This window comes from Phoxinus phoxinus (assembly GCF_949152265.1).
Source record: "Phoxinus phoxinus genome assembly, chromosome: 3".
Classification (NCBI taxonomy): Eukaryota; Metazoa; Chordata; class Actinopteri; order Cypriniformes; family Leuciscidae; genus Phoxinus; species Phoxinus phoxinus.
Genome location: NC_136878.1, coordinates 18,717,974 through 18,862,152, shown reverse-complemented (window position 1 = coordinate 18,862,152; position 144,179 = coordinate 18,717,974). Strand labels below are relative to the sequence as shown.

The 144,179-nt window shown below is 38.9% G+C and overlaps 5 protein-coding genes across 12 annotated transcripts; 2 read left to right on the top strand and 3 right to left on the bottom strand.

The window, feature by feature from the left end:
* Window positions 1-27,374: 27,374 nt before the first annotated feature.
* Window positions 27,375-76,743, bottom strand: zzef1 (zinc finger, ZZ-type with EF hand domain 1). Of its 2 annotated transcripts, none has more exons than XM_079608352.1 (54): window positions 76,104-76,743; window positions 74,772-74,916; window positions 74,432-74,626; window positions 72,847-73,030; window positions 72,504-72,703; window positions 71,686-71,896; window positions 70,904-71,020; window positions 70,502-70,680; window positions 69,589-69,687; window positions 69,237-69,328; window positions 68,933-69,078; window positions 68,472-68,577; window positions 67,225-67,443; window positions 66,984-67,075; window positions 65,595-65,791; window positions 65,022-65,155; window positions 64,853-64,923; window positions 64,619-64,733; window positions 63,951-64,110; window positions 62,353-62,474; window positions 62,109-62,231; window positions 61,775-61,944; window positions 61,554-61,635; window positions 60,019-60,220; window positions 58,564-58,706; window positions 58,230-58,473; window positions 57,351-57,430; window positions 57,181-57,271; window positions 56,593-57,094; window positions 55,116-55,280; window positions 54,897-55,016; window positions 54,323-54,484; window positions 53,537-53,666; window positions 53,117-53,255; window positions 52,781-52,946; window positions 51,542-51,804; window positions 51,255-51,424; window positions 51,003-51,141; window positions 50,577-50,743; window positions 50,133-50,413; window positions 48,474-48,648; window positions 48,179-48,311; window positions 46,454-46,689; window positions 46,012-46,329; window positions 45,680-45,780; window positions 44,829-44,964; window positions 44,387-44,746; window positions 44,097-44,240; window positions 43,834-44,002; window positions 41,891-41,989; window positions 38,449-38,614; window positions 37,489-37,639; window positions 32,196-32,267; window positions 27,375-28,998 (listed from the first exon to the last, which is right to left on the bottom strand). In XM_079608352.1, exons 1-54 carry the CDS (start codon window positions 76,566-76,568, stop codon window positions 28,918-28,920), a joined length of 9,129 nt encoding a protein of 3,042 aa, XP_079464478.1. In that variant the 5' UTR covers window positions 76,569-76,743; the 3' UTR covers window positions 27,375-28,917. The 2 variants fall into 2 exon arrangements, with proteins under 2 accessions (XP_079464478.1, XP_079464479.1); XM_079608353.1 differs by having other exon boundaries at window positions 66,984-67,054.
* A 6,366-nt stretch (window positions 76,744-83,109) lies between these two features.
* Window positions 83,110-85,003, top strand: cyb5d2 (cytochrome b5 domain containing 2). The gene is made up of 4 exons (XM_079605581.1): window positions 83,110-83,546; window positions 83,631-83,771; window positions 84,301-84,487; window positions 84,570-85,003. Exons 1-4 carry the CDS (start codon window positions 83,249-83,251, stop codon window positions 84,745-84,747), a joined length of 804 nt encoding a protein of 267 aa, XP_079461707.1. The 5' UTR covers window positions 83,110-83,248; the 3' UTR covers window positions 84,748-85,003.
* A 10-nt stretch (window positions 85,004-85,013) lies between these two features.
* Window positions 85,014-100,655, bottom strand: ankfy1 (ankyrin repeat and FYVE domain containing 1). Its single transcript, XM_079605568.1, has 25 exons — window positions 100,503-100,655; window positions 98,231-98,435; window positions 96,653-96,771; window positions 96,353-96,488; window positions 95,544-95,667; window positions 94,866-95,015; window positions 94,298-94,463; window positions 93,896-94,100; window positions 93,695-93,763; window positions 92,947-93,146; window positions 92,758-92,855; window positions 91,947-92,157; window positions 91,758-91,856; window positions 91,527-91,680; window positions 90,818-90,986; window positions 90,567-90,685; window positions 89,818-89,974; window positions 89,473-89,673; window positions 88,866-89,042; window positions 88,607-88,754; window positions 88,433-88,523; window positions 87,192-87,316; window positions 86,924-87,070; window positions 86,744-86,834; window positions 85,014-86,572 (listed from the first exon to the last, which is right to left on the bottom strand). The coding sequence occupies exons 1-25, from the start codon at window positions 100,510-100,512 to the stop codon at window positions 86,437-86,439; spliced, it is 3,507 nt and encodes a 1,168-aa protein (XP_079461694.1). The 5' UTR covers window positions 100,513-100,655; the 3' UTR covers window positions 85,014-86,436.
* An 808-nt stretch (window positions 100,656-101,463) lies between these two features.
* ube2g1a (ubiquitin-conjugating enzyme E2G 1a) lies at window positions 101,464-108,171 on the bottom strand. Its single transcript, XM_079605793.1, has 6 exons — window positions 108,036-108,171; window positions 106,164-106,266; window positions 105,627-105,724; window positions 104,627-104,805; window positions 104,310-104,433; window positions 101,464-102,952 (listed from the first exon to the last, which is right to left on the bottom strand). The coding sequence occupies exons 1-5, from the start codon at window positions 108,079-108,081 to the stop codon at window positions 104,347-104,349; spliced, it is 513 nt and encodes a 170-aa protein (XP_079461919.1). The 5' UTR covers window positions 108,082-108,171; the 3' UTR covers window positions 101,464-102,952; window positions 104,310-104,346.
* On the top strand, window positions 108,155-128,447 carry spns3 (SPNS lysolipid transporter 3, sphingosine-1-phosphate (putative)). Of its 7 annotated transcripts, none has more exons than XM_079605786.1 (14): window positions 108,155-108,333; window positions 109,609-109,757; window positions 110,993-111,242; window positions 111,327-111,392; window positions 121,374-121,510; window positions 121,706-121,857; window positions 122,351-122,417; window positions 122,955-123,097; window positions 123,401-123,553; window positions 123,940-124,129; window positions 125,209-125,274; window positions 125,542-125,640; window positions 125,965-126,142; window positions 127,395-128,447. In XM_079605786.1, exons 3-14 carry the CDS (start codon window positions 111,035-111,037, stop codon window positions 127,436-127,438), a joined length of 1,503 nt encoding a protein of 500 aa, XP_079461912.1. In that variant the 5' UTR covers window positions 108,155-108,333; window positions 109,609-109,757; window positions 110,993-111,034; the 3' UTR covers window positions 127,439-128,447. The 7 variants fall into 7 exon arrangements, with proteins under 7 accessions (XP_079461912.1, XP_079461914.1, XP_079461913.1 ...); XM_079605788.1 differs by lacking the exon at window positions 111,327-111,392 and adding an exon at window positions 118,646-118,711 and having other exon boundaries at window positions 108,218-108,333; window positions 109,625-109,757; XM_079605787.1 differs by having other exon boundaries at window positions 108,254-108,333; window positions 109,625-109,757.
* Window positions 128,448-144,179: the final 15,732 nt, after the last annotated feature.

Below are 144,179 nucleotides of genomic sequence, written 5' to 3'. Positions count from 1 at the left end.
TGCACCCTCAGATTCCAGATTTTCAAATAGTAATATCTCTGCCAAATATTGTCTTATCCTGACAAACCATACATCAATGGAAATCTTATTTAAGCTTTCAGATTATGTATAAATCTCAATGTAAAAAAATTGACCCATGTGACTGGTTTTGTGGTCCAGGGTCACATATAGTATTAATATTACATTTTCAGTTTACAGAAACATCTTTTGATGCACAACCTTGGACACATCATCAGTGTTGTTTCCAGGAGTCACTGGGTGTTTCGGGTCTTACAACAGACACCCTCATCCAGGCGACCCAACCGAGGCTGATCAGACCCCGTCCTGTGTCCAAGTGGCATTCTTCTGCCCCCACTGCTCTCCCCTCTTTACTTTAACCAGAGCTATCTGGATGCTTTTTCCGCTGCCTCCACGTTGTTGCCTATGGCTCTTCTTCGGTTATCACCTGTTATGCCCAGCGCGCCATAGGCCTTTCTCAGGGAGTAACTGGCAAATCCGCAACTGCCCACCTCTACTGGCATACACCTGGTCCTCCATCCGTTCCTCCGACAATACACCACCAGTTCTTGGTGATCAGTTCTTCAAGATCAGTTTCTCCCTCTTTCTCTCTTGAGCTTCCTCCATCCTCTCCTCTCAGGGCACTGTCAGCTCTAACAAGATCAGGTGTTTTGTGGCCTCAGAGACCAAGATGATGTCAGGTCTCAATTTGGACTGGGTGATGTGTGTTGGGATTTTCAGCTGCCTTTCCAGGTCGACTGTAATCACCCAGTCTCGGGCCGTGGAGAGCAAACCTACAGAGCAGTTTTTCAATGTTTTCTCTGGCTTTTGTCCTTCCTTGATGAAGTGAATGGCCTTGGCTGTAGCTTGGGTGTATCGGCTGTCCTTGATCCCCTTGCTGATTGCCTCAGCGATGGATTTGAGGACCTGGTCGTGCCTGCATCGATACCAGCCCTCAACCAGCGCCTTGGAGCAGCTGCTCAGGATGTGTTCTATTTTGGAACAAAGAGGGCATGCAGGTGTTTCTATTTTTCCCCATGTGCACAGATTGGATGGACTTGGAAGGATGTCATAGACCCCCTGAATCAAGAACTTGATTCTCTGGGGGTTCCACTTCCAGATTTCCTTCCAGGTGACACTCCACTCCATCGCCTGTTCCCACTTCATCCAGACGCTTTGCTGCCGCATGGCCACTGCTCTGCTGGTTCGCTCTTTCTTGACTGAAGCTCGTACCTCCTCCTGTACCAGCCTCTGCCTCTTCTTTCCGCTGGCAGAGTCATATCGGGTCACTGTTAGACTCCCAAGTCCGGCTCTGCGTTGCGCCACTGTTCCAAGGATGGCCTTGTGCTTGAGCCACGTCTCTGCCTGCTGGACTGCCTCAGCTGCCCTTCACTTCTTCCCTGTCCTGACAACAATCCCTGCGCCGGACACTTTGGCATCTCTAGATCCAGAGTACTGCAGGTGTTCCCGTGTCCGTGCAACGATGAACTCCTCCCTGACTGAGTTAAAAGGGAGCCTGAGCTTGTTGGTGTTCTCATATAGCCGATGTTACTTAGGCTACGCGGCAGGCCCAGCCATCTGCGCAGATAGCTGCTCACATTTTGCTCAAAACCTTTCACCACTGTCATGGGGACCTCATAGATAAGCAGAGGCTAGAGGATTCTTGGGAGGATTCCATGCTGGTAGACCCAGGCCTTGAATCTTCCAGGGAGCCCAGACGTGTCCACTTTTCTCAACCATCCCTCCAGGTCAGCACCAGTTGCCTTGATGGAGTCTCTGTCATTCAGGCTACAGTTGAAGACCTTCCCAAGGCTCTTCACTGGTCTCTCAGTGACTGGCAGAATCTGGTGTTCTCCCAGCCTGAAACAGAATCTGTCTGCAACCTTCCCCTTCTTTAGGACCAGAGACCTGTACTTTGCAGGTTTGAAGCTCATGCGTGCCCATGACATGAGTCTCTCCAACCCCAGGAGGATTCACCTGGCTCCTGTTACTGCCGTTGTTGTCACTGTGAGGTCATCCATGAATGCCCTTATGGGAGGTTGTCTTACTCCAGCCTTGCTGAGGGGGCCTCTGTACTCTGTTTCAGCTGCCTTGACCAGCATGTTCATTGAGGGGGGTCACTGAGCTGGTGCCAGTCAGATGTTGCCAGTCACTGGCCAGTGGAGACTGTCGAGCTGAACTTGCTGTAATAGTCCAGGATGAGATCTTTCACCTTCTGCGGTACATGGTGTTTCTCCAGTGCAACCTCCACCAGCTTGTGGGGTATTGAGCCATAGGAGTTGGTGAGGTCCAGCCAGGTCCCCTCTGCCTTCTCTTGCTTCCCTGATGAGCTGGGTTACCACGCCCGTGTGTTCCAGACAACCAGGAACTCCTGGTATTCCTCCCTTTTGTACAGACGTGTCGATGTACTTTTTGCTCAACAGGAAGTTGGAGAGCCTCTTGGCTACGATGCTGAAGAAGATTTTACTCTCCACACTGAGCAAGGAGATGACCCGGTACTGGTCGATGTTCTCTGACTTCTCCTCTTTTGGTTTGCACACTCCCTTCGCATACCTCCATGGCTGGGTGATCTTCCCTCTCCTCCAGATTACCTTCAGGGTCCTCCAATAAATATCATCTTTTTTTCATTGTGGAGGAAGTTTAGAGTTTTGAAAGTCACAGTACTGTATGTTTTCATAAAACAACTCTCTTTTATCTCACAAGATCAAGGAAATAGTTGCTTAACATATGACCCCTTTAATGATGCAGCTCATCTATTTATAAATCAGTCAGATAGCAGCACATTGTGCACAGCACTAATTCTCCGTAAGATGGCTGAGAAAGCAGTTTTCACCTTAAAGGGATAGTTCAGTTAATAATAAAAAGTGATTTACACACGCTCATATAATTTCCAAGCCTATGACTTTTTCTCTCTCTCTAATTTGTAGAACACAAAGCAATATATCTACAAAGTTTTGTTGTTGTTAATTGTTTTGTTATCTTAAGGATTTCCCTTTTAAAATAAACCAAATTGTGATATTATTACTGTCAATCTCTCTCACTTTTCCCCCTGTGGAAATCCTTATGACAGCTTTAAAATACTATTTTTTAAATGTATTTTTTAGCATTCAGCTGCTCTTTTGTAAAAGCTGCACTCGTAAACAACAAGAACAGACACAACATCATAAACATTCGTTGTGCAGCTTTGACTAGGACAGAATCATTTGACACAGTCACAACATGTCCCTAAAGGCATCAATGTGTCAATTTGGTTGGGATCATTGGCCATTTTCACTCTATTCCTCATTTTCCCTCTACTCTGATAGAACTATCTTCTGATAGAATAATCTATCTTCCTCTGTGTTTAAGGTGCTCAGCTTGTACACCACACTGAAAATAACTCTGCCTTTCTCTACTCTCGTGGTACGGCAGGATCATATGCACAATCCAAACTAAACATCCAGCTAACAACTAAAGAGGTATGAACACTGTCTTGTGGCTGTCTTGGTGACAAGGATTAAGTATTGGGGTCATGGGTAGAGTGTTTCCATTCCACTGAATAAAACAGTTTGTAAAGTCCAAAAAGTTTGAAAAAGTTTTTTTCTTTTTTTCTCATAGCTTATACAGTAATAATACTGGATATTACCGTTGAAAAGGATGGATGGTTTTTGAAAGAAATCCATTTTCTCACCAAGAAGGAGCTTATTTGATCAAAAATAAAACAATTATATTGTAAAATATTGTAACAATTTAAAATAACTTTTGAAAAGCTGAATATGTTTATTCGGTGCTCAAGAAACGTGCTGAGAACAGTTTAGCTACTTAATACTTTTGTGTAAATCTTGATCCGCTTTTTTTCCTGTTCTCAGAGTAATGGCCCTGAAGACTAAGAATAGAGAATGGTTTGGAATTAGAGATCTAGAGAGTTAGATATGAAACATCTTGGGCGGATGTGAGCTCTATCCAGCGGCAGATCTGGTCCTCTGGGATGTGTCATTTTCTTGTCCGTTTGACCTTATTTAAAAATGGTTGAGGCCTGCACTGAGATTTTGATAAAATGAAGATAAAATTTAAGATGTGCTACAGTGTTTGTAAAATGAGATGTCCTTGAATAGTTTTTCCTCGTAGTTTTGATCAAAGTGTCATATTCTCCAGGTATCACTTGGCATTTCATTTTATAATGTGCCTCAAATATGACTAACAGCATTTAGTAAACCTCATTTCAAATGAAATGACAATAATTCTGGAGGGATGAGATGAGTTAATGTTATAATTGACCTAAGAATAATATTACTTCATCTTAATTCATCTTAATTTAGTTGTTTCCATCATGACCATGAGAAAAAAATAATAGCTGCGCTTTGTCTAATTCCCATTATTAAAACAGAATTAGGAATGTCAAGGCAGAAGGCCCAGACTGCTCTCTTCATTTATCAGTGGTCTGGCAGCATATGTTTTAAATGCTGCAGAGAGGAAATGTCAAATAAGCAGACCTCCGCACCTTATCAACAGGAAGTGAAGATAACTTTTCCTCGTCACACACCATGCCTTTGAATCCCTTCTCTCAGAGAAACACATACACACATGTAGAGCAGAAATTTATTTTCTGTGAAGAAGGTACAGATTCGACTGCTAATATGAACTGTGATCTAACCAGCAGACTGATGATGGAACTTTTATAACTGTTACACAATTCTCCAGTCATCACCATCCAGAGCCATCTTTATGCAGGCTGTACAATGAATAAATGAATGCCAAGATGAAATTTACCAACAGTGGTCCGAGGAGGGACAAACCGGCGACAGGGTTGTGGGCACCCAAGTCTCATCGATGCACGAGCACAACGAAGGCTATCCTGTCTGGTCCGAGCCTACAGTAGGTCTACTGTGGCACAAGTCACACAAAATGATCATTATAGGAGGAATGTGTCACAATACACTCTGCTGTGTTTGGGGCTGCATAGCCGCAGACCAATCAGAGTGCCTATGATGACCCTGTCCACCGTCGAAAGCGGCTACAATGGGTACGCGAGCAGAACTGGACCTTGGAGCAGTGGAAGAAGGTCGCCTGGTCTGATGAGTTCCGTTTTCTTTCACATCACGTGGACGGCCGTGTACGTGTGCACAATTTAGCTCAAATTTGACATGTGCCACCTACCTAAAATAAGGCACTGGAATGCACATTACCAACAAGACCGTAAAACTGAATTTCATTCAAGTCTAACACAACGTTATCTCACGACCAATTCGCACCAGTGATTAAAAGGTGGCTAGTTCGTACGAATTGTCTAAAAACCCATGTGATGGGTAGGTTTAGGGGCGGGGTCAGGTCATTCATACGAATTGGGCAACTCGTAAAATATGTACGATTTGGCAAAAATCGTATGAATTCGTACGACTGAGGTCATATGGATTCGTACGAATTAGCCACCTCGTAAAATTCGTACGAATTGCTGTGAGATCGGGTTGTCTAACATGCATGATGACTCAGACTAACTTCACTGACTCTTGGCTTCACTGAATCAGTTCACTGACTCTTGGCTTCAGGGGCCTCATTTATAACCGTTGCGTACGCACAAAACAGACCCTGAAAGAGGCGTACGCCACTTCCGACGCATAAGTTGTGATTTATAAAAACAAACTTGACGGGAAAATGTGCGCACCTGCACGCAAACTCTGACCCATGCGTACGAACGTTTTGGAGATGGAGCAGTTTGGCGACACCGATGGTGAGCTAGAGTTTTGTCTTTTTGGTCACTTTTAGACAGAAAATCGAAATAAAACGATACATATAAAGGAAGATAATACAAATATAATTTCACTCACCAAGCACTTGAAGCAAATATCCACACCTTACATGTCCGCGCCAGCGAGCGCGTTGGGCCGTTAGTGAAACATATCTAACGGCAGATGAAGTAAAACTGTAAATCTTCATTATGAGTCCTAATCATTTAAAATATATATATATATATATGATTTATTTATTTTATATATATATATATATATATATATATATATATATATATATATATATATATACAATCTCAAAATGTTCAAGTGTATTGTATGTTAAATGATATGCTTTAATAAAAAGACGTTTGATATGAGTCTTAATCATAAATAGGCTACAGTTTAGGCCTATATAAAACAATGATTTAAACTGTTTTATTTCTGATATAAACATTTAGATTAAATATGCCATTCTCATTAACGGAGTTAAACACTTAAACTACATGACATTTAGGCCTACTGAATAGTAAAAAAAAAAGTAAACAAATAATAATTATATATATATATATATATTCAATAAATAGCCTATAAATATTGGTTGTGGATGCAATGCTTTTGAACACTTTTCCTTTGGCATGCTGTGTTTCAATGTTTTAACTACAGAGATAATTGCTTATCATGATAATAGCAGATTGTGCAAGTAGCCTATAATGCACAACAAGGTCTTTCTGTTTCCATTAAAAATATAAATAAATTAAAAATACTATTTGGTCAGTGGAAAAGATTGAGAACAACTTTATCTGAAATGTATTTTACACTATTTGATTTATTTATTCAAAAACAAGGCAAGCATACTTTATTTTTATTAATGTAATGTGACGGCACATCTTGTACCGTTAAACATGTTATCACTTCACGTGGATGAATAATCATATGCAAATGATATGCAGATGAGGATATGCATAGTAAAACTAGGCGTTGTAAGCTCCATATATGGTTATTTCGGGGAGGAGACGCATGTGCGCACAATCTTCCGCGGAGTGGGATTTATAAAGTGAATTCTGCGCAGGTTCTGGCGTACGCACGGTTTTATAAGTCTCAATATTTTTTTGCGCACGCCATTTTTGGCTTTTGGGCGCACGTACACTTTTAGTAAGGATCCTACGCACAGTTTTATAAATGAGGCCCCAGGTCTGTAAACGTTTATTTTGCGTTACAAAGCAAAGAGCTCCTCCCAGGGAGGATGTGACCCTCTACAAACAGGATTCAAGATTGAAAATCAAACAAAGCTTAGCATGCAAATAGCATATGCCAAGCTGAAGATGACAGCAGGGAATATACAAATCTAATATTTTTTGTTGTTTTGTTTTTTACAGTTTGTTACAAATTCTAAAGAGTTAAATTATGGTGTAAAGTTAGACAAGGGCAGGTATGGAAATATATTTGGATGCAATGTCCATCATAAATAAATTGGACTTGTCAGATGTCAAACTTTATGAAAAAAATAAATAAACTGAGGATACCGAAAGATAATATATACTGCATTCGGATAAAGCTCACAGAAAGGCAATAACACCAATCTGTTTACTGTATATTTAAAATCTAGATTTATAAGATCATCATCGTATGCTACTGTTTTTTGAGAAATTTGGACAGCAGTCTGCTCTAGTTGTGATTACAGATGTTTATCGGTTTATAAGTTTATCAGTTTATTCCAAAAGAGAATATGTTCATTTGTGTCAATAACAGCTATAATATGTCTGGAAACTTAGGGCAAGATTCGCGTGAGCGTTCACCCTCTTTGGCATTAAAAAAGAAGGATTTACTAAACGCAGTGAAAAGCACGTGCAGAACATTCCACTCCCATCAGCGCTTTATTTGAATTGTTTTCTCACGCTAATTTGCCCGGTTTAGTAAATCTGGTCCCTAGTGTTTTTTATGTCAGTTTTTTATGAAAATCTAAAATTCACTCCAAACTGACATGGCTCAAAGGATTACACCATCAACTGACAACAGATGCATTTTTCAATCCTCTGAACCCACAGTTAACAATGTTAACTCAATTTATTTCAGCTTTGAATTCAATAAGCCAGTTTAAAAGATAAAGTTTGTCCTGAGATGCATGCCAATCACAGCTCACAACCATTCACTGTAATCCATCACTTGAGGACAAACCTTACCAACTTCAAGTACATAACAAATGTATATTAGTATGTGTCTCTGAGTATGTCCTCCATTCTGTGCCATGAATCATGTAATTGTTGTACTTTTTTTTATAGTGTACTCTCAGTGTGCTGCTCTCAGCGTTCAGCTTTTGGCATCAGTGGCAGGCGCTCAGTGCGGCATGACATGGAGGTATTCAAGGGAAATTGGCCTAATTATGTGTTTTGCAGGCTCAGCCGTATTTGGAGAGATATAGCTGTTAGGAAAGTGAAATTAATAATTGATATAGGACCTTTACAGTATAGCCAGGTTTCCATCCAGATATTTTTATGTGAATTTAGGGGTATCACAAAAAGTGCTAAATGGGAACAAAATGTAAAACTTTAAAAATGCACATTTGCTTAAAGTTTCTTATTCTGTAAAAAGAAGTGTGCATACATTACAATGGGATTACAAATCATAGATGAACATAAAAAAACGTACTCTGTTAATAACGTAACCTCGGTTCTCTCTAGAGAGGGAACGAGTACTGCGTAATATCTTACGCTAGGGGACAAACTCTTTTCCACAAGATATTGAAGCCAAAAATTATCCTTAATTTTGAAATAATGCAAAACGCGTTGCGGCAGCATGCAGATATAGGCTAGACGGCTTGCGCGCCTATTGGCTCTCCTGCGGCAACTGCAGCAGCCTATTGAGAGAGGCCTCTCGTGACGTCAGATACAATGGGGGAGCTTCGCGCCCACTACGTCACGTCCTGCCGAAACAGGCGTGGCTTAGGCCTATAAATATAGCTCGACAGGCTGATACACTCTGATTTTCATCGCCAAAGTGAACCAGAGCGTGTTGCAGGCACGGCAAAGATACGCAGTACTCGTTCCCTCTCTAGAGAGAACCGAGGTTTCATTAGTAACCGAGTACGTTCTCTTACGAGAGTACTCTCGTACTGCGTAATATCTTACGCTAGGGGAACACAGTGTAAAACGCTGTGCGTGCTGAAATCCAACACCAAAGTCCCAAGGGCAGGTTCCCGGGGCTCATATAGTGCATGATCACCAGGGACTCGCAGAGAGTCCGGGAAGAGGGGCTCAAACAGCATAATTTCCGTAATAAGTAGCATCCTATAAGGAGCAAACTATAAAAATAGTGTTCCACACAGCCAGGGCGAAAAAACTCTGCCTGGGCTGATGAATATTATGGGACTTACATACTGCCCACAGAGTTATTTTATCGATCAGCGAACGGCGCTCAAGCAGTTTCAGTATTCTGAGCAGTACTGATTTATTTGACCGAAAGCAGCTTAGCCTGCAAGGCGGGAACCTCTAGGTTATAAAACCTTATAAATGTAGACGGGGAGGCCCAGCCTGCCGCCATACAGATATCTTGCAAGGCAATCCCACTAGACCAAGCCCACGACGAGGCCATGCCTCTTGTGGAGTGTGCTCCGACACCTAACGGGCACTGCAGGCCCTTAGAGGCGTAAGCCAGCGCAATAGCATCAACTATCCATCTGGATAGACTCTGTTTCGATGCAGCTAGTCCCTTAGTACTCCCGCCGAACGAAACAAAGAGCTGCTCCGTCTGTCTGAAGACAGTCGAGCGAGACACATAAACCCTTAATGCCCTGACCGGGCAAAGGAAGCTCGCGTCCTTTTCCTCATTAGAGACCGGCAGGGCCGACAAGGAAATCACCTGTGCCCTAAACGTTGTGTTGAGGCATTTAGGAACATACCCGTGCCTTGGTTTGAGTATGACTTTCGAGTAATTTGGCCCAAATTCCATACACGTCGTGCTTACTGAGAGCGCTTGCAAGTCCCCTATACGCTTTACCGAAGTGAGAGCCAGAAGAAACACCGTCTTGAAAGACAAGTGTCTGATATCTATTGATTGGATTGGCTCAAACGGGGCACCTTTCATGGCTTCCAAAACCATAGAAAGATCCCACATGGGGACTGAGGGAGGTCTGTTCCAAGTGTTCCACTTGTTCCACTGTTCCACTTGTTCCAAGTGACTGGCCAGGCGTCGATTTAGTAAACGCTGCTATGGCCGCCATGTAAACCTTGAGCGTGGATGGGGTTCTGCCCTTATCCAGTATCTCTTGTAGGAAGGAGAGAACCTCCGTCACCCCACAATCTGGGGGTGATATGCCACGAGCTGTGCACCAGCTAGAAAACACAGACCATTTCGAGGAATAGAGCTGTCTAGTAGACAGGGCCCTAGCCTGCATGATCGTGTTTAACACTCCCACTGGGAGGTTAGCGGGTACCCGTTGATGGCCCACACATGTAGGGCCCAAAGCTCTGGGTGAGGATGCCAGATCGAGCCCTTTGCCTGAGAGAGGAGGTCCCTTCTCACTGGTATTGGCCATGGGGCAGTGCTTGTCAGCTGCATCAGAACTGGGAACCAGGCCTGGTTTTTCCAGAACGGAGCCACAAGGAGCACTGAGCATCCGTCCTCCCTGATTTGCTCTAATACCTGAGGCAGGAGCGTGACAAGGGGGAAAGCATAGAGCGGGCAGCGGGGCCAGAAGTGGGCCGGAACACCAGAAAATACACTCTTTATGGGATTTATCTGGGCGTAAAAACTGTGTTTGTGCACTGTGCAGGCAAACGGGCTGTGGTACCGGCTTGTTTACTGCAAGATACACTGGAAAAGTCTGGCCGCAGCGGGACTTGATATCCGACATCTCAGAAAGCGTCAACCATAAGTACTATGGCCTGTGCAGCGGATTTTGTGGCGCGAAGAGCTAGGTCCGTGGCGCTCCTTAAATCCGGCACGCTGATAGCTTCCGGTCCTTCCTCATCCAGTTTACGGAGAAGGTCGGCCTGGAAGATCTGCAGGATGGCCATCGAGTGCATCTTTGACCACTCAAGGCCGAGGCTCTCTACGGCCTGCGTGAGCAGACGCATCAGCTCTGCTTCAATGCCGGCTCTTTTCCCTGAAGGCTGGCGAGCAGAGGAGGAGAGATCCACAGAGCTCGACCAATCCTCACCGTCAGACGCCAGGATCGAGCAGCTGTCATCCTCCACAGACGCGGCTCCTTCTTAGTCATCCATGGCGGAAGCGGTCCGCTGTCCGTCAGTGAGAGACTCGAGCGAAGCCGGCGGCGAAGCTGGCGGGCGAACCGGCGAGCTTTCGGAGGAGGCTTTTTGGAGGAGGTTCCAGGGCTGCTGAGCACACTGCTTTTTACGGCGCGGCACCGCAGCAGGCGGAGGTGCAGTCTCGGCGAAAGATGCCATGCGAGTCCTGAGAGTCAACATGGGCATCTGCTCACAGTGAGGGCATCCGCCGTCAGCGAGCGCAAGAGCTGCGTGATCCTCACCCAGGCAGGAAACGCCGATGACATGGTGGTCCACGTCGCTGAGTGGGGCTCGACACGAGCCACAGAAGGTAGGAGGCATCTTGAAAAAGACGCTCGGCTCTTTTAGTATGAGAGTGTGAGTCGCAGCGGCGAGCACACACTCTAGTAGAGAAAAAGGATATAATACGCCGGATAGCGTAGCAGGAATGGCGACTGAAGGCGGCGAGTTGTCGACCAGCGGCTTCAGATGCAAAAGCTCATCCAGCAGAAGGCTATTTCAGACGGCGCGGCTTCTTCCTCTCAGGATCCAGCGATGCGAAAGCTTCGCTTGAAGAGATGAAAATCAGAGTGTATCAGCCTGTCGAGCTATATTTATAGGCCTAAGCCACGCCTGTTTCGGCGGGACGTAACGTAGTAGGTGCGAAGCACCCCCATTAGATCTGACGTCACGAGAGGCCTCTCTCGATAGGCTGCTACAGTTGCCGCAGGACAGCCAATAGTCGCGCGAGCCGTCTTGCCTATGTCTGCGTGCTGCCGCAACGCATTTTGCTTTATTTCAAAATTAAGGATAATTTTTGGCTTCAATATCTCGTTAAAAAGAGTTTTTCCCCTAGCGTAAGATATTACGCAGTACGAGAGTACTTTCGTAAGAGAACTTGCCTCTAATCATGTGACTGAATTCGCTCAGAAAAGTCATCAGACCAAATCATTATATTACATATCAGTTCAACTTAAAGGGATAGTTCTCCCAAAACTGAAAATTCTGAAATACTCACCCTCATGTTGTTCCAAACTCGTAAGACTTTTGTTCATCTTCGGAACACAAAAGAAGATATTTTAATGAAATCTGAGAAAATTTTGTCCCTCCATTGACAGTCTACGCAACTACCACTTTGACACTTCAAAAAGTTCATAAAGAGATTGTAAAATTAATTAATATATGGGTCATTCTGTTACGTAGCACATTAAAGCTTCCGCAAGATCCAATGAGGTTTGTTCTCTTGAGATGAACAAAATGAGGGTGAGTAAATTATGACAGAATTTTTGGGTGAACTAAGGCTTTAAGTTTTGAAATGAAATGAATGAATACTGTATGGTTTGCACAAATAAACTAGTCTAGTCGTATTGGTCGTAATAAATAATGGTTAGCTGCAGCCGCAACAACATAATTGTGCTAACATTAATGCAAATAGAGATTTCTTGAAATGAAATATACCCCTTTATACAAAGAGCTGCCACAGCTCATGAATAGCCTTCAGCACTGAGGGGGAAGTGAAGCGTTTCTCACAAAATGTGCTGTGCTGCTGACTGTTTTCCATTTCCCAGGAAGAGAAGGAGAGGGAAAAAAAGAGAGACAGAGACGAGATTTGTTTTGTTCTTTAATAGTTTATATGAGTTCAGATGCACACACAGCTCAGTGATAAGGGGCGATCAATCTTCATCATCACAGTTGTTCACTGAAATAGCCATCAAACAGTGCGTCATCTTCATGCCTCATTTGGTCACTCCATTCAAACACCCTCACCCCACAGCATCACGTCACCCTCTCCTCTCTTGCATATCCAGCTGGTTTCTTGTCATGTTTTTTGCTGTCTGTGATACTGAGGCAGTGGGTGGGCTTCCCTTCCTCCCTCCCTCCCTCCCTCCCTCCCTCTCTCTCTCCCTCTCTCCCTCTCTTTCTCTCATCCAGCACCCATTACCAATGCAGCACCAGTGACTCAGCCTGCTTTCTTCCATCTTACACCTCACACACACACACACACACACCAACTCATATACAAACAACTCACTCGACACATGCAAAGCACATGCCCACAGTCACCCTTCTCTCCCACACACACAAATACATGCAAACGCAATTAAAACCCACACACAGCCACTGACCTCTCAATCCCTCCAGATCCCTATAATAAGGGCAGCAGATATGTCCAAAACAATTAGCGCTGTTGACTACTTGCATGCACATAGTCATAATAAGCTCACGTAAATGCAACACTTAATCAAACCTACTGATGGGATGACAAGTAGTCACGATGTCAGCTCGCGACTGAGCCACCTTCCTACACACACACACACACACACACACACATACACACACACACACACACACACACACACACACACACACACACACACACACACACACACACACACACACACACACTGTTGCATCATATACAAACAGATTTCAATAGACAATAGATGTCCACAGGAAAAAGTATGTGAACCCTTAGTAACAACAATAGTCTGGTTAAACGAATAACACACAAACAGTACTACGTTATTGTTGCACAGTGCAAGGTAAAAAAGGTATGTGAAGAAGCTGAGGACTTTTCCAAAAGATAATCAGATTCCAATTAATAAGAATCGGTTAGCATATGCAGTTATAAAGGAGCTACTGCAGGGTTAGTGCGTAGTCGAGCTACAGCCTTCATTTGTCAAGTATACATGACACATTGTATAACTGAATATTCAAAAGATTAAATACGCCTTGAGATTGCATGTTTTTTTTGTTTTTTTTGGTGCAATCAATGAATGGTGCTCATAGACAGCTGTTTAGATTGTTGACGAAGTTGCTGAAAATCATTATCTAGGTCTGTTTGTCCAACTATGCAAAAACCGGACTGGTGGAATTTAATTTTGACCTAAACATTTAGCGAAATATAGATTTTAAAAGTTCATGTAAATACTTATTCAAAAAAGATTTGGAGGTATTGGTGCCTTACCCTATTAAAAAATCTTAGAAAAATGATCTTAGAAGACATAAAATTAAGAATAAGAGAATAATCTTACAATTCGATCAAAGATTAAGAATGGTTGACTTGCATAAAACTGTAAAGATTAAAAAAGATACAAGCTTTGTCGTTCATCAGTTCACAGCAAGACAAACTGTCTATAAATGGAGAATATTAAGCACTGTTGCTACTCATCCCAAGAGTGGGCGTCCTGCAAAGATGACTGCAAGGGCACAGATGAAAAATACTCACTGTTATTAAGAAGAATCAGAGATTGCCAGCTGAAGACTTACAGTACAAAACAATCGGAAACACGCACATTTCTTGTTGACGTGTCTATGATACATAAAACAATAAACAAGAATAAAGTTTAGGAGAACACAATGGAGGATACCACTGCTGCTCAAAAACAAACTAAAACATTTATGCACATCTGAAGTTTCAAAAGAGCACCTGGGAAATTTTTGTGGACTGACGGATTCAAAGTTGAGCTGTATGCGATTAAGAAAAAAAGAAAGAAGGAAAAATAGGCAAGCACAACATCAAAAACTTCTCACCTATAATATGGTGGAGCAGCTACCATGGTTTTGGAGTTGCTTTTGAACCTAAATAGCTTGCTATCATCGGCAGGAATATGTATTCTCTTAATTTTTTTGAGGATGTTTGCAGTAGAATGTAAGGCCATCTGTTCGCAAATTGAAGTTCAACAGAATTTGGATGAGGCAACAGGACAACAACCCAAATCACAGGAGTAATTAACAACAGAATGGCATCACCAGAAGAAAATACGCCTTCCGATGCGGCCCATGACCTCGAAAGCGATTCACCCCAGACATCCAGAGAATATTGCTGAACTGAAACAGTTTTGTAAAGAGCACTGGTGAAAAAGTCCTCCTGACTGATCCGCAATTACATGAAACGTTTGCTTGAGGTTATTGCTGCCAACAAAGGTCAGCCAGTTATTAAATCCAAGGGTTCACATACTTTTTTCACCCTGAATTGTTCACTAAAAGTTCACTAAATATCATTGCTCGTGTTTTATTTAAGCAGACTTTTATTTTATTCTAGATACTAGTTGGGGGCCAATGTATACTATTGAGAGTTACATTTTCCTTCCTTCGCTGCTTAAAATGCTGTGCTAGCTATGTTTGTTCTTTCTCTTTATATCAGATATGCTGTGCCGAAACATCCCTGCGGAACACAATGGCAGTTGGAGGCTTTAAATAAAACGATGGCCTGATTATGAGAGAGAGGGAGGGAGAATGAAAAAGGGAATGAGGTAGAGAAGGAGGCACTGCCAGGCTGAACCAAAGATAAAGCACATATTTTGGATGACTGATATTGCTTATTTTCAGTTGCAAGTGTGAGACAAAATAGGGTTTTTGTGTGGACATCCCAAGAAGAAATGAGAGAATACTACCTTCAAAATGATGGATAGATGCAAGTAAAAATGAAAAGATGATGGAGAGATAATGCCGATTTGCAATGCAAAAGACCTCAGACATGCAAATAGGCTTATTTGGTAGTAGGGCAGAAGGCCACGCACAGATAAATGGTTAGAGACAAGCTTAAGAATGAGAATGATCAAGCATTCTGGGAAATGTAGTTTTACGTCAACTGCTCATGTAGCTCAACTGATACAGCATGCCGTAAAATGTAATGTAAAAAATGTAAACCAATTACTGTAAGTTTGGATGAAAGCATCTGCCAAATGCATAAATTCCTGTAATAGCAACCAACACGAGTTTAGTTTAACATAGTTTGATGGTATTATACATTTAATCCAGACAGAGATTACAATGCCCCAAAAACATAAGATATTGTCTTCACACAGCAGGCCTGAATCTACTGACTAATAGAAAATACATAAATAAATGAGTTAAATTGTCTAAGATAGCAGGCTAGTCTCAGACAGATTCGATTCAACAGGCAGAGTAAACTGTTCATGACACCGGCTCAGGCATGAGAACCAGCACTATCTCCATGAAAAGGGTATATGTGGGAAAACATCACTTCTTTTGATGGATCATAAAGACACAAATGTTAGAAGCTATTTTCTAAAAGAGAGATATTGCAGACAAGCTCATTATAATAACTCTCCAGCGAACAGGACGTGGACAGAAATTTGAAAGTTGCAAAATGACTCATCGTCCTGATTCAGTTCAACTCTTTTCGGCAAGGTCCGTTTCACCGTCACATAGGCACAGCCCACATGTGCATGCAAAGTGCTGTATGTTTCAAACAAACAGGTCAATATCGCAACTAAATGCTTCAATTTCGTAATTTGCAAATAGTGGACAAGTCACAAGTCATAGACAAGATGAGCTCCACTAGCCTTGAGAAACAACGGAGCTTAACAAACATGTCTGTGTTGTTAATACTTGTAACATTTTTTGATTTAGCCAAACATTTCCCTTGACTCGTAAACAATAAAAGCAGAAGTCAGTGGCACTTTTACCCCAATGTCAGTCATGTGCATGACACAGAGGCTGCATATTTAACTTGCTAAATGTGTTTCTCTTTGTGAGTGCTCAGGTGTTCTTGACAGATCCTTTTCTGTTTTGAGGCCAGCTGTCCACAGCAGATTACACAGACGTCTTCATCTTCTTTCTCCCTTAAAACACATGCACATGAATCCTGCTGTTATGTTGCCTTCAAAACAGAAGCAACAGCACCACCGGCTCCATTGGCACATTCAAGGGTGCCGGAGTTAAAACTTTCATGAAGGCCTTTCACTATCGTGTTCTGTTCATCATTTTTCAAGGTCAGCACTTCATGGGTGAGACAAAGCCGTGGAAGAGTACAGGGAGACTGAAGTCGACAGAGCGTCATGTTTCAGCATTTTTAGCCATCTCCTCTGGAGTGTGCAGTGTCGGGTTGTAGTCACGCAGCGTGAGAGCTTCGAACCCCCTGTTCATCCGTAACACTACTGCGAAGCATGTGCTAATTAGTCTGTGTCTCTCTTCTGAGCAAGTTCTGAGAGAAAGACCAATATAGTAGTAGTGAAATGTGCTTTGGAGCAAGACAGAGTACACTGGTGTGAAATAAATCCTGTTTTATTTTATTCCATCTACAATTGGCTGACAAACACTGCATGGATGGTGCTATTAAAGGGATATTTCTCCCCCACCCCCCAACCCCCCAAAAAAGGTTCCGAACCCATACTTTTTCTTCTGTGGAACACACACGCACGCACGCAGCAGAATGTCCAAGATGCTCTTATCTATAGAATGCAAATGGATCAGGACCAGGAGGTCACAGTTTACTTTCATGGAATAGAAAACAGCCACTTGGAGTCAAACAAATTAAGAACAACAATGATGACAGAATTTCCATTTTTGGGTGAACTATCCCTTTAAAAAAAAAAAATAGATGTTAAGCTGTTTAACTGAAGAACATTATGCTTAAAATGAGGCCTACTGCCAAAGGAATTCATCACTTATGAAGGTGACCTCTCAGTACAGCCAAGAAGAGAATATATCCTCCTTGCTTTGAGTGAGATGAACCCCCCCCCCCCCCCCCCCCATTGTAAGCCAGTGAAGGTCATGGCCAGTAGCCACCACGTAAAACCAGTTACCATAATAGAAATGCACCAAGCTCATCCTGAAAATCTTCCATTGCCTCCCTTTATTACCTCCTCCCCTCTATCTCTTATTTTTTACGCTCTCCTTCCCTCCCTCCCACAATTGCTTTCTTCCTGATATACAGTCTTGTTGTCATTTGTTTGGACTCATTGTTCCCAGCAGCTCCCTTCCTGGTGTCTTTCGCCTCCTACTCTTTTTAATGTCTTTACAAGATTTAACTGCAACATTCAAAAAAGAATTTTGAAAAAAAGTCTATTTACTTTCTTTTAATGCATATTATGGTTTTATTGTGAAAGATTTGTCCGTTATTTAGACATTTGCACACCATTCTAGCATCAAAACTAATTTGTCTTAATAATCTGTAATAAAAATGATGTGGTCATTCATTGCTGTGTTCTGATGTAACATCCACTATTTTACCCCCCAACAATTCTCAATGGATTCCCAAAGTCCTGCCCTACATTTTTGTCTTGTTCAACACTTGTCACATTACTGTACTTAAAGGGATAGCACACCCAAACATGACAATTAAGCCATTATTTACCCACCCTGGTGTTGTAAAAATGCTCTATGACCTTTCCTTTTCTTTTTTTGTGTTTTAATTATCTTAATTTCTCAAAACGGTGTGCTTTAGGTGAGCCAGTGTGAACTGCTGTGCTAATTAACACTACACAGCAGACCAACGGCTAAGGTCAGGACTTTCACTAAATATTACATTTAAATTTGCCCTCAAAACACTTGGAAAATACAATGATCATTCTGTGATACTTTTTTTGTCACCATTTACTTCCATTATAGGAACTAGCATGTGCGGGGCCTTTTTAAAAATATCTCCTTGAAAAAGAAAGAAGGTCAAGCATCATTAGAACAACACCAGCGTGAACTATCCCTTTAAGTAATGTGTTGTGCATGACAACTCGCATTCACTAAGTAAATTAAATGAAACATTCATGTTGGTCAAGTGGGTGTGTGCCATTTTCTTTATACTAACTAATAACTACTTCTAGTCATTATTACTAAAAGGACTGTACTTCATGACTCTGAAGCTGATGAAATGTTTTATGTGAAATGCTTCTCGCTGATGCTCCCCCACCCACAGCCCCAATAATATAAATTGTATTAATAATAATAGCAATACACAATTTAACAAACTTAGAAAGGAAAATATCAAGAAAGGAGGCAGAATACTCCACCTCACTTAATGTTGTCTGTTTTAGAGTGACTTCACTGCAGTCCTGTAGCCCTGTATATTTCTGTAGAGTCCTGATGTTTTGAGGTTACCAGAGACTGCAGCGCTGCAAAGCTATCATAATTTGAACATCACAATTACACATCAAGCTCTTGCTCCAGGCATTAACATGGTGCAATTTTAGTATCACTGAACCATCATCCAGTCTTTCCAAATGACACCTTGTTCCATTCACCAACTGAGTGCTATAGTTTCATATCTAGATATCAGCTAGAGGCATCGTAATGACATTTGGGTTCACAATGATTCTTTACAGAGAAAATGGCATAAGGAAGGATCTAATCTTATAAATTTGAAAGAGTGGCAGAGGAAGATCAAATGCTTATACAATTTACTCACCCTCACGTTGTTCTAAATCTATGACTTTTATTCTTTGTGGAACAACATACAAGTAAATGGAGGTGCATTGGCAAAATGTCTGAACTGGTCCACATCCACTGTTAATGTATGGAAAAAGAGCAGCTTGTACATTCTGCTGAATATCTCCTTTGTTCAGCATATTAAAGAAAGTCATACGACATGAGGGTTGGTAAATGATGACAGAATTTTCAATGATCACTTTAAGGGTAACTTCTCAGAAACATGGCGAATGAGAAATTTCACTTTCTACTGAAACTGTGGCACAATAAAATCAATGAGTGGGTGAAGTCAACATTACAGAGACACCCAGAGCTCACTGAGGAGATAATAGCATGACTAGCAGAACTTCACCTCAGCCTCCTTAATAGCAATAACGGATATCATCGCTTCTGAAAGCACCGGGATGCTTTAAAAAGATTGATAGTACAAACCGTTTAAGTATACCATCAAAAATAATGTTTTTTCCTTCTGTATTATATGAATTTGAATGTGGTTATGAATCAAGCTCATGCATTAGAGCCCTCAAGTGTTTTAAGTTCAGGGAAGTAGGTGGCGTTTGGAGGAAGTAGGAGGAAAAGTGTACTGGTGAAAGAACAACTAGAGCTCTCAGAGAAGGTCTCCACCCACAGTTTTACCTTGAGTGGATAGACATTTGTGGGTAGATGAGAAGAAAAGGTCAAGAAATGTTTCTGGACTTTTCTTACTAGGTCTTTTCTCATTAACCTCTATTCCAGTTCTTTCATCCTCTAATCAACATATTCTCTCCATCTGCTGAGAACCTTCCCCCCCAACTCTTGCTGCACCTTATCCTTATGGGAAGAGGGATGGAGATAGTGACCGAGAAGGAAAAAGGGTGAAATCAGACTTTGCCACAGTCAGTTTAACTAAGTCTAGAAGATAATTTCAGCAACTTTCTAATCTACTTATCAAGATCATGCCATAAATAAAGGTCTCTGTCAACAGATATTCCAGATATACATTTTTTTTGGACATTTTACGTGATTTAATCTCAGAGTGAGACTTTCATCTATCGATCAACCCGGTCTTATTAAAAGTCAAAAGAAAAGTTGAGAAACGTACAAATCAAACCAAAACCTATAAAATATAAGAAATCTATTAAAGTGTTTTTCGTAAAATGTAACTGACATGTTTACATTTTCGCTATCGCGTATGAATTATTACTAGTTGTCATTTTGACAATTACCAACCCAGTATCACAAGAAGACAGTAATTTGTTCAAGATGGCAAAATTTGTTCAATAAGATGCCAATTATTCGTAAAAAAAAAAAAAAAAAAAAAACTAGTTACGATACATTTTCGCAATCTTGTATGAATCGTGGCCTAGTTGTCATGAGTGTGTTGTTATCTGGACCAGTTTGCCGACTTGTAACTTGTAAACAGGACGTTGCTTGTAGGTGGAGAGCCAAAAATGTGTGTACAATACTGTGGCCAGTTTGAGACTGTTCTTGATTTCTTCATTAACAGCATGGACAGATTAACTGAAGACCTGTGTTGTGGTCATAATACCTTCTGCTATTGACCAGGGCTTGTTTCCTTGACGATAAAGGAGAGGAACGGGGTGGATTATGACAACAAAGCACCCGAAAGCCCTTATTAAGAATAATCAAACATATGCTAAAGGAGAAATCAAATCTAAAATAGTCTCCTGCGTCTCTCAGAGCAATCAGACATGTCCCTCTGTGATGTTGTTAAATCTGGGTTAAAAGGCTGAGCGGGGTCTCACTCTCGTGGGTTATTTAAACAAGCCAATTAGCTTGCAGGCAGGTCTCTGAAGAAGTGACACTTGGGAAACAGGAAGTAGGTCTCATTAGTATTGTGATGGGGCATTCCTTTAATGAAGTTCTTAGATGTCTGTGACATCTGATGTGATGTCATTTCTGCTGTGATGGAATGCTACGTTTGATTCTTGGAAAAATGAGAGGATTTGGGGTGCCACATGAAATAGGGTTAGAGTTGGGGTTGATATAGGAGCTTGAGTTATCGTGGCTAAATGCTCATTCTGTTGGTAAAGAAATGACTCCAACCTAAAACTGTTAAACGTTGCTTTTGACTCCAATTTTATACTTAAAAAAGTTAAATAAAAAAAAACACAACTTACTGCATGACGCAGGACTGCTGAATGAAGAAGCTCTAGTAACCTCTTTTCAATGTTCTGTAGTTGAAGGACGAACGCTGTAAAGACAGTTTTATTTTTTCAACAATCTACAAGGACGGAAGAAGGGTGGAAGAATAGCTATAAAGTCTTCCATCATATTCATCCGAGAGGCTAAAGAAAAAAAGGCCATGTTCAGAGAGGCATATTGCCATACTACTTGTACTATTTTTGAGGTATGCAAAAATCTCTGAATACATGGAACTCCCTATGCAAATGTGCACTATACAACCACCCACTGAGGAATACTGTATCCCACAATGCAATGAGAGTGTATTTATGAACATGAAACAATAGCAACAGCATTTTTTTGTTCAAAGAGGATAATCGAACGCTTATTGCTAAATTTACCATGTAATACAATGTGGTCATGAAACAGCAGTGCAGAATACAGTCTGAAATAATCACCATGGCATATTGCAAGTTGTTTTAGATATTTAGAGATACATTTTAAAATATATTCAAATAGAAAAGACTTATTACTGTATTTTTTGATCATATAAATGCAGCCTCGATGAGCATTAGAGACAGATGACGTTGCAAAATGCTTACCAACCCCAATCTTATGAATGGCAGTGTATGCATTATATACCGCCTATATGTCATACACTCCATTCTGAACACAGCCATAGAGAGAGAGAAACAGGAACAATTGTCTAAAACTCTCATATTGCAACAATGCAGAGACATAAAGAGAACGATTTTCACAATGACGTCTTTAGCTCTGCCTAAGGCAAAAGAAGTAGGAAAAAACTGAAGTAAGCTGCAGTGTATTGACAGTGTATTGTGTGTAGTTCTCGAGTGTCAGGAGACGAGCCACGGAGGGCAGCTGACTCCAGTGAAGCAGAGCTCAGCCTCAGATCATCTCTATAGGCCTATAGGCATTGCAATGGAGCTTGACATCAGAGAATTGAAAACAAATGCAAATATTCTCTCCCCAAACACACACAAAGCAAGCCTTTTTCTCTCAGCCTCTTTATTGCATACAGGAAATCAAACCTGCAGCGTTTGACAGAAGTCAGAGAGCAGATCATTGCTTTTCTCTAGAGCACACTCACAGCGATGAGATTCATTTCACACAGCGCTTTCGCCTCGATTTCATTTCGTGACTGGACATTAAAAGGACATACCGCTAGGATAGTGTCTGAGACATTTAAAGAAAAAGAAATCGTATCAGTTAATGAACACGATGAATAATTTAGCTAAACTGGCTTCTAAGGGATTACGAGCTGTTTAACTATCATTTTGAACATATAATCATGATGTACATTGGTAAACCTATGCAAATATGTTAATCTATTAGCTGACAAACCTAGCTAAAACTTTAAACAAGACTTCCTTGGTCAAACATACTGTATGATGTTGCATTCACTTTACTGCTAATAATATGTAGACACCCAAATGTGCTTACTGAGCATTTAAATGTCAAAACCATTGGCATTGGACGGGACACAATGATGAGATAGAAAGCAACAGTTTGCTTCTAGCGGTAAAGAGTACAAGCATCCAAGATTATAGCAAGACACAAAAGAGATCAGCAGCTTAGAAAAATATAGGATTGTTGCGCAATTACATTTTTTTGTGACTTGCAGTCGTAAAAGACAACTGCAGGCCCATTCTCAGTGAATTCATACACATAAAAGTTTTCAAAGGCTTTTGCATCCCAAAAGAATACAAATCTTCCCGTTTGTGTAATAAGAATCAAGTCCTCACATCCACTGTTCATGAAAGTGTCACTGTTTTCCTAAGAGTGTGACTGGTTCATGCAAATAAAAAGTACAGTGTAGATAATGTAACCCTGGTTCACCATTTAAGATGTAAATACAACTATGTGTCGTTCCTGTGCATAAGTCTGTCTTGTAGTCTTGAACTATAGCCTATATTCAGAGTTCTTTAATTATGATGAAACTAGTACAATGCTAGTGGCAGATAGCCAAAGCCATCCACACCATAAGAGTTAAGTACAAAGTAAACTACATGTATGTGATTGAGAATGTTTTCAGGGGTTACATATTTAATTATGTTTCTCAGCCATGAAAGTTGCTATCAGAGTTACTAGCTAAGATGCTAACATTTACATTTAACAGACGCTTTTATCCAAAGCGTGAAGTCATCGTGAAGAGGCAAAAATGACGCAAGAAGTGCTCAAAATACAAAGTTCAGGCATTGCTCAGAGTAGCATAAGCCAAACAAGGGAGGATTAAAGGAAAAGGTTTTATTTTTATTTTTTTATGTCAAGTGCTCACGGAAGAGATGAGTTTCCAGTTGTCTTTTGAATGTGGTCAGGGAATCTGCATTCCGGACGAGGGTAGGGAGATCATTCCACCAGCATGGAATCGTGAATGAGAATGTTCTGGAGAGTGATTTTGTGGCTCTCTGTGATGGTACCACGAGCCGTCGCTCATTGACCGATCGCAGGCTTCTGGTAGGGATGTAGACTCGTAGGAGCGAGTGAAAGTAGGAGGGAGCTGAGCCTGTGGTCGATCTGTAAGCAAGCGTCAATGCCTTGAACTTGATGCGAGCAGCGAGTGGTAGCCAGTGCAGAGAGAGATGAACAGAGGAGTGACGTGGGCCCTTTTTGGCTCATTGAAGACAAGACGGGCTGCAGCATTCTGGATCATTTGTAGAGGTTTAGTTGCACATGATGGAAGACCAGCCAGAAGAGCATTGCAGTAATCAAGCCTAGAGATAACCAAGGCCTGGGCGAGAAGTTGTGTTGCATGCTTAGTTAGGAAGGGCCTGATCTTCCTGATGTTGTGCAGTGCAAACCTGCATGCTCGAGCTGTCTTTGTGATGTGGTCTGTGAAGGTCAGATGCTCATCAAATGTTACTCCAAGATTTCTGACCGACCTTGATGGGGTGATTGAGGTTGAATCTAGCTGGAAAGTGAAGTCGTGCTGTAGAGACGGATTGGCAGGGAGGACGAGAAGCTCAGTCTTTGCCAGGTTGAGCTGCAGGTGATGTTCCTTCATCCATGCCGAGATGTCCACCAGAAAGCTTGAGATACGTGCAGCTACTGTGGGATCATCAGGTTAAAATGAGAGGTAGAGCTGGGTGTCATCAGCATAGCAATGGTAAGAGAAGCCATGTGCCTGTATGATGGGTCCCAGTGATGTGGTGTAAATGGAGAAGAGGAGCGGTCCAAGAACTGAACCCTGAGGAACCCCTGTGGTCAGTTGATGTGCTTTGGATGTGCTTTGCTAACATGATGCTACAACTACCACAAGGATGCAATTCAGTTTCTCATGTGCCTTCATCTGGAGATAGGGATATCATAAATACGAGTTCTGAGGCAAGACTGACGTTGCATTTACTATTGGGAGTTTCTCACTTGTAAATGCGACATTGCAAAGCATAAATATAACATTTTCGAATCCACTTAACGGCTGCATTTCAGCACAAGTACTTTTCACTGTTTTTCTAAGCTGCTAACAAGATGCAACATAAGGGCTACAGCTAACAAGGATGTGAGTTCAGGTGCTTAACGAATCAGCTAACAGTTGTAGTTATGTAGTCTTGTATCTGTAACTGGTTAGCAACTAGCACACGTTTGAGTTATAACTGTCTGTGTGGTATACTTATTTTATTTTATTGAACAAAATGCATGAATCTCGTCAACTGACGTTGACCACTGTCCCTATTTTACTCAAATCAAAATCTGTAAAAATCCCAAGGACATTCTTGGCTAGAAAAAAGTATTAGAACTACAAACCAAACAGCTCAATTCTATAACAAGTATCCTATACTGTATTCATCTAGTGCAAGCCCTTATTCCTGCATAACATGACGCCGAGCCAAAACACAAATCATCTGCTGTGAAAGCATCATTAATCCAGACTCCTCTTCAGCGAAGCCTGAATCACAGCCACCCACCCCCTCTTGGGACCAGCACATCTACAGATTATCAGTTACTCCGTTTTTCACTTCACTCTCTCTCTCTCTTTACCCCTTCTCCCTTTTTCCCATATCAGAGGTATAGGTGTGAAGAGAGAGTTTCGCGCCATCCCGGTGTCAAAGGCTATTTATACTTCTTCAAACCCACAGCCTCACGTCCCCACCGGATGACTTCATCATCATCATCATCATCTCCCCCTCTGCTGTCGCAGCTGTAGGGTCTCACTGCTGGTGTCCAGCTCGTGGGAAGGCAGGGAGTGGGAGAGGAGGTGTGAGGAGAGCTGACTCACAGGTAATGAGGGGGATGCTACGGTTTAGAGCTCCTCTGAATCATCACTGTCTTCTCCAGCACAATCCCCACCATCATCATCAGTGACACGTCTGTCATTCAGTGTTTCTGTGAATGGAGAGAAAGAGGGAGGCAGAGAGAAACACTGGTGGTACTATGAGGTAAATTTGTACACTTTTTTTCGTGAAGATGAGTTCCAGGGTGTGGCTCTGTCACGTGTCGACCGTGCATGCGTGTTTGTTTGAAAGCGAGAGCCTATATTTAGGCGAACGGTTACAATAAAACAGCAGATGGTTTACATTCTAGGAGGGAAGAAAATGCTGACATGGGAGGGACTATTTGTATTACTAAAGGGAGGGTCCATGTGTTTGCCAAGCCAAAACAAACATACAGACGTGAGGCCTCAGACACCTCTGCTGCCTGTATTCAATTGGATCAGGATGCTGGGAATGGTGTTAATATTCAAATGGGAAAGGAACACAAAAACGTTATGTTGGCTCGATGTTTTAATGGACTTGTAAATGTTACACTTTATTGAAGTTAGAATCAAGTTTCATAAACACTGGATTATGTGTAATTTAGTATAACTTTCAGTAGCAAGCCACATTCGAGGCTTCAGGCTTCATATGTAAGGCAGTTTGAGATTAATTGATCCTTTTTGCACGGGGGGGGGGGGAGATAAAATCAGAAATTACAGTAAAATGTCTTATTTAGTACTTATAATTTGTGCAGCTGTTTAACAAAAGCCATCACACTTTGTACGTCGCTGTACTTATATGGAATTTAATATGGGAAAGGTTTTCAAGGTCATAGCGACAAACCTTGAGGAATATCAATATGCTAGAAGTATGGCTGTAAAATTAATCTTAAAAGCTGCATGGCAAACTTTGTGATTTCAACTTGGAAGATTTCAAAAGGAAGTAAAATAGGCAAGGAACAATTTACAGTAGCAAAACAAATTTAAGTGAATTCTACAAATCCAAGTGAATAAAGAAAATGTTCTCAAGTCAGGTCAATTCTGCGTTATTACCGTTAATGAAAACAAAATGAAAATATTTTCGTTAACTGAAATAAAAATAATATGTAGCAAAAAACTGAAACTAAACTACATTATAATGACTCCAAAACTAAGTCAAATAAAAATAAATATGAGAAATTAATGTATTTTTTAATATAATATATTATAAAACTTGTGATAAAACAACTAGCCAACAACATGGTCAAGTTTTGACTTCCAAGTAATTTTCTGTAAAAGAAGGAAAGCCTTAGGCACATGAATTTGCATATCTTGCTTTTTTAATTAAAAACAAATGAGCAATCAACCCAGAGCAGTTTTTCTTTTTTTTTTGCGTGACATTGCAAATCAATTCAAAAGGGTCAAGTGTAAACTTACAACAATATAGTACATTGTTATGACATTTCTTTAATGTGGAGGGTTGATTTGAAAAATTATTTTCATATCAATTATTTATGCAATTGTCCATATTAACAACTATATACATTCATGTCAAATTCAAAGCAATTGAAGCAATGAACTCTGAGAAAGAAAGAAAAAACATTCATAAAAATAAAATAGATAGAAAATGCTCCAAATTAAACTATATAATTTCCTTTAAAAATATAGTTGAAGAGAGGACTTTTACAATGATATGAAGATTAAATTAAGATTGCTTCATTTTAAACATAGGCACATCGTTTGTTAATATCTGAGGCTTTATAGTGACAGGAAGTTTTCCTGGCAGACATTTTGAAATGTTCCACCCGAACTGAGGCTGAGCAGGGCCACCAAACGTAGCCAGCGCTCCATGCTAGTACGTATGTAAACAAAAACATTGAGGACTAAAGGATCTGTGTCCATCGTTGGAGCTTTCTTTTCAATTATAACACCACCACCACCAACCACCCCCCAATATCTCTTCTGGAAGATAAATACACATTTTTTTTTTCAAACAACAATGATTCTTTGGCATAAATAACAACCTATCTCAATCCCTTTCCAACTAAAATTAAATCAAACTGAAATAAAAATCAAAGACCTGAATACCCCTGACAAGAACAAAAAGCTATATTTCATAAAAAAAGAGAAACACTTGGCTACAGGGCAAAAATGACAATTAATAAAATAGGCTAACTATTTAGATAAACATCGATTAGAACTAAGAACCTTTACGTGACTGGAAAAACAGCAACATATCTCTCTGTTAGCCAATCAAATGCTTCACTCAAGATTCACCCTAAAATGTCCCTGTAATGATAATAAATATATATTTTTAAAGCAACACAACTTCCATAACCGTATCCATGTCACCACAGTTAAAATACTGGTGAGTCTCAATCGCTAAATTAGAAGGAAACCGCTTCGATGGATGAAGTTTATGATTATCAAGTTCTGCACCTTTCTGCACGTCCACTAAACTCGCAATTGTGTATCATTTAACAGATCAAACACTTAAGAACATCTCCAACCGCAGTAATATTACAGAATAGATCTATAAAACACCAACCAATATGCCCCAAACAGTAATGGACATCATGAGTCAGTCCAGTGTTGCATGCAGCACAACATAAAGTGATATTTCTGTACATAGTGCTCTACATTTCCTGGTGGTATGCTGCACTACGAGTGAGTTGAGAATCTGGGACGTGACAATGTAAGACACAAGCACTGACATTCCACTTACGAGGACATTTCATAGCTTTGTTAACCAGCCCACAATCAGTTGAAAGATCACTTTGAGTTGCTCTCTATAGGCAAACGGCGCCTTCTGCACTCGAATGGCACATCAAACATTGTTTAGTTTTTTTATTTTACTCGCAAACATCAGCCACCATTTGTCTAGAAGCATGTGGTTTTCAAGTGTAACCGCTAGCACTGAACAAACATCAGCTCATCAGGCTCCACTGAGGGAGAACAGAGACAAGGCCCCACGGTTTTGGATCGATATCAAAATATTGTGAATCGTATGTAGTCTCGGGCCACTTTGAAGGATGAGACTGCGTCGGCAGCTTCGTATTTTTAGGCGACGTGTCCGGGGAGAGTGTTTGAGGCAGGGAAGGTGACCTGCTTTTACTTTGATCGATTGTCTTGCCCACGGTGGCAAAGAAAACTAAGGGGCGGGAAAGAAACACGTGCTTATGAGTGAAAAACTAATTTGGCACAGCCCACTAAACTCTCATTGTTAACGAGGAGGTAAAACAGACAAGGTGAGCCCAAAAAAAAAAAAAAGAAGAAAGAGGAAATATCCTTCACCATCATTTCAAGAGGAAACATTTATGAAGAGACATGAAACATCACCGTGCCCCTCACTTCATGATTAAACAGTGAAGGGGTGGGTTTACAGGTGGATTTTTCTGGAAAACGTATGTGGCCCGTTCCCGCCGCAGCCGCCGAGCGCAGAAGGCCGTACCCATGGGGCTCTGGCAAGCTTCCCGTCTTTCATCTCCATCTCTCTTTCATCCCTCCTTCACGGGGACAGGTTGAGCAGCTTAGTGGATTTATTTGGGTAATTAATGGCCAGGCTGATGGCTGCGATGTTCTTCAGCGCCTATGCAATAAAACAGGGGAAAGAACAATATAAAGAAAAGTGAGTGCAGAAGGAGAAAGAAAGAAAAAGGGGAGGGGGGAAAAAGTCAGAGAGAACGAGAGGGAGGGAGAGAGAGAGAGAATAAAACCATTAAGCAAAACATTGTGGGTAATTTATCAAACCGTTTCACACACCTGTGGCCCTCAGAGCTCAGCAAAAACACCCACACACAAACACACAATTATCATCACACTTCAAATATGCCACTGCTCAACCCATTTAAAAACTTTTTTGGCACAAAAACACTATTTGGTTAACAACATAAACCACTTGTTTGGCTGTCTGTCATGAATATTACAAGCATGTTTTTATTGAAGCTAAAAAGGTGCTAGGGAGAAGATAAATAGAGAGCATTAATCCCGTCCTACACATCACAATGTGGTCCTTTAGCCGTCCCTGTGGCGGAGATGAGGCTGCGCCACACCCAACGCGATAATGGGGTTAATGACTAAAAGCAACAGAGTTGCCCCCAGCCCACACACAAACACACTCGTACACACACGAATATGGAGGATGGGAACACATGCGCCTCATGTGAGAGTCAACACAGGTGTTTTTATCAATATCCTTTCTGACGTTCAGCTGTTTTAGCATAATATTTGGTTAGAGCCATCATGTGATAAGGAGCGCAAATATTTATTCACCAAAGGCAATTGTGTCACTATTGCCATTATCTCAATGTGAACAAAGGTTGTAGACTCTTATTTTTAGAGAAAGCAAGAAATTTAGAGAAGTATTTTCTCAAATTGCATTAATGAATTTGTACTAAAACGAACATTACTGCAACAGAAGCAACAAATGAGATCGCTACTGTATAGTCATAATAAAATACACTTTCATTAATTTTTCATCAAGTATCAATACCGTACAATGACTGTCAGTCATGAAGTTGTGCTAATAAAACAAGCTTTACACATCATTAGACATTACAGGATCATTATTCCTCATCAACATATGGTGGGACCATCCATCAAAGCCATTTGAAAAGCATCCACCTTTTCACTGTGCTGTGGTTTTCCTGTGAATTAGCAGCTTTACAGCACGAGTTACTGCACTAGGCTCTGCCACATCTCACTTTAAGCAGTAAACCAATGCCACTGAGAACCCATGTGGCTCCTGTTATATGAACCGTAGTACATATAACAGTGTACATATGTACTCATTTGAAGATAGGTGCATCCGTTTCTTGTCCTTATTTGTCTTCATCAACTGCACAACCCTTACTTACTGTATATTGTACAACAAGATCCGTTATTTTCTCTTCTTATATGTCAAATTATTAATTGGTATATACAGATTAAAAATATGATTACAGAATTAATTACTAAAACTGGTCAATCTCTGGTACTCACGCTTCTTGTATAAAGTTTCTGTTTACATAATTACAGCAAATGTTCTAAATTACCAGTTTAATTGACAGTCTATCATTATTTACAAGGGAAGACCATCTTTTCGCTTATCTAATTTTTAATGATACAGATGTGGTGTTTATGCCATATGCTCTCCACGCTCATGAATGTTCATAAAGCCTGGTCTGAACTAGGAATAACGTTTTTATTTTCATTTTCTAGGAACAGCTTACAAACTCTCCTCAAACTTACAGATCTTTAAACTATTTCTATATGTGAATTTGGTAAAATCTGAATCAATGATGATGTCCATCCTACCGGTTCTTTTTAGCTAGTGCTTTTATGATGTCTGCTCTTGATTCAAAAATGAAAAATAAAGTCTTCAAAGTAAAAAATAATATATATGAAAAATAAATACAGGGTTCCCACACCTTGGTTAACTTTAAATTCAAGGACCTTTCAAGGACTTTCCAGGCCAAATGCCCTCGAATTCAAGAACTTAATGTGGGGACACATTTCAAGTGAGAGCAAGGTTACATCGTGTTACCTTGTAAGATACATTGTTACAGTTTTCATGCGTCAAACACAACTATGCAAAAAAGCATTTTTTTTTGCATTTATTGTAGGCCATATGACAGAGATCTGATATTATATTTGTCGTATTTATGTTTTGCATAAAACTGAATAATATTCGGTACATCCTATACTGTATTCTAAAATTATCTGATATTAACTTTTGCATGGATTTTATTGAAAAGAGCTTAGGCTCATATAACCAGAATTTAATTTATTTGAATATACTTTTAAAGGAGTAGTTCACTTAAAAATGAAAATTGGCCCATGATTTTTTCACCCTCAAGCCATCCAAGGTGTATATGACTTTCTTCTATCAGACGAATACAATCAGAGTTACATTAATAAACATCCTGACGCTTCCGAGCTTTATAATGGCAGTGGATTGCAACCATCAGATTGAAGCTCAAAAAAGTGCATCTATCCATCATAAAAGTGCTCCACACGGAATACAGGCCTTCGGAAGCAAAGGGAATGAGTTTGTGTAAGAAAAATATTCATATTAAATACGCTACAAAGTAAAATTCTAGCTTCTGGCCAAACGAATATACGCAGTCTACTTACGCTTAAAGCGCAACTTGTAGTAACATTTTAAATATTAATATTTGTCTTACACAAACACATCGCTTCACATCAGAAGGCCTTTATTATCCCCCCCGGAGCTGTGTGGAGCACTTTAATGGACTTCAAAACAGAAATGGCCATTCACTGCCATTATAAAGCTTGGAAGAGCCAGGACATTTTTTTTATATAACTCCGATTGTATTAGTCTGACAGAAGAATGTCATATACATGGCTTGAGGGCGAGTAAATCATGGGCTAATTTTCAGTTTAAAGTGAATTAATCCTTTAAGTTTTTCTTGCCTCATGGGTTTACATTATCTTAACAAGCAAAGCAATTCAACATTACATTAAATAAAATATTTATCATCACAAATGTTTTATGTTTATTGAACACAATATACAGTCATTGACTGAACATATTTGGATTAGTATGCATAGGCCATGAAGTGTTGGCAAAATAACACATTAGCAGACCGGAGGGAATAATACGGAATTTTTTTACTGAAAACTTCTCGCACAAAATAAATTCAACAACTTTCAAGGACCTGTATCTATGCATGTTTATTTTCAAAAACTTTCCAGGGCCACAAACTTTCAAGGATTTCAAGGACCCGTGGGAACCCTGTAAATAAAAACAATTTATGAACACCATAGTGGCTGTGGTTGTCTTACCTGTGCAGTGCGAATTACCAGCTGTTCATTGGTAGTGAGAGCAAGAAGGTACTCTTGCAGAACGTCCTGCTCCTGATGGACAAATGAAAAGACACATACCAGCTTCAGTTTTCACCCACAACATGAACTGAACACATTTGATATAGAAAACAAGCTGCAATTATTCTATAGCACTTGCCAGGAGAGCAATCTGATGAGAGGCCAGTTCAAATCAAGGCCAGTTAGACAGACTACACTGTTATTCACCATAGACTGACTCAACATGAGCTGTTAATCTGGGGTTTGGAACAGCACCATACTGTTGATGACATGACTCTGAATCAAACCAGACATCATCTAAATCAGCCCTGCCGCTGCGATCTAATTTCCTGAGGTAGGAGTATTTGCACTCTTCCAGGTATTTCACATTGATCAAAGTCTAAAGCCTATTTCTGTTACACATAATCTCCAGGGAACTTTTGAGGGTGCATGGTGGAACCCTGGAACCGTAAAGCCAATATAAACGTTACGTAAAGTATGCATAGCAATACAGTAAAGTCGATTGTTTAAAAAAAGTATTGTGTTGTTAAAAAAACCCCTGAAAAGTCAGAGAATATGTTCATGTGACGGTAAACAACACACAACGAGGTTGATAAGGCTAATGCATACTCATGCACCAATTGGCAGGAATTAGCCATAGATTGTTAAAATGTGCTCATAAAACTCCAGATGGCATGCTAGGCTAGAAATGTGAATGCTAATGGAAAATGGGACAAGAACAGCACAAAAGTTATTGTAAGGCCCAATCCCAATTCTACCCCTTTCCCCTTCGTCTACCCCTAACCCTTCGCCTTCCCCTTCCCCTTGACCCTTGAAACAGAGTGGCAAGGCGTAGGGGTGAAAATATTCCCCTAAGAAATGGGACACCACTACTACACCGTTACACGTCATTATACGTCGTCGCCTACGTCACAGGAGATGCGCCGATGTTTATCACAAACTTCCAAGATGCACAGGACTTGTTTTCTGTGGTGTTGTATTAACACGTTTGAGGTACAGACCTATGTTTGTCCTATTTTGACCTATTTATTTATTTACTGTGTGAAACTGTGTGAAATACGACATTGTGTGGCGTTCATGTGCGTTCAACTCATAAATACGATCTTTACGAGATGACTTGAACGCACCAGTAGCTTGTGTGCTTTGTTCGGGGGAGAGGAGATTTTTTTACAAACGTTTCTTTGAAGGAACTGACCGTAAATATGAACACAAGATTGAATGTAACATAAAGTAAATCATTATTTGTTGTTAAAATACTTATTAAACTCAACAATTCTTACATTTATGGTCTAATTTTTTGCTTGGGCAGCCATTTTGCGTCTGTAGCCGGTGTATGCAGTGACACTTCTCATACCCCTTCGTTTGAAGTGTGGTCCCGAAAAATCTTCGTTTGAAGGGCTATCTGGCCCTTCCCCCTAGCCCTCCCCCTCCAACCAAAAGAGAATCGAGACAGCCCTACCCCTTCACGTGCACGAGCAAAACAGAGGGGAAGGGGTAAGTGAAGGGGTAAGGGGTAGAATTGGGATTGGCCCTAAATCTCCTTAAAAACATTTAAAGGGAAGTTTGCATACAGATATCAGTGTTCAGTCACTTTGATTTAAGACATTTATAAATGTTACACAAGATGTCTACTTCAAATAAATGCTTTTGGATTTTATTTACAGAGAATTTTGGGGAAAAATGTATGGTTTCCACGAAAATAATAAACAGCACAACTGATATTAATAAGAATGGTTTCTTGAGCAGTAAATCAGCATATTATTTAGAATGATTTCTGAAGGATCATGTGACACTGAAGACTGGAGTAATGATGCTGAAAATTAAGTTTACCATCAAATAAATAAATGACGTAAAAAAAAAGAAGTTATTTTAATATTGTAATAACATTTAAAACTATATATATTTTTATTTGCCTCTATTCACTAATCATGCTGAAAAAAAATAAAACATTACATAAAGTGAAGTGGTCTGTGAAAGCGCTATAAAAATGCAGTCCATTTACCATTTAAAGGGTTTACTTCATCCACAAATGAAAATTTTGTTCTTCTGCTGAACACAAAAGAAGATATTTTGAAGAATATGTATGAGGGAAAAATGGGACCCATCAACTGATTCTTCAATATATCTTCTTTTGTGTTCAGCAGCAGAAAGAAATTCATACAGGTTTTGAACAACTTTAGGGTGAGTACATTTTTCATGTATGAGCGAACTAACCCTTTAAATGTAAATAACTGTTTTTCTACATAAAAACATTAAAAAAACTAAGATGCATCCATTGCAATATCCTGTTCAGTCTCCTTAACCTTGTCAAACATCCTTACTGAGAGCTCATGAATGGATTGCCGTCAATGCTTTGGGTTAACAGAAGCCGGTCAGATCGCACTTTACTTCGACACCCAAACGAACAGCATCTAGACATCTGAATGCTTCTTGACAGAACTCTCTGAAGACTGTGGAGAGGCTGCAGCTTTTGTCATGTCAGAACACATTCAAAACCACTTCCTCTGTGAAGGAGGTTTTTTTTTGTCATCCAGCAGAAATGTGTGTTACTACACTACAGGAGAGGAAGACATAGCAAGTCTGAACGTCTTATCGTTTTTTTCTTCTTTCCGTCTCATTTCCGACTCAAACGTTGCAACAGCTGAGTTTTCAAATGCTGAAACGCTCTTTCAAATACGCGTTGACAATCTCCCATTAGTTCAGTGTTCTGATCCCATTTTCTATCGTTGCCTAACTGAAAAAAACCCCCAATAGATCAGTCATGATCAGTTCTGAGAAGAGCAGCGGTTGTGGTAGAGATTAAGGCTCTTCATAATGAGGCCAAACAGTATTGAGTGTCTACTACCGTAACCACTCAACACTCTCGCAAAACACTCACTTCATCCATTTGCCTGTCAGTCCTCAACACTAATGCTCACTTAAACAGATCTCATTCAAACACACACACACACAAACAAACCACTTCATATTCGAGTCCAACTTGGCTGTTAAAGCGTTATGGCTCAGTGATGAAAGAGTAGTCATAAAAACTTTCCTCCCATTCACAGGGTCAAAGAAAGAGAGCCATTCACTCAGACATTACCCGACATGGCTGTTTATATCTATAAATATCATGTGCTGCATATGTTCATATGCATCTCTCTGAACTGTCTGTGTTTTATGGTGTTCTTGAAGACTATTTTGACTTACTTTAAATACAAGGAGCAGGTGTCTTAGTGCCCCCTAGTGCCCACTTTTGTCTCTCCCACGCACTTATAAAATGTTTGGAAGCTGAAGCCACTTTTACATATGTATAAGTCCTTGCATTATATAACAAAAATATCTAAACACGTGGATTTTATTTTTAAGAAATATAGCAAAACACACTAAGTAAAACATTTCCCCAGTTTAAGTTTGTTACGTTCCAAATTATAAACAATAGGCGTGTTTAAAACTAAGACAAAGTATGTTGACACTGCTTGTCAAACATTAGTGTAACAGTTACTGTGATGAACTACACCTGTGGTTACTCTGCTATGAACATGAGAGAAACTCACTTCATACATTCACTTAAAAATGACCTTGAAAGCAATTGGTAAAAACTCATTGCATTCAAATACTTATTGTTAACCAGTGAAAAGTGCCCAAATACTCTGCATTCACATGAAAAAACTAAAGAGATAGACAAAGAAAGACAAATATTGAAGTCTGTATCTATGTTGTCTTTCACACATTGTTTAAGAGGCCACTGCAACAATTTACCATGAATATGGATGCAATCTGCGATGGATCTTGGACAATTTTGGATTGTTGCACATATATGTATGGATTATAAAGGAGATCCCGTTAAACCGTGAGTTTGAGCTGAGGATCCACCATCGGTAAACAGGACGTGTATTACAAACAGCCATAATGCTTTATCAAGTCTTGCAGACTACACCATGTACCAGTAAATGTGGCCATTAAGGCTAATGGCAGGCCTGTACGTTTCTGTGTGGGTGTTTCTATTATTTTTGGAGTTTGAGTGTAGCATACAAATGCTGAACTCTGGGACAGAGACACATACACACTCAATAGACAGTTGCGCATGTGGATATGAGAAATGCAGTAAATCATACGGGAAGACTCACTTTAGAGCAGCTCCCCTGACAGACACTCACAGACCCTGGCATGATTCAGACTGAATGAAATCTGACACTAAAAATCTAATGCTCTCCAGTCCAGTTTTTCACATTTCATCACAGAACTATTTCCTTGCGACAGCACAAAACAATTACTTGAACGTCACCTGGACGCCTCCCAGAATTCAATAAATATGCTCCATAAAAAGCAACTGTCCGGACAGAGCAATGCCAGGATAAATAACTTAATGGAGCATCAGGAATTTTGGAAGGGGACACATTTGTCACTGTTTTATCATCCCTATCTGAAGGACAGAACAATTCACATCTGTTACACATGCATGATCCTAAACGCATACCAAAATAAATGATGAAATAAAGATTAAGAAATCAAAGATACAGACAAATGATGCACCTTAAATGAAACTATACAAAAATGTGACTGATGTTATCACCTGATGTCACTTGCTTTCTATTTTAATATACTGTAAAATGTCATTCATTTCTGTGATGGTAAAGTTGAATTTTCAGCATCATTACTCCAGTCTTCAGTGTCACATGATCCTTCAGAAATCATTCTAATATACTGATTTGTTGCTCAAGAAAAATCAATGTTGAAAACAGTTGTGCTTCTTAATATTTTTTTGTGAAGTTGATCATTTTTCCCAGGATTCTTTGATGAACAGAAAGTTCAAACAAACAGTATTTATTTGAAGTAAAAATAACATTTGTGTATTTGCTGTGGCATCAAACTTTTTTACAACAGCAGTGTAAATAATTATTTAAAAGCATGCAAATATTTCAAATATCTCATAAAAAGGATTAGTGAAATGAAAATCAATTAATAATTTACAGTGTAAATGTTCCAAAATGGTGTTCAAAAATCCTGTGCTCTTTTTCTTTATGCCGCTTTTGCCATTCAATGGCTGAATTAAAAGGGGTTTTGGCAATTTCATTGGTGTTGGACAGACGTGATTGCGAACAGCATACGTGAGGGAATGTTCATTATTGCGTAAACCATTCATTTCAACAGCTAATTAGCTTTAATCGAAAAGATCTGTAGCTGAGGTGAATGCTTAAGATGGATTGCTTTCTCAAGAATGTTTTTAGAAGAGCTGCCTGAGAGGAAGAAGAGGAAGAAGATGGTCACTCACCATGGCCTTTGCTTCGGCGATGAAAAAGAGCTCTGTGAGAGCGCGGTGGAGAGGAAGGAGGACCGTGATGCTGGTGGGGTCCTGACTCAAACCACTTTCCATAGTAGTGAAGAGCTGCCACAGCGGCCGCAGAAGTGTAAGGTCACAACCCCTGTGTTAACACACACACACACAACAATCTAAACGTGAGGTCATTGCACTCTGAATGATCTTAGCTTTATCATTACTCATATTTGAACTATGTGGCCATCTCATTCACCCGATTAATGTTCTCCTTGCGGAGAGCAGGTGGTCATTTGCATGGGCTATTCCTCAACCTCGCTAACTCATCTGACACCACAGGTTAATGTCTCTATTTCTCTCAAACACGGTCTCTCTGCTGCTGCTGATGATGATGATGATGTAACTGTGTCCAAACACCATGGAAATTATGCAAATCAGCCTGACATGTGACCTTGTTGCCATGGGAACAATGAAGGCAGAAAGCCACTGTCAGATGCGTTATGCAAAAGCTGTGTTAATCTGGATGCTCAGTTGCTCACCAAAACAAAACGCACAAAAGAATGAGCCGGAGTAGTATAAACCACTCAAGAAGTGGTTGAGGAAAACCGCCAATAAGATGATATTAAATATTTGTGTGCTTAAAAGTCGGCCCCTAGATTCAATTTTCAAAAGCATTTCTGAACTCATGGAATTTCAGAAACAAGAAGAAAAGTTGCAGAGTGAGAGGAAGATAAGCTCACTTGAGGCGTGTTAAACTGGGTCAAGTTGGGCCTGCCATCCACAGAGTGCAGAACTGACCTGACAGAACCAGGCTCTGAAAGGAAGTTGCTGCCTCTTCTCTCCAGAATATTGGGTCAGCTATAAAGCACTGCAGGATGATGCGGCTGCCTTTTGTTGGTTTTAATAAATGCTGTCAGCTGTTAAAAAGCGCTATCAGAAAGGTAAGAAGGGACACACCATTGAGACGGACACTGCAGGAGCCGCAGCAGCAGATGAATGGCTTTCAGCCGCTGGTTTCCTGTTTGCCGACAAGCCACGCCCACCTGCCACTCCCAGATGTCAGACAGCGGGAGGTGAGTGAGGGCCTGCTCATCCGCTAGCATCTGCTTCAGGATCTCAAAACCTGTTCAGATTCAAAAACATAAATGTGAACATTATTTAAAGGGGTCCTATTATGTTCATCATTGTTCATGAGGTCTGCTACAATACACTTTTATTATTTAATGTAAAAAATAAATTAAAAAATAATAATTTACATTGTTGCAGCATCTGTTTTTTCACCCAGTGTCTGAACTCTGTTTTAGTTTAGATTTCTTTAAAAGCCACCTTTCAAAAAGCACAGTCTGCTTTGATTGGTCAGCCGGCTCCAGTCTATTATGATTGGTCTACTGCTTAGAGCGCGTGTCGGAAATGCAACGCGCCCCTTACCATAACCGGTGAGTATCAGCTCCGAAGGCTTCCTGAGGCATTGTAAACACTACTGTAACTAGGGCTGCACGATATATCGTTTTAGCATCGATATCGCGATGTGCTCCTCTGCGATAGTCATGTCGCAGGATGTGTGATGTCAAGTATAGGGACCGTAGTTGATCTGTGATCCGTACAGACCAGGCCCCACAGTTTGAAACGCATGTAATTCTGATTAATTGCCAAGTTTAACCATCATAGAGTGAAAGTTTATCATTTACACGGGTTTTAGGTTTAATCATTCAAGTGGTTTTAAGCCATTCAAGGAGAAGACGTTAAAAATAACTAATTTCGGAACAGCCAGTTCCGTTCTCTTCTGCCTCTCTCAGGGTTATTTTACATTTGATTATTCAATTTCTGTACCTGAATACTGTTAGACTTAAATGGAAAACATAAAGCACTATTTATTTCATTTGTATCGTTCTTCTATTATATTTATACAATATCACACAATGATTGAAGAATGATTAATTCTTTTCAGATACAGCTATTCAAGCCAGCTGGTGAAACAGTTTTCATATCGCAGAAAAACAAAATCTCGCAATGTCAGGTTTTTTCCAATATCGTGCAGCCATAACTGTAACTATGCTAACTATAACGCCAGTTCAACAACACACTACTAACGCAACTCAATCAGACGTCACCCCCTTTTTTGTGTATGCCTTGGGAAGGAATTATTTAAATGAGGAATATTGTGAGTTGTACGTTCCTGGAAGAAAACTCAAGACTACAATCAAGGCTTTTTAGCGAGTTCAGAAACAGTTTTTACTGATAATATGGAATAACTCTCTTTAGAGTGGAGTCGGACTTTGTGCTGTGTAACATTGCAGACCTTTTTTTATACCGTACTCAAACAGCAACATTACATACTAAAGACATTTTAAAATACACAGTAGGACCCATCTAACTTGCAAATTGAAAAAAAATATAAATTCACATGTGGGGCTGTTTTCTTTCTCTTGTTTACCCTCTTAAGCCTCATCTGTGAAAAAACAATGAGTTGGCAGACCTCATAAATAAGGCGCTGCTTTCATGGCTGGGGAAACTCATTTGATATTCCATTATAGAATAATAACGTCAGAAACAGAGCAAAAGGTGCACAAGTCTATTAATTCTTTGATTATAAGTGGACAAGGCTCAGGAAAGGGTTCAAAGTGACTCATGACTCACTGACAGTCATGATCAATCATATGCTCAGACGTTTATACTAAGGGCCAGTTCACAGAATTATTTTAAGTATACCAGTAAGTGTTTTACATTGTTTACCTAAGCAAACATGCTCTATATGGAGGAGTATGACTGTTGCACCCACGTTCTAAAACGTCTGTGTGTGAAAGGCCTTGGCACCTGGGTTGTGGATGAGAATTCTGTAATGGATAAACTTAACTGTAGGTATGATCAATAGATTGGTACCATAGCATTTTTTTTTTCTTTCATTCATCAATATCAGTAGATATTGGATAATGAAGTGTTCATGCTCATTTTGCATATTTTATCATTCTTTAAAACACTTATAATTTAACACTGTTAAATGTAATCTTACGTTGTTATTTTAGTATTATTTATATATTAGTAAGTGACAGTTACATGACGACGTGAAGGCTAATATGGTAACCCATACTCAAATTTGTGCTCTGCATTTAACCCATCAAAGTACACCCACATTAGGAGCAGTGAGTAGTTAACACACACACACACACACACACACACACACACACACACACACACACACACACACACACACACACACACACACACACACACACACACACACACACACACACACACACACACACACACACACACACACACACACACACACACACACACACACACACACACACACACACACACACACACACACACACACACACACACACACACACACACACACACACACACACACACACACACACACACACACACACACACACACACACACACACACACACGGCCGATATTCACCTCAGCACCCAGGAAGCGATTACTCGGCACCTCAGGCATTTCCTGCCGGTATTGAGAATCGAACCCGCAGCTTTCGGGTTACCAGTTTGACTGATGATGTTCATTTTTGATTATAATTATAATTTTAGTTTAAGTTCATTTTGTTTTATGCTTTTCTCAATTTTATCCGTTTTTGTTTTTATTTAATAATTCAGCTTTATTTTTATTTCAGTTTTAGTTACAGTAAATTTAGAACTTAAACTTATTTTATTTCAGTTCATTTTTATTTAGGTTTCAATAATTATTTTTAGTTTATTTTGGATTTATTTCAATTAATGAAAATGATTTTTAATAGTTTTAGTTTTCTATACTGTACAATATAAATCTCAAGAAGCCTAAATTCAGTATTTAAATGACTGATCGTAGTTTTTAGTGTTATATTTTTTCATTTATTTAGACAAATACTCAGATATACAATCATTATGGTTTAACAGTCAGTGTTAGTGACATGTCGCTCTGCATTTTCTGTCCAGCATTAGAAGTAGCTCACTTGTCACTGCCAAAACCACGAGAGTTCACCCAACTGACTGCCTTCATTCATTTTAAATGTTAGTTATGATGGGAGGGTCGGCAGGGCCATTGATTGTTTTTGGGGCTGTTAACGCTCTCACACGCTGAGAGACACGTCCGTGCACACCGACCCCCTCTGATTCTCAAACTGCAGTGTAAATGAAGCTTACTACTGAAAATAAGCAAGAGAGACACCAACATTACATCCCTAAAAGACTGTAAGAATTCAAGTCTCAAGTGAAATGCTTAATGAATAAGATGGACATTTCTTTTTTTTGTGGCTTATTAGAGGGTGTACTTGTAGAGGATAGTACCCAGACAGGGAGATGATGACAGCACAGGTTTAAGAATAACAGTGGCTAGAGGACATTGGTCACAGACATCAAGAGTTATTAAGTAAATGACTGCAAAAGCGTACCAGTTTGGAAGCGCCCTCGATGGCCACCAGTCACAGTGAACTTGTAGCCCCATTCTGTGTTACTCATATCTGATATAAACCTGAAGTAGAGAGTGTCCCCTACAGGAGAAAGAGAAAAAAAGAGGTTTTCATTTGTCATTGTAACTAAAGTTAAAATGCATGTACATCAGCAGATATACAAATGCAGGAAACCATATGTGAACCCTTTAGACTGACCTGGATCTCTATAAAAAGTGGACATAAAATTAGTTTGAATCCATCACAACAATTGACAAACACATTTTGCTTAAACCAGGGTTTTTTAAAGTGGGATCCAGGGACCTCCAAAGGGCCACAAAAGGGGTGCCAGGGGTCAGTGAAAATTTTTAGAGAAAAAGAAATCAACATATATAAATAAATATTTATTAGATATTTATTAAATACTGTAAGTTTAATGCAACAGATGTAACAAGGACACTGTAAAATAAAGTGTTACCAATTATTGTATGTACTTACCATAGTAATAACATTAAATTACGCATAATTACATGCAACTAACCCTCAACCAAACCCTAATCCTACTATAGTAAGTACATGTTGTTAATTATTACTCAGTACTTAAATATATAATTACACTAACAATGACACCTTAAAATAAAGTGTAACCCAATAACTTTGGAAAACTTTGTATATTCATTTTTTTTTTTTACTGTTTATCTTAATATTCTATATTATTATAATTAATTACATGTATTTTTTTTCTCCAAAAAGCTTTCAAACTTAATACAAAGTCAATATTTTCCAAATTATATTTTAACTATTTGCTTTGGTCTTCGTATAGAGAAAAGTCAGTTATTTGATTTGGGAAGTATTGGATATAATATCTGGTTGGTTTTCTTTTTGGCAGCATAAACTCCACCAAACGTTTCCTGTACTTGGATCAGACCAACACAAAGGTCAGGAAGAATACTGGGCATCTTTACAGTTTCAGTTTAGCTAAGAGCAAACCATCATGTTTGTGTACTACTTTTGAAAAGCAGACTTAGGGTGCCTTCACATCTGTAGTTCTGTTCATTTGGTCCGGACCAAGGTCGAAAAATAATACTTTATAGCATCAGGCGTTTTGGTTCCTTTTCACACCACACTGATTGCTCTGGTCCAAATCAGTTGATGAAACGAACCAAAATGCAGTCACGTGACAATATCCACATCACTTGTTGGCCAGATGTGTCTTGAATGTATTTCCATAACTGCACTTCGATTGGTCAGAATTAACGTGCGTGGAAATTCCAACTCTTGGAAGTAAAAAAAAAGAGGAGGAAAATCCAGCAGACAACGTGCCTCTTTTTACTATGGAGAGACGACTGCGCGGGCTGATTGTATCCCTGGTCATAGTTTATTATATAGTTCTACACCACTTTAGGCAAACAATAACATTTGAGAATGAAGCGATGATGCGGCTTGAAAATAATGTTTTAATAAACAAACGCAAGTCACTTCAGGAGACGACGTGCATTAATGTTGCTAAACAGTGACATAATACACAGCGCAGCTGACTACGGCAGCTGGTTTAGTCCAAAAATGTTCTTTGGCAGTTGGGTCTGTTCGAGGTCGGATCACGTTCTCACCACAAACGAACCGCTCCAGAGTTCGTTTGAAAGAGTACCGAGACCACCTCAGTATGCTTGTTTGGTCCGCTTTTGGTGCACACCCGAGTGCGATTGCTGCATTAACACCTGCCCAAACGAACCGCACCAAGGGGGACAACGAACTCTAGTGGGATTCAACCAAACTAATTGAAGAAGGTGTGAAAGCACCCTTAGTCTCTTGATATGATTTAATTATATGACCAATTTATGCAGAAATTCAGACCAATTCTGAGGCCAAACCAAGTAAACGTGAGTCTGTTATGATTTATTTATAAACCACTAGCACTCAAACATGTCACTTTCTCAAACTCTCACCAGGAATCTCAAAGTCCGTCCATTTCTGGTGAGAACCACTGAAAGTGTGCAGGTCCTGCAGGAAGTCGCTACTGCTGGCCATCAGGAGCTCGTCACATCCTTCCTCTGTGTGACAGCGCGAGTCGAACTTCACAGACAGGAAGATCGCTCCAGGGATGTGCACCTTATCCTGAGACAATGCAAAAAGGATGACACTGAGTTGACCAGAAAGACTCAATCATGATCAAAGGATTTTGAGTAAAATAAAAAAATGGAATTCATACCTCAAAGTTGGTATTGTTGTCATAGGGGTGCTTGGACTCCCGGACCTGCACGGCCATCCCAGGCTCCTCCATAAACTGACATGCAGTCAGTGACAGATTACCCAGCATGCTCTGGCTGCAGCCCCTCAGTACCTTCTGCAAGATCTGAGATGCAATATATGAGGAAGAATTTGATGCTAGTAATAATGGTACAGTTTCATTGAAAGAAACAAATACTTCCTGCCTGTAAATTTTCTCAACTCACTCACAGGTTTGCCATTTTAGATCCTGACTACAAATCCCCTTCTCACCTTCTCCCACATCGGTCTCTCCTCTAGTTGCATGAGCATGTCCAGTATGTAGGCCATGTGAGAAGCTCCACTCAGCTCAAGGTCTTCCTCTCTGATGGGTGTGTCAGAAGGCCAGTTGGCCAGCAGTGTCGCCAACACATGACGCGCGTACAGGATAGCAATGGCCTCATTCACCTTGAAGAGGTACTGTCGCACTGCCTTGTTACTGCGGGCGTCCAGCTCTTTATGCAACAGAGCTGAGCTTTTGGTGCGCCGCTGTTTGGCGTAACTCAGCTGCAGGTCACTCTCGCTGTTGGTGATAAGTTTCTGTGTGATGACGTTCGTTTCTTCTGTGGCTCGTTCACACCGGGTGGGTTTAGACTAAGGTCAAAGAAAGTAGAGTGAATTAACTTAATTTACTCAAGATCACAAAATATAAGTTTAATCTTAAAATGAGTCTTACCACACAGGGCACAATGATAATATCAGTATCTACAGCCTTGGTGCTTCTTTCCTCAGAACGAGGTCTTTTAGATGGTTGCCACTTCTGTGCCAGCGTACGAATAGTCTCATCGGTTTTTATAGCATCACCGTCAAACCTTTGAGATGATATTTTAGAAAAAAGGATAATTTAAGAGAAAGTCTTTAATTTTGTTTAACACAACTGAGTTACACACAATATTTATTTACAATTCTGCTAATAAGTTTGCACACCCCTCACAAAATTTTGCACAATAACTTTAGCACTGTGTAGATATTAAGGATCGATAAAAATGGATGATCCTATTTAAAATATTTTTAAAAATATGTGTTTTATAATAAACCGCTCACTGAGAGATTACAGATCAAAAAGTCACTGATGCACAGATTTGTGTAATTTCAGTCAAACTATGGGCCAGACTAACAGTTTGCGCCAGCAAAAACCCCTTTTTGCCGTTAATAAACTACTGTCAGGATTGACTAAAGACACGCAGTGAAAAATTAGTGCTGAAAAGAAGTGAACAGTTATTTTTACGGCTGACCTTATTGCATATGCAGTTGTAGGAGTTCTTTCAGATGCAAAATTTATGGGAGGAGAGTATTTAAATGAATCATGCAAGGTGATCACGAGAAGAACTTTACACTCCCATTGGCGCTTTTTTGGAATTGCGCTCTCACGCTAATTTGCCCTAATTAGTAAATCTGACCCTGTGTCTCTTATTTTTTCATATATTATTTCTGATACTGCAAGGGGTATGCACATTATTAAGCTCATTCATTATAAATGTAAAACTTGACTATATAACAGAAATGCTAATTTAAAGTGTGACTCACCTTTTCTGCACCTCAAGGAAGAAAGAGTCGGTCCTCTTCATCTGGAGCTCATACATGGCTCTCAAGATGTGCAGTGGGGCATTGAGAGCATCATGTGTAATCTAAGAGCAAGACAAATATCAGAGCTAATTATTCCTCTACATACTAATTTCTACATTCTAGTACTGTGAATTATCCACCCCCTTTTACTTCTCCAATTCAGCTGGTGAGGAGCAATTACAACACTCAACCAATCTGATGATTCAAGATCTTGTTCTTCTCAAGATATGAGAAGAACAGAAGGAGGTGAAAAAGGCCCACATCTAACAGAGGATGAGTGTCTGAACCGTAACCTGGAAACAGATCTTTGTCTCTTCATCCAGTCCTTCCAGTGGATCCAGTCTGTTTGGATCAGCATCATCAGCGCAGCAGCTGGAGTGATCAGAGTCATGCTCTTTCTCTCTCTCCTTCTCTCCATCGGTCTCGGTGTCTCCGTCCTCTGCCATGGAGTGGATCTCTCGCTTGGAGGAATAAAGCATGATGGAGAGGATCTCTAGGTCTCGCAAAAGCCACATCTTGCTGAAGCCTGTGCCCTTGCTGCACTTACGGACCAGGAGCTGCATCAGGCCGGAGCCTTGGATGGCCTCCTGGGCTTGATCCACACCGTGCTTCTGCAACAAAGGAAAACATGACCACTCAAGACTTGTTGTGTATTTATATAATGACCCCAAAATGTATTTGGAAACTAAAGTTTATATAATGTGTACACACAAAGTTTAGGCGTCAGATGAATACCTTCAGAGTGTTATAGAGTCCTTTAAGAGCGAGAGAGAGCACCCAGGTGGCCTCCACAGCATCTTGGGCGCTGCTCTCCACCTCGACCTGCAGCAGGTGACTCACAATAGAGGTGAAGTTCTTCAGGTAGCAGCTCAGGTGGGCGGAGGTCAGGGACACAGCCTGTCCCTCATGAGACTCCACATCATTCCTACTGCTGCTGCTCTCATGGGCCTGGACTAACTGGTAGTCTTTCACTGAGAGGAAATACAGTAGACACAGAAAGTCGCATTAATGCCATTTTTTACCATTACTTGTTTTGAGTGACCATGGGTGTTTCTGAAATGTCCTCTACGCAGCCATTAACTGAGGTTAAGAAGTCCTAGTTGAATGTTTATTGAACATCCTGTCTACTAAGATGTCTTCATCGACTTCAATTCTGAAGTTACAATTCTGCTACGCACAACATACTTTCAGTGGTTGAAATTTGAAAGCCAGTTCAATCACAAAAACACTTGTTGTTTTTCAGCATATGCTTGTTTTACAATAGAAAAATACACATTGCAGTCATCAAATATTTGCTGTTATATTTAAAGCCTTAGGCTGCGTTTACACTTGACATTAACATGCAACCTGTATCCGGATTTTGTCCACATACACATTGAAAAGAGAAGTGTAAGCGTGCTTCTGATCGGAATGTTATCGGAGGACGCATTGTGATTGGATCTCAGTGTAATGTAAAAGCAATCCAGCCATCGTGTCTGCATTCACAGGTGGACGTCGTATAAATCCCCGCCCAGTCTCCCTACGTGGCTGTCAGAAAATAATGTCCAGACGCAGTTTAGACAAATTAAACTTATTTAAACCTTACAATAAATGTCAATATTTAAAACAGTTTATTTAGACTCACATGATACTGTGTCTGTCATTTTTCATTTTAATTGTGCAACATTATCTGAACAAGGCGATCGCCTGTACAATCACAGCTGTGATCAGTCATGAGATCTTAATGAAGAGCGTGCGCTGCTTAGCCAGAGGAATAAACTTTTTATTTTTTAATGTTTTAAATGTTTAATGTTTTTATTGTTTCAGCATGTTTATTAATCTCCCATATAGTCATTGCACGCTATATACGGTAACCTTAAACCCCCGATGATCGATGATGTGACAGTTTAACATGATCAACCCAGTTATTTTTTTATGATCAACTCTGGAAGTATTCCTTCATTCAAAAAACTTAATTTGATCTAAGACTGGAGATTGCACAGGAAAGTAAAGTGAGTGAGTGAAAGCAATTGGGACATTGATTAATTTGTATCATCTTTACTCTTATTTTGGTGTTGTGCTACAGACCTAATTTAAATATTATGCAAAAACAGAAATCCGGTTATCCAGATACAGAGGCAACTTAATATGAACAAATGTAAACACACCGTGTCCTGATTGGCTAATGATCCGATCTGCTTGATTGGATCATGGTGATCGCATGTAAATGCCAAGTGTAAACACAGCCTTAGAAGCCAGTAAGTTTACTTAAGAGGTAACTTCATACAAAAACAGTCTGTTAAACAAGGGAGTAAAGCAGACACACCCTTTGTAAATGAAGGTGGGTTTGAATATCATTGGCAGTCATGTGATTTTAGACCGTGCTGAAAGACTCGTGCAGCTCTGGTATTTTTACAGCTGAGAAAATTTGAGAGATGAGTGTGATAAGTGTGAAGAACCCATTGACAGCTCTACGCGCACCTGTTCTCCTCTTGCGAGTCTTGACGTCCACCACAGCAGCTCTGTTCTTCTCAGTGAAGTGTTTGAGCAGAATCATGCTGTGCTGTTCGTTGGCATTATCGATGAACACAGCCTGAGTCCCCATGCACAGAACCTAATATCAAGAGACACATTAATTATGAGCAGGTTTTTCAAAATGTTTGCATCTTCAAATAAGTGTGATTGTAACAGCACATTGTTATATAATTCTACATTTAACTTAATACAGGGCTACATTAAGTGTGTTAGCGTGCACGTGTGGCATGTTCGTTCATACCTCAGGGAATCCCACGAGCACCAGCAAAGTGAAGAGGTTGGTTCTCTTAAGTTGCTGTGGTAACTGCTGGATGCAGTGATCAGTGAAAGCTGCCACAACAGCACACCACTGTGAAGAAACATTCAGGTTCCGCAAGATGTCCGCCACTGAACATGCCCAATCCAGACCGATACGACTGTTGGACACAGACATGTGAAAAGTGTTATATAAAACATCATTTTGTTAAGAATTCAATTAAAAATATATCAAATACAATAACGGTCCAACAAAGCTAAAGTAAAAATAAAAATAAAAATAAATACTAATTCAGCAAAATGTTTCATTGTCTCTTTTAAACAGTAACATAAAAAAAAAAAAAAAACTTTTTTTTAGAAAGGAGGTCTCTTATGTTCACCAAAGCTGCATTTATTTGATCAAAAATAAAGGAAAAACAAATGGACAGTTTTGTATTTATCATTATTTTAAAATGGCACGGCAAAGCTGGATTTTCAGCATCATTACTACAGTCTTCAGAGTCACATGATCCTTCAGAAATCAAGCAGATTTTCATGCTGATTTACTGCTCCAGAAACATTTCTTAGTACTACCAAAATTGAAAACCGTTGTGCTGCATAATATTTTTGTGGAAAACATGATGCAATGTTTTAGGATTCTTTGACAAACAGAAAGTTCAAAAACTAAATTTATTTGAAATAGAAAACTTTTGTTAATGTCTGGTCAATTTAATACAATAAAGTATAAAATAAATATATTTTACTGACCCCAAACTGACACTGTACATCTAAATTATTATTTAAAGGGATAGTTCACTTTGAAATTAAATTTTGGTATGTTTTAGCTTACCTCAAGGGCATCCAAGATGTAGGTGTCTTTTTTCCGCAGTAGTTTCAATTTTTATATTTTTAGGTCAAACCGTTCTTGTCTGACAGTCATATCATGCAGGTGCGCAGACTGGTGCATAGATGTATACACTAGATGTCGCCTTGGCTACGGCAGTTCATTGGAACGAATGTCTTTAATGCAAAATCTAGTGTATATACATCTATGCACCAGTCTGCGTACACGTCACACAGAAGGAAGCGCCCGCGCCCTCAGATCACTTGGACTTGGCTGTGTATAAGAGGTAAAAACGATAAAAATACCATTCGTTTTCTCACACAAACCGCTCGTTTCGTGTCTTAGGCCATCAATGTGTACTTACGATGGGGAATTGTTTAATTTGGACGATGGGGAATTGTTTTAATTTGGACTCTGTGTATGCTCTTTGAAACAGTGACCGTAGACCTGCATGATATGACTGTCAGACAAGAACGGTTTGACCTAAAAATATCAAAATTTAAACTACTGCGGAAAAAAAGACACCTACATCTTGGATGCCCTTAAGGTAAGCTAAAACATACCAAAATTTAATTTCAAAGTGAACTATCCCTTTAAGTGGCTTTGCAATGGAAGCATTGTTTATAACATACAATGTAAGTATCATAAATACATTAATATGGTGCTAAATGCATTTTATTATAGGTCAAAATGCACATAGCACAATATTTATACAATATTTAACAGTAAAATATGTTCAGCTGAGCTCTGTCTCCCTACTCAGGTTGAAGACCTCTAATACACATCATATTCAGCCATATGTTACATATTACATCACACTACCTGTCCAGACACACTGCTCCCAGACTGAAGAGCAGTTGAGTGGTCTTCCAACCAGGAACATTAAGTGCTGCTCCATCTCCGAGGGTAAGGAGCTCAAATTTCTCTGTCAGTGCCTCTGACACAGCTGCATCAGCCTCAGCAGGAGCAATCCTTAACAGAAGCTGTCCCAGAAGACCTAGTGTCAGGTGGTATGTTTCATTGAGACAGCCGGCATTCGAGATGACCACTCTGAACAGCAGTGGCAGGATGGGACTCAAGCTGGACAAAGATACTGGGCTGCCCTATAGAGGATTACATTTGTATATTAGCATATTTTGTAGAATAGAAATGTGAAAAACAAAAGATGCATTTAAAATGGTTTCAAATCAAACATTTTCCAAAGTAATCTCTGCCAACAAAACAAAAGCCAGCAATTACAAATTAAACTGGAATCTTTGTTGTTACCGGTTTGGTTGCAGGCAACATGGCTGCCAACAATCCTAGAATTCTCTCTCTGGAGCATTCAGCAAACACGTGTTCCTGTAGCGGCCCCCGGGCTGTCTTTTCCTCCTGGTCTTTATATGCGTCCACATTTTCTGAGGTAGGAGATGTGATAGTATCTCCACTTGACTCTGAGACACACACAAAAATTATATACACTAAATTAGCTACCTATAATGCTGTCACAACATCTTTACTCTAGTAGTTTTGTCCCCATTTACACCTTTTATGTTCTGCTGTCTTTGATTGAATCCCACAAGACATTCAAATGCAACAAATTTACACCAAAAGCAGAAATCAAACTTTGACTAAATAAAGATATTATACTGTAGACTAGAGCTCTTGATTATTGAAGAGTACTCGAGGAAAACGAAACCCCCACAGGCTCACCTCTGACTCCAGGGGACAGTGTGTCCTCACTGGACACAGAGGGTGTCTGACTTGCACTGGACGAGTCTGACGTATCTTCAGAGACCAGCTTCCTCCTCCTCGCATCAACTTCAGCATTAGGCTCCTGCTTTTGGGGTTTCTTGACAAGAGGGAAAAAACCAATATCATGAGGACAGATTGTACTTTTTTTTAAGTTAAAGAGGATTGATTTTTTTTTGTCACAGATAATGTAGTATATGTGCAGTGACTGACTCTGTCTCCAGGTAGCAAAGGGGAGCAGATAGCTGTAGTGCTGCTAGGCAGTGAGGAGGTGTCTGTGCTGCTGATGTCCTGAGAGGAGCCAGCCGTGGCAGGACACAGTTCACTCTCTGTGGCCGATTCATTCGAAGAAAGCAGGGACAGCAGGGCAGAGGCTCGTAAACCTACAGGAGACAACAGCAACTCTAACTATACATACAAACCCCTTTAGACTTCCATTTCTAGTTAACACACATAATATAATTCCTAACAGATCATGAACATTCAAATATACCGATTACCTTTCCCAGTCTGTCCCTTCAGCAGGCACTCGTTGATGATGTCAGAGCAGTGGGTCTGCAGAGCGCTGGCATAACCGAGGGTGACATCATCCAGAGGCTCTCCGTCCTGCGCTCTCTCGCTGACCAGCTCAGAGGTGAACAGGGCGAGGGTGGCAAAAAGAAGCCAGGAGTAGTTATGTATGTAGGGCTGGATGAGTCTGTGGCGGTCACTGATGCGGATGGTGACCATAGGGTACACTGTGATACGGTGGGTGGGCAGATGGCTGGAGAGAGGGGAAAATGTATAAGTTTGTATACAGTGTGAGTGTGTGTGTATATATTATATTATACATGTTTATTTTAAAAAAGTTTTTGGGAATGGTTTATACTTTAATTACCATTGTTTAGTTGCGGTCTCAGACTGTAAACAGCCCATACATGCTAGTGGTTGTCTTCACGATTGTGTGGCATGTGTATTTAAGGGTGTGCGATATTGAAAAAATCTTGATATTTTCTGGGATTTTAGAAACGATAATGATAATTAAACTATATTTTGCTGAGTGTGACAGCGTGTTATTGTGCTGGTACTTTTGCAGGTTGAAGACTCCCATGGACATCTGACTCCTAAAGTGTTATTTACTTTAATTAAACTTATTTACCAATAAGTTTAAATTGATTTTTTACCATTTTTTGTCTTTATAAGTGCATTTTTTTTCTTACCTAATTAAATGCAGTAATATCATCACTCCTGAAAAATCCTCTCCCCCCTCTCCCTCTCATTTGATATTACTGCGCCGAGTCGAAGTGCTCCCAGGTGCTATTCCGCAATACATTATAGTTATCCATTTTACCCGCATAGAAAAGCACCACGTTTTATTTTGTGTCACCATACTTGGTCGTATAACTACTCGTGTAACTGTATTTAAAAAGGGAAAACATGGAGGTGTTTGGTCGCTTCTAACTTCATCTCTGTTTGGTCCCTAATGAATGAACTGGGCTAAGTGCTATCAAAGTGTCGCCGCACGCCAGAGCGATTGACTGCACGCACTGAGACGAGAGAGGTATGCATCAACTCGTCTTAGTTAAGGGAATAACATAGTTTAATATGAAAAAACGGTGGAGTATCCCTTTAAAAGGCTACATCACGCAGTGTATGCGCGGACTCTCTAGGATTGTTTTTGCAAAGTAAGGGACATATTTGATAATGTCAGATCCCACATTGTTAAAACAGATGATATTGCACACCCCTGCGTGTATTACCTGTCTGGGTATTTTTTGGCATTATAACAGCCAAAGCAAAGATCAAAGTCCTCACAGACATTACAGTTAATCCTGCTGCCCACAATAAGGCCCTGGCAGTGGTCACAGGCATACTCCATGTTGACCATCTCATGGTCATCCTCATGACCTTCTGGTTTAGCACCACCTGAACAAGAAGAGCAGAACTGTTCAACACACGTACTCCAGAGAAATGTGCTGCTGCTGCTGCAATAGACTCATTGCATAGTGTCTAACTTTATGTCATTGTAATAAATAAGTGGAAATAATGCTTCATGACAATGTTGCTTTCCCTTCATTATAGTGTAAGTGACTCACTGAGGAAGCAGGTCTTGCAGAGGTCCATGTCTGTGCACTGGAGGCACCGGTAGCGATGCCACGGTGCGATCCGCTCGCAGCCGTCACACGAAATCTCCACATTTAGCAGGTCGCAGTAGCGTGCAATGAACATGTGCATCTGCAAAGGTCACAGGTCAGTGAATGAGCACCAAAAATATACAATATGTGTATTGGGTAGGTTGCTTATGGAAGTGTTTGCAGGAATACATTCAATAAAGATGACAAGCATGATTAATAATGCAATACCTCCACCCAAAAGTTACTTTTTGTGTTAATTTAGCTGCGTTATTTAATTGTCTCCATTATTATAATTTTTTTTAATTAATGTGAACTTTGATGGTCTTTTGTGATTACAGTTTTACTGCACAGGAAAACATGTCTTTGATGTGATATCTGTACCTTTCTCTTGTCCTCCACTGAGGCCTGGCTGATCTTGTCAAACCATTTCTCAAACATGCCGTCCAAACACTCATCCATCCATTCACAGTTCCTCTCGTAGTCAGCGATCTCATCCTCCTCCGTCCACTGACTACACCACAATGTCACAAAGGACAGATGAGAAGCCAAATAAAACATTTGATACATTTTAAACATAGTTTGTGAGATTACGCCCTATTAACAGTTTCAATAATGCAAAACGACTAACAACAACAAAGCTCACGAAAGTACTAAAGACATGTTCAAGAACTACACGTTAGAAGTCAACAGATAATTGATTTGGACGTCTGTCTGCTCATTTTAACCCTCCTTTTATATGGAAGTCTTTTAACAATTGAAATCCCCGTGGCTGCGGTCATTCGTCATAAATTTAATAGGAAAAGATCTTTCCTTCAATTCTATTGGGACATTGTCAAAGTCATCATGAGCATCATAAATGAATATGGTTATAACAATACATCATTTTAATAGCGCACATGCTTCATGTGTCTTTTTTAATAAAAAATTAATAATAAGTTTACTCTAGATCAGTGGTTCTCAACCAAGGGGCCACAGGATGACTTCAAATGATTACTGGTAAATTATATTTAAAAAACAAACCTAATTTAAACACTAAAAACCCAAATAGATCAAGATGTTTTTATTTAATACACTGAATCAGAATATTCTGGAATCACAAAAAAGGTTGAATTCAAGTCAAAAAGGCTGAGAACGACTGCTCTAGATCTGTCCTAAGCCAGCTCATACCTGATGGCAATGTCATGAACACTGATGTTTTCCTGTGACATGGTGAGAAGAAGATCAGGCAGTTTGATGTCCTGAAACAGCGATAAATCTTCGGCCTCCCAGCTCATATCCAGCAAATGCAACAGACATGTCTGCACACATGATAGGGCAGGCAGCAGGACCCTGAGGACATAAAGACGACATAACGGGCATAAAACATAGAAAGGACATAAAAAAAGAATATGTTGAATATAAGGACTACAGCAGTTGTCCCAATTTATCAAGCATGTATTTGTAGTCCTAATGTGGCAACTTTATTATTAGCAACTTCTAAAGAAAAGGGTTTCAAAATTCATGTTCAGTGTATGACTATGTAATTTAAATTGTAGAACAAATGTTTAAAAACAGTAATTCTGGACGAGCACGCACGGAGCAGTTGGCAGCCATTCATATTGAGTATCGAACCAGCAACCTTCGGGTTACCAGTCTGCTCCCAATATTTTAACTATGACTTAATTATAAACTAATACTTTGTTAATGGTTTGTAATTTAAATTGTAGAACAAATGTTTAAAAACAGGGGAGAGAGAACCCACTTTTCGTTCAGTGCGTTGAAGCCCTGAACGGCCGCTACTAGCATGAGAACCAGCTGATGATGCGAATGCCTGACCAGCTCCCTCATCTCCTGCCCGCTGCCCGCCAACTGAGAAAAGTAACTGAGAAAGAAAGATGGAGTTAAAATAATGATTAGGATAGTACTATAAAATATTATTAGTACCATAAGAAATGACAGCCCATTTTTTTGGATTACATACTTGGTGAAATCTTTCTGACAGGCCAAGAGTTCCTGGAGAAACAAAATACAGGGTGCCTGGAAGAGGTGTGGTTTCCCCAGGGTGAGTATACACTTCTGCACGAGCTCCAGCACCTCACACACACTCAGAGCCTGTGCTTTCTTCAGAGCCAGAGTTTGAAGAACGCTGGACACACAGACACACACACACCTTTCATTACTACTGATCATGTCACCAAATCTGGAAATAAACAAAGTTTTAGGATTTTGACCAGAGGTTTGGGCTCAGTGAGACTATAAAGAAATAAAGCAGCACACTGCCTCCCACATTGATAACAAGAAATCTTTCTTAAGTAGCAAATCAACATATTGGAATAATTCTGAAGGATCATGTGACTGACGACTGGATTAATGATGCTGAAAATTCAGCTTTGTCGAATTGCCGTTATCACAGGAATAAATTACATTATAAAATATATTAAAATAGAAAACAAATAAATGCAGCCTTGAAAACCTTACAATTAGATATACCCAATTTGTAACACTTTATAACAAGTATACAGTAATAAAGTCCGTTGCAAATTATTCGTTTATAGTTAATTTATCGTTATATTATATATATACAAAGTAGGGACTATAATATCTTGTAGTCCCTACTTTGTTAATATATTAATAGGCTATATACAAATAGTGAGTTCTTCATTTATAGTCACTGTAATAAACACAATTATTATTGTTTAATTAGCCCATAGGTAAAGAGTTAGATAACTTTTTTTATGCTTTGTTAACAACTTATTAATAGTAAATAGCTGTCACTTGAGATTAGGTCACATAAAATGGGAAATTTCATAAAGTGCTTTAAACCAACCTTTATTAAACATTAATTGGATTAGTATTAAGTGTTAAATACATTTTTTTTTCCGTTTTCTGTTCACACACACACGCAAGTGGGCAGCCAGTCTGCTTCCAATATTTTTACTATGACTTAATTATAAACTAATACTTTGTTAATGGATTGTAAGTACTTTATTACTGTATATATTTATTAAAAAGTGTTAGCAACATTTGAAAATTAAATTTTAATTACATTAAAAAATGCACAGCGAAAAGAAGCATTTCTGTGTTCTCAGATCTACAGTAAACGCTACCATAATTCAACCGATTTTGACGCATAGATAACGGTTCAAATATACATGATATTTCAGCAACTAATAGCTGTAATTTCAGTAAAACTTAAACAAGTTATAAGGACTACTAGTAAGATCGTTAACACTGTCACTTTTGGAGCCCCGGTCACTGTTCAGTTTTACTGAGTGGAAAAAAGCCAACAGGACATTCAGCACAGTATCTACTTTTGTGTAATAGTGTGTCAGATAATCATACAGGTTAGCACGGCGTGTGTGAGTTTATGCATCAAAATCTATGATGAAATCTTATCAAAATAATGGCATCATACTTCTAGCTATTCACATCACGAGGTGAAAATTCTCAGTTCATACCTGCTCTCATTAATGACCATGTCCTTCAAAAAGCTGAGGATGTGTTTGAGGATCGGGAAGCGCTCTTTGACAGGTGGTGCTGTGCGAGGCTCCTCCATAGATCGTAAGGACAGGAGCCTCAAGCGTCCCCGACTGAAAGGTGCTTTACGTGGGAAGACTAACGGGGACAGAGGCTCTCCTGTTTGAGACTGAAGACTTTCTGAGGAGCCCGTGGCACCCTGAGAACTGATGCTGCTGGAAAGACCAGCATCCACTGATGCAGAGAATGCCTGTTCCTGTGTCCGCTCACTCTGACCTGGCCCTGCTGCTTCTGCTCCCTCAGGGGTCTGGGATATGGAGGGACTTGGCTGGAAGTCTCCCTCTGTGGTCGAAATAGATCGGAGAAGAGGAGCAGCACAGGCGCCATCTTCAGGTCTGGAAGACTCTTGTTCCGGAGGTGCAGAGATTCCTCCGCTCGGGCTGAATTGAAAGAGGAACAAACTTCTACTGATGCAAATTTCAGCTGTTAAGAGAGTGAAAAAAGGGAGAGTGAGAATGCAGCCTCATTATTTAAAAAAATGTGTATCAATTTATAGCATCAATATTTACCAAGTGACTCCATCGTAACCTCCTTCTGACTTCGATCTTTTTCCTCTACTCCATTAATTTTCCCCATAAGGTAGCGTTGTTTCATCTCCAACTACCAAAACAGTTTAAATGAGAGAGTAAATAAAAATAAATATGGTATTTTAAAACCAATAATCATAGGTCATACTAACCATCCATGTTCTGATGCCATCTGCGAGAGTGTAAACCTGCATAATGTCTTCGCTGAGACCGCTCTGACCGTTTTTAGCAACTAATGCAGGGAAGATGAGAAAGGAAAGGAAATATGGTCAAAAAGGACATTTACATGTGTGACCACTGAATTGTCCGGTTCATACAAACATCTTACAGAAGCAGACTAAATACTGCCTGTCCCAGGGGGTCAAGGTTTTGATGAGTTAGCATTACCCTGATGAATGAAGACGTGGGTAAAATGTGAAAGTCTATACTTGTGTACACATCGACAAATCTGGGATTCAAAATCTAATTTAAACTAGGACAGTTTTAGGATTTTGAATTTTAAAATAAAGAAACATTAAGTAAAATTAATAAGAAATATTTAAGATTCAAGGTGCATGCAGTTCTGTTTATTAACCGCAAGAGCGGCAAAAGTTACGGACTTCAGCTTTAAATATAACAATGACATTTTAGGGAATTTAGAGGGGTGGTATAATGCCCTATTTTTTACAATATGTAAAATAAGTCTCTGTTGTCTCCAGAGTGTGTATGAGAAGTTTTAGCTCAAAATACCCCACAGATAATTTTTTACAGCATGTTAAAATTGTCCCCTTTTGAGGGTCAGTAAAAACGCGTCATTTAAAGCCTATTAAAAACTTGTGTGTTAATCTGGAATGGCCTATTCTGCAATGGGTATAAACAATCTGGTCCCATCATCAATTTGAGGATTAAATCATGGAGTTTGTTCATAGTACATAGATTCAACAGTTTCACCAAGTAATGATTTAGAAATGTTTCAAGAGTGTCAGCAACATTTCTTTGTAGAGTTTGCCCTCTTAAACCTGTTTAAAACTCTTAAAAATGTATTCGCTTACCAAAGCTCCTAAGACTGTGGTGAAGTGCTGGTGTGTGATACACCATGGCCGCCCAGGTGGCGTTCACCGCCTGGTCCACTTTTGAGCCCGCAGCAATCTCGTTCCTGAATGGCTGCTTCTTGCAGGTCATCAAAAGAGCCCTCATGAGCTCCGTCCTGCCATCAGAAGAATCCTGCAAAGGATCCCAGCGAGCAAACTCCTTCAGGAATTCCACCAATTCATCTCCACAAGGAGCTGACTCTTCCTGTCGAACAAAATTGCACAAGACGCACAAATGTAATTAGACTTTTTTCGGACTGAAACGCACACACAGTAATATTCCTAGAACCCTCACCTGGTCGGTGTCTGGGCTGGCCTGTGCTAACGTTTTTTCTCCGGGAAGCCCACTCAATCCTTGTCTGAACACAGGCTTCCATAGAGGACAGGACAGGACATGGTTCATCAAGCCTGCAGGTAACTCCTTCACACCACGGATTTCTTCAAGAGGGAGGTAGACATGACACAAAACCAACACCATAAGTCAGTGTGTTTTCACACTTCCTCAACTATATGCAATTTATATTGTGACAGTTTAAAAGGTTAGTTCACCCAAAAAGGAAACAATTGTCATCATTTACTCACCCTCATGATGTTCCAAACCTGTAAGACTTTCGCTCATTTTCAGAATACACAAATGAAGATATTTTTTTATGAAATCTGAGAGATTCCTGTCCCTCCATTGACAGTCTACGAAACTACCACTTTGATGCTTCAAAAAGTTCATAAAGAGATCAGAAAATAACAGACTAAACCGCTCAATTCATATGGATTAGTTTTACAAAGAGACTCGATCGCTTAAATGATGACCAGATTTAATTTAGGCATTTATTCACATATAAACAGAACACTGATCAGCGAACATTAACAAAAGCTCAACCGAACCTGCTTTGACACGCAAGAACAAACCTTATTGGTTCTCATTCTCGCACGTCAAGAGAACATGCTTGAGCTTCCCTTTACCATAAGTGATGTTTGAGTTGATGAATGTTTATATGTGAATAAAAACCTAAATTCAATCTGTTCATCGTATAAAGCGATCAAGTCTCTTTAAAACCGCTCAACTCATATGGATTATTTTTATAATCTTTTTACTTTTTGAAGCGTCAAAGTGGTAGTTGTGTAGACTGTCAATTGAGGGACAGAAATCTCTCAGATTTCACTAAAATATCTAATTTGTGATTCGAAGATGAACGAAAGTCTTACAGGTTTGGAACAACGTGAGGGTAAGTAATTAATTAAAGAATTTTCATTTTGGGGTAAACTATCCCTTTAAACATTTTAAACCTTTTTTGAATTAAAAGTAGATCCATTCACTAACTTTTAAAGTAAGGGCAGGTGTAGCCATTTGAAATTTAAATATGGCTTCCTGTGTCATTCACTTCCAGTTATTTTAGCTGTACAAAACAGTCTGTGATGCTCCTTTATATTGCAAACTGGCATTTGTTATAACCGTGTTGTATCGTATTTTATGACCAAACACACTGCTTTCTTGTTCAAATAGTTTTACCAGTTAATACACTTTGTTATACTTCTACCGGTAGTTATTTATCTATAGCAGCTAATGAACCGGAAGACTCGCACATTCACATTGCAAAATAAGGTGGATACATTTACAATAATTTTTATACAGCCTTCAATTTACAATGTATTATTTGAAGGAGAACACATTTAAGTGGAATAGAGTTTTTGTAATAAATACAGAGAATAAAATTTGCCAGTCGATTAATTGATTTTCAGCGTGTTCTCTCACCGTACGGTGATTTCAAAGCCATGGTGCGGGAAGCCAGACGTCCCATGAGCCTGGACACGAGGAGCTGCAGGTCTGAGGTCCAGGACACAGTGACGTCTGGCAGGCCGTACGCCGTCACTGTGAACTTGTAACCCCATTCGTTATTACTGCTGTCTGAATGGAACAGAAACTGCAGCTGGGGACCCGCTTTAAACGTCACTTTCTGAAGACAAAAAAAAAAAAGCCCATTATTTATTATACAAAAAAAAAATTATTCTCCAAGACACCAGACCAGACTAAAAAAAAAAAAAAAAATGGAATTACGTACAAGCACGAGGCAAAAGTAATTGCATTCATTTTTAACAGAATGACCACACATTATGGAAATTGTATTTGTATTTTTCCTTATTAAATGTTTTGAGGAACTAATTTTTCTTGCAAGATAATGTATTTTAGAATTATAATGGTTTGGATCCAATTTGTATATCGTTTAATTTTTATTTATTTTTTTATTTTTTATAATTATAATAATTTGGATTATGGATGTTTCATGTTTGCAAGTTAATTAATATTAGGCTTAACAAATATAAAAATGTTGTAATATCACACTGCCTGTTCATTTTGTTTTTTGGCTGCTGCCCATGATTGGGTTACCATTACACCATTACAACTCCTGCAAACATTCTCTGACTGTGAATGCAGCAGATTTTAAACACCGCTGTGAACACAGACTGAACGCGCTGAACACGCGTGCATGCAGATAAGTATCAAATTACATTCATAACCGGCCTTACAGTAAGTGTGTCCCCGGCTTTATGCAGTTATTAATGCAGTTATGAGAGAGAAAGAAGCATTCGCGTCAATATTATTATTTATTTATTTATTTATTCAATTCGTTTTAATTAATTCGTTCATTCTTTTTTTTTTTCTATTAGTGACAGACTAGCCTAATAAATGAAACACAACGCCCTTTTAACAAGTATAGGCCAATCAATAATTTTTTATTTGTTATATTATCTGCAGCAGGACTATCAATTTATTGAAATATTCTATTTAATTTTCTATTGATTATATATAGGACTATATAGGCTATATAGCCTACTTCATTTATTAAAATTAAACTGCATGTTTCCATTGATTGTGAAGTTAGACATTGAAAATCACAGATCAAGCGCATGGGGCTGCAGTTTTCTTGTTATGAATTGTATCCTATTTTCCGTTATTACAGTTGACTACGCGAAGTGATATGGAACTGTAATACGGTTAAGACCTGCCGGAACTACTTTAGCCGTGCGGTTCCCTGAATATAATTGCACACCTCAGAACGTTCGTCAACCAATCAGATTCAAGCATTCAACGGCCCTGTAGTATAAATATATATATATATATATATATATATATATATATATATATATATATATATGTGTTAATTTTGTATTTATATTTATATTTATATATATATATATATATATATATATATATATATATATAAATACACAATTAACACATTCAGTTGACAACCTTAGTTAAAACTGCTACAATAAAAGTTTTTGTACCTTTGGCCATTTCTCCGTTCCGACCTTCATATCATATCGCACTTTCCCTCCCCTAGCATCAGTGAATTCCAGATAGTCATACCTACAAAAAAAAACACCTCAATCAGTTTAAATATAAAGCATACTTAAGAGCCACAAGGGGTCTGTAACAGGAAAATGAGTGTTTGATTCCCGTTATCACCAGAAGGTAGCAGTTGAGTTGTAGCATAAGCCTTTCACACCTTTTCTCTGTTTCACAGCGTTCATCAAACTCCACCTCGAAGGATGTGGCACCAGGACAGACAAAGATGGTGGTCTCATGCCTGCTGTTCTCATAGTTATGAGGCGACTCCATTTGCCACGTCCTTAAAACAACAGGCTGCTGTGTCTGTTGACAGCCCTCCATATCTACCTACAAACACAAGAGCATAAAGAAAACATCTGATAAACATTCTTATTAATTATCATTCATGGTTTTTAAATGGCAAGTGAAAACAGTGAAATACTCAGTTATTTTAATTCAATTTATTAGTCTTTTAATCCAATTTATTTCTTTAAGACACACAGTGAACTGACCTTAGAGAAGATGTCCTCTGTGTCACTAGACAGCTTCTTGAGCATGTCTGCCAGAGGGTAGAATCTTTTGAGCAGCACACAGTGAGGAATATTCAAAGCGCACAGCTCCAGCAGGAAGATGGTCTACAACAGGACACAGTACACACTTTATATGTACACGCTGAAGCATAATATATACATATATACAGAAACATAAATAACTGAATAAATAATGAAATAAAGATATATAATAGTGGTGTGCTACCAGCTGTCTTGCTGCCATGGCAAGGATAGATCCACTGAGTTTCTCCATGATGTCAGCTCCAGAGAAACGCTTAATAAGAGGACTCAGTATGTCTTTGGTACCTGACAGGAACTGTTCCACATCTAAGAAAAACAACATAGATGTATTCACACTGTGACAGACAACTGCAAATAAATCACAGCCGTTCAAAAGTCTGTAAGATTTTTATTTAAGAAAAAAGGCTGCATTTATTTGATCAAAAATACAGTAAAAAAAAAAGTAATATTGTGGTTGTGAAATATTACACTATAAAAATAACTGTTTTATATTTTCATATATTTTAAGATGTCATTTATTCCTGCGATGGCAAAGCTGAAATGATCAGGCATTATGCCAGCCTTCAGTGTCACATGATCCTTCAGAAATCATTCTAACAATGATTTCTCATTATCAACAATGCACTGCTCAATATTTTTGTGGAAATTGTAATCATTTTTTCAGAATTGTTTGATGAATAGAAAGTAAAAAAAAGAAGAAAAATTTATAAAATGTATTTAATAAGACATTATACATGTCTTTAATGTCTCTTTGGATGAATTGAAGGTGTCCTTACTGAATAAAATCTTACTGACCCCAAATTTTTGAACAGTAGTGCATGTCATGTTCACTATTTGCTCTGAAGTACACCGCGCTATTTGACAGTCAAAAAATTGCTGAAATTAAAGTTTAGTTACTAAACGAAATAGTGCAGTTACTGAAATTTTACACAAACATTTGCCGTTTTACACATCTCGCATATCTGAAGACAAATAAAAACACATGAAACTGGACAACACAACCATCTACATAGGGAGTAAATCACTCGCATATGCAAACAAATTTAAAATTTAGCCAATGGCTAGTAAATTTGTACGATTACAGTCGCCACAGAGGCAAAAAATAAGTTTAGCGCAGATATGATTTCATTGCCTGATGAGCTTTATGCATCGTCGCTTGGCTGAGACTTACTGCAAAAAAAAAAAACACTCGATCTTAACTGAATAACTTTTGTAACTTGAATAAGGATTCATCTATATTTTCTTTATACAGGGAAGAATATGCAGTGTTATGTTGTATATTTGTGCTATTGCTTGTTGTTTGATTATTTGTTCTTATTTTATTACAGACAGTAATAGTGTTTGAAATGTATATTTGTGTCTAATTTTTTTCAATGGCATTGTTCTTGCATTCCATGTAAAAAGTCTAGTGAAAATTACTAGCAAATGGCGACTTAAGCTTCAGTTTCCGTATAGGGTTGACTACATCATTATAGAGATTGAAAAACTCTTTGGAGTACAGTGGGATCAAAAGTGATCTCTGAAAATCTAAGAATAAAAATCTAAAAATTCAAAACTAAATTTCAAGATTTTGGCTCTTTGAAATGCTCTCATGATCGAACTCTTCAATTCAACTTTTCAATTGTTTTGCTGACAATACAATGTGTAATGAAAAAGGCATTCAAATATAAAAATGTTAGTACAATAGAAGCATTTCCACCAGTGGTCTCAGACTTCTGGAACCCACTGTATTTTGAAGGGCTCTTGACAAGCAGACTGCAAAACCAAGAAAATCACACTAACATTTAAGCAGAATTTCCCTGGCCAGATCAGCAGAGGTGGCCGTTCCTCCTTTAAGTTGCAGGAAACACCAGGACAGCAGGCTTCCCTGTAGAGCCCAGAACAGAGACAGCAGGACCCTCCAAATGGACCCTCCTCTGGAGTCCAACATCAACACCTCACACTGAAAAAAAGAGAGGGACATTCTTACATGGATAAACATCACATTACTCTTTACAAAGCTACTAGACAATAGCCTGGTTGACACCAGACCCTTCTCAGTTGTAACAGAGTGGGTCTGGGGAAGGTTCAGTCACAGCCCATTTCCAAAGGGGCGTCACCAACTGACGTCACTCAAATGCCTTTGGGCGCAATTGGATAGACCTAAAACCAATCAGAGCGATTGTCATCGTGCAAAGCCCGCCTCAACGTTTGTTATTGGTGCCTCGATTTGGAAAAATTGGAAATGGGCTTGAATGGGCTCTTGGCCAGACGGACTTGCAGAGCAAATCTCAAATTTTCCTTAAGTTCATCAGGGTTTTCCCAGGCTAACTAGACAAGGGAGCTGTAATGCAATGCATTACAATACGAGGTGTCAGCTAACAGAAGTTAATGCCCAATGTACACATCTATTTGCAGGAGATTGTATGTGAGCAGGGGTGAATAGATGAGGTTGGCAGCTGTCAACATGCCTCTCTAGTGGCCACAATGAGCAGCGTGTCCATGACGGTCAGGATAGGCGAGATGTCAAAGTCAGACGGGGCTCCTTTAGGGGGCAGCATAAGGAGACCTTTCGGGTCATGATCACTGCGAACAGAAATGAGTGAGAGACAATGTGTGAGCAGGAAATTAAGTTATACAGTTTACAGGACAAGACAGCACAGGACGGGACTGGGAGTACAAGTTTTTAGGGAGGTGTTTCATACCTGAAATAACTGCAGAGAGACTCGAATGTCAGTTTTACAGACTCCGGTTGATTTTCCTCAGTTATGTTTTGCTGAGAAAAGCAGCAAACAAACAAAAAAACGTGTCCATATAAAAAGCAATTCAGTAACAATATTCAGCCAAGACAAGTACAGTCTTAAGCAGTCTTACCATCAAGAGGAAGAGTTTGTCCCTCCGGCTTGGTTTGTCAGGGTAGAAGATGGCGGCTCCATTGAGAATGGCTTTCACAGCTTCTTTCCTCAGAGCTTTATCCACTGCAGTCTCTCCTTCAGGGCCATCCACCACTGCATAGCGCAAAAACTATGGGTTACTCTCTTAACCGCCAATCAAAACACAATGGCATCACTACATGGCTTTTAAGCGAATGTTTTAAAGACGTAACTCTTTAGTTTTCAGCTATCAATTTTAACTGATATTTTTTGGATAGTTGATACTATACTACCGTTCAAAAGTAGTGTTAGTATGTTTTCTTTTTTCTATTAATACTTTTATTCGGCAAGGATGCATTAATTTGATTAAAAGTGACAGTAAAAACTTTTATAAAGTTACAGAAGATTTCAATTATTTCAAATAAATGCTGTTCTTTCAATCTTTCTATTCATCAAAGAATCTTGAAAAGAATGATCATGATTTCCACAAAAATAGTATGCCGTTTCAACATTGATAATAACAGGAAATGTTTCTTGAGCCATTAAGTCATACAGAGCAGTATGTGAGTCTCACCTTGACACAAGTGACTATAGAGCTCTCCGACAGCTTCTGCAGGGTCCACATCTGCGCTGGCTGAGGGGGATGCTGATGCTGATGCTGATGCTGTGACGTCTGTTGGCTGGGAGTCTGTCAGGCTGGGCAGCATTGGGAAGCAGTTTTGGAGCAGCTGAAGCAGGAGAACTCGTGTCTTTACAGCCTCTTCTCCCTCACTGAGTGTACAGACACACACACAACAGAGAAACACATTAACACAGACAAAAACCATGCACATTCCTTTTAGTCCTCATTAGTTAATTATAGTCCTAAAAAATATAAAGCACTACAGCTGTTTTCAACATTGAGGATAAGAAATGTTTCTTGAGCACCAAATCAACATAAGAATGATTTCTCAAGGATAATGTGACACTGAAGACTAGAGTATTAATGCTGAAAATGTATCTATGCCATCACAGGAATAAATTACATTTAATATTTTACAATAGTCAAGGCCACACTACTCTCAATTCAATGCCTTGTGGCTAGTCTGTATTTTGCCTTCATTAGTTCATTTTAAAATATCCTTTAAATGGACCAATTTCTAAAATATACTGCATACATTTTTTATTTAAAATAATTTTACATGAAGTAGAGTATGTCACACCAAAGAATACTGTTGAAATGTCATGTCAAGTGGACTTCAGACAGAGAATTCTAAACATCTGTAGAAAGTCACATGAGCCGCGTTTCCACCACAGGAACTTTTCCCAGGAACTAGGAACTTTGGGGTGGTACTTGGTGTGTATTGACCGCAGGAACCAGGGTCTAAATTAAGTTCCGGGTAAAAATTCAGGGAAAGTCCCTGCTGGCGAGGTAGTACTTTTTCAAAGTTCAGGAACTTTCAGGGGTGGGACTTGGGCGCTGAACGTGCTGATTGGTTGAGTTCTCACAGCATTTTATTTCAACCACCATTTTTAAAAGTCTGTTGCGCTGCATGCAGTAAGAGTTGTTTGCTATTCGAATCAACAATGGAGTTTAAAAAATACAACAGATGGATCGACGACGAAGTTCAGCCTTTATTAAGCTTAAATTCAGAGGATGAAATCCAGCGGGAACTGGAAAGTAGCGCGCCACCCTATGTCACCAAACTAATTTGCCTAATCTACACGGTACTTTAGACCGCGATGGAAACGCAGACAGCAACAGGTCTGGGGGGGAAAAAAAGTTCCTGGGACAAATTGTTCCGGATAATTTCAGTGGAAACACGGCTATGATCAATGTCACAAATGTACTTTTTCTGATCAGTGGCCTAAAAATAGTGCACCATTTTTTTATGTCATAATGCAAAATCCCATTTATAAATCATTTAAAATAAAATGCATGCACAAAAATATACACAAACATTCATATTACAGCTTTACTCACATGGATCTGAGTTTGCGGTAAAAGTTCCAGAACAACAGCAGGTTGAGGTCACTAAAGTCCAGCAGAGACTTCTGCTTGGACAGAGACACATCCTGTAACATAGGCTCAGGGTTTATACAGCTCTCTTTAAAGATTTATGCACAAAAAAATGCATTATGAATTTCAGTTGTGAGTTGTGTTTAAATAAATCAGGTCAAAGTCATGGTGAGAGCCCTTGCAAGAGGACATTTGGTGGGTGTACCATATCTCTGGTGAGCTGCTGAATGAAATAAAGGGTTTTCTTCATGAGAGTGAGACCCGTAACCAGGCCTGAGACGCTCCCCTCGGCCTGAGCACTCAGATCCTCCACATCCTCCATCCGCTCAGAGTCTGGACACAAATAACCACTGAAACTCATCTGCTGAACCCCCAACCGGTCTGCTGTGTCTTGCCTAGCACACAGGAACTTCACCATCAGAAACTACATGCAGAGACAGAGAAAGTTTAGGTTAATCAAGTGTGTGTTGTCTTATGCATATAAATTCAGATTTTTGAGTTTCCATATTCAATAGAAACCACTCAAAGATGTTTTGAATTGAAGTTAAGATCAAATCATTTGTGACAATGACATTCAGAACATCATTTTGACTCGTCCTTCAATTCTTACAGTAAATATATACTTCCAAACGAAATAAAACAGACAAACACTGCAGAGAATGAAAAAAGTAGTGAAAAAGAAATCGTAGACGTGAATGAAAAGTCTGCATTTCTAAACGCATGTTATTGATCTTGTTGTGAATGATTCACCCATGAATGTTTCAAAAAAATGTTGACCTCATCATTTTTAATCAATATGTCATAATTCGCATAATTTACCTTCCCGTAAAATAACAGACTTCTCTCTCGTGACGTATGCCAGACGCCAATCTTTAGACTGCTTAAACCTCTTACAATCGACAGCTATCTTACATTAAGATTAGTTGATTTCAAAGCCTCTAATGTTGTCCAAGTCATTCATTCTAAGATGGGAGTACCTCTGTAGGTGGATGAAAGGCCAATGTTTTGGACATACAAAAATTCCTGCAAGTTTAGTTTGCTTTCCACATTTGTGTCACTTGTATTTATAGTATCTTAGCACTTTTGGTGTGAAAGCTACTGGGTTACTTTGCCAAGACAGCAAAGTTAAAAGACTGTTTTTAACAGTATTTTATTGTTTACAGTCCATTTTAAGGGTTTTATCATAACTTTGATTTTTGCTTTAAAAAAATAAAAAAAATAACTGAAAGTTGCAATAAAGAAAATGATCAAACTGCGGTAACCATTTCCATGTATTTGTTAAAAATAAGTAAAAGAAAGACACAGACAGACAGACAGACAGACAGACAGACAGACAGACAGACAGACAGACAGACAGACAGACAGACAGACAGACAGAAAGAAAGAAAGAAAGAAAGAAAGAAAGAAAGAAAGAAAGAAAGAAAGAAAGAAAGACAGGCAGCAAGTCCATACTTTTGACACTCTACATTGTTGCAGCTTGATCTCCACGTCGTTCCAGTCCTCCTCCACCTCAAACCAGCCAATGGGCTCCTCCTCACTGGTTTCTGGTATCCTTGTGCTGAAGTGTATGTGTTTGTGTGCGAATGTGATACATGTGACAGTGAGTGTGTGTGTGTGTGGGGGGGGGGGGGATGGGGCAGATAACATTGAGAGGTCAATTGACTGACAAAAACATTCTCACTAAATTTACAGCCATCTTGGCCATGTGCACACATGCAAAGACCAAAATACACTCAAATGCACTGGGCAAGACAACAACACATTCTCTCACACACTCCTAAACAAGCACCATTTAAAGTTCACGTTATAAGCATTTGCTGTCTCTTATGAGCAACAATGTTATGCAAATTAGCTCCATAAACATTTTTTTATCGACATCTAAGCACATGTTACAGACTAAGAATATGACATACCTGTCTTGGACAAATTCTTTATAGTCTTTGTAGTCCCAGCTATCATACTTTTTGAATCTTTTGAAATGTTTATCAGCATCAAATGGCTCGCTGTCATTGTAGGCAAACAACAAGCCACATTTAGCACCAATGGCTCCTTTACGCACCTGAGGTGGAAGAACACAGCAGTGCTTTAAAATAGGATGAGCAGATCAAATCAGTCTGAGTTTCCAACTGAACAACCATACAAGCAGAACATATTGTAATTTCAAGTTTATGTAGTATAAAACACAAAAGTTCAAGTGTGTACTGAAGCTTCACTCACTTTTATCTTGATCTGTGTGACCTGGAAGCAGCTCTGGTTTTCAGTGGACAGAATCACACTTGCTTTCCTCTTTCCATTCTCAGTCAGAAAACCTGCAGTTTCAAATCAAACATCTACATTAAAGTCTCAACTTTTACTTTGCTTCTGAGCAAAACAGATGATGTGAATAAAACAGAGCAGCTCAAATCATATTCATTTTCTCCACAGAGAAAGTTTAGTAGCAACGTTTGCTTTTTAAGTTTCAAAAGACGTCCCTATCCATTCCAGTACTCTGGTGATTTATCTGTGAAATACTTCACCACACCCTCCCTACACATATGTTTAAATCAGGAACATTTGGAATGTTATGTACCATCTCCAGAGTTTGGCTCCGTCAGCATGTTTTCGGGGCCAGACTTCTCCTCTTTACTCTTCACATCACATGCCTGCAGATGGAGCTGGAGGGGTTTACCTACACACACACACACACATACAGGTTTACATGTATTAATTTACAACGCTGTGTCTTTCAACGGTGAAAGTGGAATTTTGTGCAGTTATGACTAATCTCTTCTCATCAATATTGGAAAGTTATAATACAGCTTTGTGGAGCTGCAAGTGAAATGTTTGCAAAGCAATTTGGAACTAAAGTAAAAAAAAGTCAAACAAACAAAATAAATGTATTTCCTCTACATCAGAGGTTTTCAACCTGGGTTGAAAGGGGCTTCTAGGGGGTCCATGGGAAATTTAAATGGAAAAAAATATTTTAGAAAATGTGTTTTAGCAATAATGACCGAGGCTTGACCAGCACTGAAAATCAGTTTTAAAAAAACTGTTTTTATTACCTGAAAGAAATCTGAAATAAAATAAAATATAAATATTAGTTGAAAAAAGTAGTTTATAAATATTAGATACAAATTAGAAGTGTGGTGGAATGGCACCTGAAATATAATACGTTTAAGTTGAAATACTAAAATGACTAAAACGGTAATTAAAATAAAAGCTAAATAGAAAAACAAAACGCAATTTTAAAAAATGCCAAAAGCACATAACAATATTACTCAAACTTAAAAATGTAAATGTAAAGTAAACATATAAAATAAAAGCTATAAAATAAATACCATAATAGTATATACATGATACTAAACTAACCCTGAAAAAAATAAGTCTTCTTCTCTCCTGTCTTGCAGTGCACATTCATAAATAGTTATGGGGATCATTATATGTAGAAGTTCATTTGATCAAAGTATTAAAAGTCCTTTGTCTATGGAACTAATGTCCATTACCGTTGCGGTAGAGAAGTCTTAACCGGACCGACGCCATAGAGGCCAGCAGTGAGGAAGCTCTGTATTCTGAGTCCAGATGCTCACAGATGCCAGACAGAGAGATGAGGACTTTAGCCACGCTGCCTCGAGCCAGAGCGAACGATAACAGAGTCAGCTCAGCCTCAGGAGACACACAGCAGCTAGAGAGAGAGGAGGGAAAGCACTTCTGATAAGCTTTCTCAGCAGAGAATGGCAGTGTCAAATTACATTCAGATGAAACGGCTGTAATTATTCACTGAGAGAAGAGAGTTTCCCATTATTATCAGGCTGATTCGTATTGTATAAAAAACGTTTTGCATTGTTTTGACCTCTTAATAATACATTTAAACGTGCTGAGTTGAGTTTGTACAGCTTGATTCTTACTCTGCTATGCGCAGTAAAAAGCTGTCCACCTCTTCCAGAATGTTCGCAGAGAAGAATTTGGGGAACTCCGTTGAAGACGGTGTTAAGGAAAGGGGTGGCATGTGCTGTAAGGCTTTCCTGGAGAACAAAAAGTGTAAAAAAACACAGTGAAATGAATTGTTCTGAACAAATGATGGGATTTATCAGAACAAAACAATACTAACATTCAATATACAAAAATAATTGTATGTTTTTGAAAGAAGTCTCTTACCAAGGCTGCATTTATTTAATCAATTAAAAAACATCAAGAAACAAGTCTTATTAATATCAATGTTTATGATGTTATAAAATGGTTGTGCTTCTTAATATTTTCACAGATACCATGATATATTTTTAAAGATTCTTTGATGAATCTTTTTTTTTTTTTTTTTTTATAACAGCATTTTATTTGAAATAGACTTTTTTTTGCAACATTATAAATCCAATCTAGGACACTATGGCCTGGTTTCACAGACTGGGTTTAGATGAAGCCAGGATTAGGGCTTAGTTCAATTAGGACATTTAAGTAGCTTTTATAAACATGCCTTAGAAAAAAAACATTACTGGTCATCTTGAGACAAAACGGTGGCACTGACATACAGTGCAATTTGTTTTCAGTTTGAACAGCGCAAACAAGCATTTTAGTCTAGGCTAAATCCTTGTCTATGAAACCAGGGTATGTAAATCAAAAGCTGGATTTGTAGTGCTATCATTTACGAGCTTTCGTGAGAAGCAAAATTCAATAGTAATTTTTCTTGACTCACTGTGTGCTCTGTAGGACTGTCTGCGCAAGCACAGGGTTGGTTTCCATGGAAGCGGTGACCAGAGACGTGAGGAGAGACAGATACCATATAGCAGAGGCGTCAGATACTGAAACCTCTTTGGTCTTGGTGATCTGGTAGCCCATTGTCTTCAGACCGTGAATACGCGTGTCACAGCCATCGCTAAGGCAGCGTTTAATGTTAATCTGAATATCTGAGAGACAAAATGAAGATCTGTGTGAGTTTGCAAAGGCTTTCTGACTTGAGTCAGAAGAATTTGAGTTGTATATACTTGAAATACACACAAATACAGCCACTATTTACATTCCACTCATAGTATGCAAATTCAAAATACATATACACTAGTGTGCAAAAGGTTGGGTTCAGTAAGATTGTTTTGCAAGAAATTAATACTTTTATTCCATTAAATGCATTAAATTGATCAAAAGTGACATTTATAATGTTACAAAAGCTTTATATTTCAAATAAATGTTGTTCTTTTGAACTTTCTATTCATCAAAGAATCCTAAAATACTGTTTCTACAAAGATCATCAAAGTTCTCAACATTGATAACAATAAGAAATGTTTCTTGATTTCACCAAATCAGCATATCAGAATGATTTCTGAAGGATCATGTGACACCGAAGACCAGAGTAAATTGTAATACTATTTCACAATATTATTATTATTTTTTTTTTTATCAAATGAATGCGGCCTTGGTGAGCATAAGAGACTTCTTTCAAAAAACCCAAACATTTGAACAGTAGTGTCCCACAGTAAACTTCAAACAAAACACTGTGCTATTCAAGCGTGTACTCACAAGGATGGCTGATGTTGGCATTTTCTAGCAGTGGTACATATCCCGTGATGTTACTGGGGATCCTCACATCTCTGATCTCCTGCATGGAACGCCGGCTTTTCCCTACAGCTACAGACACAAGCTGTGGCATGTAGCTGTGGTCATTAGACGCAACCGCAATAGCCAACCGTCTCAAAACTATGTCTGGCTTCATTTTTAACCTGTGAAAGATGAGTCAGAGGAAGTGGTCATATTTAACTAACGTAGATATTTAGCAAAGATAACAGAATTATCTTTGAATGTGACATGATGATCAGCTATATTTGAACTGCATGTAAATGCACCAATGAAATAAGCAGCTTGCCTTATCCAGTGTGAGCGAGCGCTGCCGTCCGACTGCCAGAAAGACACTGTCTCACCGTTGGTCAGCTTGTTGATATCTGCACTGTTGGACGAGGCCTCGATGAAGCTGTAGCACTGGGTGACCACTTTGACCTTATCCATATCTGGGTCGTGATTGAGCTCCGCTCTGTACTGGATGTCTAGATCTGAAAGGAGATTCGTCAGAATATGAAGATGAGGGCCAAAGGAGGAGATGGAAGAAAATGTTCTCATATTTTATCCACAGTAAATTTCACCACTAGAAGCGCAAAATGAAAATGGTTAAATTCATGTTGTTTTCAACAGAATGCAGCAGTAATGAGTCCTAAAACCTGCAAATGAGTTAGCATTGTGGTTTCATTTTCAAGTCAATGGGTTTTTGGTTAAATGACTGAAATAAGGACTGTGGTTAACACATACAGTATTTACATGTTTTATTCTCCAACATAAAATCAGTAATACCCGAGTTGTGATTTTTTGACAAGAATTGATAAGTAGCTAAATGGGACTACAGAGGTTGTCAGGGATATTAAAGGTAAAGTATGTAAGATTATTTTTGTGACAATACATTCTCTCAATCCAGTTTATTGTTCATTGATTACTATTAGTATGCCATTCATGGGTTTATCTCCCCCAAAAGTGTAAACATTGAGAGTGATCCGCTCAGATCTGTCAATCTCTTTCGAGCTCAACCAATAGAAACTACATACTTCATCTTTAAACATCACATGATCGAACAGAAAATCTCATCTACTGACTAGCTCATTTCTACAGCCTTGTTGTTTATACTCGTGTTCTTGCAAACTGTTATAACTTTCCAACTAGCACATTTTAAATAATTATTTAAATTTAAAGAGTTGTCAGAAGCTTAGTGGTGGTGATGTTGAAGTCATAGTAGTTTGTTATTATACGTTCTGGTGAACCTATTTAGGCTTTAAAATTTATAAATGTTGTGTTCACTCTAGGGATGTCAATTTACACAAATTCCCATGATCGATCGTTGTTTAAATTAACAATCAATTAATCGTTAGCCTTAATACTGCAATATGAGTCTACTGCAGTGGCATATAGCCAACCGCATGACAGGCTCTGTAAATCCTGCTCAAAACGCCATGTTCCTCGCCAAATGAATGAGAAGGGTTTTGGTCTAAATTAAGGGCTAGCAGGATAGTAAAATGAGTCAATGTGATTGATAATTTAATTCGATAATTTAATTAATTGATAATTTGATTTAATAATCAAATATAACTACTAATAAAACGTGTCACCAACACGTGAGCGAATTGCCTTGCTTAATCGACGATCGATAAGTTTTAGTCGATTAATCGTTAGCATCCCTAGTTCACTCATTTGTGAAGATTATCTTGATGAACAAAACGTGCAAGATTATTAAACTTTTGTTGGTCACAGAGCTTATTTTCTGCAATAATCCACAAACCAATGGAAATTCCTATTGGCTTTTTGTCGAGGACCAGGAAGATGCTAATTTCTGGGTTGGCCCACACACCCACACACCCACACCCACACACAAATTGTTATTATGAGCCCACTCCCCATTTGCCATTCACCTTTCTCCTTCTGCAGCAGGTATTCCAGGAAGTCTTGCAGTACAGATGACCTCATGGTGCAGATGCTGTTGTAGCCTTCCAGCACAGGGAATGGGATGGCACTGCTGGGGATGCGATTCCGGTGCAAAAATTTCAGAATTTTGGAGGCATGCGCTTTGAGGCGGTCCTTGGACTTGGAGAAGATATCCACAAATCCTGAATAAGCATGAAGGGTAAAAGAGGAAGGAACACATCTGGATCAAACACTGACAGTCATTTGCATAATCACCCAGAATGGTCAACTATGGACATCTGTGCTCCTGTCACCATTGCATTCAAATAAATATGCCTGCTTCCACACCTGGTGTCAAAGAGCACGCCTGAAGTTGCCTGATCACATGACTGAGTTCTCCCTTAAGATTGGCTCCATTGGAGTTCTTCAGTGCCATGAGCATGTTCTCCACATCAATAATCCCGTCACCCTCAGCATCAAACTGACCAAAGGCCTAAAGCGCACAAAAGGAAGAGGTGATTTTTCTGTCTGTACATTCTATTACACAAATATCAGGACACAAAGGAGAAGTCAAACAAAAAAAGTGTCATGCTGCTGCTGGTCTCTCTAGCTCTCTCAAACCAGCTGTCTATTTCACCTACATAAACACACTCGAGCCAGCATGCGAATCATTTGTAAAGCAAATGAGAGTCATGGTTAAATCAGGAGAGGCACAAAAAGTACCATAGTTCAACCATGTTATGGATATGTCTTAGAATACCATGTAAATACCATAGTACATGAATAAAATAATCATTCAGAACCAAGGTACATATAAAAGTACCACACTGTGTAAACAATGTATAAACACTAGCCATCAGTATAGCCTAACCAACAATGTTGTGAGCCAATCCCAGAGGAATAACACATTTATTCAATATCATATGCTCCGGATAGGCTTTAAATTTAATCAGGGTTGCCTTTGGGGACATTTTCGCAGGCCCTGTGATTATGACACCCACTAGTCCACTACTAGCCTACTCCATAAACAAGACTTCCATGGTTTAGCCTATGTGTGGGACATATTGTATACATGTGTCCGTGTGTTTGTAAAAATATATATTTTACTTATACAAATTGGCAGCCAATAGTCAGATGTCAAATGTAGAAATACGTTTTAAAAGTTAGATTTGAGAAATTTCATATATATTTATTCCCAAGAAAGTACAGTACAGAAAGACCTGGCACTAGATGGGTCTGACTCCTCGGCGGTCAATATGAATTGGCCAATCTAATCAAAACCTGTAGCTGCCAATCAAAAAAAGACGAAGTACATCTAACAATGACAGTCCTATAATACCTTAAAATGTCGTTTAGATTTGAAGTAAACTAGGTGGAGACAGCCAATAAACAGCCTTTATCAAACGTGTGATCCAAAGATAGAGATTACACAATATAACCACTCGCAGATTAGTTGAGCTGTGGGGCCAATTACACAACTTTGAGTTGTTAGTCACAGTGAAACATTACTTCTATACATATTAACGTTACGCATTTAGTTAACCGGGGCTAAGGCGCTTTTGTGAACTGTCTACGAAGTCTATAAACAACATCCTTCTTGGGTTTTGAGCCTTCGATCTTTCAGTGACCAGAATTGAATCCACTAGACACAATGCTCGTCTGAGTGGCATGTCTCCTCACCTCCTCGCACTCCTCTCTGGTGGCGTCTCTGGTCTCCAGCATCTCGCAGAACTGCTCCAGGGTCACGGACTCCTCTCCGCGGCTCAGACGCTCCTCCAGCCAGCGCACCAGAGCGCTCTCGTTGCGAGCCAGCACCGACTCCGAAATGGCGACCCATGAGTCGCTCATCCGGGCCGCTGCCTCTCGCAGCTTCACCTGTTCCAGTAGCGCTTCAGGGGTGGGAAGTCCGTAGATTGGTGCCGGAGGGTTCGCCGCACTTCTTACGCTTTTCCCCTGGCTGGAGCCTGTCGCCGCCGCTGCTGCTGCTCCTCCTCCACCATTACCACCACCACCACTACCATCGTTGCCGGCCCTGGTGCCTGTGGCCGCAGAGGCCGGGCTGCCCTCGGCGAACACGGGACTCTCCGTTTCTACGTCCTCCTCATCGCCGCTCCCCGCGCCACAGCCGCTCTCCGCGTTCCCCATGCTGTTCTTCTGCGGCGTCGGGCTCTCTTCCGATCGCCTTCAGCCCAGGATTCAAGCTTAGTTTTAGTGTCAGGCTTGTGCTTTTCCAGTCAGTGCGTTCCTCCGCTGTCACTACCGCATTGACGGGCTCCGCCAGCTGACGTCATGTTTGTCAGCAAAAAACTTTGGTCCCTTCCGTGAGCTCAGCGACGCCCGCTGCGTTGGAAACACGCCCCCTAGTGTATCACCGCCAGTATTTGATCTATTTCATTTTTTAATGTTGGGCAGAAAATAAGTGCAATATTAAGCCAAACAACTGTGCTCATTTTCGAAGCTGTTTAATTACATTTGTTGGCTATCTGGAAAGGTCATTCTTTATTTAAAAAATGGAAACCAATTTAAAGGAATATGTTTAACAAAGGAACATTTGATACCTGTGAATTTTGTGGACTGGAAAAATAAACTATTTAGTATTTGTTTTATAATTGTAATTACTCAATATATTATTTTAGAAAGGATTTAGAATAGATTTCGATTACTATTAGATGTGTTTTTTGTTTTTTTTATGCCTCTTTGCGAACCTTTTTTTTATTTGCGAACCTTTTCTTAATAACTTTATATAGCCTGCCCTACAGAAACAAAAGTTTGGAAACATTAATTTTTTTTATGTTTTTGAAATAAGTCTCACCCATTGTATTTATTTACTGTATTTATTTAACCTAATCATAAATACAATTATTAGTAATATTGTGAAATATTATTTACATTTAGAATAATTGTTTTCTTTTTTAATATATTTTAAAATGTAATTTATTCCTGTGATGATAATGCTGTTACAATGATACCATTCAAACATTTGTGGTAAGAGAGAGAGAGAGAGAGAGAGAGAGAGAGAGAGAGAGAGAGAGAGAGAGAGAGAGAGAGAGAGAGAGAGAGAGAGAGATTGATCATGCATTAAGTTGATCAAAAGTGACAGACAAAAATATATATTTAATATTAATTAAAAGAAATAATTAATCAATTAATTAAATTAATTTGATAAATGCAAATAAATGCTGTTAATTTAACTTTTTTTATTCATCAAAGAATCCTAAAAAAATGTGCACCATTTCTACAAAAATGTTAAGCCGCACAACGGTTTTCAACATTGATAATAATAATAAATGTTTCCTGAGCACCAAATCAGCATATTAGAATGATTTCTGAAGGATCATTTGACACTGAAGACTGAGTAATGATGCTGAAAATTCAGCTTTGACATCACAGGAATAAATTACATTTTAAAATATATTAAAATAGAAAACAGTTTTTTAAATGTAGGCTATTTATTATTAATAAATATTACTGTTTTACCGTATTTTTATTTATTTATTAAATAAATGCAGCCTTTGGTGAGCACAAGAGACTTCAAAAACAAACTTTTGACAGGTTGTATGGAAACCTTGTGGAAACCTTTAAAACATGTAATCACTGGAATCTATATATTACTTTTCTGGCAAATGTTGTTAATAATCAGAGGTGGACAAAGTACACAACTTGCTTACTTGAGTGAAAGTAGATACTGGTCAAATATTACTCTGTTACAAGTCAAAGTTGTAAAGACCGATTTTTACTTAAGTAAAAGTACAGAAGTAGGGGAGCCTGCTTTTGAATGCAGTAAGTGAATCCTTTCGTGCGGTAGGCCTACTTTTTTTGACTGACAAGTTGTATTTATTGTTTCATGTGCCATTGTAAACATAATACGGCAGGTGTATTAGTACTGTAACACACCCTTAAGTGTGCAATATCAGAGTATCAGAGTCGGGGCGGTTGAAACAGCGCCTCCTGCCAGTTAAACCTCATGGGAAAACTGCTGTTAAAGCTACACTGTGTAGGAATTTCTCCTATCTAGCGGTGAAATTGTATGTGACTACCAACTGAATATTACTTTTAGCCCCTCCCATTCCGAGGGCTTTTTAACTCCTATGGTGGCCGTATTATTTAAAATCTGCCGGCAGTCGCGAGTAATCTCCCCCTCGCATTCGTCACGGTGCCACTGAGTGTAAAAACGCGAAAGGCGAAGCTTGAATTTCCAGGTATGTCCCTCTTTGGCTAATGTATTTTCAAGATGGAGGCGCAACATGGCTGCCGCCATTCGAGCAGCTCACCCGTATGTATTAAATGGCAGATTCTACGCTTCACTCTTAGAAGAAAAGGTTCTATAGGCGCTTCGTATTTGGAACCCCTAAAAGGTTCTATACAGAACCCAAGATAGGGTTCTTTCTTGTCATTATAGAACCTTTTTAGCATAAAAGGTTCTTTGGAGTTGAGTAAAGAACCCTATGGTTCTATATAGAACCCCAATGAACCCTTTTTTTCTAAGAACCTTTTAGGGGTTCCAAATACGAAGCACCTATAGAACCTTTTAAGGTTCTATATAGAACCTTTTCTTCTAAGAGTGTTATAAGAGAATAATTGATTAGTTGGTGGTAGAAGTAATTATACATTAATGAGCACATCTCATTTTGAAAGAACAAAGTGGTTTTTGCTATAAGAATCAACTTAAAAAATTACACAGTGTAGCTTTAAGGCTATTCAACTAGTAAACATTCAATATGACTCAAGGAAGAAATGTAAGCAAATGAATTGTTAACGGATTTGTTTGTCTTCGTCAAAATAGCCTACACATTAATGTTTATTGGGCGATAGAACAAAAATGGTTAAAATCAACCTTTAAATTAAAATAAATTACAAAATATGTGTGTAACAATATGTACTTAGGCTACTTGTACATAAAAACAAGCATTAGATGAATAGTTGTCGTTTAAACTATTATATTTCATCCGTCCCACCCCTGTGTTGCAACCATCCCACTCAGGCGGGACGTTCAAAGTCAATTTTTACTTAAATAATTCTATATTTGTACCGAATAACACATGATACTAAGAACGCATATGTGAATTGTTGATGTGTGCAAACACACACACCACACACACACACACACACACACACACACACACACACACACACACACACACACACACACACACACACACACACACACACACACACACACACACACTCACACACACACACACACACACACAATCTATAACCTTATCTTAGAAAATTACGTTAATCTCAAAAGTGTGTCAACTGTCTCGGCTCTCCCCTACTTGTTTTTAAAAGTTCTTAAGTATCAAAAGTAAAAAGTAAATGCCAATGCAATGTTTTATTATTGTTGCATTGTTGCATATGTAATACTTACAGTGCCTTATGTCTCTGAATCTATGCCTGCCTACCTCAGATCAATATCAAATGTATTTCTAGAACACATTCAGTATTGTGATTGAATGTGAGATTGAATAATATGGAAGTAAAATAATGACAAATGTTTTTGAAATAAAAAAGCCTGTTGAATTGCACTACTTGAAAAAAATATGCATTGCATTAACCATGCTTGCATTTTAATGCATTGTATTTTTAGGCCTCGCATTTTTATGGGCTGAAATTCAACATGGTTGTATATTTAAGCTGTGAATATTACAATTCAAAACATTTCAAACACATTTTCATTCATAAAAATTCAATAATCCATTTTCACCTTTCATATTTCCCTTCCAAAATATTCAAACTGTTAAAAAATACAACCTATAATATTCAACGGGCAATTTTCGGTCCACTTTATTTCGCTTTACAAATTCGCTTCCACAAATTCAGTGGTTCAAATTCGACAGTAAATTCAACAGTGACCTCCAGGAACTGCAGGAAAAGCAGTAGATTACCGAGCATAATCTCCATCTGCTGTTAATCAACCTCACCAGCAGGGAGTGCAAGCGCGTGTTGTTGACGAAGACCAGAGCAACAGTTAGAGCAAGCCATTCATTAATTCATTCATAAAACTGATTTATAGAAATGTAAGTGTATTTGTGATTATTATGAGGGCTGTTTTCATGTTTAATTCAGTGTCTTCACGGTCCCTGTGTAGTCTACATGCATCTTTCTCTACGTGAACAAGATTACAATGTTATTCCCCGATGCTGATGTACAGAACAAATGTTACATTTGAGGTAGACATATATTTCTCTTGGTTGTTTTGCCTTAACTTTATATCGCGACGATGTGCTGCAGTACTGGGGTTTCCCTCAATAATTCAGGATTGCTGGACATATAAAACGCTTAACGTATCCTAATGGACTATTGATATAGTGATATAAAAGACCAAACTCACACTTTATTGAGAAGGCTGTACTATATGGCTACAGGCAAGCAGACTCAGAATATGAACTTAACACGCAAAGTTTCACGCGTTTCCCGGTCATAATGGTTATAAAGTTGGCATCTATGGTTGGCATGACATTCGCACATTTAGGGGCCGTCTCTAAAGTTACATACGACATTGGTATACACGTTTCTAACTTCAATAGCATTGGAAGAGAATGACTTGCAGTCATAAAAACAACTGTAAGTGTTCATGTAGGTGTCAGGCATGATGCACACCTTTTACATTTTTTATATTTATTCATATAAATAGAAGTTTGCTATTGAAGTTAGAAACGTGTATACCAATGTCGTATGTAACTTTAGAGACGGTCCCTAAATGTGCGAATGTCCAACGTCAAGCCAACTTTATAGCCATTGGCCAGTAAGTTATGTAACTGGGAAACGCTTAGCGTGAAACTTGCTTGCGCGTTAAGTTCATATTCTGAGTCCATCTGCTTGCCTGTAGCCATATAGTACAGCCTTGTCAATAAGGTGCGAGTTTGGTCTTTTGTATCACTGTATTAGTCCATTAGTATACGTTAAGCGTTTCATATGTCCAGCAATCCTGAATTATTGAGGGAAACCTCAGTACTGCAGCACATCGTCGCGATATAAAGTTAAGGCAAAACAACCAAGAGAAATATATGTCTACCTCAAATGTAACATTTGTTCTGTACATCAGCATCGGGGGAATAACATTGTAATCTTGTTCACAGTAGAGAAAGATGTAGGCTACACAGGGACCGTAAAGACACTGAATTAAACATGAAAACAGCCCTCATAATAATCACAAATACACTTACATTTCTAAAAATCAGTTTTATGAATTAATGAATGGCTTGCTCTAACTGTTGCTCTGGTCTTCGTCAACAACACGCGCTTGCACCCCCTGCTGGTGAGGTTGATTAACAGCAGATGGAGATTATGCTCGGTAATCTACTGCTTTTCCTGCAGTTCCTGGAGGTCACTGTTGAATTTACTGTCGAATTTGAACCACTGAATTTGTGGAAGCGAATTTGTAAAGCGAAATAAAGTGGACCGAAAATTGCCCGTTGAATATTATAGGTTGTATTTTTTAACAGTTTGAATATTTTGGAAGGGAAATATGAAAGGTGAAAATGGATTATTGAATTTTTATGAATGAAAATGTGTTTGAAATGTTTTGAATTGTAATATTCACAGCGTAAATATACAACCATGTTGAATTTCAGCCCATAAAAATGCGAGGCCTAAAAATACAATGCATTAAAATGCAAGCATGGTTAATGCAATGCATATTTTTTTCAAGTAGTGCAATTCAACAGGCTTTTTTATTTCAAAAACATTTGTCATTATTTTACTTCCATAGAATAAGTGCACTCAACAACGTTGACAACGTTTTGGCTTTTAGTGGGCCTATGAATAATGAATATGTTAGCCTTACTGTTATCTATAAGCTTGTGTGCTCAAAAAAAAGACAAAATTCACATTTAGAAGACCAAACCCAACTTTGAAAATAAAAATCAGTTTGAAGTCAGAATCCAAGCCAGATTGACATTAATCTCCAAAGTTGGACAGAAGTTGAATTGAGGTTGAAAATGAAAATCGGGTTGACGTCAGAAACCAGCATCAGTGAGGTTCTGACGTCAACCCAACTTTCATTTCCAACCAAAATCCAACGTTTGTCCGACGTTGGATGTTGACGTTAATCCGACTTTCATTTCCAAAATCATGCAACCAAAATCATCCCCTGACTGACGTTACTATTTTCTTCTCAAGGACCTTGACAGAATTGTAGCGGAGTAAAAAGTATGATATTTGTCTTTCAAATGTAGTGAAGTTAAAGTAAAATATATATTCAAGTAAAGTACAGATAGCCTACTCAAAAAGTATACTTAAGTACAGTACTCAAGTAAATGTAGGCTACTTGAGTAATGTACATTTGTCAATGTTATGTTATGTAAAATCATAATAGTTATGTAAAAATAGTTATTTTAAAATCACAGTTATGTAAAATCATAAAAGAATACCCAAATAGCCTATATAGATTTATAAGAGTAACCAAGCCGTACTTAGCAGTTTTTTAGAGACTCTTTCAATTTGAAAAGACACCAAGAGCAAAAATTCATATTTATTTGAATTCTATAGCCCTAGGCCAAATTTATTTTTAATGCAGTGAGTGTAGCCTACATTGTTTTAATTCACCCTGGCGTTTATTTCTCTCTTATCTTTCTTTTGGTTGCTGTCTATTGTTGATTAATGTGTTTGTTCACTGAATAAAAACACATAAGTTCTATATTTAAATATATATATATATATATAAAGATGTGCACAAATAGATGTGCGCATGCGCATTCCCACACCCGGAAACATGTTGACGTGATATTGTTGAATCGATGCGATACTCGGTACGGAATGCAATTGCTTCTTATTTTAAATACTGACTGTCTGACAGTTTGTCTGTATAAATTGTATGTACAATGCTGAAATATTTAGTAGCTCTTATTTCAATGGTCCTGGCCGTGTGGACGGTGCCCGAGTGGCTCACATTCCCGATCTATGGCAATGTTGTGAATGTACTAGAGTCGTGGCTGCTGCAGCAGGTCAGTGATGTGCCAGCATCTCCACCTGGACGCATGCTGACCGAAGATGAGCTGTCTTTATACAACGGAGGAGACAACAGTAAAGGATTGTACCTGGCGATCTTAGGACAGGTGTTTGACGTTAAAAAGGGGAGGAAACATTACGGCCCTGGTGGCGGTTACCATTTCTTTACGGGTTAGTTCACTATGCATTTTACAAGACAGATGTTTGAGTGATGCTAATTCTTGAGTAATTCTTTAAAATTGTGTTTTTGTGCAGGAAAAGACGCATCAAGGGCGTTTATTACAGGTGATTTCACAGAGTCTGGCTTGTCTAGCGATGTCTCGGATTTCTCGGACTCCCAGATTGTGGCTCTTTATGACTGGCTGTCATTTTATCAGAAGGACTACACTCCAGTAGGTTGGTACCACACGATGATGTCACTCATTTGCTATAATTCAAGCACAAATAAAGAACTCAGATCTCTTTCCCTGCCTGTATACGTTTTTGGAATAATTAATTCAATGCCACGAAAAAAAATAAAAAAATCTTTAAAACTTTAAAAAATAATTGCTACTCTATAAACTGGAAAAATAGTCTGGAATGGTGTATATTTCATAGTGTTTTATAATTATTTTTACTATTCCATGCTAAATGTTACATTGATAAACATATTTTAAAAAAACATACATTTTATTTTTAAGAAATATTTTGATATTTGAATTTAAAGAACTGATAATTCAATTTCTTGTAAGACTTCTATGGTGTAATACTTGTAAGATCTTAGATACTTTGATATAATGCCCTCAACATTCATTTCTTAAGTTGTTGCAAAAATACACACACAAAACAATAATTCACCCACAAATGAAAATTGTCATGAGGTATGACAGATTTTAGGGTGAACAGTCCCTTTAAGGTCTCTGTCTGTATGACCCCTGTGCTGCAGGTAAACTGATAGGCCGATTCTACACAGAAACCGGGCAGCCCACTGACGCTTTGCTACGCATTGAGGCTTTCCTGTCAGAGGGGTTGAAGAAAAAGGCCCAGGCTCAGAGTGAGATGCAGCTGTACCCAGCCTGTAATTCGGAGTGGAGCGAAGCCAGCGGGGGACGGGTATGGTGCTCTACAATGAGGTAATACTTTGATTGTTTTTAAAATCTCAGACATCATTCGATACATTTACTGGAAAAATATAACACAAGTTTTACTCTGTAGCGGTGGCATTCACAGAGACTGGGTTGGAGTACCCAGAATGCTTTTCTCCCCTGGGTCTGGTCATTCCCGATGTGTGTGTATCCAACCGTCCGATCCGGTTCACTCAGAGAACCGAAACCTCAGAGAGTACAAGGACTGTCCTCCTCAAGCTGAATCCTGCCAAATCACTAAAGACTGAGCTACAAGTCCTCACCACACTACGTGTCAGTGAATTTGGTTTGCAAGGACTGTCGAGATTTTCATTTATTTTCCTTAATGTTTTTATGATTGGTTTATTATAGCAGGCACATACCAAAAGACCAATGCTGCTAGTTGTTTCCAATTATATTGTTTTTCTGATTTAGTTTTTACTTCTAATTATTTTGCAACTTGTGACCGAGTATATTATTTATGCCATAGAAACAAGACAGTTAAATAAAAGACAATTTTATAGATTTGTTTTTTCAATGGTCCTTTATGTAAAGTTGTCCTCCCTTTCTTGAAAAGGATACTAGAGGCGGCGACAGGCTAAATATCTGAGCATACAGATACCATACAATATGCAGAAAAGATTAAACAGAGGCCAATTGTAGGTTTGTCACATAGACAAAAAAAGCACAACCTGCATTAAGTACAAAACAGTTGTAGTGGTCAAAAATATTATACATTTATCTGTACAGTTTAACAATACCAATAACAGACTGTGGACTTGGCCCTTTCCCTGCCCTCCCCCCACAAACAAACCAATCTCCTTTGAAATGTGATCAGAAATGTAAAAAACAAAAACTTTGATAAAGTGCACCTGTTAAGCATGGACATGAAAATGCATTTAAAATATGAGAGGAAACATAATGTGACGCATTACGCCACCAAGAAGACTTTTGAAAATGTTAACTGGAATGTATCATTTGGTGATCAGAAATGAATAGTGTAATTTATGATGTAATGATGACAATAATAACAGGCTACAAATGTCATGCATATGCATAGTAAGCATATCATAATTCTGCGCTTGTATTTCTGCACCTGTCTGACTTAATAGAATCACAAGCAACAGTTTGAATCCCACATCAAGAACACTTACACATCTGAAGTGCTTCTCAAATTTTAGTATGACGTTAACTCTAATGGATCAGTTAAAATAAAGTCCACTGAATATGCAGATTAATACATGATTGAGTGATCATTTTACTAATAACCCAGCAAGGTATATTTCTCCATCTCTCTCTTAGTGTTTTGATTTGAACTCCAGAGAAATGTCCTTGCCTGTATCTCTCCGGAGGTTAAAATGTGTTCAAAACCTAAATCTAACACCTCAAAGACCCTGCACAGTATGATTAAGGCTTCACACTACTTACCTTTTATAGATCCTTTCATAGCAAGCAACATTCAATACCAAACAAACTTCCTTGAAATATTGATCGACCAATCTGTAGAAAGTCAATTCGACTGCTGACAGCATGATTGCATGTGGGAATCATACTAGTCTTGTCATTCTAATGGGAAATTAAGCAATATTTAAATCATAATTGCCCATGTAGCACATTAGCCCTGTATAAAACCCCTATGGTTCTTTTTCTTTTAATTTTTTGTAGTAAATGATACTTGCCCTTCTCAATCACACTTGGTTTTTGTCGAAAGCTGAACTCGGAACTACATTTACATCTGCATTCCACTTGTTTTAATATTTTGGTTCTAAAAAGAACTGCTAGAACAAACACATTGTTATGGTTGTATTTTTTCCTTTGACAAGAATGGAATGGTTTTGTTCAAGGGCTCTTCTTCTCAATGTGTCTTACTCCATTTCTCCATCCTTTTAGAGCTAGGCACAGCCTGTGGGTTCATACTCCGCTCGGCTGGTGCCAGTCCTTCAAGTACCTCTAGTGTGTTAGGAGGACACGCCGCCCAATGTCAGCACATCAAAGCAGATGTCGCATACACGCACAGGTTTGTTCAGGTCAAATTTGATGATGGGGATCTCTTTTATAGAGCACTTATGGCAGAGCAGACGCCCACAATGGCGGCTATGAGAGAAAGAAAAGACAATAAAGAATGGGTTGTTAGGACAAGGGAAGATGACAAAACATCATAAACAGAGGGAAGAGTTATGGTTTGAAAAGAAAATGAAAGGAGGAAACAAGGTCTTTATTCTTTATAAAGGCAGACAGATTAAACTCAGTTAGTTGGCTACATACCAGTGATGTTTCCTGGTGGTGACTCCAAATTTGGTTATACATTCATAGCAGTTTGATCCATCACACCACGGGGGCTCTTTGGAAAGCATGTCTTTTCAAAACATGATACAAAAGACTAGTTAGGTATAACTACTACAAGAATTGTAAATGTCGTAGAAACACTAAACCTGTATCTTTTACCTAGCAGACGGAATAGAAGCTGCTTAGTGGCAACTTGATAGTTGAAGATGTTGATGCTCTGGTTGTTAGTGACGCCGAGTCGAGCTCCAGCCCTCACGATGGCACGACACAGGTTAGCGTTTCCTTTCATATAGGCCAACAGAAGCACTGAAAGGAGAAAAACCAACAATCATTGATCCAGTGTTTGTTTCTGACAAGAAAAATGGCATTATTTTTATTATTATCCATTTAAAAATGCACATTCTCAAACCGCTTGTGCTTCACCAACCTGTGTTCCCCTCATTGTCAGGTTTATCTAGGGGATACTCAGGCATGCATTCTAAAAACAGCTCAAAGATGGCTGCCGCGTTCTCCTTCCCATACTGGCCGAGGACATGCATGGGAGATTGACCTCTAGACAAATGAAAATAAGGCAAAAAAGTTAGTGAATGTCCATGAATAATGCACAATTTATTTGAATTTTTTTGTGGTAAATAATAACTAATATATTACATATAGAGTTTAAAGGTGAAGTATGTAGTTTCTGCTACACTAGTGAAATTACAACTATTCAATTTTGCAAACACACCTTTCGTGCATCACACCTCCCCAACTCAAACATCACAATCACAGCTCTTACGGTGCTTGTGAAGACATGTCTCAACAGGTAAAAGTAAGCTACTTACAATAAAAGGTCCAATATATTAGGAATACTTTAGATGTGTAGCTATCGCTGTGTCATGAGTAAGCAATTGAATAGTCTCGCTAAACCCATCCAACGTATCTGAACTGCGCGCATTTCTTGATATGATGCACCACAGCTGTTTGAGGCTCTCTAATTGGGACACAAAGTAAACGATTTAAACTGGAACAAGTGTTTGTCTTTCTGGAATGAACTGCATTTCATATAGCGCTTTCACAGACCCAATGGCCACCAAAGCGCTTTACATATTGCCTCACATTCTCCCATTCACTCACTCATTCATACACCGACGGCGGTGTCAGCCATGCAAGGCGCGGTCTTGCTCATGGACACCTCGACACTTGGTCAGGTGGAACCGGGGATTGAACCACCAACCTTCTGGTTTGTAGACAACCTACATGGGCCACTGAGCCACTTTCGATTTTAGCACAATGCCCTGTTCGCTTTGACATGTTCATGACCTGTTCTATCTTTGAAGGTCTAAATGCAATTTGGCTTCTGTAACCAAAGCTGAATGTCTTTTCCTAAGTGTCAGCCAGGGTCCCACATCGGCTAAACACCCTCTAACTCAGCCTGCTACAGTAGCCATGCCCTAAACTCACACTATTGGATGAGCTGGAAAGTAATTGACAGATCTGAGCGGATCACTCTCAATGTTTAGATGGTGCCTGGGAGGCTCAATGTTTACACTTTTGGGGGAGATAAACCCATGAATGGCATACTAATAGTAGTCAATGAACAATAAACGGGGTTAAGATAATGCATTTTAACAAAAAAATCGTACATACTTAACCTTTAAGTGTGGAGTAATATATTTTAAGTCAAACCTGAGATTATAGGCCTCAGCATCTACGTTGGACTCAGTGAGTAGCGCACGCACATTATTCAGACGCCCCTGCATCACAGCCAGATGAAGTGCTAGTAGAAGGACATATAAAGAAATGAGTGAAATGTAATTGAGTCATTCAAGAATATTTAATTAAATAAGCACAATGGTCTACCATTGTTTCCATTCTCATCTACGGCAGCAAAGTCAACGCCATTCTCGATCAAAACAGAGCAGATTGTGGAAAGGTCCTGTTGTGCAGCGAGATGCAGCGCTGTCTGACGATGCTTGGTCAGCTCGTTTACTTTTGCACCAGCCAGCAGCTACAGTCCACACATCCATCAGAGAAAACAAACATATACGTTTCAGTGTTTGAATTGAAAATAAAAAATAAAATAAAAATTCCTCCATCGCTTTTATTCTCTTTGCTTTACCAGATTTCGGACAATGATCTCGGATCCTGCCTGCACGGCCAGGTGTAGAGGAGACAGTTTGGCACTGTCCTGCACTCTGGAGTTGACATTGGCCTGTACGCTAATGAGAAAGAGCACACTCTCTATGTCCGAGTTCTGCACAGCAACATGCAGGAAGTTACGACCTTTGTTGTCCACCTAGACAGAGAGAGAACATTTATAATATTCAGTGGCTTGTGACGTCACATATTATCAAAACAATGTTGAGTCATTTCTTGGACAAATCGGAATTTGTCCTCTGCATTTAACCCATCCAAGTTAGTGCACACACATTATAAGCAGTGAGTAATGAACACAAACACACTGAAAGCAGTGGACACATACAGCCAGAGCAGTGGGCAGCCATTCACTGCGGTGCCCGGGGAGCGATTGGGGGTTAGGTTCGTTGCTCAAGGGCACTTTAGTTGTGGGTTATTGAGGGTGGAAGAGAGTGATGTTCATTCACTCCCCCATCTACATTTTCCTGCCAGTATTGAGAATCCAACCCGCAATCGGGTTACAAGTCTGACTCTATAAACATTAGCCCACGACTACCCATATATATGTGGATATAATCATGCCCACACACCTGTTCGGCAGCACCAGGCTCTCTCTTGAGGATGGCTTCGGCAGCCTTGTTGTTCTTATGTGTCATGGCACAGGCAAATGGCGTCATGCCTTGTCTGTCTCGAATATTCAATCGGATTTCAGGGTGGGAGATGAGCAGCTGGATGATGATGCTTTGCTGGTTGCTGATGGCGACGTGGATCGGAGCACGGCCTTCTGAATCCTGCATGCAGAGAAATGGGTATTGCAGTTCTCAGGGCATTTGAAAACAGTGAGTATATGGAACATATCTGCATAAAGCCTGTCATCTAAAGAAAAAGAGAGGAACTAGGGTGAATGCATGCATCTGCAGTATATCCGTATCAACCTGTGCGTTCACATTGGCTCCAAACTCCAAAAGGCACTGCGCCACCTCCTCCAGCCCCCAGGACGAAGCCAAATGCAGTGGGCACTGACCATCCCTCGCCTCCTCATCTCCCTCACCGTTAGGACCAGGCCTCCTCGAGCTGTTCACATCACAGCCACTGAAAACAAATGTTGAGATCATTTATGATAGGGGAAATAAAACTTCTACAGCCACTTTTTGCATAACGCAAATAATTTTATTAGATTTTTTTAAACAATTGAGGATTCTATTTTTTATACAAGCTTTTAAAACCTTGTATAAAATGTCTTAATTATAGCCTGAATAGAGTGCTGCAGTGATGACGTATTTTTGTAGGACAACCTGAAAGTTAGCATCACCCTGGTTCCTTTGACAAATGCAGTGAGATTTTTCCATTGGCTTTTGGCTCATTGTAAAAAAGTGAGCTTGTGACTAACAAAAGTTTATGATTATTACACGTTTTGTTCATTAGGATAATCTTTGGAAATGACCAACTTTTGTGAATATGTCTTGAACTTATGTTAACCAAAGAATCTTATTTAAGTGTCAAAATGCCAACTAGTTTCTGGGTTTTAGCCTGCACAAATATGTCATCCCTGCAGCACTCTATAGGAATGAAGCACCTTTTTAGTTGGTGTTTTTTATTGAAAATATAAATTTGATGAATTGTCATACAAACTCTTAAAAACACGAATTCTGAAGCAAGAGAAAACAAGGAGAGGTGTACAAACCTGCGTACAAGGAAGCAAGCAGTGACCTCGTTGTTCTCATCGATGGCTCTGTGTAGAAGATTTTGCTGACAGCCTCCAGGCCCTGAACTCCAACAAGTTGCATCACACCCGTGCCTGACCTAATCCAAAAGATACATAACTGACAAATCAAATAAACTCATCATAAACAAGCATTATTTAAAAATATGACAAAACAAGCTTTAAGGTAGTTAAGAAAACGAATGCTATAAAAATAAAAATGCAGTTCTCACCAATGTGGACGCAATGTCCTCCAAACCATTTTCCAAAGCCAGCCAGAGTGGAGGATCACCCTTCTCATTCACCACTGACATGTCAGCTCCTCTTGTGCAGATGGCGTCCACTACTAAAGGGAGCTGGTTACTGATTGCCAACTGCAAAGCCGTTTGCCCCTCCTGGGTCCTAAAGTCAAGTCAAGTCACCTTCATTATACATACAGATTGTTTCAAAACAGTTTCACAGCGATAACAGGAAAATTATTCAATGATGCAAACAGTTCATTTCGGCTGTACTGCAGCTCTAAAAGAAAATGGTGTCATTGTTCAGCTGAAGTCAGTTCAGTGTTGATTCAATTTAGTTGTAAAGATTATTAAATTATTTAAGCATTTCTGCAGAAAAACAGTGGTTTCGTTATCCAGCTCAGTTCAGTTCTCATCCAATAGTGTCAGTGCAGTCAAATCAATAATATTGTTGAATATTAGTATATAATATAAAGTATGATTTGTAGTATTAGGATTTGTTTTCATGATCGAATTATCAGCTATTATATGCATCAACTCATTCAGCAATAACTATTTTTATTGCTGAATGACAGAGGGAATGGGATTGATACACACCGCAGCCAAAACTCGAACCTTCATTGCCCACATGAACTCCACAGCTAAACATGTCTAAAGGGATGTCTGCTAGTGCTAACCAATGTTTTTATAGCAGTTCTAGTACCTGACGTTGATGTCGGCCTGGTGCTCTAGCAGGAAGAGGGCACTCTTGCTGTCCTGTCTCTTTATAGCCATGTGCAGTAGCGTCTGTCCATCAGACATGGTGTCATTAATGGCTGCTCCAGAACCAAGCAGCTGTGCGGCAATATTGTGCATACCTAGCAATGTAAATAAGAAACATTAAATGATCTGCATGTGCAGTGAACTCACTGAAGGAGATTTTAGCAGAACCCACCTGTCCAGAGTGCAAGACCCAGAACGGTCTGATCCATGGAGTCTTTCAAACTGAAGTCAGGGATGATCTGCAGGTTGTTGGTGGCATGTAGTGCATTGGCTATGGATCAAAAATAAAGTTATGAATGACAAGAGATGGCACAGCTGCACAAATCACTACTCAAATCAATCATCCTCCCTCATCCCTCACCTTTCTGCTCTAGTATGACAGACACCACATCTGGGTGGTTGTGAACGATGGCCAGGTGGAGCGGGCTCTGGAGGAAGACTCCTTGGCTCTTCTCGACTCCGTCAGGCAGGGCGCTGTCAGTCTGCAGGTTAGGATTCGCCCCCTGCTGGAGCAACTCCACCGTCAGCCCTGCCAGGCCACAGCGGCACGCCGTATGGAGGGGGGTCTCAGCCTACAAATGAAAATGTGATCATAAGAAATCACAAGGGAAAAAAGGAATATAAAAAAAATTCAAATAATAACTTTCATTTACGACAATCCACCTCTTTACTACTACTCCTGTTTTATAATAATTGCTAGTTAATAAATTGATATACAAGTTATCATTCAAAATGTTTAAGTCTTAAACTCAGCAAGGTTGCATTCAAAAATACAGTAAAAACAGTCATATTTTGAAATATTCTTCATTTTCATGCTTTCTATTTTGATACATATCAAAATATCATTTATTCTCTGATGGTAAAGCTGAATTTTTAGTACGCCAGTCTTCAGTGTCACACGATCCTTCAGAAATCATTCTAACATGCTGTTTCAGTTCTCAAAAAACACTTAATATTATCAGCATTGAGAACAGTTGTGCTGCTTAATATCTTTGTGGAAAGTGTGATGCATATTTTTTCAGGATCATAGCAGAATTTCCATACTTTAATTTTTTTTTCTATTTAGTAGTTTTGATGACTACACTATTATTCTAAATTGTGTAAAAGGAATATGCATGATAAAACATTTGACTGGCAGAGTATTTCTAATAAAAGCTGACACACACACACACCCATTTGTTGGTGTGGTTGACTTTAGCTCCATGTGTGGCCAGGAAGATAGCGGCTGCTTCACTTCCTGTGATAGCGGCTCTCTGCATGAGGCAGTTACCTGAGGAGGAGATGTCGTGATTAGCAGGTATAAAATGGGTAATGACTAAAGGGACACATAAACATTTTATAAAGTGCAAGACGTTTGATACCATTGGAGTCTGGTGCATCAGGATTGCTCCCTCTTTGTATAAGCCTTGCTGCGAAGCTGTTCTCGTCAAATGAGGTTCCGTTCACAACAGGAGCTTCATCCTCAAAAGGGTTCACGGAGGGGTCAGAGGACACAGTGATGTACTGCAGGGCCAGCCACAGTGCAGTGCTACCTTCGTGATCTTTCAACTCCAGGTCCAATCTAAGCAGGAAGGGGAGGGATTGCATTGTTACAAAAAGAAAACAAGAAAGGGACAATATTACACCAAGGTACCGAGGTAACTATCTCCATGTTCAGAACACTAGCTTACTGAACAGTATACAATGTATACTTTTTTTATCAGAACACATGAAAAAACAGTGATTAAGGCAGTCCAAGTCAAGATTACAAATCACAGGTGAAGTAATGCATCATGGGATACACTATCCCACATTAGACTCTTGCATTTGTACATTTTTGAATACATGTTTAAATGTGACCTCGAACTCTCCCTCCATCTGGCTTTAAAATGAATCGCGAGGATTCACCACCCTGGGTCACATGACCATAAACGATCAAATTTCGTATTTAAAGTGACCATTGTATGTACCCCTAGCTAACAGACGTGGAGAGGCCCTTTGTGAGGGGATTCAACTATTCACTTTTGTTTGGAATGGCACTACAAATGGCATCCTCTCCCCAAAGTTCCCTTCAGGGGCACAAAAACGCAGTTTTTCGAATTCGCCCAGATAAAGCCTGTTTAAGCTTACTGTTTGCATTGTAGAAGCTGGTTAAAGACGGCTTCATTTCCCGACACCACAGCCTCATGTAATGGCGTCCTAAGAATTAGAAAAATAAAACCAGGTCATGAATACAATGAATAAGCTTTACTCCCAAAAAAACAGTATTGCAGATAAAATAATCCCAAAACTCATTATTGCAGAAGAAACCCTTGATGTTTTGTTACCCACCGTCCTTTGCTGTTTTGCATGTTTGGGTTGGCACCAGCTTTGAGCAGAGCCTCAGCAATGTGGGCCATGCCAGCCATAACTTCACCACTGTGTTTCCTAGGGCTGAAAGAACAGACAAGGTGCAGAGGCGTCTCAACTGCACCCACTGTGGCAGCATTCACCTGCGCAGAGTGACGGATCAAAAAAGTGGAAGCAAATTCATCTCCTAAAGAGAGAGAGAGAGAGAGAGAGATACAGGACGGGGACAGTATTTAGACCACACACACACAAAAAAAAAAACATCTCAAAAGATTTACGACAGATCTCCAAACCTTCAGCCTTTTGTGAGCTAACCGACTTTATGCCAACTTCAAATTCATCATAAAATAAAATTCCCTCTGCCCAAATACAAGCATTGCTCACCTCTCTGGATGGCCTTGTGTAGAAGACTCCAGCCGCTCTGGTCCACCATGTCAACATCTGCTTTGTTGTTGACCAGTGTGGTGGCGATGCTCTCCAGCTTCTTGGACAGAGCCAGATCCAGCGCCAAATCTCCATTACTGTCCAGTTCGTTCAGCTTTCCTGGTAACTTGGGAATGAAATGAAAATAAACAAGCTTATCAATAGAGGATTAAACATTTATCAGTGGCTAAAAATGTGCTAAAAATCAGGGGTAACAATGATTGTGTTGAAACTATTTAAATGATTGTGTTGAAACTATTTAAATAATAAATAGATACATTTTGCATGAGAGTCATTAAAAATATAACAAGTAATATTTATATTTTTGAAAGGCAGTTGTTTATTTTTATACTAGAAATATTTGAGTATGTTGGGTCACTACTAGTTGTCCAATGTAAAACCTAAAGCAAAACATTAACCATAGAAAAACATCACTTGATATTGATTTCACTACATATAGGACCTTGCACTTTTTATATCACGATATACAAAGCAAGAACTCTTCTTTGATTCAATGCTGGCTCTTTACCTGGGCGTCCATCTCTATTAGATAAAGGAAGACAACATCTTCTCGTTCTACTTTAATTGCTTTGTGAAGGGGGTACTCGGTCTTGGATTTGATCATTTTATAGAGCAGCTGAGCATCCATGGAACTGAAGTCCTCTTTCCGTAGATCATCCTGTTTGAGAGGGTAGAGAAAGTAAATATTAATCCTACCTTCTGCGTGAATAAATGTTCTCTCAATGATTTTCTCCTTTAAAACAGCAGGTGACAACATGTAATAATTATGCAAATCTCCCACTGGTCTTTTTGAAGGTCTTGCTCAAGGTCTGCTGAGCTGATATTGATGTGTTTAGTTCACTCAGCAGAGAGCACGTCTGTAAACCCACCACAATGTTTCCTTTACATCCGATCTTAGACATAGCCTTGAAAATCATCACTACTTGTGGGGGTTTACAAGGAGCTATAAAGAAGACCCCAAACATCGAGGAGGACAAGATCATGCTGCTTTTAAACAGAGCATTCAATGGAGGAAGGCTCTTTCACAGTGAAACTCTAATCTATTTATTAATCAATATTTATTGATGATAAAATGATGCCAAGAATGTATATTTCTGGCAAACAAAATAAAGGGTCCAGGTGCATCTATAGAACAAATTCCCCATCTTTCAAGGATAAGAACGATGGCTCTGTTCTTCTGACTCACCCAGTGACTGGCAATGATCTCTCCACAATAGTTCATCAATGTTGTGGCGTCCAGCTCTTCGGCTGTCTGGTAGAACCTGATACAGTTCCTCACGTTCACTGATGACATCACTCCTTTCTCACATCTGCATTTGAAAAACAAGATCTACGTTTAGATCTCGCTTTGTATTCTTTTACATAACATTTCAGTTTTGAAACTCACAAACTGATTTTAATTGCAATATTATTCATGTTATGCAAGCCCTGTTATACAAAGTAATATGTGACAAATGTCAGACATATTTTCTGTTCTGCAGACCCAGTGCTCAAAAATAAAAGCTGGTCATTAGCATAAACGCACCAAACATATAGGCTGTTTGCTTGCCATTAAGCAGCTGCTTTTATCCAAAGCATACTTATTGACAGGAGAGGACTCAAGGGCACAGTGGTGATGGGGAAATCACTGCAACTCTTCAGTTTAACTAGAAGCCTCTTACAAGCAAATGCCAGGTAAAAGAGCACATGCTCTCAGGGAAATGTCTATTTAATTTGACGAACATGACCAGAGTGACTAAAATTATGGCGTGATGCATATGCTGTATTAATCATCAAGTGTAGCATTCATCACCAAAATAATTCATGCTTCACATCAATCCATGCTGAGGGGTGATTTTTTTTTTTTTTTACTTGTAGGTGATAATCTTTACATATTGAGTGACCGATAAGAGCAGTTACATGGTGTTTTTGTTGGTGAAAAACACTGAGATGTAAAGCTGCAACATGAGTCATAAATCTATCCAGTGAATTATTATTCTAAGGGACCTTTCCCACCTTTCACGCAGAAGATTGAGCTGGAAGCGGTTGGCTAACTTCATCAGGTCGATGAGGAAGCCGTCGTCCCCACTCAACTCCAGATCATCCGTGTACGCCCAGCGCAGCATTGCCATAGCAACCTCTGGTTTGGCATCTAGGAAGTCACATGGGGATGTACAGGAAAGAATCCAACAAGTTCAGTTTTGAGGGATTACTGCTGCATACTGCATTAGAACAATAAGGGGAAAAAACAGCGAAATAATCTAGACATCCTACATTTCTAGTGCAGGTTGTAGGAAACAGAGAAGCCATTGTTACCTGAGAGGTCCAGTTCTGTAGTGGTGGCCATGTTGGCTGAATTCCAGACTTCACTCCGAGCAGCCAGCACGAATTTATGAGCACTGAGCCTCTGATCTCCAATCTTCACCTTCAGATCACTAGGAGAAAAAAAGATGGAGGTGGTCATACTGATTTTACACTGCATCTCAGTGAAATATGCAGTAATCAGCTACCATATCATTTGACGCATTAGACCTAATGTATTATGCATTGGTCTCAGTGAGGTCAGATCTGAGACAACAGTCCAGGCTCAAATCTCAGACAGGTCATTCTGTAACCTCATAAATGGTACACTAAAAAGAAATACAACTGTAATAGAACTTCCTAACTTTATAGACCCAGCAGACATATTAAAAACCTTTCAGCCAGCTTTTATACACAGAGAAGCAAAATGAAACTGTAAATCATAACTTTTATAATTTGGTGGAAGCAGAAATTTAACAGGCCACAAACAAGCTTACATCCTGTTTTTCAATTACAATGTGCATCTTATAAAACTGTCAATTGAATTTTGACTATTTTCATGACAATTAAGAGCATTTAAATGCTGGTTTCATTCTCAATACCGCAACACAACAAAAAATACAATAAATATATTTTATAATATGCAAAAAATTACTGATATATAATATTTAATTTTTTTATTATATGTGTGTGTATGTAGCTTGAGCCTTGCTGGTAAAAAACTAAACTTTATCACAATAAATGCAGTAAAATTTATTTCCACAAACATATATATATATATATATATATATATTAGGGGTGGGGGAAAAAATCGATTCTTAGATGCATCGCGATGCGGACGTGGACGATTCTGAATCGATTCACAAATGCCAAAAATCGCATTTTTTTTTTTTTTTTTTTGAAAATCAATAATAACGGAATATTGACGGAACGCAAAAGACGGAACTCTGAAGCGTGGAAACAATATTGTCAAAGCTTCCACCCGGCTCGGAAAGGGCAAACCACATTACACAATCAATCGCAACTTTTATTGCCAAGGATTTGCATCCAGTCGTTGAGAGCCAGGGCTTTCGCGCTATGTTGCACACTTTGGAGCCGAGATACAACGTCCCATCTCGGAGATATTTTACAGACACAGCGATCCCCACACTCTACAACAAGACCAAAACTGAAGTCATGGAATCACTGAAGAAAGCGGGTAGGATAGCTGTAACATGTGATGCGTGGACATCCGTATTTTATGTTAATAGAGATTCAGAATATGTTGAAGTTTGTTATAATTTGTTATTGTTGTGATTTTTACTGTAGTGAATTTACTGTTGTGAAATGGAAAATCAATAATCGCTAATCGAGAATCGTTAATAATCGAAAATCGACTGTAATCGAATCGGGACTTCAATAATCGTAATCGAATCGAATCGGGAAATCAGACAGATTAACCACCCCTAATATATATATATATATATATGCAAAACATCCTACTTTTGCTTATTTCTTTCACTTCTGGGGTTAAATATGACCTGAAAATGTCTTGGTTACCATTCACCCAACATCTCACCAAACAGTATGTGAGCATTCATGTCCAGTTCTCACCTGTACTGCTCTTGCTGAAAGAGGTCAGCCACGATGGCCAGCAGGCGGCTGATGAAGGAGTCACTGGCCTGGGACACAGAGCCGGGGAGAGAGGCCTGGGCAGCCAACACAGAGCACCGCCTGTCCGTCTCCACCAACTTCTGCTGCATCTTCACATACTCCTGCCTCAGCAGAGCAAGGTGCTTCTGCAATTTCTGCACCTCCTCTGCAGGCATGACAGAAACGATGAAGAGAGAGGAGTAGTGGAAGAAAAGGAATGAGCACATGGAGAACAAGGAGAAAATAAGGGTAAACAAATGAGAATAAACCATCAAATGTGATGGGTAAAGCAAAAGGGGAAGTGGAAATGCCATGTAGACGAGAGAAAGAGGGACAAAATACAGATTTCACATGAAAACTGCTGACATAGACTTCCTGAGCATGGGAGGAGAAGTGGACCTACGATATGTGAGCAAAACTGCCTTTACATGTTACAAGAAGTAAAAACTTTTAACATGGTCCAATTCATGATAACCACAAACGCAAAAGTTAATATACAACCTTGATCAGTCTCACTCTCATTCCACTCAAACCCCAAAATAACTACTTTAAACTCGCCATCTTTAATGTGGTAATTGCCTTGGATCTGTGACTAGAGGATTTCACAGGATTTAACCTACATTCCAATACAGCCTCTTCCTTCCTCTTTCCTTGAATGTATTCCTGTTCATCTCTCCAGAATGCTGAGGCTACACTTTGCCTTTGCTCCACATAAGCTCAGGTGCTGAGAGAGCTGGTCTAGTAATGTCTTATCATTTGACATCTAGGAAAATCTTTTAATTCTGCATAATATTTTTTTATTTTAAACCCCAGCAAGCTAGCCAGCGCCTTGTATAAGTATAACATGCCAAAGCTGTACATTTTCTGAAAAGAAAAGTCTACCCACCCTAGTCATTACACCATTACACACCATTAAACCTCTGTGTGTGTTTGTGTGTGTGTGTGTGTGTGGTAAGCAAAGGATTAGAATGTTTTCAGTTTAATATGTGAGCCATTTGTCTTCAGCCTAGATTCAAGAATCCAGTATGCTGAGCAATCAACAACTCAGAGATGTCCAAATAGGTCCCATAAAGTATTTAAAAAGCTCACCAGCCAATCAGATGACAGGAAACCTTGTGAAGCAATAATCTGTTTGCATCACCAACAAGCATTAACATGAATTATAACAGCTCATGAATTACTCAATGAACTCAGATGAAGAATAAATCATTTTAAAGAAATTGTGCAATTCATATACAATAAATTGTTCTAGTTTGCTAATTCGGAAATGGGTACAGAAAATTAGGTACAAAAGGTAAGGTACAAAATATTACAAAGATAAGTAACCATGGCTTGAACCAATATGCTCGTCACTAAGTTAACGTAACGTACATGGTTGTGTTGATAGTACAATAAAACTTCGCTAGCCTGTTATTATTAAGTAAAACAAAATGACAGAAAGACAGCTAAAGTGCTCTTAAGCAGTTTGAAGGCAATTCCACTTAAATTGATTATGATTTTACAACATGTTGAGGGATGATAAAGAAGGGAGATGTCACACATCAGCTGATAAAAGTAACGGTTAACGCCTGCTGCAACGTCACTAAATTCAATCGTGATATGAAAATTATTTATAAAAATCAACAAAGCAGAGCTATAAAATTATTTTCTACTGTTATTATATATAAATGTCGAGTTACATTAATTTTTATTACATATCCCTTGCTGTTAAATAGAGCAATGTATTGACAGATAATCAATTTACAAAGCCAGATAAATTACTCATTCAGGGTGATGACAAAAGACTGAGACAAGACTAAAAAGGCTATATACTGATTAAAATTACTTGGGAAAACAAGCGCAAAATGAGAATATAGGACGAAAATGTCTCTAAAATCAACCATTTACCTTTCAAAAGTATAACAGTGTTGTATGATATGCGCTAACGTTAAATGCAGCTGAATATCTAATATGAAAAAGGAATCATTGGATATCGCTTTACATGAGAGCTCAAATCACCCGGCGAATTATTACTACCACCGCCCAGCCCACCACCTGACTTGTAACCAGCTAGGCTGGACAAAAATCTATGCAATAAAGTGGTTCGTTTCAGCGTTATGCAATATTTATCACCAAATGGCTGTGGTGATAACACTTAAATGCAGTATTAGGCCTGTCCGTCGTGTAAAGAAATAGAAGCTGTAGGTGTTAAACAGAAAGGGCGTGAAAAATAAGAAAGAAACCATCCTCATACCTTCTGCCATGTTGGATCCGTGGCTCGTCGCCTAATATCGCGAGAGAGCGCGGGAGGAAGGATTTGATTTGGGAGGAGCGTGATGCAAGCAAAGATACATTACGTTTGTAAAGTGCAGATTTGAAGGGGGAAAAAAGTGCATGTCTTTGTGGCAAGGAAAACAACTGTTACACGGGGTCTTTATTATTCAGTCTTATTTCAGTTTAATTCTGACCATCAGCCTGTGTGTAACTGTTGCAGATATATTAGGGATAAGGAATTATATTTAGATAAATGTCCTCTTTGGCACATTCCCAAACCCTTTCTAAAAATAGGGTCTAGTTTGTTGAATAATAGTCTCAGTAGACCTACAGGGCACCTGCACCATTAAGCATGTTAAACTGTTGCACATCCAAATGCACATTTTGTTACAATTCAATTGTCCTTATGATGGCTGATCAATATTTCCAATTGTCCTCCTAAGCAGTGTTGTTATTGTTAGCCAACACAACTATTCAAACTTGTTTTCAGTAATTGAAATTAAGTGAACTGAAATCAAATTAATATAGATGAAAGGCTTAAAAGAAAATTACAAATATTCCCTTAGCAACTAATTGAAATAAAATTATTTTAGCTTAAAAAATAAAATTAAAGCTACATAGAAATATAACAAAATTAACAACAAAGCATGTGAAACTACTTAAACTAAAATAAATATGAAAAATAAAACAACTTTAAATTATAAATACTATAATAGTATATAAATACTGAAATCACACTGGCCCAAATGTGTTTTTAAAACTACAGAGCGGTGGACACACTTTTTACCCAGTAGTTTATATAAGACTGCCATGTTCTGAGAAGAATATTTTAATAAAAAGCAAATACATTTGTAGTTATGCTGGTATTGATGAATGGATGAGTGTCCTATCACATCCAGATTTGTGGCAACACTTTGAACTGAACACAGACAGCACACAAGTATTGGAAAAAATTATATTTTAGAAGAACTCACTAGAGGTGACAATTTTCATAACATGAAAAATATACATCGGTATTTTGTCTTTGTACATTAGGCAAAAGAATTGCAGTAGTCTGTCAGAGCCAGAATAAAATTAACCAGAGAATTAAAGATTGTGGGAGAGAGGATGGGATACAGGCATGCACACACGCACACACCTCTGCATAACACTTAATGCTCACTCACCCTTAAACACATACACCTCATCTGAAATCCCAGAAACTGTTAGCAAGAAATCTACATTTAAAGCATGGCTAAGAAACCTATCAAAGAAACCACACAAAAGAGATGTCAAGCGCACACACACACACACACACACCTGCTCTGATACAAGGGAGAATCTTTACTAGAAATCTTATATGAATATCCAATTGTAGGATGTCCTCGCAAAGTGGGCAACGCAGTTATTGCTACACCAAATAATTCAGAATGCTGGTACAAAGGTTATGAAAAAAAAAAAAAAAACACATTCACACAAACTTGAGAGGATGTTAAGCAGTTCTTAAACACGTTCCTCCCTTTAGCTCCCGTTTGATGCAGGGCATGTAACAAGCCAAGCGATTTAAATTGGAGGCACTTTTGAAAACAAAAGAGAACTTAAAACATGCAGAAAAAAAAAAAAAAAAATCACATATGATGGGTTTCCTTGCCATTGCCTTCTCGCCTCAAACGGACAAAACAAGAGAAAAGATGAGAACCTGACACTCAGAATGCAGTCATCCTTTCAGCCAAAATAAGAGCACCCCCCCCAACCCAACCCTTTTAAAAACCAAATCATAGAAATACCTTCATGACCCCTAATTAATAAGAAAATGACGTGCTTTACAGCTATTTTTACCTGAAGTGTCCCGAGTGAGAAAGCCATCCAACATGACGAGCATGCTTTGAGTTCTAATTATAGCTTACCCCTTCCTTCCCCACCCTAAAACTGGATTGAGTTTGAGTGACTTGTTCAAACCGACAGGCGGGTACGTGAGGCCGCTTGCACCTGTATCAGATCTGATGCACACTAAGAGATGTGAGGCAGCAGGAGGTGGAGGGTAGGAGATGAACTATACTCTTCAAGAACTGTACATGATGTCACACTCTAACTACAGAATTGCTATTTTATTTGGTACTAAGTCCTGCTGGATGGATAGGAACAAGTTATTATATATTATCCGGTTTTTATGTCTGTGCTATGTACACGTCTTTACAATCTCTTCCTGAAAAGTTGTATCAGTTCGTAGACTTGGAGAAAAAAAAAAGAAGGAAAAAAGCATAATTGTTTGTAAGTTTTTTTTTTCTCTTTTTTGTTGGCACTTGCTTGGCGTGTTCTGTCAGCATCTGTGATGTTCTATTGCAGCCTATTAATGCCAGTCTGTTACTGCCAACATTCAATGAAAACCAGTCCAGCAATAGGGTGGTAGAGTGCAAGAAAACAGTGCCATGTTGTTTCTCAACTGGAGACCTGTGAAAGACACCGACAGAGATATTAGATTAGATATTTCAACAAATGTTAGACTAATAGACCTTTAGACATCTCAAGCCTTCAACAGTTCATTTTGTCAGTGACATACATCAGCAATATAAATCTTTTGAAACTTAACTTGCTTTAAACATACACTACCGTTCAAAAGTTTGGGGTCAGCACAATTTTTTTTATTGTATTCAGTAAGGATGCTAGCCTGGGGAAACCCAGACCACTTCCGGCAAATTTAGATTTGCTCTGCAAGTGGGTCTGGCAAAGAGCCCATTAAAACCCATTTCCAATCCGTCAAAATCGTGGCACCAATCAGAAACGTTGGGGCGGGCTTTACACGATGACGACAGAGCAGCGACGGTGACGCAGATTTTGTACATTACAGAGATGGATGTCGCCGTGGAACATCACTCGTTGTAGCAGCTATCGCGTCTGTTTCAAGCGATTTAAAATTGTCATTTACAAAAACGGCAAAAGTCGTCAGAAGCCATTGCTACATCTTCCTGAAAAACACAAACAGAGAATTGCTGAGAGTCTCAGATGTTTCTCCGTCACTCTGATTGGTTTTAGATCTATCCAATTGCGCCCAGAGCCATTTGAGCGACGTCCGTTGGTGACGCCCCTGTGGAAATGAATTGTCTATGGAGCTTAGCCAGACCCTAACTCTGTTACAACTGAGAGTGGTCTGGGTTTTCCCAGGCTATAAGGATGCATTATTTTGATAAAAAGTGACAGCATATCATTATTAATATTACAACAATTTATTGAGCACCAAATCAGCATATTAGAATGATTTCTGAAGGATCATGTGACACTGAAGACTGGAGTAATGTGTGAACGAGGTGGAAACAGTACAACCAACTGAAATGCTCTGGACTAAAGGGTCTATGAGTTACCTACGAGAGGACAAAAGAGCCACTGTTACCTAATAATCTTTAGCATCGAACCTCTATTTTTAAACAAGCCTTGTGAACCTGTTCTAACAGGTTAGCCCACAACATTACTATGACAGAACTCTTCTCAGACTGACAAAAGCCCTAGTCAGAGGGGATTAGTTCTGTACGGGATAGTGAGGCTACATGAGAGTTGTGATTTTTAACCCAGTACAAATCAGCAATGTCAGAAATGTTTTCCACAGGTAAAAACAGACCAGTGTAAATCAACATGCTAATAAAAAGTCACCTGAGAGATAGCTTTAAAACTTGCGATAACAATTCTCTGCATCACCTGGCTCTGTGCTTGTGAGTTTTCAATTATTGGTAGTCAGTCGGGGAATTGAAAAAAAAATAAAAATGGTCACAAGACATCAGCAGTAAAACAAGATGGTAAAAGTCCACTCGCTTACCCTGAAAATAGTGAAGCTACAAGCTGCTAGATGAATTTCACTCAAAGGCAGTCTCTTGGCTTTTTCTCACACAGCGGGCAACTTTTCTTTTGAATTCACCATGTCTGTCTTCTCTCCACTCTTTCTGAAATATTAAACATATTAATCCATAATACACATATAATTTAGCTAATTTATCACTGAAGTGAATAAAAAGTACAGCAGCATCACATTCAGCTAACATGCACACAGTGGAACACAAAGCATATATTATTTTTTAAATAATTATTGATCAGCTGCTGAGTACTGTAGTTTTAACAAGTTAGCATCAGACTTACTGCTGCATCAACATTGGCAGGGGAATCTCCATTGGGGTCAGCTAGCATAGAGATGACGCTAATCATAATGGTCTCTACGGTGTGGATGGGGAGCCAACGCTCTTCTGGTTTCTCGTAGCCGTATTTATCCTCCCCCGGTTCGTGCAATATCGAAATACAAACATCACCATTCTTGTCAACTGCAAACACAATACAGAAACAGGACATGAAATTGCATGCAAGTTATTACAGTCTTCCAGTTTGACATACATGAACCATTTTTTTCTGTTGCTACAACAATAATAGATAGATATGGTTGCTGAAAGAATTATTAAATCAACACAATAATAAACAAGTGGACGGGAATGTGAAGGTTTTTTCCATAATTTTCCCCTCATTCAAATATTACACAGAAGAATATAACTTTAAAAAAATTATTTAAAATCATGTACATTCACACGAAAAACCTCCTGTCATATCAATAGATTTGATCAAAGTGATTTATTTTATATAGAGGTCTACTAATGGAAGCAGACAAGTTTAGATAAGAAGACCAGCCAAAAACACACACAATGGTAGGCAAGCCCCATTACATTTAGCCAGTGAAATAAAATATTTACATTCTGAATAAACAACAAAAAGCACTTGCATGAGGCTGAATTCACAACACTAGGTGTCAGTGTAAGTGCAATATAGCTTTTATATCAGCTATTCATGGGTTGAGCTTGACCTAGTCCAGCTCCACCTCTGTGGATATAATGGATGGAGGGATAGAGTTATGGGTAGGGTTAGGGTGTGGTTGAACCTTCACCCATTACACCCAAATTACAACCAGAGAGGAGGAGCTGAACCTCACACTCCACCCATGGCTCTGAAGTGAGAAGACTCTCCATCAGCCGATGGCAACCTGAATAAGGGATGTTTACATTCTGTGGAAATCTGCAAACCTACAAATCTCACAAAAATGTTTGTCAGTTTTCTCAAAAATGTGAAAGACCCAGTGTGGTGAACCCACACTTACCATTTGGATGCCATATTTCTGTTATGAACTTCATTTTAGGAGGCCTGAGAGGATAGTCTTTGGGAAATGTAAGATGGGCTTTAAAGACGCCACCCTCACTGTAAACAGAAAAAAAACATAACAGGCTTAGTGTTATTCAGCAACAATATTGTGGTGGTAAATTCTTTGCAATGTATTAAATATTCTGCAACTGCTTAAACTGAGCCAGTTAAGACCCCCTATGGCACCGCTAAAATGTGCGTGTATACATATTCATCTTCATTAAGAACAACCACAACCAGGCTGTCATTTGCCATGGGGCAATCCATATTAAAATCATAGTTTACACAACATTTTTAATTCTGTCATAATTTACTCACCCTCATTCCTATATGACTTTCATTTTCATTTTCAAATTTTGAATAACTGTACTGCTCATTCTTTGTTAATGATGACAGTTTAAATGTTTGGTTGCACTAATCCTTTAACTGATGACATCATTTAAATTTGTAAATAAAAATGTCACATGGTATTTCATAAGACAACAAAAAGACTTACTAGAGTGTATCAGGAGGACCGATTATTAGCACTTCCCATCTGTAGAGGTCATTATCATCTATCAAACCAGCTGAGAAACCTTCCACAGGATTTTTATTTAGTTCTGTCAGGAAGAGAGAACATGAAAATACTGATGAGCTATTTTAGATAAAAGAAGAAAAAGTAAATGTGCCATTTCAGGCCACTAGTTGCATTTGTGCTTACACATGGGGGTTAATACTTGGACCTACACAGTAACAACAACACCAAAAACTGTTTTCACATCTGGGGAAATTTTAAGACAAGAAATTAGCAATTTGCCTGTTTGTTATCAGTTCAACTGACTGTTGGTGCCTGTGGTCTCAGACGCTCTGTCTGAAATTCTGTGTTCTTATAATAGAGAGCAAAACAAAATCACTGTAGGTTTGGGGATGACCGCCTTGTTGGCAAAAACAAGTTGACAGTAGGGTAATCCAGTCACGGATATGTCATTTTTATGAGGGCATTAAGATCTCACAAGTGCCACCTTTTCCTGGCCTGTATCTTTTAAGTCCAGCATAAATGGATGTTGTGAGGCTTTTGTTCCCACAGAGGGTCACTGAGTTTAGAACGAGGCTGGTGAGTTCACCAAGCTGGTCCTGCTGAAAGGAGACAACCAAAACAGCCCCGATCCCCTGAATTAGTCAATCAGCCGCAGGGCCACCGCAGAACCTGACGCCATGACAGACCCGGGGTGCCACTCACCCTGTCAACCCTTGGAAAGAAATAGGCGAGTTGCCTCTATGAGTGTGTAAGATGAGTAATTTTGGGGGGATGGGGTTGCTTGAGCTGTCTATGCAGCAAAGAGACAGCTGTCATGAATTAGATCTAAAAATTTTAACATGATCTGAAATGTTCATGTTTAAACTGAGAACTCATGTAATCTGCTTAGCTTGACCCTTTTACAAATAATTCACTTCACTGGCTGCACTGCGCAAATGGGGCCCAGTGGATAAATCCTCCTCTGGGTTGAGCTCAGTAAAGCTGACACTCACGGATCATGTTGCTCAGTGTGTTTATTGACCAAAGAACAGGAGAAACAAACTAGTAACGACTCTAGTAACAGCTAAATTTGTATATAACCAAACAATAAAACAAAGCACGTTGTGTGTTGATCACGTATGTAAATCTAGTATGAAGAGTACAGTTGGACTGGACTGTACTGAGTCTGACTGTACTGTAGTTCTCTCTGTACCAGTGAGCTGGTGTTCAAACAGCAACCATCAATTTGTTAGCTTAGCTGTTAGCCTGCTAGAAAAACAAAGGGATTTGATCGCCCCGCTGCGGGGACATGGTACACAATGTACGGCTTATAAATCTCACCTTTGCGCCTTGTGATAACAATACTGGTTTGACGGATCAAGATAAGATGGTGAACGGAAAGGGGACCAATGACAGAGTTTCCTTGAGACTATAACCGACGGCTGGTGCTCCTATGTAAACTGCGTCTGGAGTCCGGACACAGATGTCAAAACACGGACTGGCCGACTGCGAGCGGCCCCGCCGGAGTGATTACAGACAAAACTGTCTGACATACATCTACACAAGCAAACTAAATAAAACCAAACGAATGCACTCGTATTACTACTTTAAGTAATTCTTAACGGCTCTTGGATGAATATTCCATCATAAGTCGAACCAAAACAGCATTTAAAAATAACAAAAGACGGCGGAGATAGCCTTTAGCCGGCTACTTTAGCTGCTAACTCGCTAACGAATGCTTTACAATAAATACAGCGCTCGTTAGCAGCTAAACTAGCGGCTAACGGCTAACACGTCCGTCTTGACTGCATTGACAGGCTAAATGTTCACCGGTTTGTTAGCCTGGCTTTGCCAACAGCCTTGAAAAATTACCTGCTAGCTGTCTCCTGAGTAACAGTGCTGACTGGGGCTCCGTCATGTTTTTATAAGTTATATTCTAAGTCGACAGTCGTTCACCTCGTTAAGGAGAAAATATGTTTGAATTTGCTTGCACGTCTTTCCGTCTCTTCTCTAGTCCGTTTTGCTCAACATTCTGATCCGGTGTGCGCATGCGCTCTGCTCTCTATGAGGCCGCGAGGAGAGAAGGATTCGCGCATGCCCCAGCATACACTAACAAACAGTGATGGCTTTGAGTGCAAGTTTGTATGTTAGCTCCGATGATGCTGTTTGTGTGAGTCTATTGAAAAGTTTTTCAAGTCCAGAATTCGCGTAGAAGACGATACAATTTTTTTTAGACATGTACATTTTAATTATGTTGTTAGTGAGTCTATTGAAACCGTGATTCCAGTCCAAAATTCACGCTGATGAAGATGATAAAATAATAACTAGACATGTATATTTTTTTCAAGAAAATGTGAGTGGTGCTTGCCGTGGCAAAACTCGGCACTTTTATGTGATGCAAGATAACACGATAAGCACCACTAAATAACGGCATAGCCTGTATTTATAAATGTTTCGTTGTTTCCTTTTAATGCTCTACTTAGTTTATGTTTAAAGATTAATTAGGCAGTGTTTTCTTAGTTTTTGGATGCCAGAGTTTAGGTGAAAAGTTTTTTATTTTATGGACAGTAGTGCCATTCAACCACTGGGCGACAGTAAAGAGGTATACAAAATTGCAGTTAATCTATTGCATTTATTGATCGGCATATCATTTAATATATCCGGATAAATGGAAGAAGATGGATAATTAAATTTAGAATTTAACGAAACCCATCCTGCTTTTTATAATGGTAACCCATGTTATTATAATGCATACCACATACTTCCTATAGGTCACTCTACTGTACACATGTAGGCCTACATGTGATGATGTGGTCTTACAGAAAACGTGGGTATATCATGCTACATAATCTGGTACAACAAGGTATATACAGAGGCTTTGTATTTTGGAGAAGTTATAGGCAGCTGATTTCACAAGAACAAAAAATTTGTGCATCATCGGATTCACAATTCTGTTTCACAATTCTGCTTTGAAGAAACCTCTTGGGGGGAAAAGATGAGTTTATGGCCCACTATAACTGAATAGAGACTCTCACTGACAAGCTATCACCAGTAAACATGATTAATGATCTATCCATGCAACAGTATGAAATGTTAACTGTATAAAAACAAGGGTCATGAACTTCACTCAGTTGAGTAGACAATACAAGATGAGCTTTCCGTAGGCTATAAAGAATTCCCATGGTGTTTATTTTCTGGCAGCTCTTTCATCAGACCTTTGTCCTGGTATTCAGACTTCAGAGCAAGAGCATTAATGTGAAACATAATGCCAAAAGCTTTGCAGATCTGGCTAACTGATCAGTGTAAAGCAGAAAGCATGAAGGGAGCATGAAGATGAAAATCTACTGGTTTGTGGTCTATATTGCAACACAAGGAGGAACTGTTCTGCTGCCTGTGACCTGAAAAAAAGGGGGTAGGGCTTGATTCTAACTTGATAACCCTGTAGTGTGCTGTGTATGCAGAGGAATGCCTTTCTGTTTCTACAAGTGTCATCTCAATGAACACAGCGAACAACGAAAGAGAAAATAAAATAAAAGGCCAGCAAAAAGAGATGGATTAGAGCAGCACTGGACATTGGAGCACATCGACTGAAGTGTAAGTATGATTGAATTAGCAAGTTGCTTAAATTGTTGAAATTGTGAAAGTAAAATGATCTTCTCATGAAATGTCCAATATACATTTTATGACCAAATGAATTATTCAAATTAAAAATTGTGAAAACTGAAATTTAGCATAGCCTCAATGTCTAAAAGACTGGTTGTAGGCTGAACAATCATATGGCATTGTCCTGTGGTGGTCATACACAGCTAATCATCACGACAGTGGCATTGAGTCCTGACCTGAACTGAGCTATTGATACCTTTTTGGAAGTATCATCTGTTCAGACTATCACTAAAAGGGAAGTTTAATCTGATAAATCTTCCTTCAAGCACAATGAAACATATATTACTACGTAAAAAGATAATATTGGCCATATATTATTATTAGAAGAAGATGGCCTTCCTGTGGCAAATGTGAACTGCTGCATCTAAAATAACATCAGCTTGTGGGTTGAGTTGGTGACAAGACAGCTTGCCGGGTGCAACTAAGATCACAACCAACTTTGAGATAACAAGTTCCGGTCTATTCCATTCTCACAAAATGTTGGTCTGTACATACAGAAAAACAATTAAGATTAATTGTAAAAGTATTATTATTGAAAGGACTAATTTGTTTGTGAGATGAATGAAATGACAAGTAGGTAATTCTACTATATCTACAAAAATTGTGGCAGCCCTTTTAACACTGATGCTTTTTATGGTTGGTTTAAGAGTTCCTGGCCCATTTATTATCTAAGTCCTGCTTAAAATGATGTCACTGTGCTTATTTGTCATTAGCAAGTTCTGACCACACAATGGCCACAATAGGTAGCGACACTGTTTTCACAAATGAATATAAATAGCATCATTGGTCGTAAACATCCTCCAGACACTTGATTCATGCAAAGCCTTTGACATTTTTATTAGCTTTTTTTCACAAAATACAAGTTAAGTTTTCCTAATCCAGCAAAACTAAACCAAATTATTTGATAAAACACTGTTGGGTGTTTATTTCCATATGAGGCATTTGTCTCCAGCCTTGTTCATTAATTGCGACTACATGCCTTTTCTTGCTGCCATGGTTACTTCAATCTTAAAGCATTGTCCAGTGTCCTGGAATCACATGGAAGCCATGTGAGTTTTATGCCACAGTTCACAAACCATTCATCAGTATAAGAGGGCTTGAAAATCACAATGTTTTGGCACTTTTACCATCAGTGTAGTGCTTAAAAGTCATTTTTCTTCTTACAGAGGCAAAAAAGTATTTCGGTAACGATAGAGTCAGAGAGCACTATGGCCTCCAACCAACACAGACCAAAACCCCGCTTGAGCCTCCGCTCAAACACGACTGTACCCTATGGCTCCATGAGCTCTGAGCAACCAGAAAGTGAAGCACCCTCCGTTCAAATAACCCCCATTTCCCAGAGACGCTCCTACATCGCAGTGGCAGTGCTCTGCTACATCAATCTCCTCAACTATATGGACCGTTATACTATAGCAGGTGAGCACCAAAGCCATAGCAAGTGTGATGGTTTACAGAATGTCACTAGAAATAGCAACAGATGTTGTTCTGATTCTGTTCCAGGTGTGCTGATTAGCATCCAGAAATACTTCAAAATCTCTGACAGCACATCAGGTCTCCTACAGACAGGTATCAGTTTGAATTTGTAGCACATTGCACTGACAAAACAGTAAGAAGGAAGACAACATTGCAGAACTTGATTTTACAAGAGTATGATCTTGTTTGAGATGAACAAATAGGTGTTTTACTGTCATTTTGTAAGTTCGTAAAAAGCCTGGCATTAAGCAAGACACAAGTAGATATGTTAACATTTGTATTGGAGTTTGCATTGCTTGAAAGCAGCAATAAGTCTAAATGATCTAATCTGACGCTGATCTGGTTTGCAGTTTCATGCTTACTCAATCTCCTTCTGCTCTAATCTCCAAACTGTTAGTTAGTTGATTATTCTGCGTACTGACATTCTTTAAAATAATACACAATTTGTTTCATGGTTTTGCATAATGTAATTATGACATCATGATACACAGCATCATGTTTTGTTGTAGCCTTGACAAAGTTGAAAATTGACAAACTGAAATGACATGTAGCTAAAAAATATCCAGTGGAATTTATTTTTTTAATTATGTATTTATTTGAAAGAAATTAATACTTCTATTCAGCAAGAATACATTCAATTAATCATAAATGAAAGTAAAGACATTTATTATGTAAAAAAAAAAAATCTGTTTCAAATAAATGCTGTTCTTTTGAACTCTATTCATCAAAGAATCCTGAAAAAAGTATAACGGTTTCTAAAAAAAAATGTAGGCAGCAACTGTGCTGTGATTCATGTGAATGTGAAAGCAACACTTGCCTTGTCCAAATACCCACACTACCCACTTGAGAGCGCGTGCACACAACAGGAAGTAAGTGCACAAGACTGTACCATGTCTTAAAAATGCCAAAGTGCAGTGCACTTAATGCACACAAAACCCACACTATCTCGAATACCGCTTCAGTGTGGTATTCAAGGCTAAGCATATCCCATCATGCATTATGTTCGGGAACTCATGTCCCCCGAAATCATGTATCATGCAACCATCACTGTAATTTAAATTAATTAGATTCATTGGTTCCAGATTCCATTTAGTAAAAACATGTTATTGGTGCAAAGATGAGTATAGTATGTCTAGGCCAATTTTGTACAAATTTTGCAACTGTTTTTATCACTTAATTAGAAGCACCACAATTTAAAATTTGTGTCTTCTGTCAGTTTCATTGCGACTACTGAACAGACATGTAGAAGTTTATTTTAAAACGCAAAGTATTGAATATATAATAAATAAAAGCACTTGCATGAGTGTCCCATTCAGTAATCAAAAGTTTTACAGACACACGCTGTCTCTACGCCTACTTGCTGCGTTCCACTCCACTTTTAGACACGCACTCGCAAACTTCCCTAAGCACTTCCCCTCGAGGGAATCCTCGCCACCATTTTGTGCCACTTTGTGAAGTGAAGTGACGAGTGAAGTTTACATGGACAGCCCCTCGTCCACTCTATTTTTACAGAGGGGGCGAGTCTACTTCATATCATGCAGCTCCATATACCACAATGCAATGTGATTGTGACGTCACTGTATATAGCGTTTAATTTACCACCACCACAAACAACTCTATGATATATGAATTATTATTTTTTACATTTAAAACAACCCAAACACACAAATATACATATACTGTAGAATGCTGCATTAAACAAATTTGTAAGGGGGATAAAAGGAAAGAATATATCAACTCCATAAGGGATTCAAATGATCAAGGGCTTAGGACGTCCCAATTCAGCACATTGCAAGGGTTCCGCCAGTAGTAGACACTCGTGCAACGAAAGCAATGACGGCTACATCAGAGTGAACAAGACTGAGGGAAGTTAGCGAGGGAAGGGGTTATAAAAAAGCAAACTGGAACGCAGCCCTGAATACTTGGGCCAAATAGAGGAAATACGTCATGCAAGTAAACAAGTGGTAAAGTGCAAAGACCGCAAGTTTAGGTATTTGGACAAAGCAACTGAAAGTAAAGAAAACGCCTAGTTCTGTTCCTCTTTGTCTGTGCGACCTAGTGTCCTAGGCCTTGTCCAAGTCAAGTCAAGTCAAGTCATCTTCATTTATATAGTGCTTTTAACAATGTAGATTGTTTCAAAGCAGCTTTACAGTGATAAACGTATAATCTAAGGTAACAGATTGTTTTGGCTTTATAGCGGTTCTTGAATAAAGATATTTTCCAGCTAAAGTTAGTTTTGATTGATTCACTTCTGTCGAAGTGATCATTTGTTATTAAATTTGGGGCCGCTAAGACGACATCGTTTTTCTCTAAACAGAATTTAAACGTGAACCTGTGATAAACGCTGATGGCGCTCACGTGCGCATCAAGAATTAATTCTATAGTTATATGCGTTTGAATATATATATATGCGCAGGTTTGTAATTCCCTGCAAACCATGCCTAAACAAACTACTTGTCTTAAATTTTTATACAGAATTTTATTCTATCACTTTGGGGTAGGTACGCAAGCCGAATTTCCCCACAGCGCTTTATCTGTAGAGTGGTAAAGGGATCCTCCATAGGGAGAGGCTAGTTGGCACTTCAGCACTGCGTTGACATCGGGTCCTGGCGCTGGTCCTTCATCAGATCTGTATACGGCCTGGATCCGTCAGGCTGCGGGAAAACCTCGGGATAAACAAAGACCCTAAAATTTGCGTAGATGCCATTCTTCTTATGATGTAACGAGTACATCAGGATTTAAGGGAAGTGTTCCCAGTTCCGGCTGACCTAATCTATGCAGGCTAACATTGAGTTACAGAAGTCTATAATGTATGATGTGAATGCTAGGTCAAAGTGATGTGTCTTTAATCTAGCTTTGAACTGACAGAGTGTGTCTGCTTCCACGACAATGGTAGAAAGACTGTTCCAAAGTTTTGGTGCTAATTAGGAAAAGGATCTACCGCCAGCAGTCGATTTTGATATTCTAGGTATTATTAACTGGCCGGAATTTTGAGATTGCAATAGACGTGAAGGACTATTATGCACTAAGAGCTCGCTCAAGTACTGCGGAGCTAAACCATTTAGTGCTTTGTAAGTAATCAGCAATATTTTAAAATGTATACGATGTTTAATAGGTAGCCAATGCAGTGTTGACAGAACGGGGCTAATATGGTCATACTTCCTGGTTCTGGTAAGAACTCGAGGTGCTTCGTTTTGAACTAGCTGTAGTTTGTTTATTAAGCGTGCAGGGCAACCACCTAGTAGAGCACTACAATAATCTGACCTTGAGGTCATGAACGCATTAACTAATTGTTCCCCATTTGTCAATGAGAGCATATGGCGTAATTTAGATATATTTTTAAGATGGAAAAATGCGGTTTTACAGATACTAGACGTGACTTTCAAATGAAAGATTGGTATCAAAGAGCACACTCAGGTTCCTAACCGACGAAAAAGACTTTACAGAGCATCCATCAAGTGTTAGACAGTATTCTAGGTTGTTATGTGTGGAAGTTTTTTGTCCAATAATTAGAATCTCTGTTTTTTCAGAAATAGGAAATTACTAGTCATCCAATTTTATTTATATCAGCTATGCATTCCGTTAATTTTGTGAATTGAAGGTTTCGTTAGGTTTTGAAGAAATATACAGCTGAGTATCATCGGCATAACAGTGAAAGCTAATTCCATGTTTCCTAATGATATCTTCTAATGGTAGCATGTACAGAGTGAACAGCAGCGGTCCTAGTACTGAGCCTTGTGGTACACCATACTGAACTTGTGATCGATAAGACATCTCGTAATTTACTGCTACAAACTGATAACGGTCAGATAAGTATGATTTAAACATGCTAGTGCAATTCTATATAAAAGGATGTTGTGGTCAATGGTGTCAAATGCAGCACTAAGATCAAATAAGATAATTTTGTCCCTGATATTATCGATCTTATAAGTGAAGTTCATAAAGTCATTATTGCTGTGTTGCTTGGAAACTTCTGGGCTTGAAGCTTTCATTTTCGTTAGTTTAGCCACTGTTTCAAATAAATACCTAGGATTATGTTTATTTTCTTCTAATAGGGTTGAAAAATAAGCAGATCTAGCAGCTTTTAAAGCCTTTCTGTAAGCAATCGAGCACTCTTTCCATGAAATACGAAATACAGGCGCTCTGGCTCCTGGCAAACATGTGACTATGGTGGGTGGTGTCTCTATTTTCACGTTCCTTGTAATATAATCTGCAATAACTAGCACATTCAACAGGATTCTTTATTCTTTATTATTAGTCCACACTAATAATACGCATATTTTTCACTCCTTTTTGGCTTTCCGTCCACACTGACATGGGAAAATGTCTCAGGTTATGACTGTAACCCTGGTTCCGAGCGCAGATGCTTTCGTCTTGGTGTGCGCAGAGATTTCACATGGACAGGCACTTGTTACTATGGCGTCGTGGGTATAGTGTTCCCACAGCGTCTCGACGCAGCTCGAGTTTCCTTGAAAGGGAACATCTCAGGTTACGACTGCAACCCTGGTTCCCTGAAGAGGGAACGAGACGCTGCGTCGAGACACTGTGAGAACGCCCCTGCATGATTGCGTCGTGAAGCACATGTATAATCAGTCCAATGGAGAGACGAGACGTCATAGGCGGGTGAAGTCATCGACCAGGAAACTATAAAGCACACCTGAAAACAGACCGCGCTAGCTTCTGATAGGCAGAAGCAAGTCGATCACAGGCATACAAGGAGTATGGCAGGGCGACGCAGCATCTCGTTCCCTCTTCAGGGTACCAGGGTTAAAGTCGTAACCTGAGATGTTCCCTTTCAAAGGAACTTGAGCTGCGTCGAGACGCTATAGTACATCTATAGACGCTATAGTAACAAGTGCCTGTCCGTGTGAAATCTATGTGCACACCAAGACTGAAGCACCTGTGCCCCTGGAGTGGAGCCAAGGTCAAGATCAAAAACCTCACTAATGTGTGCGGTGAGGCAACATCCTACATCACAAACATATTGGAGGGAAACTCCTGACAATAATGTTTTAGAAGCAGCCATACTCCTAGTATCTTGGTCTGACGCCTCACAGTGCCACGAAGGAAACGTTACTAGAGGGTGGCTCCCCAAGGATACACCACTTAAAGGGACATGTTAAGCAGCTAAGGCCGCCCGCCGCCATGTGCACCTTTAGTGTGGAGGGGGATAGACCTGTGGAGAAACGCCACTGCAGGAACTCCAGCACTGCAACCACAGGGCAGATAACTGGGTCCAGCTCGGTGCCCTGAAGCGGCGAACCTGCGCATATTATACATTGTATTATAGTACATTGCATATTATACATTATACGTTGCCTCGGCAAACGTGAGATGAGCCACTAGATTATTACTGTAGATATGCAGACCCATAATATACGCGCTGCCTCGGCAAGCGTGTGATCTGAGCCACTAGATTCTTATTGCAAACCCGAAATCTACGCGCTGCCTCGGCAAACGCGAGATCCGAGCCACTAGACTCTTATGCAGCCCCGTAATCTACGTGCTGCCTCGGCAAACGCGAGATCCGAGCCAAATAATCTTTATTGACTTTCTCCCCTTGAGAAGAAAGCCAACAGGAGCAGAGCTAAAACTCTCGATAGTGCATATGTTACACGTCGGGATTTATGAAGGAACACTGTCAGCCCCCTTTTACTAGAGCTGACCGTGCATGCTCCACTCCCAAACAAAAAACACATGAATCGCGTGTGTCCCCACTCGAAGTGAAGCGAGGGCCGGGACGAACACACGATCCAAAGCTGTTTGCTCGCCATACTCCTGTCTAAATATATAATTTATGCTTGTGGACAAACAACAATAAATACACAGAGACAGATTCACACTGATTAAAATGATCCTGTCAGAAGAATTGCACAATAACTTTATTACTTATTTTTCCGTCTGTATCATCTCAGTGAGCTTTGTGAGGTTTTACGCATGCGCAGTAAGGTGAATTTAGCTTTTTCAGGCTTTTTCCATAAGTTTCTCATCCACACTGAAACATCTGAAAACGCTAGTGTGAACGGAAAGCAATTTTAAACGAAATTTAAAACATTTTTAAGCTGTTTTCAAATGTGTCCGGAATAATGTAGACGTAGCCCTAGTGTGTGCCAGTTTGTTCCCTTGACTAATTATCCCCTTCACCTGTTGTCCAGTTAATTAACTCATTAGTTCCTCTGTGAATTGAAGTCCTGCCTTATTTCGCTTCTTTGTTCCGCATCACCTAAGTTACTTGGTTGTCAAATCAGTTTTCTGAGTGTTCCTGTGGATTTTTGAATGAAAGACTATTGTATTATACTCATGCGTCGTGCGCTTCCTTGTTACAGCCACACCGTGTTTTTTTTTTTTTTTTTTTTTTTGCGACCTTTATCTTCTCCCCCCTCCCTCCATCACCATGGTTCTTCCTGCTGTTCACATGTTATGCCTGGAGCAGAGGGCTAGATTTTTTTTGGAATTGGTGTGCCAGGTCCAGGGAGCGGCCCTCATGACAACTTTGCCACACTGGTGGAGTGGGTGCTAGGGAACAACTTTTCACCCCTCACCATCTGCGCTCCGGAGGACGACACCAGCCCCACTCGAGACCCAGAGCCCACTCAGCCTGCACCCTGCTGGCCAGGACGGATGCCTCTGCCCACCACAGGCACGGAGCCAGAGCCTGCCACGGACAACTAGCCAGACCAATATGAGCCATACCCCACCCCTAAGCCCTAGCCCTAGCCCTAGCCCAACGGACACGTCTTACCACTGTAACTATTATTTTCTGTTAGTGTCTGGTTTGGCTTAGTCTTTGTTTTTTATTTCTGTTCCTGTTTGTCTCTGTGACCTAGTTTCCTAGTGTGTGGCAGTTTGTTCCCTTAATTAATTATTCTGTTCACCTGTTCAGTTAATTAACTCATTAGTTCCTCTTTGTATTTAAGTCCTCTCTTCATTCAGTTCTTTGTTCTGTGTCATCTAAGTTATGTGGTTGTCAAATCTGTTTCCTGCATGTTCCTGTGGATTTTTGGATTAAAGACTATTTGTATTATTTTCTCCTGCGTCATACGCGTTACAGCCACAAAGTGACAGAACACTGAACCAAAAAAAGTAGGGGGGTTTTTGTGCTGCGTTTTTCTTTTTCTTTTTTTTTCGTCACCATGGACCTTTCTGCATCCTCCTTTCAAATAACCCCCATTTCCCAGAGACGCTCCTACATCGCAGTGGCAGTGCTCTGCTACATCAATCTCCTCAACTATATGGACCGTTATACTATAGCAGGTGAGCACACTATACCAAAATCCATAGCAAGTGTAATGGTTCACAGAATGTCACTAGAAATAGCAACAGATGTTGTTCTGATTCTGTTCCAGGTGTGCTGCTTAGCATCCAGAATTACTTCAAAATCTCTGACAGCACATCAGGTCTCCTACAGACAGGTATCAGTTTGAATTTGTAGCATATTGCACTGACAAAACAGTAAGAAGGAAGACAACATTGCAGAACTTGATTTTACAAGAGTACATCCTTGTTGGAGATGAACTAATAGGTCTTTTACTGTCATTTTGTAAGTTAGTAACAAGCCTGGTATTAAGTTAAACACAAGCAGATATGTTCAAATTTGTACATGTAAATGATGTAATTTGTCTTGGAGTTTGCATTGCTTGAAAGCAGCAATAAGTCTAAATGATCTAATCTGACGCTGATCTGGTTTGCGGTTTCATGCTTACTCAATCTCCTTCTGCTCTAATTTCCAAACTGTTAGTTAGTTGATTATTCTGCGTACTGACATTCTTTAAAATAATATTCTTTGTTTCATGGATTTGCATAATCCATGTGACACAATGTTACACAGCATCTTGTTTTATAGCTATTGTTGTAGCCTTGACAAAACTATGGGAAATTGTATTTAATTTATTTAAAACTCTTATTCAGGAAGAATGCATTAAATTGATCAGAAGTGTCAGTAATGACATTTATGAGATTTGTTTCAAATAAATGTGGTTCTTTTGAACTTTCTGTTCATCAAATAATCATGAGTAAGTATAAAAGTATCACTGTTTCCACAAAAATATTAGGCAGCAAAACTGTTTTTCAACATTGAAAATAATACAAAATGTTTCTTTGCTATCAGATAAATAAATTACATTTTAAAATGTATTCAAATTGAATCGGTTATTTTAAATTGTAATAATATTTCACAGTATTACTGTTGAGCTTGATGACCATGACCATAAAAGAAGTATTTAAAAAAAAAAAAAAAAAAAAAAAAAAAAAAATATATATATATATATATATATATATATAGATATATAGATATATATAATCCTTGTAATTGTTGTATTCTGTTATGTTCTGTTTTGGCTTAGTTTATTTGTGTTTTAGTTATGTTCCTGTTTATTTGTGTGAACTAGTTTTCCTAGTGTGTGCCAGTTTATCACCTTAATTAATTACTCCGTTCACCTGTTGTCCAATTGGTGCGGAAAGAGTTTTGGGCGGCTCTGGCAATAAGATCTCAGGGAGAGTCCTATCTTCCGGCAGGCTCTGGAGATTCGATCCACGACCACCAGGATACAGGTAAATGATTCAGAGGCAGTGATGAAATCCACTCCTACGTGTGACCAGGGTTCGTGAGGAATGGGCAGTAGTTGGAGCTTTCCTTCAGGAAGATGGTGTGGTAACTTGGAAATTGCGTGGTACAGCCTTGGACAAAGCGGTTGACTTCCTGAGACATGCCTGCCCAATAATAATGGCTGCAGATGACAGAGAGTGTTTGTTGATTGCCTGGAGGACCGGACCCCAGGTGGAGCATAAATCCATCCCTCAGGACATCCTGGCAGAGCAGGTTCAGTGCAGGTTTACTTTGGCGATCTGGTCGTCCAGGGGCCAATGAATGGGACTGACGATGGCGGCTGGAGGGAGTATTGGCTCTGGATTACTGTTGGGTTGATCAGGTGCATGAAAGGGTGTCCGCTTTCAAATTCTTTGTGCCAGGACAGTAGGTAACAGTAAACTGAAATCGGGTGAAGAATAACGCCCAACGGGCCTGGTGAGGGTTCAGACTTTTAGCTTCTCTGAGATATTCCAGATACTGGTGGTCTGTTATGACCTCAAAGGGATAGTTTCTATAATTCAAATCAAGTAAAATGATTGTTAGGCTGCATAAATTATGTCAGCCGGAACTGGTAACACTTACCATAACACCTGATGTACTCTTTCATAAGAAGAATGGCATCTACGCTAATATTAATCAGCCAGATCCGGACCGTATTAAGATCAGACGAAGGACCTGCACCTAAACACGACCACAACGCAGCCCTGAAGTGTCAGCAGATACTGAACTAGACTATCTCCTGCTAAGGCCTCATCGACACAACAATTTCTTTCCACAACAAAAGTTTTTTCCTGTGTACAGATGAAAACGTTATCCAAATGATTCCCGCGGAAACAACAAAAAATGCTGTATTGTGCATGCCAGACAAGGGATTGCCGATGTCACTTTAAAGAAAGAATACACGCCCACGTACATACGCATTCAAATGCGCCTGTCTATAGACTAAATACGCATGTGCATGTGCCACCATTTTCACAGATTCACATTTTTTTAAGGTTACACAAATATGAAAACGGTATAGTTTTCAAAAACTAGGACTTTGAAACCTGTTTCAAAGTTTGCGTTCTCATGCTACCAAAACGCTGTTGTCGTGTAAATGAATGGCCAAAACGCATTAAAAGTTTTCTGTTTTCAGTTGAAAAACGGTGTCGTGTAAGTGAACTAATTATTTTTACAACGGAAATTAATCGATTATAAACTTGCATAAGCTGGACAATGACTTTCTTCTAGAGCTGCTGTACATTCAAAACAAGCATTATTGCATTATTTTCAAATGTATGCTGCTTTGAAACAATCTGTACTGTAAAAAGCGCTATATAAATGAAGGTGACTTGATTAGTGAAAAGCATATTTTTCCTGCTTTTAGCCCCATTGTACCCTATTCTCCTGCGTCTTGTACTTTCTTGTTACAACCACACTGTGAAAATCCCAAACTTTCAATGGTATAGTGCATCTTTGCCATCAATCCTATGTTAACATATGTACAGTTTTTATCTTTAGCTTTATGTTGCTGGCGCCAGTTTTTGGTTACCTTGGAGATCGCTACGACAGGAAGCTTCTCATGATCGTTGGGTTGATTGTGTGGATTGTCACAACACTGGGCAGCTCTTTCGTCAAAGAAACGGTACTGTACAAAGTCTTTATGGGGAATTCCGGGGTTTCAGTGTAATCTTTGTGAAGTCTTACAACCCTAATAATGTGTAATTGTTTCATTTTGTACCTGTACTTTTGAACAATATCTTTATTTTACTATATTTAACAGTTAAAATGGAAGACACCAGAATTTTAAGTTACAGATCTGTCTTGATTCTCACCACAGCACTTCTGGATTCTGGTCCTGACGAGGGCCTTGGTTGGGACAGGAGAGGCCAGTTACTCCACCATAGCTCCTACTATCATTGGTGACTTGTTCACTGGCAACCAAAGAACTCTCATGATCTCCTTCTTCTATATCTTCATACCGGTCGGAAGGTGAAGGTCTTACTAAACTATATTTAAGAAAGATAAATGTACTCTGATCTGGAGAAGTTATATATAATCATATATATCACAATTTATTCAATCGTGTTGTTTTGGTCCTAAAATTTCATTGGCTGAGAGGCAGTCTAAAGTGCATATATACAGACTTTTAACCATTTATATGACCAGGGCTGTGTTTCCCAAAAGCATTGCAACTTCAAGCCTAAGTTGATCGTAGAGACCATTGATGGCAATGGTCCTATGATCAACTTAGGCTTAAGATGCAGTCCAGGTCAGAGCAAACTCTGCTCTTCAGTCGATTCTAAAGATGTCATTGGTCATGTAAATCACAGTGCTTTTTGCCTACTCAATGCTAAAACAATTACTAACCCCTAACCCTACCCTATATCCTAATAACACAATACAATGTTACCATGTTGACAAGACTTTTGTTGAATTTATTTACTCTTTCTGATGGAATGTGTTCTTTTAAATTTTCATTTAGTGGTCTAGGATATATAATGGGAGCAACTATAGCTAATGCAACAGGGGATTGGCGTTGGGCCCTGAGGGTAAGAGAAAATATATATTTTGTAAATATATATGGAGAGAGAAAATATTGCACAGAAGCTATGTTAACTCTACCGTGTTAGATTTAATAATCTGTTAATCTTGTTATCATGCAGTAAACTGAAATGTAGCCAGCTATAAAATAGGCTCTGCATTGCATTATATTTTAAGGGTCTAATTGGTTTTCTTTCCTTGGACTCCTATATTGCATATCTGATCTATATTCAAGCTAAAAAACGTGGAACAGTTTTAACCAGTTTTTATGCTCTGTTCTCAGTAAAACAGGGGTCTTAAAATACAAATTAAATGTATTAAACAACATTGCAATATTAAGTTAACTTAAACCAAAGTTGAAGATGTTTTGTTGTCTTTCCATCATTGAAATGTACATTTTTTTTTTTTAAGTTTATGTGCATCAGTAATGATTAGTTTAGTGGCTTTGCTATGCAAGCATACATTTGATAATATAATCAAGACAATTACCTTCCACATTTCTAAAAGAAAGTTGAGCATATATTTGAGTTTTTTTTCTGATATAGTTCAGTCCTGCTCTGGGAGGACTGGGTCTGCTGCTCCTCGTGTTTCTGATTCCCAATCCTCCTCGTGGAGCCTCGGACGCCCAGGGAGGAGCAACTTTGGAAAGTACCTCTTACAAGGAGGATGTCAAGTACCTCTTGAAGAAGTAAGTCACATTGTAAAGACCCACGTTACATTAAATGTTCATGTCATTCAAATCGGCATGTGCTCATAACAATCTTCAAAGCTTTTTTTTTTTTTTTTAAATGTATAAAAAAGAAAAAAGTATTTATAACTTTTTTTAATAAAAGGGGGGCGGAGGGGTGGGGGGCTTCAAATATTGTATTGGACAATGGAGGCCTTTCAGGTCAAAAAGGTTGAGAACCACTGCTCTAAGGGTTTTCACTTATTAAAGGTTGTTGCAAATATTACTTTTTTGTGTGTGTTTGGTTCTGTGCCCTTCTTCCAGTCGGAGTTTTGTCTGGTCTTCTCTTGGCGTGACTGCCATGGCTTTTGTCACAGGGGCTTTGGCCTTCTGGACCCCCAGCTTTCTGTCTCGTGCACAGGTTAAACTGGGACTCAGACTACCTTGCAATCAAGAGCCCTGTAACCCTTTAGACAGGTACAGCAAGTTTATTGATGCTTTTTGACTTGATATAATTGAACTGATCTTAAAGGAAAACAGTGAGGTTAGCAGTAGACTAAAAGTGAGATTAGCCAAAGATTGGTTAAACGGCAGAGACTTCCCCTGTGATAATGTTCATATCTGCGTGTTCCTTGCATAGATACCACATACTGTTTACTGCAGCTGTTTTTCCTCTTGCAATCCTGCCAATATATCTGATTAAGTATGTTTCTCAGCCATTTGTAGCTCCAAACTGAGTTGAGAGAGTATTTATCAGTTTGACTGGTCTGGTAGCTCCTATGAGGAATAAAACACAGAGAATGTTCTGAAACTGAGGCCAACATTTAATAATATTACACTGTTTCTGCCTTCTCTTGTGAAAGTTACATTTTTGGAGGAATCACTGTGGTGACAGGGGTTGTGGGAGTGTTTCTGGGCACCTACATATCAAAGAAGCTGAGAGACAGATTTCCGAATGCAGACCCTCTCATCTGTGCTTTTGGCATGCTCAGCTCCTCCCCCTGCTTTTTCATTGCCATCATCCTGGCAGGCACCAGCATCCCGGCCACTTACGTAAGCCAAGCTTAGCCACGTTTCTGCCTTTGGCTGGATTATTTTCTGTTATTCAGTATTTGTGTTAATATTTAAAGGAATAGTTCTCAAAGCTGTATGACTTTCTTTGTGTGTGTGTGTGTGTGCGTGCGTGCGGAAAACAACAGAATAACATTTAAAGGGTTAGTTCACCCAAAAATGAAAATAATGTCATTAATGACTCACCCTCATGTCGTTCCAAGCCCGTAAGACCTCCGTTCATCTTCGGAAAACAGTTTAACATATTTTAGATTTAGTCTGAGAGCTTTCTGTCCCTCCATTGAAAATGTATGAACGGTATACTGTCCATGTCCATAAAGGTAATAAAAACATCATCAAAGTAGTCCATGTGACATCAGTGGGTTAATTAGAAATTTTTGAAGCATCAAAAATAAATTTTTGTCCAAAAATAACAAAAACTACGACTTTATTCAGCATTGTATTCTCTTCCGGGTCTGTTGTCAATCTGCGTTCACGACTCCGCAGTGACACTGCTGACGTAAGACGCTGCTGACGTGTTATCTCGTCAGTGTAGTATTCGGGTTCAAATAAATATGGATGGGCAAAAAAATGCAAGTCTTCCTCTGTGTCGAAATCCTTAGACATGTTTGCGAAGATTGTTTTGTTTGCATCGTGCGTCTCCCTCAGACTGTAAACGAAGCTCGGGCTTTAATGACATTATTTTCATTTTTGGGTGAACTAACCCTTTAAAGATTGTTTAAACTGTTTTTATCCTTAAAATGTAAGTTGTATGGCCAGAAATAATCCTGGACCCCACTGACTTTGAATGTACATACAAAAAAATATATATTTTGTGTTCCACAGAAGAAAGTCATACAGGTTTGGAACAACATGTGGGTTAGGAAATGACAGAATTAAACTTTTTGGGTGAACTCTTTTATTTTCCAGTGTGTGATTATTTGATTAAATTGCTGACTCTTTTACATTTTAACTAACCTAAACTTAACTTGCTTAGGGATATAGATTGAGTACATAATGAAAAACAACACCGATTATTTGCTGTTATGGCACAGTTTCTTATGTTTGTGCCATTTTTACAGACATTCATTGCAATTGGAGAGTTGTTGTTGTCCCTCAACTGGGCTCTTCTGGCGGACATTCTGCTGGTGAGAGGTTTACACTTCTCAATACAACATGCAGAAGTGAAAAAAACTGTTTTAAATTAGCACAGGGTGACAAGCATGTGAAAACATGCTAAGTGATTCAATAAAGCTAATAGCATAAAAGTAAAATGTCATTATGCTTAAATTTAGAAACGTTGAGAACAGGGATGTATTGTATAATTATTGTTTCCAGTGTGTGTGATTAGATTAAATTGCTGAAAAATGTTGTGTGCAAAAGGCATCTTTTAATTTTATTCATATTATTTTTAGTATGTTGTCGTGCCTACTAGGAGAGCTACAGCTGAGGCCTTACAGATTATGGTCTGTCATCTTTTAGGAGATGCGGGAAGTCCATACCTTATTGGTGCGGTAAGCATATTTTAACCCACAATACTTTCACATTAAACAGCAGTAGGGTCAAAGGCTATGCTGTCACTATCCAGAAGTGCTATAGAACACATGGCACTACTGGACACAAAATTGCACCTTGTGAAACAGTAATTATTTTTGCCATAATTACAATGGCTTTTTTACAGTGTAGAAGTCATATCAAATAGATTAATCACGATTAACTGCATAGCATATACTGTGCTAATATGTACATATATATTATATATACAAAGTTTTATCTTAAATGCGATTAATCAATTTGACAGAACTATTTAAAAGACAAAATTACTGTGTTTTGTTCAGATCTCAGATGCTCTGAGGAAGTATAAGCCAGACTCTCCCACTCCCAGCTGGGAATTCTACAGACTGCAATATAGCTTTCTTCTGTGCCCCTTCATTGGGATCTTGGGAGGCCTGTTTTTCCTCACGACCTCTCTGTATATCAAAGAGGACAGGAAATCTGCAGAACTGCTCACTTCAGGTAATAACAGGCTTTTGTAATGCAGACTGTCCAAACTGTCTGTCTGTCTTAATGGTGCCTTCAGATAATGATTGTACGGTATGTTCTTGGACATGGTCAGCCAATTACATTTTTCAAAATTAATAATATAAAGTGTTTAATGAATATAAGACACATCCAGTAGTTGGCAGATAAACAAAACAACAACAGTAACAATTTTAAGTAAAAAAGGGATATTTAAAATCGCCAATTAAAATGACTGATTAATTGGAAACAAAAGCTGGTATGTCAAGCTATTAAATTATTATATATATATAAAAAGTTTATTTATATGTTAAAAATCAATTGTAATTTTAGTTCACAAGTTTGTTTATTCTAAACACACCTACTGGCCTCTGTTAGCTAACTCTTGGCACATATAATATCATTTCAGAGACAAAGTTTAAAAGATTACACTATGACCAAATCTGTGCTGAAACATGTGTTGGATTTTTACACAAGGCTCAAAGGCTTCTTCTTTTTTAAGTATCATGACAAACACAATGCTTCTTGAGAAGCAAATCAGCATATTAGAATGATTTCTAAAGGGTCATGTGACACTGAAGACTGGAGTAATGATGCTAAAAATTCAGCTTTTTCGTCACAGGAATAAATGACATTTTTAAATGGAAAATGGTTATTTTAATGTCTGATACTATTTCACAATATTACTGTTTTCACTATATTTTTGATCAAATAAATGCAGTCTTGGTGAGCATAAGAAACTTATTTCAAAAACATTTTAAAAATCTTAAGGACCCAAAACCTTTGAACAGTAGTGTATATAAAAGGTATATTATCAAACATTTGCATAATCTGAACTTTACTTAATTGTTTTATGGCACAGTTTATTTGTTTTAAGCTTACAAATCATTGTTCTGTTTATTTTCAGATTTTGAGTATTACCATGTATTCTCTTATATCTAAAGAGAGTAAAACTATTAGCAGTAAAAAGACGTAAGTGAGATTAACCAGAGATGTGTTAAAAATATTCATACCGGCACAATCCTTGTGTAGAACAGAAGATACTGTTTAGCAGTTCTTTCTATACTTGTCAATATTTCTGTTATACTGAGGGCCGAACTCTAATAATATCACAGTCCAATGCACCCGTTTCAAAATGTGAATGTCAAATTTTATGCAATCTTGAAGCTGGTTTTGGATGTTACTCCGTAGCGATACATAAATGCATATATTTGAATAATTCTCTTCCTTTCTGTCTTTTTCAATTCAGGACAGGCTCCTGCACCACCAGAAACATCCACAGAGTCACTGTGACCTTTTACACACCGACCAAGACCTTGGATGAGCTTTGCTACATCAAGCAGGCACTTGTAAATGAGACATGGACATATTTTAGAAACTTTTTAAATAACAATGAGCAGACGTTTTTAAAAACACTGTGACAAGTTTAAGTACAAGTTTACATCACCAAAACACTGGACTGGAATCTTACTGAGAAGAACAAACACAGGCTGTGTTGTGTTTTAAACATGTTTGAATTAGTCAGTACTCACACATACATATGTGAGTAACTTATTGTCTTGCTTACATATTTTTCACAAAGGAAAATTAATGTGCCTGCTATGATTTTTTTTTTGTCACCCATTTATGCTAAACAAAAAAAGTTTAGACAAAGCTCAGCATACCATGTACTTGTCATTGGAAGCTTTCGGCCTGCTTTCTTCTCTCAGCAGCTGTGTACTCCTAATGAGAGCCTCAGGGGAACAAGGGGAGAACATCCCCTCCTGGACTAAATCTTAAAGCTTGAAATACTGTATGTGCCAAATTAGTCCTGAGACTGGAACATTTTAGCAAAAATAATAGGCTATTTAAATGTCATTATTTTATTGTACTTTAAAACATGTTTTGTATTGTTTATTTTTTTATATTTCTTTTTGTACAAAAAAAAGAAGCTTTTAATTAAATGTAGCCTATATGCTTTTATTTTTATGTTCTGGCTGCAATTTAATTTCCATAAATTCTGTCATACCCTTAAGCAACAGTAGGTGGCAGAATATACTCATGTTTAAATCACCAGCGCTTGTTGACTGCAAAACATTCATGACCTGAACAGATGGAGTATTACTAAGCCAAACCATGAATCCTTTATTCAACCCTGTTATCAAGATGTAAGATATGTCAATAAAAACCCTGAATTGTTCGATTTAGCAACTTACACCCAATAAACATTAAGTAAACATCAGAATTTAAGAGCAATATAAAAGAAGGGGCTGCCAACTCGTTTTTTTTTTTTTTTGTAAAAAATAAATAAAATCTTGGGTGTAAATTTTAGGCTATTTATTTATTTTATTTACCCTGTTTACAAGGGTTGCACACAAAATGTCGTAGGTCACAGCTTGTTTTTTGTACTTACAATTAACTTGCACTGTGAACAATTTTATGATGAATAAGTTATGGCAACATATGTTGTTGTTACATTGCTTTAACTCCTCAAAATAAGTTATAGCCTACAAGATTCAACTCATTTTTTTTACAGTCGGTTTAATGCCATTTAAGTTGAAATGACTTATACATCCAAGTTGATTGTACTTAATTTGAGGCAGAAACTTCTTTTTACAGTGAGTTTACTATAATGAATTGGATTTCAATGGAAGTTCTTTATAGTGAGTTTACTATAATGAATTGGATTTCATTGGAAGTTCTTTACAGTGAGTTTACTATAATGAATTGGATTTCAATGGAAGTTGAATACCTCTGAGGTGGGGCAGGATAAAAAAAATCTAGTTTTTTAAAAGGACATTCAGCAATTTGATATGTTTAAAACTAGTTACATTACATGCTAGTTGAATGTAATGTTATAACAGTTTATCAAACATATCTAGATGTCATACCAAAAGAAAAAAAAAACATTATTTATGCCAAAAGCCACCAAAGTGCACCATGTGGCATTACTGTTGAACCTGCGGTAATTGCCTTGGTGGTCATGAGATAGCCTCATTAGGACATAAAGGTATAATTAGAAATCTATTCCAGTCATTAGCAAAGTCCTTTATTCTGTGTTAAGCATTTTCATGAGCTACCTGTACAAGGCTCATCATGTCACTTGATACAGTCAGGAATGTTCATTTATTGATTATTGCTCTGTTACTGAAAACCTTGTGCAGATGTGTAATAAGAAGCATCAAGTCTACATGAATCTCAGCACTTATGTCCCTTATGGGTTAGGGTTAGGAAACCAATAAGACCAATGTATGTCTCAGTGTGTGCATCTGTCTATTTGATGCCTGTAAGACACTGCCTATTTTGAAAAAGGGAGCTGTCAATCATCCAGCTAAACCAGTGTCATTCATAAACATCTCTTCTAATGGCATGTTGCACATGAATACACATGTAAACAAGCCCCCAACCTCTCCGACACAGAAACCAAAATATATATTTTTTAATAAGCACATACATAAACACCAGACCTCCAAAGATAAACTGACACTTGCTACAGTTATGCGGTCATTTTGTCATCACCTACACAAATAGACCTGCATATAGTCAAAGCTCACTCATAGGGTTTAAAATTAGTCGTGAGCTTAATAGATGTTAAGATTATGTAACATTGTTGTTTGACAGTATTGAATAGACAGATAATACTGTTTTCCATTTAGCCAGTAGTCCAGTACACACCCTTTCATATACTTTCCTCAAAACACTGAACTTAAACTCGGAGTGCTATTGACCGCAAAAGGTCAAGGTAATTCATTTAGAGCCATTGCCGCTCATTTGTTTGCCTTTGGCTAGAATCCATTTCCTTTACCCTGTTTTGTTCTTCTCATCCGCACTCTTGTTTTTCTGACCTTGTGTTTGGAATTTGTACGCCTTTCTAGTGACAATCTTCATTCTTCAGCTTCGGTGGATTAGGAGGTGCATAACCACACTGAGAAAACATGGCCACACATTCATAGACACAAGCGTACATGCATACCTGAAAAACATTCCATTCGGGGTAATACTTTGACCCGCAATCAGGACACAATAGGTATTGTGTGCCTCCCTTTATCTGAGCAGTTGTGTGTTTCCCCTGATCGCCTGCTGAACCTGGCAGGAAGCTGTCACAATGGCTAATAAATTTACAAGGCGATCAATGAGAAGCATTATGGTGAGCCAAAAGGAGCGAGAGAGAGAGAGAGAGAGAGAGAGAGAGAGAGAGAACCATAAATAAGAGGCACACAGTGTGAGCACACACAATACCCATGCACAAACTACCTTATAATTTCATAAACAAATTATTATTCATACAGAAAATTATTGTTGTGCTGATCTGGAACAATATGCAAGAACAAATCGCCTTACAGTAACTCTCTGGGTGAACAAGGGATATGCTATATTTCCCTTTGTAATTTGCTGTGCTGTTTATTAAAATGCCCTTAGCTTTGCATTTGCAATTATGATGATGCTATGGTCTTTATAACTCAAGTTCTGCTTTACAGTGCTGTAATTAGTGCTAAAATGCATGTTGCTGTGCTGCTCTAAGCTATGCATCTTCATGCTCAGTCATACCTCAGCATCAACAGTGATTTATTATAGTGAAGAATCGTTTAATCCTAAATAGTCCTCTCTCTCATTTGTAACACTGTAAAGTCAGAGTCCTACGAGTGAATTGGATGGTTCCCCTCTTTCTTATATGCAGTGCCGGAAAGTTTAATAGACCGATTCAACTCCCTGCACTGAAGGGCCTACGTTTTGTGTGATTGTGTGAGTGTGTGTATTTTTATACATAATTACAGTATATTATTTTAAAGTTCCTTCCCCAGAGGTCATATAGGCCTACCTATACTATTTGTCTCATACCAGCTACTATTCAGCCAGATGGCACAAGATGAAAGACTTCTTATCAGTGTCTCTCGTGTCAGGGAGGAAGAGTCACTCCCTGTCTTATCACCCTCGTCCGGAGGGGTCCATGACATCACTGAGGGCCCCTACACGCATTTGATTACTAATGTGTCTTCATAATACTGACTCATCACACTGTCCGTCAGTTCAGAGCACAGAGCATGAATGGAGTTATGCCAATGCCACTTTCACTATCTATTTGTATAACTTGTGTAAAGCCACACACATGCTGACACACAAGAAAAGTTTGTATTCCCCTAACACATGCAATATAAAAGGAGCATAAACTTGAGCGTCAACATGAAATGAAAAGTGACCCTATTTCTTTTTTGAAAACACATTCGACTCATTGGTGCTATGGTGCAAAAGAAAAAAAAAAGTCTCCTTTTAATGCTTTAAAGATAATATATGTGAATAATCCAGTCAGTGTAATAAATTCAGTGTTTTGTTGTGAGCAATTTTTTTACCTCTCCCCGCATGTTTGTGTTTCTCTTCTGCTACTCTAGGACCTGTTGTGAATGTGTTGATTGGATTGCTTACATTCTGCTAATGAACTGCAGATCACTAATACTCATGCCTGGTCTCAGATCAGCCCTCAGCACATGAATTCCTATTAACACTGCAATAAGGCAGCTTAGAAAACTGTTCTCAGCACAAAGAGTTGTTCTTGTTTACTTCACGGATTTGCTTTGACAAAATATGCAAAAGGAAATCGCAACTTTCCAACATTTTAGGGTAGCCTATACTGTTTAATTATGTTTTTCCTGAATAAATAGCTTGAAAGTAGATAAATAAATACAATAAAGATACAGTACTGTAGAAAAATGGGTTATAAAAATTATTGCACAATAATTATAGGCTACAATACTGTGTTGCACTGTGACATACTGTATGCAAGGAAGGAATATATCTTCATTTATTATGAAAAATAATTAATATGGATATCATTGAAAATAATGATAACCTAATGATAACGATAACTGGGCTATTCCTTAAAGAAACTCGTAAGGGTCATTTGTTCGAAGATTCATTCATTTTGATATCATTTTGTTTGCGAACTTGAATCCGAACTTCCCATTAGTGCATATTTTTTATATTGCATCACATTCAGTAGGCCTACAGACTGCGAATTCGCACCAACAACCAACATTTGATAAAAACATAAAAAAAATAGTTCAGCACCACCAAAAAGCAGTACAGGAAACACTGGGAAAAAACAATTGTTTACCTCCAAACCAGGACTCCGACTCTCTTAACATAAGCTGAGCCCCATCTTATACCGTACCGCACGAGGTGGCGCCTCCGATACACTTCAAGAGTTGCTAACAACTGCTTTGTGAGTGAGACAAATAAATGTAGCCTATATTTACGTTGTGTGAACATGACATCTTGTTGCTATTTTCTTTAAGCTGTCAGTATTCAGTTTTTCATATGCCAGTCTTCAACAAAATAAAAAAAGCTGAAAACCTTAAAGAATGAGACCAAAACTGAGGTCAGGCTCTTAATCACACAGTGTATCTGTGGTGTGTCTTCTCCCATGTATTTAGTATTCCTGCATGCAAGTCACATTTCTATTTTCTGTGTTTCTCTTCTCTTTCCCTCTGTTTCTGCCACCATCCAGAAAGCAAACACACAAACGCAGGAGGGTAATTACAAAGGACTCAGCGACTAAAAATATTGACCACAACTGCACTGCTAAGAGATGCATTGAGATCTGGTTACACTGGGCCCTCATTCCATAACTAACTGCAGGGCTCTAGTCTAGATGTTTGCTGAAGTGTCCACTACGTTTGCAGAAGTGTACAGAGGCTGAAAGTTTACTAAGAGTTGATAAGTCGCACTGGAATGTTTTTATGCTGAACTGACTCTGTTTCAATTTTTAAATCAGTATTTGCAGCCATTGTGACAGAGAGAATACATGCACTCACACACACTGCTAGCATGTGTGCATCTAGAAACTCCCTCTCCCAAACACACAAAACACTCCCTGAGCGCGCACACACTTTCATTATAGCCTTATCGATCATCCCCCCTCTTGTTCGTCCAAGGGATTATGACTTCAAATAGCTCCCCTTAGTGCCTCTATAGAGACCATGAAAACAAAAACTGCGAAAGGAAGATATGAGACAGAGAGGCATTATAAAGAAATGCTCTGTCAGTCTGTCTGTCTGTCTGTCTGTCTGTCTGTCTGTCTGTCTGTCTGTCTGTCTGTCTGTCTGTCTGTCTGTCTGTCTGTCTGTCTGTCAGTCGGTCGGTCCATCCGTCCATCGCTCCGTCCGTACATCCATCCATCCATTCATCCATCCATCCATCCATCCATCCATCCATCCATCCATCCATCCATCCATCCATCCATCCATCCATCCCATCTGTCCGTCCATCCATCCGTCCATCCATCCATCCATCCATCCATCCATCCATCCATCCATCCATCCATCCATCCACCCATCCATCCATCCATCCATCCATCCATCCATCCATCCATCCATCCATCCATCCATCCATCCCTCCATCCCGTCTGTCCGTCCGTCCATCCATCCATCCATCCATCCATCCATCCATCCATCCATCCATCCATCCATCCATCCATCCATCCATCCATCCATCCATCCATCCATCCATCAATCCATCCATCCATTCATCCCTCCATCCCGTCTGTCCGTCCGTCCATCCATCCATCCATTCATCCATCCATCCATCCATCCATCCATCCATCCATCCATCCATCCATCCATCCATCCATCCATCCATCCATCCATCCATCCATCCATCCATCAATCCATCCATCCATTCATCCCTCCATCCCGTCTGTCCGTCCGTCCATCCATCCATCCATCCATCCATCCATCCATCCATCCATCCATCCATCCATCCATCCATCCATCCATCCATCCATCCATCCATCCATCCATCCATCCATCCCGTCCGTCCGTCCGTCCGTCCGTCCGTCCGTCCGTCCGTCCGTCCGTCCGTCCGTCCCTCCATATCCATGATTGATTGCAATATGGAGGTAGACATCAGAATTCAGCTCAGTGACTGTGTGTGTGATTGTGGCAGACTCTGAGACTGGAGAGGGGTTAGAGGAGGACAGTCAAAGTGTCTCTGTCCACAAACGCAGGCTAAAGCAGTCTGGAAGCAATGTTGAACACATTACCATGACTGAGCAATCTCACTGCAATGAGACTCGTCTAGGATGGAGATGCTTAATACATTATTAAACTCACTGATAAAAGACTCTCTCTATTCCTGTCATCTATGTATCTCTCTCCCTTCTTCTGCAGGCTAAATTTAGTGTCTTTGTTCCAGTACAAAATGTGAATACTCCAGATGGGAGTCTGGGGAGAGAGATGTCAGATCTAATATATCGGAACTAAGCAGCTTTGCAGCAAAGGAAACAGTGTTTGTCAATGTTTGCATATTTTTCATGCGTCTCTGAGTGTGTCTGTAGCAAGTAAGAGAGAATTAAATGCAAAAAAAAAAAAGAAACACCCAGGCAGTACTCTTTGAGGTGCACTAGACTGTCCAGGATGTGTTTGTCATCATAAAATTGTAAGATATGTAAGTAGGTATACTTTTAGTTCAGCATGCTAGGGGTCATATACACTACTGTTAAAATGTTTTGGTCAGTAAGATTTGTCTAATGTTTTTTAAAGTGTCCCTTATGCTCACCAAGGCTGATTTTATTGCATAAAAAATACAGAATACATAATTTTTTTTATTACAATTTACAGTTATTTTCATGCGTACACACAAAATCCTTACTTGTCAAACTATTTCTGAAACCTGACATTCAAACACCATAACCATACACTAATTCTCGGCTTTCGACTCAGTTTTTAATTTCATACTCTACTAAACACTCTTTGCAAACCACATCACACAATTCTCTATGTAACAGACAAAAATCAAACATTTTGATTTCCTTTTTCAAACACAACCTGTCAAAATGCCTCACTAATTCATCAGTGCCTCACACTAACTCATCACATGTGCAAACACTCATTGCTTTACTTGACAACAACCAATCATGGCTTTAGAATAGGCCTATAAATAGGCCTAAGGTCAAGTTATAAGTTTTTCGGACTGTGTAATACTGTATTCACAACCACAAATGCTTTCAGTAAAAAAATTAATAGTTTGGTTTCAATCTTGCTTTCAATTTTGTGCAGAAATGTACATAGGAGCTCATGAAAGAAGAGCTTTAGGTTTTGAATAACTGTGTATATATATCCAAAAATATAATATTATGGCAAAGGTGTTTGCAATGTAAGACAAATGTTTGCTTTTGAGATGTGTTTGTGATATTTCGAATGCCGTGCTGTCATTTTTGTAAGAGATGTGAGGCATTTTGCATTTTGTGTGTGTAATTCTTGGATTTGTGTTTAAAGTTTTTGGGAAAAAAAGAGGCACAGTTTTGAAAATGAGTGTAAGCAGTTGAAAAAAAATGTAAAAAAAACGGTTTTCTATTAAATATATTTTAAAGTGCATCCATGCTGGATAAAAGTATTTCTTAAAATCGCACTGACCCCAAACTTTTGAATGGTAGTGTGTGTGTGTGTGTGTGTGTGTGTGTGTGTGTGTGTGTGTTCGCTCTTGTTTATGTGATTTATATGAGGACACAAATTTGTATAATGACATGTGTATTACACTGGTATTACAACTTAAACGTGGTTTATGAGGACATTTCATGAGTCCTCGAAATTCCAATAGCTTAAAAAACGTAAAAAACAATGTTTTTTTAAAAATATAAAAATGCAGAATGTTGGATGGATGGATGTACAGTTTGTACCGTATAAAAACCATTACACCTATGGAATGTTCTCACAAGTATAGCAAAGTGTGTGTGTGTGTGTGTGTGTGTGTGTGCGTGTGTGTGTGTGTGTGTGTGTGTGAAACATGACTCTGTATATGCATTTGTATTTGAGTGTGTCCTTTGACCATGAATGTTTTTTATGTGAGTGTTCTGCTGTTTTGTGATGCATGTTGGTGGCTTGACGTTCTTGCCTATTGTCTCCCCCCTTGATGTGATCACACTTACATCCTAAAACAGCAGGGATGAGGGGGGTCAAAAGTCATGGAGGTCAGCTGTGGCTTGGTCTTTACCTTCCTGCACGGCACACTCCAGACGTCTCCATGGCTCCAAAAACAATAACAAAAATGTGTGTCTGTGTGCATATTTGTGTGTCCATGTCGTTTTTGTCTGAAGCTGGCAAAAGACATGACCGTATATGCATATGCTCTGTATATTTCAGTTTCAAATTTTGTTTGCTCATGCTTATTTTTAAAGACAGAAACTGGCATTGTTGATTCGATTATGGGTTCAATTAAAACCCCAAAATTCTGTAATTATTTACTCACCCTCATGTTGTTAATGTCATTTCTATGAAAGTCAGTTGCGTCCAATGTTGTTTTTGACTTTCAATGTATGAACAAAAAAATTTAAAAATTATATAAAATGTGTGTTCCACAGAAAAAAAGAACATCATACAGGTTTGGAACTACACAAGGATTAGTAAATGATGACAGAATTTTCATTTTTGTGTGAACTATCCCTTGAAAAGAGATCAAGGCAAAGAAAGCAAAAGAGACAAAGAGACCTAGCATATTCAATCCACATCATACTGACATTGTATATCCCACAGCCAAAAGTTCTATTTTCATTTGCCACTTTGCGTCCCTGTGGTTTGGAAATGAGCGACCTTGCCTGGAATATTGTATTCAGTCACTTATCTGTGTGACCGCATTCATTTGTATGGTCAATAGCTAGAATAACTCCCCACAACATGACGATTTAGTGGAAATGAAAAACAGCTTGGGGTTCTTGTGTTTACGTGTCCTGGAGTCACTCAGAAGGACAAACAGGAAGTGGTTGTGGAAGGAGGTACAGCAACAAGGAGTCAACTCTGAAAATCAGCTGCCTTAAAACGGACACTGACCTCTATTAGGCCATGAACAGGACAGCTTCCGTCTGTTTGAGTCATGTTAGAATGCTTTAGTCTCCATATATTCAAACCAAACAACTTTAAGAAACTCAGGATTTTTTTTTAAAACAGAATACACCCAGAGCGATTCACAGAGAAGCCAGTGCATATTTAATTCATTACCTTAGACTGTGATAACAGATACTTTTTGTAAATTATTTTTTGTGGTGGTGGGGGGTTAGTGGTTGTCAAAAATACTGGATAATGATGATCTCCTTCAATTTTTTTCATTTAGGGTCATGACCATGCCTGCAGAGTGTCGACACACTGATGCGTTTTAACTTTCACGGTTAAAGGCAGCTGCACAGCAGTTATATTATATTAAGTTATATTTTTTTGGGACTTTTTTATATTATATTTAGATATTTAGATATCCTTTATTTAGATAGGACAGCTCGAAGACGGACAGGTAATCAGAGAGAGAGGAATTAGACAGGGAAATGACCTTGACTATGGCTGATAGAAACATTAAATGTTTGAATGTAATAATACCCTCTGAGATTATTTACACGTATGCATTTGGCAGATGGTTTCGTCCAAATAACCTTACACTGCGTTGATTTTTTATATCAGTTCATATTTTTCAGTTCGCTGGGAATCAAACCTAAGATCTTGGCATATACTAACGCCATTATCCAATGTTAGAAGTTTTCTTGAGTGCTTTTCTACACTTTCTCTGTTTTAAATATTAAAAAATGTAAGGTGTGAGAACTATTAATTCCAGGTTTACTGATTTTTGATGAATTGTATTGAATTAAATTAGGGTCAATTTGTCCCCCACCATAACCTCTCTTCCCTAACTCTAGAAGTTGGCACATGTTTTTTTTTCTTCTGCTCCTCAAAAAGTATTGTGAACATCTGGAGGGAATGTTATGCACAGAACCAGCAAAGCCATGATGAAACTTGGCTTCTTTGAACAGAATTTCAGCAGGGTGTCGTGGCAAGAACTAAATAAATTGGCTAATGAGACTGCATATCCATCATGGTGGAAGGGAATGTTCTCAATCTCTGACACATATATCTTCAAACTGGATTTCATGGAATGCCTTTCCCCAGAGCAGGTGCTTTCCGAAACCTCAGCCAATTCATGTGCTTCTAATTGAAGATCATCTGTGGGACAGTAAATGCAAGTCTGTATATAAAGAGAGAAGTAGGCTTTAGTAACAAAATGTGTGCGAATAAACAGCTATCTGGTGTAAGAGTGTTATCAGAACTGCTAAAACACTATTAACTGTAATGTAATGTTATTTGCCCACTATTGAGTTTTTCCAAGTAAAAAGTGATAGATGGAACACACCATGCGCCGCATTATCAGGTTCATACATGTGTTTAAAAGAAGCCACAATTTATCATTCAAAACACACTGTGGCTGAAGAAATGATAATGTATTATCATGCCATACAGCTCTGTGGCTCCACTACACAGGAAGGAAGGCATCAATAGGACGTCTAGATAGGCAAAGGATGTCCACGGAGACAGTATGGAGCCAGAAAGACATTCTTTAATGTCTCTGTTTATTAATTCAATAAAAAAAATATTTTTAAAAAAGCATCAGAATGGGTTCTTCCCTAAAGACAACAAGAAGAACGTCACATCGTAATATAACACAACCTATTAAACAGCTCTGCGTAATACTTGATTCTGATTGGTTAATCGTGACGTTCATTCACCGTCATTCAGGGCAATGCTGTACATCAGTCCACTCATCCGAGTAATAGTAACTGGAGCTATATCATGTCTCTAGTATCATGCAGATATCTTGTTTATACACAACTGGTGCAACTTCTGTATCAGTTATCGATTGCAGGGAAAATGACCTATTATTACTGTAATTAAATATGAATATTACTGTAATATTGTTGCAGCATTCATCTTGTTGCTCATTTGATTGTTTTATTATTTTGTCTTAGTGGAAGCTTTAAGATAATATAAAGCTGAGATTATAAAATAATATTTCATGACCGGCCGCATATTTATTTATTTAGAATCCAATATTAAGTGAAGCTGGAACACTTGGTATGCTGCTGATACTTAAATCAACATGTGAACTAAAAGTGACATGTAAATATTTTGCGTGTGGAAAAGTCAGCAGAGTTATCTACTGCTGTGTCTTGGCTCGTTTCATAACTTAAAACAGCTAACAGTGAAGTAAGAAGGGGAATAAATAAAAGTATAATGATTGAGAAAGAGGGAACGCAAGAGAAAAGACCAGAGATCAAACAGACTAGGAAAACTAGATACTTTTCTGTGATGTCGAGTTTGATCTGCAAACACAGAATCAGAATGAAAAGAATAAACAGAACCAGCTAGAGCAGAGTAAACACGGCCAGTGAGAGAGAAAAAAACAGAGAGAGAGGATCAAACAAATAAACATGACATGATGAATAACAGAATAAGTAATAGTAATAAGTATGAAAACAAAATAGAATTGTAGCCTTAAAGAGGCTGGATCATACGACCATGTAAAATAAAACTTTGTAGTCTTTGCAAAGTCTTGGGTTTAAGTAAACACATTGTGTCTTCATTGCTGTGACCTATTCCTTTTATTCCCCTTTCTGCTAATCAGTCTCCCCCCTCCCCCCTCCCCCCTCCCCTAGGTTTTATGCACAGCTTTTTTTAGCTGAGTCAGAGGCCATTCACCACTTGGGGCCATAACGCCCTGTGACAGCTAAAAAGCCTGTAGTCTCCCGGCTGCCAGAATCCTCTTATTCACTGCATTGGTCTGAGCCCGTCCCTCTCCCGCTCTCACCATGGCTACAGTTACCAGAAGCATCATCAGCCAGAGCTGTGCACAACTCAGCACTGCAGATGAGCAACTATTAACTTTGATCCATTCCATGTTAAAAATATAGTGCTTTTAAATAAAGTGGATTAAGGAATCTGTTCTGACATTATCCTTTAAATGAGTGATTTACTAGAGGCCAAATCCCTGTGTTGGAAGTTGAGTGGTAGGAATAGCTATCAGAGGCCCATTTATCTTCTCACAGCCGTAATTGTGCAATTTTACTTAATGGGGAGAACATTTGGCTCATGTCCTTTGAGGCACATTTAAATTTATACTAATATATTAATACTTCACAAGTTAAACTTAGTCATTTTTTTCATTTTGTCATTACAAATGACCAGAGGCCATTTTTGACAATTATGGAGCATTTATGATTTTGATCATGACAGTTTTCAACTACAGCTGTTTTATTAATATCTTGAAATTTAAATGCTGTTGTGCAGACGGTGAAAGAATCTGTTTTAGGACCTAAATTATGGGAGCTTTGATTGTATATACACTTCCTGTTCAATCTCACAATTGTGACACACATTATTTTGTGGTTTTGGCAGATGTAGATAGACTCCATCAAAACCTCAAACTGGCTTTGTGCCAGTTGGCTTCTTTTTTTCTTTTTCTTTTTGATAATTGTTGTGAGGAGCATATCACTTATTGATACAAGCATACAATAATCATTTGATTCACTGTGACAATTGTAATATTCTGGCCCTCAAATGAACCCTCTGACACTTAAAGGGAGAGTTCACCCGAAAATTTAAATTCTATCATAATTTACTCACCCTCAAGTTTTTCCAAACCTGTATGAGTTTCTGATCCTGTAATAGTTGAACCTGAACCTGTAACATTCTATGGAAGTCAATGGGATCCATCAACTGTTTGGTTACCCATAATCTTCAAAATATCTTCTTTTGTGTTCAGCAGAAGAAAGAAACTCATACAGGTTTGGAACAACTTGAGGGTGAGTAAATGATGACAGAATTGTATTTTTTTGGTGAACTATGCCTTTAAGCCAAGTCTGTGACAAAATACAATGTATGCCATGGCTGTAATTCCATGAGGAATAGACCAATACAGTTCTATGTATTTGTTATTTACATTCAATAACTAAAATAAACTACTGGCCACCATATGTGCTCATTTGAACAATAGTCCATTCAGTGTTTGTGACAAAAATTACAAGTATATAAATGTATTATTTGCTTACCTATAATTTAAATGGTCATTGACTTCCATTACAAGCCTCAATGCATGGTGTCCTCTACATGTGTAATTGTCTTAAAATACATCATTTTGAAGAGAAAAAATGCTAATGATTATGTTATTGTTTTGAAATAAAATACTATTACGATTATTTTCATTTGCGATTATTGCACTCTGTAGCTTTGTTTCTACAGTTACACAAGTAAGCTTTGCTTCAACATTGCTTGTTTAGGAGAGTTAAGTTTACAGTCACCAGAGTTCATTCTTTTACATTAATTCAAACTATTGTTTTAACCTCTCTCTCTCTCTTCCACATCTTCTCTATCTGTCCTTCTTACTTGTTTTCTGACAGCTTCCCTATAGCATAGACCAGCAGGTCATAACACTTCTCCATCTGTCTCTCTTAGTCCCATACTCTCTCAGTGTTGACCTCTCTCCATTACCACATGCCCCCATGTTCTCTCTGTTTTCACTTTTTTTTTTTTACTTTCTGACTTCTTGCCAAAAGCACAGTTTTTTAATGTATAAATAGCTTGCACTTTATTCTATTCTATTCTATTCTATTCTATTCTATTCTATTCTATTCTATTCTATTCTATTCTATTCTATTATATGCTGTTCCTTAATCAGTTTTTCATCTCTCGCTCTCTCTCTCTCTCTCTCTCTCTCTCTCTCTCTCTCTCTCTCTCTCTCTCTCTCTCTCTCTCTCTGCAGCTGATCGTATAGCATGGGTTAGCTTCTATCAAGAATATTCTGTTTCTTCTTGTGTCATGGAAATTCTAACCAAATAGCTGGAGTGTGATCTCCTCAGTCTGACGAGACTGATACTCATTCCATCATCATGCATACTATGTAAAAACTACAAAAAAAAAAATCAGTTTCATTGATTTCAAAGTCTGCCCATGAGACTTTGTTTGTCTCTGGTTTTGATTAAATCAGTATAGCTTGCTTCTTTCATCTTTATTTTAACAGGGATTCTGTGAATTATTTAGTGCATTATATCAAATAAATGTCTTAAACATGTTTTAAAACACACACACACACACACACACACACACACGTTTCTCTGTACTCTGAACCATAAGTCCAAAGTTCAGCTGCATGCAGCAAGGAATGTGAAGGAAGATAAATTATATTGTGGAAGTCAAACGGGACTAGCCCCTTTCCCCTTCCGTCTAGTGCTTATCATGTCATTATTTGGGGGACAGGAGTTACGGAGGCTTCCTTTAGTGATAATAAATGATATGAACCACAACAACAAAACACAAAAATTACACAACTAACCTAAGTGTGTTTCTTTGATTTATCAGTCTAGGCATATGCATACTGATACTGATAGCCCATGCAGTGCAGACCCAACAGGAACTCAGGAATAGCGGATGACAAAGGTAACTTTAGGCATTTGGATTGTTTGACTTATCTGTGATCCAGCCTTCGCAAGAGAGCAGCTGATATACAGCAGGAGGCAGATAAAGGATGATTGGTTCCTTATTGCACAGCCTGTGACCAGTATAGGATGTGAGATTTGCTGGCATGCAGATCACTCATGAAGGTTGTGACTGAAGATCACAGGCTCATTTAAACTGGCAGTATATTCTGGCAGAATATTGACCCAACGTTACCAAGAAAGCATCACAAAAATGTATTAAAGTGTCACTGAAAAATGATTTCTTGTTTTAGTCTCATTAGCCCTCTTCCCAGCATGCACTGGGGCATGCATCATTTGACCATTTGGTATAGGTGTATTTATTTTTCTTTAGTTTTACACATTTAGTAACCAGTTTTGTTGTGTTATGAATATAACTTTTAAAGTTTAAGGAATCTTATATAGGCAATTGATAGAATGATGGCAAATTTTAATAACGGCCACTTGGATTAATTTACTTAAAAATAATTATGTGTATAATTCCGCTTAGAAAAGCAATTAAAATTGTTGAGTTATTTTTGTGAGCTGTATGAACACTTAGAAGTTACAAAAAATGTTTTTAATAATGTTATACATGACTGAATTAGCAAGTCTTCACTGTCTAAAGTGGCAGTGCAGCATCACATTAAGCTTTATGACCCAGTTTAGTTTGATATCTTCTGACAAGTACCATCTGATCTGGGAATTAAGATGAAGAGAAAAATAACAAACGAATAACTTCATTCTTTGCCGACAATAATTTGTCTAGTATCTTTCAACCTTCTCTCATGAGAATGAGAATGACCCACGTGGCGTAGGCTACTTCATACAATACTCTTCTGTGACCGAGATAAATCTTAACTACAGTAAAAAATCCCCCCTTTTGATATTTCTGAAAGGATATTTAATATTTTACGAATTTCGCACTGTCTAAGATAAGTGATTAGCGCATTAACAAAAGGAGGGGGGGAACTAAGATGTACTTAATGACGTGATTTGATCTAATCTTCGCTAATTGATGGGTTTCGGTGAAAAGCGGGCAATAAAATCAGCCAAAGAGTGCTCAATAATACCCTTTAATTAATTAATTAATCCCACACATGTAAGTAGCCTAAACTCTCGTTCAATAAGCCTACCATCATTTTGCAATGTCAGCTTAATAGCATGTTTCCCAGTATATATTTAGCAGAATATTAATTAGTAAATGCAATAAGTGTATGAGGTGAAGTGTTACCGGTTATTCAGTGTGTGTTTTAGATCGTAATAATGAGCTGTCCAGAGTGCTGAAGACCACGATCGCTTTCAGATGAGGTGACTTACTGCGTGTTACTACTTGAGTATAAAACTGTTTTAACCCATGCAAACCCTCGTAAATGTCGTAAATACTTTGTGTAATAAAACAGTAGGCCTATAGCCTGTAGCCTTTACTATTTGACAGTTAACCGCAATGCGTTCAAAGGGTATTCCATTCCAGCTATTGCAAAAGTTTAAAGAGGCCATTTCATGTTTATGATACTTTTTCAGTGTTTAGTTATTTAATATGAATGATCATTTTCATATCCTTTATGTCATCACTAGGCTACTCTCATTTTCATACATACGACGTCGAAGGCTATACTACTACAATTATTTTATATAGCCTAGCCTAATTGCGAATTATAGGCTAGTCTACACAAGGAAAATGGCAAGTGTACACTTGTGAATGTCAATCTGCAATAAAGTGATCAAATAAAGACAGTAGCCTAAGCACACATAACCTACGTCTCCAAGATGTTGTTAAAGAGCGGTACAAAAGAAAGAAAA

Coding starts and splice junctions, on each gene's coding strand:
- zzef1 (XM_079608352.1), bottom strand. CDS start 76,568: ATGGGGAACGCGGAGAGCGGCTGTGGCGCGGGGAGCGGCGATGAGGAG. Junction 74,917..76,103: donor CCAGAGAGGAGTGCGAGGAG/GTGAGGAGACAT, acceptor TGTGCGCTTTAG/GCCTTTGGTCAGTTTGATGC. Junction 72,704..72,846: donor GCTCGCTCACACTGGATAAG/GCAAGCTGCTTA, acceptor CATCTTTCACAG/GTTAAAAATGAAGCCAGACA.
- cyb5d2 (XM_079605581.1), top strand. CDS start 83,249: ATGCTGAAATATTTAGTAGCTCTTATTTCAATGGTCCTGGCCGTGTGG. Junction 83,772..84,300: donor GAAGGACTACACTCCAGTAG/GTTGGTACCACA, acceptor CCTGTGCTGCAG/GTAAACTGATAGGCCGATTC. Junction 84,488..84,569: donor GTATGGTGCTCTACAATGAG/GTAATACTTTGA, acceptor TTTACTCTGTAG/CGGTGGCATTCACAGAGACT.
- ankfy1 (XM_079605568.1), bottom strand. Junction 96,772..98,230: donor TTTCAGCAAGAGCAGTACAG/GTGAGAACTGGA, acceptor TTTTTCTCCTAG/TGATCTGAAGGTGAAGATTG. Junction 92,856..92,946: donor TGATGCACCAGACTCCAATG/GTATCAAACGTC, acceptor TCTCCTCCTCAG/GTAACTGCCTCATGCAGAGA.
- ube2g1a (XM_079605793.1), bottom strand. CDS start 108,081: ATGACGGAGCCCCAGTCAGCACTGTTACTCAGGAGACAGCTAGCAG. Junction 104,806..105,626: donor AGAAATATGGCATCCAAATG/GTAAGTGTGGGT, acceptor TTGTGTTTGCAG/TTGACAAGAATGGTGATGTT. Junction 104,434..104,626: donor CTGCCAATGTTGATGCAGCA/GTAAGTCTGATG, acceptor TTAATATTTCAG/AAAGAGTGGAGAGAAGACAG.
- spns3 (XM_079605786.1), top strand. CDS start 111,035: ATGGCCTCCAACCAACACAGACCAAAACCCCGCTTGAGCCTCCGCTCA. Junction 121,511..121,705: donor GCTCTTTCGTCAAAGAAACG/GTACTGTACAAA, acceptor TTCTCACCACAG/CACTTCTGGATTCTGGTCCT. Junction 123,098..123,400: donor GTCAAGTACCTCTTGAAGAA/GTAAGTCACATT, acceptor CCCTTCTTCCAG/TCGGAGTTTTGTCTGGTCTT.